We start from the raw sequence: 144,179 nt of genomic DNA, 5'->3' as shown, positions 1-144,179 counted from the left end.
TGTAGCTGTGAGGTGCCTCTGTCTGGGGCTCCTGATAGGGAGTCAATAGGTAAGGCAGGCATGCGTATCCCTTGTCTCCTGAGCAAAACTCCCGAGAATTCACCTGCATAGAAATTTTTTTTTTGTATAAATTAAATTGAAGACTTTTTGCTATTTGTTAAGTGACTAGCATACCTCTTGCCAGTTGCTGATAGACAGATGAGGCTCGAAACATTCTTGAGTCATGCACAGAGCCTGGTCATTTGGCCTCTACATTTGTGATGATGCAATCTGCATCACAGATCATCTAAAATAAGATTAAACATGTAGCTCACTACACTGTAATTATATAATAAATATAAAACGGTGTATTGTAACTACATTTAATTGCAATGAACCGAACACTGGTGCCCAGCTTAGTACAGAACAATCAGTGTTACCGAATAGCCTTCAATATCATCTCAGTGGGACCTTACCAGTGGGAAGATTTATTTTTTTATTAATAGTGGTTAAGTGAAATAAAATGGAATGAAATTACCAGCAGGTGAGTATTAATGGTATTCTGGTTAAGCATGAACTAAGACTTAGCCTGAGAGTTAGCCTGCTCCGGACCAGGTTAGTTTCCTAGCATAAATTGCCAGAGTAACTGAGTTTGAACTGTTTTAAGTTTCATTTGCATTCAAGCGAAAATCCTGTAAGTGTCAAAACTGAAAACGCCCTTGTTACTGAAATAACAACTGTTATTGACACCAGGCTCAGCGAATGCAAGGTCCTGGAATGCACCTATCTATGACAGATCCCCCTATACACTAATATAATGCACTAATTGATCTGACATCCATTTTTAATGGTGTCCGAATTAGTAGTGGACATCATTGGGTTCACTCATTCAATCCCATGATGCATCATAAAAACGAGTGTCTTAACCATTGTAAAACTCATGGCTAACTGCTAGCCATCTATCCTGGGACAGGTTTTTCAAAAGTAATCCACTAGGATTTTGGATAAGGGATTGGATCAAATCTTGAAAATGTGTTTTTCAAAAGAAAAAACGGATTACATAATCGGATCAGATAACGTAATCCAATCTTGGTTTTGATCCGGATCAAACCTTTAGTTTGGGTTTTTCAGAACTTTTTTGTAGGATTTGGATCACTTCGATCCAAAAAATCTGGATTAAACTGATCCCATCAGAAGGGTGGATTCAGCGTGGAATCAATGCCCAAAATGTAATGAAAACTTAAAAAATGTATCAAATAATACTATATTTGGATCATGCAGTATCTTACAAGATATTCTATTTATTCATAAGGTTTTAATTTTATTTGTTCATTTGCGGGCTACAGTGATTAGGTAGGCTTTAACGTATTCAGCCTTTCAGTATAGGCCTACAGCAAAGTAGAAAGAGTTTGGCCTCATAAAATAATCCTCCAAACAGCTGTCAAAATTGAGCAAAAACAATAAATTTTATTCTGTCACTAATTGATATATATATTCATCACCTTCGAAAATATTTTTGTTTTTAGAATATTTATTAGTGATGCATGCAATGATTACAGAATAACCAAAAAATGCAAAGAATGGCAATCACTGATTTTTGAAATCCAAAAAATTCCAGATCAGAAATAGTGTCTAACTATTTCATCCCTTGTTGCACGTCCTGTTTGCTCGTTCTGGCAGAATGCAGGAGGTTGGTTGGGGTCTCCAAGGGGCTCAGGTGCATCATTGTCAGCACAGAGAGGGACATTACGCTCAGTAGCGATGTTGTGCAGGACAATACAGGCAAGGGTTATGTTGCATGCTTTCTGTGGTTCCGCTCTCAGAACTCCATTTAAACGCTCAATTGCTCAATTGTTTGTTTTGTAGGTCTCAGATGAGCGGACTGCTGGAAGAGGATGGGGTGGGGTTTGCGTGTATTTTCTTTTTAAATAAAAATAAACTTATATTGACCCCACACTGGCTATTCTACTTGTTGCTCTTTACATATCTATAGTTCTACATTGTGATTTCCTATCCTGTTTGAGCACTGGTTATCCAGCACTAGTTATCCAGATTTGGTGATCCTGAAAAGTTCCTATACGGATCAGATTGATCCAATCCGATGTTGCTTTAAAATACTGGATCCAAAAGTAAACTGGATAACGTGATCGCGGATGGCAAAAAAAGGATTACTAAATCCGGGTCAATTTTATCCGGATTAAACCTTTTGAAAAACCGGGCCCTGATGCTCGTGCTGAATAATTTCCAGAGTCTCGGCTACGGAAGACCAACAGGGCCAAAACGTGTGAAGGTATGAAAGGCCATTTTTGTAAATATTTCTTTAGACGTAACGTGTACAGCCGATATAACGCGTGGACACGTAAAGCCAAGACTTCCGTTGTCAAAATGATTAGAGAAAGGCTGACACATCCACAAATACACAGAGTAACCGCACAAGCCATTTAATGAAACTACTTTAGAACAGGTGTGACATAATCTGCTTTACAAATTTGAAAGTGCTTCACAAATTTGTGAACACACTTCTTTTTAAATGATCTACATTAGACAAAATTCATATCACCTGGGTTTTTTTGGGAAATACTGCCAAAAACTAGTGATGGACAGAGTGAGGCTTCGTGAAGCAATGAAATAGATACATCTAATGTGTCAAATCGTTTCGAGGCTTTTTAACATTCCGACACCCGTCTCCACAGTGACACCTAGGGGTCATTTGCGCATGTTGCTCTAAGACACTTATATAGCCATGGTTTAGACAATTGCTGACGCATTAGAATCTGTATGTTCGTGAGTGAGCTGGATTAATTGTGTGAGGGAGTGGTAAGTGTTCCTGACTGACGTGCTGTGGCCTGAGTTTCGAATTTTAGTTAAAGCGTCCTCACATCATTCAAAGGAGTATTTCTTTATTATGTTTTTTTTTAGTAATTAAGAACAGCAGATGTTTTGCCCAATCCAATATATGAAGGTGGTAGGAGTGCATGTGTTTTAATAATTGATAAGTGTAATAACTTAACCATCATACACCTCCAAGCCTCCAAACCTCCAAGAGGAGGAGATTATCAAAATCAAGGCGCTCCAGGTCATTGAGCCATCCCGCAGCCCATGGTCTAGCCCCATCGTCATGGTCCCAAAACCCGACGGCACTCTCCATTTCTGTAATGACTTCCGGAAGCTGAATGAAGTGTTAATGTTCGACCGGTACCCCATGCCCAGGGTAGATGAGCTCCTAGACCGCCTTGGAAAGGCTCTGTTTATATCCCCTAAGACCTTACAAAAGGATACTGGCAAGTCCCTCTATCTCGGAAGGATAGGGAGAAAACAGCCTTTAGTACCACCTCGGGGCATTGGCAATACCGCGTCCTTCCATTCGGGCTTCACGGAGCGCCGGCAACGTTCCAAAGGATGATGGACGTCGTCCTCCACCAGGAGTATGCCGCAGCGTACATTGACGACGTGGTAATTCATTCCGGAAGTTGGGAGGACAATCTCGACCGGTTGCGGAGAGTGCTGCTCGAGTTGAGACGAGCGGGGCTGACTGCGAATCCCAGAAAATGCCATCTGGGACTCACGGAGGTACAATACCTGGGGTTCCGGGTCGGGCGGGGACTAATCCAACCCCAAGCAAAGAAGGTTGAGGCCGTCTGGAAGGCCCCGAGACCCACCAACAAGACCAAGGTGCGTGCCTTCTTTGGACTAGCGGGATATTACAGATGTTTCATCCCGAATTTCTCCTCCTCAGCCAGCCCCTTGTCCGAACTGACCGAGAAGGGGCAGCTGGAGAAGCTAAGGTGGAGGCCTGAGGCGGAGAAGGCCTGAGACGGAGAAGGCCTTCAGACGCTGAAGGAGCACCTAACGTCCGCTCCGGTGCTACACGCCCCGGATTTCGGTTGCCCCTTCATCCTCCAGACCGACGCGTCGGACACCGGCCTGGGGGCAGTCCTCTCCCTGACCAAAGATGGAGAAGAGCACCCGGTGGTGTTCATCAGTCGGAAGCTGTCCCCAGCAGATACCCGCTACGCCGCCGTGGAGAAAGAGGCCCTGGCCATTAAATGGGCGGTCCTGGAACTCAGGTACTATCTTCTAGGATGTAGTTTCTCTCTGGTCACCGATCCCGCTCCACTGCAATGGATGTTCAAGGCCAAGGAAACCAACGCCCGGGTGACCAGATGGTTCCTAGCGCTCCAGGACTTCCATTTTAACGTGGAACTAACCCAGCGTGGATGATCTGTCGAGGATGTGGTCAGGTTGGACAACTCAGTCAAGGTCACGACCCCCCCCTCCTCCAACAAGGACACCCCAGGTAGCAAGGAAAAGGTTTCTTCCCACCAGGTCGACGCTTAGGGGGGGGAGTGTAGCGAGTTAGCCCGCACTCAATCTGCGACACCAGGGTTACCAAGGAGATCAGCCGATCGTCAGCACCTGAGACCAATCACCAGCAGGGCTAAAAGCCAAACAGACAGGAGAAACCGTGAGTTACCACTCCAATCTTCTTACCCTGCTGATGCTTTGTCTCTCTCTCTTCTTTTTGAAGATTCAGACGCCTGACGATCGGTGGACACCCCAACCAGAAGGATTTACTTGTATAAAGTTCAGACCACGACAGATACAGACTGCCTGACCGGGACTGAAGTCTCCCGGTGAAGCGTGTGGGGAAAAACTGCCCAGAGTTTGGTTACCTAACCTACTATTCACGTGTGTTTCTAAATAAATCACCCTCCGGGGCTTGTTATCACCGACATCATTGACTGTCTCGTGTCTTGCACCCCACAATGGTCCCATAAGCTACAATTGACCTTTGACTTTTTACTGCACTCATCTTTTTTATTTGATAATGTGGCATTTGACACACATTATATATATATATATATATATATATATACACTCACCTAAAGGATTATTTGGAACACCTGTTCAATTTCTCATTAATGCAATTATGGTGGTGGTGTAATGGTGTGGGGGATGTTTTCTTGGCACACTTTAGGCCCATTAGTGACAATTGGGCATCGTTTAAATGCCACGGCCTACCTGAGCATTGTTTCTTATCATTTCCATCCCTTTATGACCACCATGTACCCATCCTCTGATGGCTACTTCCAGCAGGATAATGCACCATGTCACAAAGCTCGAATCATTTCAAATTGGTTTCTTGAACGTGACAATGAGTTCACTGTACTAAAATGGCCCCCACAATCACCAGATCTCAACCCAATAGAGCATCTTTGGGATGTGGTGGAACGGGAGCTTCGTGCATCCCACAAACCTCCATCAACTGCAAGATGCTATCCTATCAATATGGGCCAACATTTCTAAAGAATGCTTTCAGCACCTTGTTGAATCAATGCCACTTAGAATTAAGGCAGTTCTGAAGGCGAAAGGGGGTCACACACAGTATTAGTATGGTGTTCCTAATAATCCTTTAGGTGAGTGTATATATATAAATCAGTTATTGTTATAGATAGACACTGGTTTATGAGTTTATCTTCAGATCAACCTCCCGAGTGGCGAAATGTCATCGAGTTTTGAAACGTTTCGAAACAGTAATGACTTAAAAAATGCCTCGTTTGCTAAAAATCATGTGACTGAGCCAGTTTGATACGCGCATCAAAGAACTGATTCGATACAAAAAATTGGATAAGGGCTTCGAAGCTTCATGAAGCCTGTGTCAAAAGTGCCCATCATTATCATATACAAGTCTACACTCATTTAGGAGCACTAAGGACCCATGTGTGAAAACACTTTTAACTAATTTGTTTAGTAAGATACCACAGCTTATGCACTATAAATATTCAAGATGAGGTTCTTTGTTTGTACAACAAGCAAATAAGGTAAATTAATTAATAATAATATTCTATCTGTTTACTATTTTTAGACTATATATTATTTCCTTGTTGATCTCGGATGTTCATTCTATGATTTTCTATGATTTGGTTTTGAATAGCCATTGATACAAAATAATTTATAAGGGAAAATAATTGTCTTATTTCAGGTATTGCTTAAACATACCACTCTTGTTGACATTTTCAGTGTTGCCCTTAACAGATTATTCTCCCTGTGTTGATTCACAAGCTTGACAGATGCTGATTTGGATGACAAGTAAGATCAATAACCCAGAAGCTGAGATGGTTGTTGAGGGACTGCTTACATAAACAAAAAAGTTGTTTGGCTAAACATATGTTACTCGGACCAACCTGCTCTGATGAACACCTAGCCATGTACTTTAGACTGCATAGGTGGATAGGGTTGATAGAATGGGAGCTCCTTCAAACTCATATCTTTTATTCTTGTTATATTTTGAGATTTCTTTTTAAATGGTTATTTCTCCTTAATATAGCTTTTACATAACTCACTGATAACACTGCTCACTCACAGTATGCAGTCTTTGCCGCAATAAAGTTTGTTTGTCAGATCCCAACACACACACCCATCATAATGTGTAACTTTCTTACACTCTTATGAGCGGTCTCTACACTTACATTTACATTCAGTCATTTAGCAGACGCTTTCATCCAAAGCGACTTACAAGTTGGGTAAACAATAGAAGTAATTGGGTCAAACTTATACACATGTACATCTATGATGGAGTTTTGGTTCCTTGCCACTGTTACCACTCACTGGGAGTTGCTTAATCACTAGGAGACTTTTGATTTTGTTTAATTCATAAATATACATGACTTGAGTTAAACAACATAGATGCACGTTAACATACTTTAACATACATATTCTTTCCACATGTTATTGTTGTAAATTGTTCTGGTATATTGTAATTATAGGTTCTCAGTCCTTAAAACAATAGTTAAAGTAATGATATATCTAGATTTAATACTTCAATTGGATTATTGACAGTTTCTAACGATCGTAGCATTTATTTCAATTAAGTTCGATCAGTGTACATTGCATAGAGAAAACCTGCAAAAATACCATGCATCTTAATACCATATACTCCTTTAATTTCCCCCCAAGTATTTGCATTATTAAGTTATTATTTATGATGTATGTAAAGCTGCTTTGAAACAATGAAAATTATGAAAAGTGCTATATAAATAAATTGATTATTTTGAAGGTAAACATGTACTTGAATTCCAAGCTCATTGTTTAGGCCCACTTACACTCGTAGTTCAAAAGTATTTGTATAATATATACATATAGACATGTGTACTCTTATTTGCTAAATGTGTAAGTAAGGGATCTTCAACCCTCCTCCTGGAGAGCTACTGTCCTGCAGACTTCAACTTCAATCCACTTTAGCAGACCTGTCTGTACTTATTAAACAACCCTGTACACTCTGTACTTTTCATACTTAAAGAAATAAATGTGGCCTCAAACATCATATTTTCCACCACCAATTTTCACCTGTTAATTTAAATCAAACATACACTGAAATAATACACTTTTATTTATTGTGATTACATTTGAAAAAGTTTTCTCAAATCTTGAATGTGTCTGATTATAAGGCATTAGGCGTATATTGAATTATATTACTGAATGCACTGAACTTTGAAAAAATTGCAGAATAATGCACAAAGGTATCTCAGCATTATGTGTGTTATCAAAGGGACACACTTAAAAATATTGATGCATAAGGTTTGCCATATAAATACTAATATTAATTAACTTTTTTTCTACACAAACTTGGCTATAGGATATGCAAGTAAATATAAAAATGTTTGGACAAAAGATGCAAATAACCTTACACTTCAATAGCCTGATATTCTGAATAAGCCCATGCCTTTCAGCATTTAATAGGTAAATTAAATAAATACTTGATTTTTTATTGTGTTCTCATTGTTATCATTCCATATAGTTGTAGACTACTTATACCCTAAAAATACATTGTTCCGAATATATTTTGGATCAAATCTTGCAATTTATAAGCCTAGTCTTTTGCTCATTTTATTTGAGCAATATCGGCATGCCAGTATGTAGTGGTAAACATCGTTTTAAACTATGCGTTAACAAGCAATTACGCTCAAACACGTCATGACGTATTAACACGTATCCAGGCTTTAACGCCTACACATTTTTTTCCTTTTGGTCTTCCACATTTACAGTGCACCGAGTGTCCGAATTTACTCACTCGTTACTCTTTTTTTTATACAACAAAATGGCATCAATAACTTTACAAAGGAAACTAATCTGGTATGAAAGGCTCAACACAGTAGATCCATATTATTCCCAGACAAAGGAAATATTTTTAAAAAACAAAGCAAAACAGAACAAACAAAGTAAAAAAATAAATTAATAAATTATGTAAAAAGAATACAGTATACAAACAGATTCAATAATTTTAATGCCTTTTGACTTTTCATTTTACTAAGGGCATCTGAAAAGAATTTTAGATCCTTTCTAAATAAAAAAAACAGAGGAGCAGATTTAAAATGTATGCATTTATGTATTAAGTGTTTCACTAATACTATAATAATATTAATCAGATTGACAAACTCGTTTTCACACGCTCCTTAAGGTGGACTATATTAGTAGCTAATGTAGGGAATAGTGAATGAGGCTATAGTGGGCAATTTCGGACACTGCTCAGTGTGTGCAATTTCTTTTGCCATGCACTTTAAGGTACCTGCTATTCCAACACAAAAAACAATATACTATTAGGGAATAATATAATAATGCTAATTGAATTTGGAACACAGTGCAGGCTTCGTTTTTTTTCTCACTACCCATCATGCATTTCGAGAACGATGACGTGTCTGCGAGTCAGACCATTCAGACGCTGCTACGCAGGCAGAAGACAAGAGGTGCTACGCAGGCAGCAGTTCCGCTAACGTGAGGTCTTCTGTTCGTAAATCACCAATGTCTGAATTTTGAGGCATACCGTATATTTCTCGCATGTAAATATCTCAAACCGAATCCTTAAGTAATCAATCAAAGCAAAATGTTCCTTTTCCACCGTGTTTGTGTTGTTTTGTTTTTGTTTTTGCTGTGTGGATCGCTGCGGGATGCATTTTGTTTCTATCTTCCTGGTTTGGCCCCGGTCAGCTTCTGCGAAAAAGACTCGAGCGGCAAAGACAGCGAAGTGCCAGACTGCAAAGTAAATAAACACTACCATCTATAATAGATCATCTGTGATCTAATATCACAGATTAAGTGAAGTGAATTGCATGATGCTAGCTAGATGAGCTATTAGTATGTCAGATAAGAAGGTGGTAACTGTAATAGCATTTATCATTACAGTGAGTTAAATTGTCATATTATCGACGCTACAAAATATAATGATACAGCGCTAAACAAGTGCAGGTGTACAATAGCAGTGACAGACGATACTTCAGTTACATCTTCAATAATAACGAATTTAGTAGCCCTGTGAAACATGGAATGAAGTTTAATGACAATAAAAAAAAAATGAGTACAATATGTAAATAAAAGCGTATTTAAACGTAACTTAATTGTGCTAACTAGTGATGATTATACAGTGTTATAAACGCATTCAGCAAATGACAGTCTTGCTTCCAGTTGTCACCTTTGCATTTTCTTGTCTTAGAGGCAGGGCTTGACATTAAGCATTGTCATGTGGTTGTCTTTCGGACAAGTAAATCTGTCATTCCCTTGTCCGAGCACAAAAATTACTTGTCCAAAAAAAACAATTATATTTCATTTTAATTATAATATAATCAGTATAATTGTTACGGATTTAGATTGGTCAAGATTTCTTCTAAGCATTTTAACTGGTGTCCGCTTTGGCTGCCTGAATTTGGGTATAGGCCAACTCTCAGTGACTGCTATAAATCAGAGGCAAGCAGTAATTATTATTAGTGTTAAGGCTTTAAGTTAACTTTTTTTGCACATAGATAGCACTGGTGCTAGAGAGGAAGTTTGGTAGCACAGGGAGAAATGTGCAAGTGTAGTTCATTATGAATAGACTGATAACTGACAAAGGCATTAATGTTACATACAGATAAATTAGGGCCATATCATTTTTAGGTTACCTAAATTAGTTTTAAGTGTTCTAAGTTCTGTGTTTTTCCTTTTTTTTACTATACGATAGTTGTATATTTGTCCTCATAAATTACTGCAGTATATTATAGTATTTATTTACTATAGTATACAGTGTTTATCAATCAACTACAAGGGCACTTCAATTTTCAAAAGCAAATACACTAGAGTGTTTTTTGTCTGAGTGTTAATTCAACAGGACTTTTATTTTGACAGGACTTCGGGAAGACGCTTGTTTGCAGATAGCTTCATTCAAACAGTAAAAGATTGTAAAATAATGTCTCAGAGAAACTCTGGAGATGAAGTTCATGTGTTCATATCCTCATACAGTGCAGACGAAGATAAATCCTCGATAAATTCAGCGAACGGTTGATTTTTAAACGAGATAACTCGACAATGGCGGGGAAAGAGTTAATGTAAGCAGAACCTAATGATATTTAATCTTAGTTTAAAAAGCATCTGTCGCTATTTTCACTTAGTGTAAATAGCCACTGCCTGTTATATATGTCACATCATTGTTTTTCGTGATTGTGTATTAGCTGCACAGTTCCATGTATTACTACACGCGTGTCACGCTTGTGCATTTGTCTGGGTCTGTGTCACTGTATGAGGACATGAACACTAACTATATCTCCAGAGCTGATCTGAGAGTTTATTTCATAAGAATTTCACTGTTCTAGAAAATATATCTCAGCCACACTCTTTGCGACGACACGTCAAAATAAACGTCTGGTAAACTTGAACATCCAGATTCAAAAAACCCTGTTATGTAATTATATGTAAATATTTACGATAGTAATTTTTTGTATTCAAGCTGTAAATTGATAAACTAAAAACACTAGAGTACACCTATATTTACTAAAATATGTATTTCGAAAGCACAAGTGTATCTGCAAAATGAGGAATTTTACTGTAATTTATCATTGTAAATAATATACATACTATACTTCAGTATCTAGACAAATATATAATTATTGTATAGTAAAAGAATGGAAAACACAGAATATAAAACGGAAAAAAGGAACTCTGGAAAAAATTAATTATATCGCCCTAATTTACCCAACTGTAACATTAATGTCCTTCGTTCGTTACCTGCCTATTTATGTGATAAACTACACATAAATATTTTTTTATGTGTATATTTTTTCTAACATAACATACGTTTTATACTTGTGCTACAACTGTTTGGCCTGTGCAACAAAACTTTAAACCTCTGTAGCACCAGTGCTACGTGCAAACAAAGTTAAAATCTATATACTATAGATTTACTGACAAGACAATGAATCTGTTTAAACCAGGGGCCAGGTGCATAAACCACTTAGACTAGACTTAGATGTTAGTCATCTAATATTTTTCTTCAAGACTGGTCATAACTTTTTAAATCAGTTACATAAAAAGGTAGTTATACTGAAGTAATACTGATATGTCCTAAACTAATTGATTAAACTAACAAATGATTATTACAGATATATGAATTTACTATGGGTATTTTAACATTTTTACAATAACAGTTTTTGGCTTTTCTTTTTGACAGTCATCCATAGAGCTTTTTGTGAACAGACTGGATTCGGTGGAGTCTGTTTTGCCATATGAATACACAGCGTAAGTATTTCTTGACATTAGTTACTTAAGCGGTTGGAACTTTTTTGATATTTTATTGAACAACTCTTGTGTGCAAGAGTCACACCTGTGGGGTTAACTGGTTATTACGGTTTGTGGGCATTAACTTTCTTATGCATTGGACTTCACAAAATCGGGCTGAAACTGCTGTGAAACAGAGTGAGCGAGTGTCAGAATAATGCAGTGAAAAGGAGGGAGAAAAATGCCAGTGGAGAGTAGGAATAAAGTTTCCGGGTGACTGCTGTGTTTGTAAAGGGATCAAAAATGAAAACTCTTTCATAAACGTGTATTACTTTCTTTTGTGGAACACAAAATATATTTTGAAGAATAATGGTAACCACACAACATTGGTTGTTTCACTCATTTCAGAAAGTGAAACACATATATTATATAGATTCATTACACATAGAGTGAAATATTTCAAGCCTTTATTTCTTGAAATTTTGATGAATATGGCTTACCAATAATGAAAACCCCAAATTCAGTGTCTCAGAAAATTAGAATTTTGCATAAGATCAATATAAAAAGGACATTTTAAACCGAAATGTCAGATTTCTGAAAGGTATGTTCATTTCTATGCACTCAATATTTGGTTGGGCCACCGTTTTCATGAATTACTTCATCAATGCGGTGTGGCATGGAGGCAATCAGCCTGTGGCACTGCTCAGGTGTAATGGAAGCCCAGGTTGCTTTGATAGCGCCTTTCCGGTCATCTGCATTGTTGGGTCTGGTGTCTCTCATCTTCCTCTTTACAATACCTCATAGATTCTCTATGGGGTTCAGGTCAGGCGGGTTTGCTGGCCAATCAAGCACAGTACCACCCTGGTCATTGAACCAGCTTTTGGTACCTTTGGCAGTGTGGACAGTTGCCAAGGCCTGCTGGAAAATGAAATCAGCATCTCCATAAAGCTTGTCAGCAGAAGGAAGCATGTAGTGCTCTAAAATTTGCTGGTAGATGGTTACGTTGGTAACGTTGACCATTCTTCCAGGAGCACAACGACGACTCATCCAGGTGGTCAAAAAAGATCCTAGAACAACATCTTAAGAGATGCAGGCCTCTCTTACTTGAGTTAAGGTCAGTGTCCATATTTATACAATAAGAAAGAGACTGTGCAAAAATGGCATGCATTGGAGAGTTCCAAGGCGAAAACCACTGCTGACCAAAAAGAACACAAAGGCTTGCCTCACATGTGCTATAAAATATCTTGATGATCCCCAAAACGTTTGGGCAAATATTCTGTGGACTGATGAGACGTAGGTTGAACTTTTTGGTAGGTGTGCGTCCTGTTACATCTTGCGTAAAACTATCACAGCATTTCATAAAAAGAACCAATCATACCAACAGTCAAACATGGTGGAGGTGGTGTGATGGTCCGGGGCTGCTTTGCAGCTTTAGGACCTGGACGACTGGCCAAAATTGATAGAACCATGAATTCTGTGCTCTACCAGAAAATCCTAAAAGAGAATGTCCGGCCATCAGACTGTGAACTCAAGCTTAAACTCAATTGGGTTATGCAGCAGGACAATGATCCAAAACAGAACCGCAAGTCCACCTCTGAATGTCAAAAAAAAAGGGGTCTGGAGTGGCCTAGTCTAAGTCCGGACTTAAATCAAGTCCGGACTTAGACTAGGCCACTCCAGACCCCTTTTTTTTGACATTCAGAGGTGGACTTGCGGTTCTGTTTTGGATGACCTTAAAAAGGCTGTTCATCCTCGAAGACCCACAGATGTGGCTGAATTAAAACAATACTGCAAATAAGAGTGGGCCAAAATTCCTCCACAGCGATGTGGAGCGATCACAAACGCTTGATTGTAGTTGTTGCCGGGAAGGGTGGCAAAACTAGTTATTAGGATAAGGCGGCAATTACTTTTTCAAATAGGGTCAGTAATGTTTTGATTCTTTTTCCCTTAATAAATAAAACCATCATTTAAAAACAGCATTTTCTGTTTACTCTGGAAATCTTTGTTTAATATAAAAATTTGTTTGAAGATCTGGATCATTTAAGCATGACAAATATGCTAAAAAACAAAAAAATCAGGAAGGGGCAAAACACTTTTTCACAGTAAAGTATATAACATATGGGTTTCACTTTCTGAAATGAGTGACAAAAAATATTGACCTTTTTCATGATATTCAAATTTTTTTGATATGTTCCTTTATATTTATAATATAAACCAGCATTAGAGAACTATCTCTTCATTGTTCGTTTCCTCCCCCCTAAATTTTAGCTATCACACATGTAACGAGCAAGGTGGGAAGAGAGCCGAGAGGGAACGGTCTCGCATCTCTTACGGAGAAGATCTGACGCATAAGAGGACGAGTGACATGAGTGTACGACGAGAGGGACTCATTATCACTCGCGTCACTGGCCTCGCGTCGTTCCCCCACGGCTCTCGTCCCGCCTTGCTCGTTACAACACAATAGGCACATGTAAAGTATTTTTTGACACTACTCATTTACAGGTTTTGAATGGCATGAAGGGTGGAAGTGTTTGCTCACTATATAGAATAAAGTGAATACTGCAATTTTCCTTGACTATTTTTGCAGTCAGTTAAAACCTGTTACAAATCACAAGATGAGACAAAAGACAGTACTTGAACTGGATGCAGCACATCGTGGCATTTAAAACATTGCTCTGCTAAGATAAAATTATCTCTTGAAATGTTTCCTTGTTGTGATACAAAGAGTTACAAACATAAAAGCTGCAGCTGTTCTATCACTTCCAGTGGAGCAGATTCATTACTAAACAATAAATACACACGGATGGACAGATGGATTTTATTTGATTTTTAGGGAGATTTTGTGATTGCTTTTTGTGTTTGTGTGTAGTTCAATTACATGGTTAATTCTGAGCTATAAAATGTATTTTTATGCTTTACCCTTTGTCTTGTTTTCTTTTCTTACTCTTTCTTATATTCATTAAGGTTTGATTTCTGTGCTAATCAGCCTGAGAAGCGTCCATCTGAGAACTTGGGTCAGGTGCTGTTTGGCGAGAGAATCGAACCGTCTCCATATAAGGTGCAACACACTCTCACTGACTCTCTATTCACAATTACTCTATTGTGAGGATTATAAAAGCTTACACTTTGAAATGTGTCATCTGGCTTTCTTGTTATTTGCCTTCTAGTTTTCCTTCAAGAAAAATGAGGAATGCAAGAGTGTCTGCCAAAAACAATACAACACAGACAAAAAAACGGAGGATAAAGCCAAACTGGACTTCCTTAAGAAGGGCATGCTTCTCAATTACCAACACCACTGGTGAGGCAGCATTTCTCCTATTCCTACAGCAGTGACAGCAATAACATGGCTACACACTGTTACAGACGTGCTCAACAGGGCTCCAGACTGGACATAAAAATATTAATTTGCGAGTGATGTTTTTGTGGAGGTCACCATCGGCGACCGTGCAAATTTACTTGTTTTTAACTTTTTAAAAATGATTTTGTGAAGACATTTTTACTTGCTCACAAGGCCACAGCAATTAGTACAATTATTTCAAAATTATATAACGGTCTCAAAAATCAACAGTTAGATTCCACTTTCCATAATAAAATAACCTGGGAAAAAGAAGAACTACACACTCGTACCAGTGGAGGCTTTTTGCCTGGAAAAATATTATTTGTTTTTTTACTACCCCAGTACAAATGAGATATAGGGGAGTTGTTTCTCAGTGTTGGAGAGAATGCAACTCCCCATCAGCAAACCATTACCACCTAGTTTGGACATTTCCAGTCATCCAACCGTTTTGAAAAGATGACCATAAAACATGAGAGACCGTGCTACAAGTTAATATGCCATTCCAATTTAATGTGTTATATTTTGGTAATGTAAAAGTACAAGGTATTCAGAATGTTTATTTATGGAGAGGGTTGTTATTAGCAGCAAAAAAGGCTATTACTCGTAGATGGCTTCAACCGCTCTCACCCACTGTGGAAGACTGGAGAGGAATTATATCTGAGATGAATATTGTAATTGATTTCACCAAAACATTGTTCTATTGTATGCTTGATTTCTGCAAAAAATTATAAAAAGAAATTTTTTAAAAAAAATATATCCACGAGGAAGAGGGAGTGCCTACCATCCGCGACCCAGAAAGTCCCATTCTGAGGTCAACTGCCTTTAAATGCATAGACAGGCATTATTTGAAGACTATTTGAATTTTTTTGCATATATATATTTGTGAACAAATGGAAAAACATTTTTTTAACTATTCTGTATTCTGCAGATTTTCCCCATATTTTTGTGGTCAAATTAGCAAAAAAGTCTGCAGATTCCGTATGACCATCTTGTGATGGTCTTGAAAGAAAAACTTTATGTGAGCAAAACTTATGAGAAGGAACATTTAGACAAAGGATAACAAAGTATTTTTTATTAAAAAGTGTTCATGTTAAAAAGTTCATGTTATATGCCTCTTAAAAATAATATTTGGTGACTGCTTTTTCCCCTATGAGAGCAACTGGCACATTTAGAAAGCATTTTAGAAATCAGACTTTGCTTTTGTTTTTTATTCTAAATAATATTGTAAATAATACAACAAATGAAAATGCAATGGACAAAAAAGATGGGACCCTAAACCTAATATTTTGTTGCACAACCTTTAGAGGCAATCATTGAAAGCAAATGTTTTTTGTAGGGAGGTTGGCTACAATTCCATGGACCTTAAACTTGTTAATAATATGTGCCTCTGTTGTCACAGGAACATTGAGCCGCTTTGAGATGGTCTTGTAGCCTTTACCCTTACCATGTTTGTCTATTATTTTCTTTCTGAGCTCCTCAGACAACTTTATCCTTTGCTTTCTCTGGTCCGTTTTCAGTGTGGTGCACAAAATGATACAAATTTTTTAATTTATCACTCTTCAGGAGTAATGAAGCATTATATCAATGAGCTGTAAGGGTATAAACAAATTTGAGCACGTCTGTAAACACCTTTCATAGTGAATAGCAGCATGGTTGTGAATCACAACAGTGGTTCAGCAGTCAAATTACAAATGCACAATTGCAAGTGTAATACTGTGTTTATGCATACATAAAAGGGATAGTTAATACTAAAACATTGTCACAGTAAAATGTTTCATATCATTGGGTATTGATAATTATGGAGGTTGACACACTGCTGCATTGTTTGCAATGCCTCCAGGCAGCTTTTTCAGTCATAGCAAGACAACATCCCTCTCTACTTGAATGGGGAAAGACAGATATTTCTGAACTTGCTGGCAAAAGGCAAATTTCCAACCAACAATTAAACCTAAATTTAATTGTATCGTAACATTTGTTTCTTAAGCTTAAATTGCGCTTAGAGAACAATTGAATTTCAGAACTCTCTGTGTCCTGTACAAATAGCAGAATCTACCATAAAGCTTGACTTGAATTTTTGAAGTTGAATCAGCTACTGTGCACACACACAGGTTTGTAGATGCCTCACAACAAACCTCTGTGTTTTGCACTGCTCCAGTTCTTTTTACTGGAAGGGGAGGGACAGGCCTCCAAAACGGCCATATTAAAGGCTATATTCCCTCCCCATTCATAATAATGGCGCATCTTGTTTATATCGTATCTTAAAATAATCTCATATCTTTAAATATTCCAATTTTACCCATTTTTACTTTTTTTCAGGAAAAAAAACACTGCGCGTTCTTCACTGTTTGAAATAAATATATACTGACTCGTTAAAGTTAGAAAAGTTCTTCAGTAAAGTTTTTTTTTAAATGTTCTGTTCCCTGTCTAATAAAACCCCTCTGTCTCAGGATTGTTGATAATATGCCGGTGACCTGGTGTTATGATGTAGAGGATAATCAGAAGTTCTGTAATCCTGGCTTCCCAATTGGATGCTATGTCACAGAGACAGGTCGGGCAAAAGATGCTTGCGTGGTCAATGTGAGTAAGACATTTTACAATGCGGCTTCAAGTAATTTCTCGTGTGTTTAACTTATTGTTTAAGCATTATTTTAATGCAGGCTGACTTCAATGACAAAGACACCTTCTACATCTTCAACCATGTGGACATAACCATCTACTACCATGTGGTTGAGAACGAGGCTGCTGGTGCCAGGCTGGTTGCAGCTAAATTAGAGCCTAAGAGGTATTTCAGAAACTACAAATCAACGTAGTTGAAATTTGTTTGTTTCAAAGCAACAACATAAACAACTGTTAATGCGCATGCATGCTTTTTTGGCCCGAACGTAACTTCCGCTACACATCCGCAAACAATAGAGTTCCTGCTGTTTTTTCTGATAACAAGCAAAAGAAACCAAGAAAAAACTTTACTTTGCTAAACTTGCCTCCCCAATATTTTGAATTTAGACTGCGATACCAAGTTAAACCGCTAGATATCAATGGTCCCATACAATTTCTTCAAATGTGACATACTTACAGGACTCGTATAACAAATTGTTTATTTAATAAAATACATTTTTATTTCTCCTACTATAGTAGTAAATGATGCCCCAGAACTGAAAATTGCTAAATCCCTAGAAGAAATACACACACCTAAAGGATTATTAGGAACCCCATACTAATACTGTGTTTGATCCCCTTTCGCCTTCAAAACTGCCTTAATTCTACGTGGCATTGATTCAACAAGGTGCTGAAAGCATTCTTTAGAAATGTTGGCCCATATTGATAGGATAGCATCTTGCAGTTGATGGAGATTTGTGGGATGCACGAAGCTCCCGTTCCACCACATCCCAAATATGCTCTATTGGGTTGAGATCTGGTGACTGTGGGGGCCATTTTAGTACAGTGAACTCATTGTCATGTTCAAGAAACCAATTTGAAATGATTCAAGCTTTGTGACATGGTGCATTATCCTGCTGGAAGTGGCCATCAGAGGATGGGTATATGGTGGTCATAAAGGGATGGAAATGATCAGAAACAATGCTCAGGTAGGCCGTGGCATTTAAACGATGCCCAATTGGCACTAAGGGGCCTAAAGTGTGCCAAGAAAACATCCCCCACACCATTACACCACCACCATAATTGGATTAATGAGAAATTGAACAGGTGTTCCAAATGATCCTTTAGGTGAGTGTATATATCCTTTATATATATATATATATATAATGTGTACCAAATGCCACATTATCAAACGAAAAAGATGAGTGCAGTAAAAAGTCAAAGGACTTGACTAATGAGAAATTGAACAGGTGTTCCAAATAATCCTTTAGGTGAGTGTATATTCCTACGTGACCAAAATAATTTATATATATTTGAAACAACTTGATAGTAAGTAAATTATGACAGAATTTTAATTTTTGGATGAACTATCCCATTAATAAATTAAATTAAATATAAATAGTCATATTATCAGCCACTAGCCAGACCAATAGAGGGATATCCATTGACATCACTTTCCCACGTGAACACGCCCCCCTTGAGCATCAGGACTCGTTCGCCTGAGTTGTGAAACACGCAGCAAAATGGCTGAGGAGAATAGGAGAAACAAAGAAACTGGGACTATAACATGCAATTATTTGCTGAAATTACAAGCAGCTGGACTCGACGTTGATCCTTTCAACGTCTCTATGACTTACATAGGAATAAGGTGTTCCTGGACACTGAAATGTTGCGGGGAATTGTGTTTCCTGATATTGTAAGCAGTCATTTTGGGTGTTTTATCACCCAGGAGGACGTGCCTACCCTCTATAAACAAACACGAATCAGAAGTTAATTTCGGGCCAGTCGTGTGCGTCCAATGAAACAGTCTATTTGTCAAAGACAGATGGGTGTATATTGTATATCTTTGCAATATAATGCGCAGTTAAAATGTATAAATCAATGATAACTAAATATGATTTGATATATATGATGTTTTAACTCTGTTTAAAGCTATAAGCACACAAATGTGGACAAACCAGATTGCACAGGACCTCCCATGAGCCTGAGCAACAAGTTTACTGGAGACATCAAGATTCCCTACACTTACACTGTCAAGTTTGTGGTCAGTCATTCAGATACTTTTCTTTCAACGTTAAATATATATATCAGTGTTGTGTGTGTGTGTTCGGCATGCCATTCAGGAAATTAAAGTATTTATAATATGATTGGTTGAATATAATAAAACTTGAATATATGGAATGATAATATGAATATATATGATTGGTTGAATATATGGAATGAAACTAGAATTTAATGAATGAAAATATGAATATATATGATTGGTTGAATATATACAGACGTGCTCAAAATTTTTGGTACCCCTCCACAAAAAACAAAGAATGCACAATTTTATTTGAAATAGCTTGAAACTGACAAAAGTTATTTATTCTATATTTACTGAAATCGTACTTTGCTTTTGATTTATTCTTTAACATAATAGTGTAAATACTAGAACAATTGAAAATGTCATGGACAAAAAAGATGGGACCCTTTTCCTAATATTTTGTTGCACAACCTTCGCTGCAACCAAATGTTTTCTGTAGCTCTCAATGAGACTTCTGCACCTGTTAACAGGTAGTTTGGCCCACTCTTCCTGAGCAAACTACTCCAGCTGTCTCAGGTTTGATGGGTCCTTCTCCTGACTGCAAGTTTCAGATCTTTCCATAGATGTTCCATAGGATTCAGATCAGGACTCAGGACCCACTTCAGAATAGTCCAATGTTTTGTTCTTGTCCAAGGTTTAGGGTCATTATCCTGTTGGAGGACCCATGATCTGCGACTGAGAGGGAGCTTTCTGACACTGGGCAGTACGTTTCGCTCCAGAATGCTTTGATAGTCTTGAGATTTCATTGTGCCCTGCACAGATTCAATGCAACCTGTGCCAGATGCAGCAAAGCAGCCCCAAACATAACCGAGCCTCCTCAATGTTTGCTCTTTCCACAGGTTCTTTGCTTTATTCTATGACATACCAAATGTATGCCAGTATACATGAAACAATAGCTTTTAATTTCATCACTCTTCATGAGGAATGAAGCGTTATATCAATGAGCTGTAAGGGTACCAACAAATTTGAGCATGTCTGTATATTAAGATTACTGATAATTTAAATATTATTGTGGGTTTTTATAGAGAATAGAACGATCTTGCTAAACAAGTTAGATTTGAATATTTAACTGCTTTTTAAAGTCGCCATTAAATAAAAAAATTCATTTTCATTTTTATTTGTACACATCATTTTTTTGTAATTAATTTCACTTGTAATCTTTCATCGGAAAGTGAAGAACAGTAAGACAAAAATGTACATATAAGAAGGCTTTTACGTTAGGTCTCCATGCCCTTTGCAACCCGTTTCCCCTTTCAGCTTGCGTCACCTAGTGTAAGTCCACAAGATATTGATATGTTTTCGGGCTCGTGTCCGATCACAGTCTCTCTTCTCCTCTGTTTTATTTGCTGGCTCTAACATGGTGATGGTTTGGAGACTTGCTTTGAACTAGACTGTTCGTCTTATTGTTAGATATTGCCAAACTTCACCCAGGCTGTGAGTTAAACGTATTCCGTAAAGCAGGTTATGGGCGGGGCTTGTAAACTTACCCGCACCAAAGTTACAAGTGTGATTTCAGCCGAAAGAGGGCTGCTAAGGTAGCAGCGGCAGTAAATGTCGTCCATTTAAAAGTTGTCCTACCACTAAAGTAATTTTAGAGAAATTATTTTAAGGTCAAAAACGGCTTGTTGTTGCTTTAAGACTATTTAAGACATCATTATCCACCATCATTGTATTCTTTATACATTATGAGAATATGCAGATAAACACAATAATAAGATGCTTACGGTTTGGTTATTTATTCTGTATTAGAGCACACGTGAATATTAGCCCCTGTCAGCTAATGACCGATAGACACTCTGTTATCAAAGAACCCGGGTTTACGTTAAGTAACCCATAGTTCTTTTTCTAACTTCGCTCGGTGTTTCACTAAGGAAGATATAGCCCACTCCCGAATTGCATCCACATACCTGCTATTCTCTATAGCCTTAAATGGGTACCGACGCTCCGGCTCCCAGCACCGCGTGTGCCAAGGACGGCTCGGACACGTCCAGTCTATAGAACCGCACGCAAGTGTGTGGCGTGGCCCAGCTTGCCGCCGAGCAGATGTCTCCAACGGAAACTCCCCTGAGTAAAGCCCATGACGTAGCCATACCTCGTGTGGAGTGGGCTTTTAAGCCCTTAGGCAGCTGCAGGCCCCTGCAAACATAAGACAAGGATATAGCCTCCACAATCCAATGAGACAGCCGTTGACGCGATAACGGCTTCCCTCTCTGCGGAGTGGCCCATGACACGAATAGCTGATCACAAGACCTGAAACCTGCTGTCCTATTTACATGCATATATAGTACCCGAACCGGACACAATAAGTTCAGTTTCTTCTCCTCCGGTGAAGAGAACGGAGGAGGGTGAAAAGCTGCCAGCTCAGTAGATGGGCACCTATACGCTGAGTCTAACACCTTAGGCATGAACGCTGGGTTAGGACAGAACGCGACCTTAGTAAGCCCTGGAGCGAATTGCAGACAAGACGGGCTAACTGATAAAGCCTGTATATCACTCACACGCTTTGCGGTTACCAAAGCTATGAGCAGTGCCATTTTAAAAGAAAGATACTTGAGGCCCACTCCTTCCAACGGCTCAAACGGGTGATGACAAAGGGCTTCTAAGACAATGGTCACATCCCATAACGGAACCATTCGCCTAGATGCCGGTCTTATACGGCGTGCCCCTTTCATAAATCGGCTTATTAACGGGAGCTGTCCTGCCGATTTCTCACCAAAACCCACATGACACGCTGAAATAGCTGCTAAATACACCTTTATGGTAGAGAAAGCTTTCCCTTTATCTAGCAGATCGTGTATGAAGCACAATCTATCTCTTACAGCGCACTGGAAAGGGACAATATGACTCCGCTCACACCACTCCTCAAAGACTCGCCATTTATTGCTATAAAGCAGTGGTTCTTAACCTGGGTTCGATCGAACCCCAGGGGTTCGGTGAGTCAGTCTCAGGGGTTCGGCGGAGGTCAAGACACTAGAGATGCGCGGATGAGCTAAAATGTCAACTGCATCCGCTGCTTCAAATAAATTTTCCACCCGCCACCCGCCCGCACGTAAAATTTTCTCTGATATAGATATCCGCACCCGACCCGGACCCGATCATCACTTTAATTACTCAATACTTTTTCTAGCACTGTCTTTGTCTGTAAATGCTTAAATCTAATCTTTCGATTTAGCACACACATGATGTTCCATAAAAGTTACCAACCAGTCTTATCGCTTTCATATACATTTAGTGCGTCACAGTTGTTGCATATCACAAACCCAGCACTTTATTCTACCTTGTTAAAAACCACTTCGCTAAAACGCTCCCACACGGTACTTTTCTTTCCTATCTTTTGTTTTGTTTTTAATTCTCCCTTTTTAAATTTCTCTCGTGAATGTTGTATTTTAAGAGTTTAAGTTATATTTAAGCACGTCATCTAAACCAATGAATTAGTTCTTAGTTCTACTGAAGCCTTGCAAACGCAGCAGTCATTTTTAAAACCTCTTTAGTTCACATTTGTACATTTTTATAAATCCTTAAGAATTGTGGCTTTTATAAACTTGATGCAACCAGATTTTTGTACATTAGGTAATCAAGCATTGTTTTAATATTTCATTGTTTGTATTCTATTTCAACATTTCAATGTTTGCTTCAGTTTATCATTTGAATCCATATGACACAACGCGTCGGGACCCCCGCTGAAGTACTTTTTCCAAATCCTCCACATCCATTCTTTCTACCAATTCTGTGATTTTTCTCAAAATATTACGAGTTTAATCTCGTATCACTACGAGTTTATTCTCGTAACATTTCGACTTTATTCTCGTAACATATCGAATTCATTCTCGAAATCTTGGATTTTTTTTATTTTTAACGTGGCACAAAGACGCCGTCGTAGCCTCCATTTCTGCTGACACGCGCGCATTTCTTTTAAATTACTGCAAATATGCGCCTGATTAAGAATGCGTTTAAAACATATTCGTATTTTTCGAGAAATTTTTCGCAGCGCCCGTGGATTTAACCGCCATCCGCGCATCACTACAAGACACACACCCGACTCATATGATTCGTGATGACACGCCCCGCTTGGCCATCATTGGCTGCAGGTGATCACGCAACATCGCTTTGCCTATCTGTGCTGCAGGGAATATGGTGCGCCCAGTAATCGACTTGTGACTGTCGTGATGGTACGTCGTGTGATTTCTTTCCTAATATTTTAATCCCTTCATACTAACTATGTCGAGCAAAAAAAGAAAGTGGTCGGACGAATACGTACAATATGGATTCACATGTATAACGGAACGTGATGGGAGTCAGCGTCCTAACTGCATGATTTGCAATGCCAAGTTGAGCAATTCTAGTCTATCACCGGCAAAACTAAGAGAACACTTCCTTAAGCTGCATGGAGATGGAACGCATTTCTGAACTGGTCTCTGAAAGGCAACAGCAGAATTCACACTGATTTGCAGTATATATTCATTATCATGTTTTAATGGTTTTGTTCTTTGAACACAGTGATGTTGATGCACGGTTCATTTTGTGCACCAGTAAAATATATACCTATGTTTTGAATTTTTTAAAAAAGTCATATTTTATTTTTCCAATTAAGAAGGGTTCGGTGAATGCGCATATGAAACTGGTGGGGTTCATTACCTCCAACAAGGTTAAGAACCACTGCTATAAAGGGAGCGAGTAGAGGGGGCTCTTGCACTCTGAATGGTGTGAATGACTGCAGACGGTAGACCAGCCGCATTCAAATTCCACCTCTCACGGGGGCCAAGCCCAAAGGGCTATTCTGTCCGGGTGAGGTCAATTTCTCCCCCTGCCTGCGTCAGAAGGTCCCTCCTGAGCGGGAGGGGCCACGGTTGCCCTGCTTACTGTTGAATTATCTCTGCCACCCACGGTTTGGACGGCCAGCGCGATGCTATTAGTATTAACGAAAGACACTGCTCCCTCACCCTGTCTAGAGTGGGGGAAATTAGACTCAGAGGAGGGAAAGCATACAGAAGTACTTCTGGCCATGGGTGGCCTAAGGCATCCACACCCAGCGGTGCATTTCCGTCAGTTAGCGAGAAATACAGAGGACACTGAGCGTTTTCTTTCGAGGCGAAGAGATCTACGGCAGCCTGACCGCATCTCTGCCATATCTGGGACACCACCTGGGGGTGGAGTTTCCACTCCCCGTACAATAGATTTCCCCTGGACAGCAAGTCCGCACCCCTGTTGAGTCGCTCTGAGGGATAAAAGCCTTGTATCGGCCCATACAATCATCTTTTCTGCCAGCTGATGCAGAGGCAGAGAGTGTGTGCCTCCCTGTCGATTGATATAAGCCACCACCGTGGTATTGTCTGTTTTCACCAGAACATACTGGCTTTTGATGAAGCCCAAAAAATGTTTCAGTGCTAACCATACTGCCATCAACTCCAAATAATTTATATGTTTGTGTGTCATGTTCGTAAGCATAGTCTGTACGGTACCACTTTCCCCATCTGTAAGCGGTCGAGGCATTGTGTGAAAGACGCGATCCTCTCTTCTGTCAGTGTTACTCTGTACGAGAGGGAATCTATGTTGAGCCCCAGATAATTTGTCTGCTGAAAAGGCTCCAGTCGGCTCTTTATCATATTGATCTTGAACCCTAAATTGCCGAGGTGATGTAACACAATCTCCGCGTCTTTCACTGCTTGCTCTCTCGACGAAGAGCATATGAGATAATCGTCTATGTAAGACAATATTCTTATTCCCCTGTCCCTCAAAGGGAACAGAGCTGCTTCCACACACTTCGTAAAAACCCTTGGGGCTAAAGACAGTCCGAATGGAATAGTTTGAAATTCGTAAGCTGTGCCTTGGTGTGCAAATCTGAGGAATTTTCTGTGAGAGGGGTAAATATCTATGTGAAAATAAGCGTCTGCCAGATCGACTGTCACAAACCAATCGTTTGGACGAATCGATCAACAGAGCACTCTGTGTGTTAACATTCTGAATGAATACTTTCTCAGGTGCTTGTTTAACACACGAAGGTCCAGAATAGGACGGAGGGCTGTGCCTCCTTTCTTTGAGATAACAAAATAGCGGGAGTAAAAACCCTGACGGCTCTCCTCCTTGGGCACTACTCTGATTGCCCGTTTGTTTAACAGAGTTTCGATTTCGACCGTCAGCACTCGGGCCGATTCCCCCTGTGCTACTGACATCAAAATCCCATTGAACCGAGGTGGTTTCATTGCGAATTGAAGCCTGTATCCCCGTGAAATCGTTGCCAAGACCCAAGGGTGAACGGCACTTGCACGCCAGTCTGTTATGCGGACCGAGAGAGGACCTCTGTACACTTCCGCCCCGCTGGCGTCGCACAGTGATGACGTCATCACAATCGCCACGCGGGCTTCGGCTGAAGGAGTGAGCACTCCCCCCAGGGTGAGCGCATTTCATGCGATCCGAATTTTGAGTTTGGGACATATCGGCGTCGGCTGTTTGCCTGGTTGCGATAATGGAATGTTTATTGATATGTTTTCTGAATTTGGGGAGCATTTCGCCCTCGGCCCGTGGCCTGGATGCGAAAAAGCATTTTTTATTCTTAAATCCCCTGCACATAAAAATATTCGAGAACATATCGTGAGTGCTTGGTGACACTGAACACAATTTTGAGCTACCTTGTTTTTTTGAACACGAGGAGAACAACTCAAACTGGCCCTTACCGAACTGAACACCATAGGGCCGTTTTCCCCCTTTCTTCTCTTCGCGGGCGGAGAGAGAAGGGCTGGGGAATAACTGCGTGTCAGGCCACACGCTTCTTCTTCCTGTCCTCTGGGTTTGACGGACGGTTTTTAGCTGCCGCCGCCGCGTATGAATGCTTTCCCCACGGTCCAGGGCCAGCCGATCGTGGTCGCTGGCCTGCGTGTTGTCCACTGTGAGCCGGTCTTGGACCTCTATCACCCACAGGTCTCCCTCTTGCCGCTGCGACTGCTGCGAAGCCCTGCCGCACGGGTGCAGAGGCTGGTCGCGGCACTTGCTTGCATGGCAAACAGAGGTTAAACGCCTCGTCCTCCTGTTTCCTGAGGGTGCTGGTTTCCCTCATTTTCTCTAGGGCAGGACCAAACAACCATTACGTAGGGTCGTACGCTGCATCCATCACCTCCGATTTTTGCGCGTCGCCCAAGCCCGACAGGTTTAGCCATAACGCTCTCTCACCTGACACAGCCAATCCCATCACACAGCCGCAGCCCTGGACCGCGCCGCGGGAAGAGCGCAGAATTAAATCGTTCACCATGCAAATCTCGTCCCAGAGTATAGGGTTCGGTGCTCCCGAATCCAACTGGCTTCCCATCTCCTCCAAAATCTCTACTTGATACGTGACAGTAAAGTCAAAGCGTTCAGCAAGCATATGGATATCCCCTGGCATTTATACGTTCTCTGATAAATCGCAGCGGTTAGCCGATCCATTTTTCCCGGCAGCGAAATCTGCGAGGAGGCAGGGATTGAACGCCGACTCGGATGGAGGTGAAAAGCCACTGAAGACTCTACCGCTGGGGGTCCGGCCATGGAATGTCCCTTGGTGGGGAGCTTGCTCTTAAAGGCTATCCCAATAACGGGACATTTCCTTCATGCAAGCCGGCACGGCGGGCAAAAGTTGTCTCGCTGCAGTCTGAGCAGGCGGCAGCCTTTTCCCGTCATAAAGGTCCCTCTCAGTCCCTCCGGCATCTTTTACCGCGGGCCAAGGAAGGCCTAGTTTAGCCGCGGCACGTTTGCTGACCTCATGCAGGTTGCTGTCTATCTGCGAGGCCGACTCGTTCGTGCTCGGCGGCCTGGACTGTTTGGGTGGGGAAGGGGGAATTTTCTTCTTCGCCGTCCATATCCAGATCGAGGAGATCAGAGTTACCATCGTCCTCATCCTCCGGTTCGCCGCCTTCCTGCTCGAGCAGGCCGTCAAACAACGGCGGCATGTCCGGGGATTCGGCTTCCATCATATCCGCCCAGCTCGTAGTAGCTCGCGGGTGATGGCCAGTTGCTGCAGATTGCGTGACAGTTCCAGACAGGCATGGGTCCTGCTTGTTGGCCACTGCCACCCTCAATCTTCTCAAGAATTTTCACCGGCATTGATGCACAGTGAGCGCATGTTCGCGGGTCCGCTAGAGACGCTTGAGCGTGTTTCTGCCCCATACACGTGATGCACATGGGATGAGGGTCCCTACCCGAGATGGTAACTCCACATGAGGATGGACACGGGCGGGATGCAACCTCCCTGGCCTTCAACTCTTTCCCTTTGGCGGGGGAAACAGCCGTCGACATGATGCTATCACCGACTCGTACGGCACAGTAGCCTAATACAAAAAAGGTAATAAAACCCTTAGAAGGTTCGCCTTGACGCGATAACCTAATTAGACTTGACGTCTCCTACCGCTGTAAATTAATACGCAATAGAACTATTGGGATAGCTCACCATGACGCGGCCGCTATTCCAACTCTCAAAAATGTCAGCTCAACACAATCCTGTTTACTAACCTTGCGTTCGGTGACGGGTTCCTATGACGGTCCACCTGTTGAACATGTTGAACACGAAAAGTCAGCTGGTACGGGCGTGCTGAGAGAGCTTGCTGCATTCTCCCACGGGAAGAAAGCGTGAATGACATAGGTGGAGGTCGACCTGACTGATATAGGCAGGGCGGAGCCTGGTCACGGGTCTACCTGTCTGTCAGAGACAGACGTGGTGTCATAAGAGCTTCCGTAGTTGGTCACGCACAAAGCGATTCCCATAGTGAAACACCGAGCGAAGTTAGAAAAAGAACCAGAAATGATGACGTATGTGTGTTCAATACATGAATCATGTAAATGACATATTTTCCATTAAAAACGGCATTTTGTAGTTTGCATCAGTGGATACTACCGCTAAACATTTCTATTGTTAAAAAATGGTAAAATAATGAATGTTAAACCTCAATAGTCTTGCGTTGCACTGGGTACACTGGTTGCACTCAAACCTTATCTGTCTTCTTTGATTTGATTGGTCACCACAACGGCTCTGTAAACAGTAACCGCCTTCTTACAAATTTTTGCAGCACCAAAATCTACAGATAAGCTTTTAGGCATTTTTATCACAAATTGTATTACACACCACAAGAAAACAATTTCCGTCACAGCAAATGCCTGAGGGTTAGCAGCCCTGTATTTACTGAAGAACTGATTGGTGTGTCTGTCATCAGTTTGGCTGCCTGTGCTTGCAAACCATTTACTTCATCGAAAAAGATCATGGCTGCCTCCTTGGGTTAAAATGATTATTACATATAGGTTTTTATTTTGAAGAAATGAAAATATTTGATGTGCCTCTAACGACAAATGCTAGTAGTGTAAGGCTGTTACAACGTATTAAGCCATACGTCTCTCTATACCCTGGGTTCCTTTTAAAACTATGGCTATGTTTATGCAACTGGCTGCAAGTGTTCTATAAATGATCTTATTACATTAGTGTTGCTGCAGAGCACTTGGTTTTTATAATTTAACTGTTTGCTTGTTGTAGGAGGATAAACAGATTCGCTGGGCCTCTCGATGGGATTATATTCTTGAGTCGATGCCACACACCAACATTCAGTGGTTCAGGTGAGATTTTGTCTAACACTGTACACAGGATAGGACCCTGTTCCGAATGGCTCAGTTAATGTAAACACTTGTCACCAAAGTTGGATTTTATTGGCTGAGGCATTTGGGTAAGGGTCTGTATCCTAATATGTAATTCTGTTCTTTAGCAAATGAAACATGCATAATATACACTCAGCTGTTCTGTTTTTCTTCATTAGTATCATGAACTCACTGGTGATTGTACTCTTCCTCTCGGGGATGGTCGCTATGATTATGCTTAGAACGCTACATAAGGACATTGCTCGATACAATCAGATGGACTCTGTGGTAAGTTCAGCCCTGTGACTTTTACATGTCATTGTCTGTCATACAACAGTCTCTCCAAGGTTTTAGATCATAGAATTCAATACAAAAATCAAGAAAGAGCCACAATATTTTTACAAATTGCTGGAGATTTCCTGCTAAGGGGTAGTGAGATGTCATCTTGTCGTGTGACAGGCATTTCGTCAAAGCGTTCTTGAAAATAATGCATTTCACACTAGCTAATACAACATGTAATACAATTCAGAGAGTAATGTCACAATAGGCTTAGCATGCAAAAATTGAACACAACCCCCTTCATATATGAGATTGTGAGATATTGCTATTATCAGTGTTCAGCTCTGCCCTACAGAGTTCCGTTGCAACCATTATCAATCCCTGAGTCATGGTGCTCATTCGTCATATGTCGTCCGGATCCGCGCGGATTACTTTTGTATTGCTTTTTTGTTAAAGCTCTTATAACTTGCGTCAATCAGGTCCCGCCCTTTATATCTTTTAATAACGCTCTTAACATCAGTCCCGCACTTTATTTTCTCAATCCTACATGTTTTATAACAGAAAACAAAACCCACGACACGCAAACACTTTGGTTCCTTTAGACATGCATCCAGTTTGTATAAGGAAACCTCTCGGAAAACTTAAACAAAGTAAGATAATTTTAGATGTTTAATTATGACTTGGAGCATTGGGATCATGAGACGAGGTCAACGTATTTATTTTTTATGAAAATCTCTAAAATCTACAAAATCTATATTTTACCTATTATTTTACCTCAAAATTATTGTCATGTGATTAGCTGCTGATCCATAAGTGTCATGTTTTGCACTTAAAAAAACTTGTGCAGGCCAAAAGCCTGAGAAAATGACAATACAACCCCCTTATATCCACCCACAAAACACATTTGTTTTGTAGCTCAACCGACAAGAAACCGCTACGTGCCGAAATAATTTGGTTCTTGAATGACTTGCAAATAAGGCTCAATGCGAGACGGCTGTCTCGTTATTCACATGAAGCGGCATTTAAAAGAGGATTTCTAACGCAGTTTAAGTTTAGGAGACTATGTATGCTATAATTGATATCAGGTTGAATTAATGATCAGAAATATGAATAGCATGTGTGATAGAGGTGGGCGATATATATCGTCGGCGATAATATCGAGTTTGTTGTGTAGACGATGTGCAAATTCTCATTATCGAGTATTTAAATTACTGCGAAAAAACTTCCCAAAATGCGCATTAAAACTCCACACATTCAGAGGCTGCAGCAGGGCGTCACGTGATTGCTGTTCTGCGTGCGTCACGTATACGTTCGCATGGTTAGCGCATGGTCGCCCGCAAGTTCAACACTTGAAAACGAATGTGATTAGGCTACACATTTGACAGAAGGAGATAACATGCAGACAGCCGCGCAATCTACTTCGGATGACTTAGTTACTAAACGTGGCTCAACCTCACTTGCATGGAAGTGGTTTGGTTTTGAGAAAACTGATGTTGCTCAAAAGACGGCACTCTGCAAAGTGTGTAGGAAACATGTTTCTGTTAAAAGCAGCTCGACGACCAACTTGTTTCACCACCTGCGGACCAACCATAGCAAGGAATACCAAGAGTATGAAAAGTTCCGAGACTCCGCGTCCGCTGCCCGAGAAAAGCCGACATCGGCTAAGGTACCTGCTGCATAACACACTCAACAAACTTTAGCGGAGTCGTTTAGCAGAAAAGTGTCTTACGATAAGAAATGCAACAGGTGGCAAGACATTACAAATTACTTTTTTGTTTTACTTTTTTACTTTTAGTTCGATGTTCTTACACTAGTTCAATTAGTATTTTGTATGTCTATTTGAATTTTTACTTGAATACTTACATGCTAAAGAAAATAAATAAGCATTATTTTCATTCAAAATTGTGGCCATTATTATCATCAGTGATTAAGTAACTCAGACTTTTAAAATCACATTTTTAATGGATATCGTCTAATTATCGTTATCGTTAAAATCGACAAAAATATCTAGATAATATTTTTTGTCCATATCGCCCACCCCTAATGTGTGATTTTGCCAGTGATTTTAGAAATGAATGTTGCCAGCAGGGTTTACTTTCCAGCTATCTGAACCCTGCACTTTTAATGCCTTTTAATGTTCAGCTCTTTGTTACTGCTCAAAAAGTGAATCATTCACACCACTCCTAGATCCCATCCCCCGTCAACTGAGAAGTGGAATCTGTTTTTAAAAGCTTGTGCCCTACTGACATTGAGAGAAGTAAAACATTTATACGCAGGTCAAAACATTATTTCGTCACACTTTTATATAATAACGATGAAACTGACTACAAACCGCATATTTTGGCACATTTATTTTTTTGTTTTGTCTTCACATGGGCCTCTGTTCTAGCTCATTAATAATAATTGATGTTACATTTTGGCCCTGTGTAGTTTTCTTTCTCATTTATAATTATACCGTATTGACTGAAAGAAAGTATGTAGGCCTTCGATTGTCGCATTGTAACGTTAATTTCTGATTTAGCTGCTTGTCACTTGACTCACACCCGCTCCGAGCGTGCCTCGAACCGCAAATCGGTCCACTCCGGCTTAGAAGACGGACACGCTATCGAGGAGGCTATACTCCGCTATGGTCTTCATAGGCAAATTGAAGTAGTTGGTGGAAACTCCCCGCTCCTGCGTGATCAATGTGATGGTTTTCTCTGACACACATTTTAGTGTATAATTATAGCAATTTTTGCAAAAAAATCTCAAAAACTGTCAGCTTGCACGTTTCTTACTATTACCCTTTCTTCCATATGGATCAATTTTCTGTTCTGATCACATCAATCTGTGCAAACTACTTAGTAGGCACCCATCAGAGGCTGCATTTTTATGATGTCATCATGTAGACTTCATGCGAAGTAATTTACAGCATTTCAGAACTGCAAAAATACAAACACAAAAAAATATGAAGCCATTTTCATCAACCCTATCAAATACAAATGACTAAATCCTATTTTATATTTGAAATACATCTATCGTAAATACTGCCTATCCCCTCCTGCTACCCTTTGCGTTGCACACCCTTGTCGCATATTGTGAAAATGTCCCGTATTTTCACCAGTCTATAGGTTTTTAGTTGTCACCATTAAGAGAAACCCATCAGGGCTCCAGACAAAATAATCTCTTATGGAGCCATTGGCTTAAAATCAAATATAGCCTAAGCTTTTTCTACTTTTCATCTAACCTTTCTGCACAAAATAGTCAACTGAATTAACCAGTCTTACTGAATGAATAAAACTCATTCACATCCTGTGTTCTGATGTGGTTCACTGTCTTTTCAATGATTCACTGACTTTTAAATAATTCACTGATCCCTATATTCGGTTTAAATTAATCAGTTCAAATGAGTCATTCATTTGTGAGTCGTTCTGATCATGATGTGTGTCATACGCTGATTCAACAGCACAGCTTAAAACATTATAGTGATGTACTATTATATATACTATATATATGTTAATTTAGGGAAACTTATGAAGAAATTAAGAGTACTTGGATTCAACACAATAGAAACAATATTCACCTGAACAGCATATAAATACAGCTAATACAGCAGCAAAGCTCCAAAATGTAGCTCTTTAGGAGGAAATGATTGCATCTCTTCAGTGCCTCACTGTGCTGATGACAAAACAGCGCCTCCATTGTGTCCTAATGCTGCAACTGCAGCTCCAAATGTCAGTCCATTGAGTGCAAACAGAGTTTTTGTAAAGACACCCGACAACAGAGAGCAGATCGCTGGCGTTGAGCATGCGGAAAAAATCCAGCTGCATCCAGTTTAAAAATGAGTAAATTTGGATGGTCGCCAGTGACGACCTTTGCAAAATATCACTCGCAAATTAATATTTTCAGTCAGCTACAGTTAAAATTTTGCTTTTCTACTTGCTTTTTTTCAGGAGGACGCTCAGGAAGAATTTGGGTGGAAGCTTGTTCATGGAGATGTCTTCAGGCCTCCCAGGAAAGGCATGCTGCTGTCTGTGTTCCTAGGGTCAGGGACCCAGATCTTCATCATGACATTTGTTACTTTATGTGAGTGTAAATTTGACCGATAACATCAAATTTAAGCCCTAATAATTAAAGATTTGAACGAGTTAAAGCATAAAGCAACCATAAAGCATTAGTACCTGATACAGTTTGAAGTCATACAACACAACCATTATGCTTTTAAATCCTGCTTCCCATAACATTTTTAGACATGTGTGTTTGTCCAGACCAGCTGCGTCATCGTGGCTTGTTTAGAAAAATACAAATGTTTTGCAATGTTGCATTACGCCTGGTTAGGGCACAAGATCCAATGAATCCTGTGTCAGCCAGGTTACGTGCTTGAGATTTTGGCTCCACTTTATTACCCGCATGCATGTCAGGTGTTCTGCAAGAAATATCAGTGAAATAATACAAGCTAGGAGCTCGACTTAATATATTATACCGATTAGATGTTATGTGATTTTTTTTAAATAGGTATGTAATAATATAAAATATTAGAAGTCATCTCACGGACCGGATTGGATACCTTTGTGGGATGCGTGTGGCCTGCGGGCTGTATGTATAAAACCCCTGCTTAAAAGGAATAGTTCAGACAAAACTGAAAATTCTGTCATGATTTATCCATGTTCAAGTTGTTCCAAAACTGCATAATGTTATTTCTGTTGAATAAAAAATATATTTTGAAGAATGTGGGAAACCAAACAGATCTGGGGCACCATTGACCACCATAGTTGTCTTGATCCTACTATGGTAGTCAATATCGCGCCAGAACCTGGTTATAGTCATTTAATTTTAAGATACTCTAAAGATCTTTCTTGGTGTACCAGAACAAAATGTATACAGCTTTGCGAAAACTTGAGTAAAGGAAAACTGATCTGTCTCTTAACTCTTTCCCCGCCATTTAAAAAAAAAAGTTTCCCTGCCAAAGACGAGTTATTACGGCAATCAGTGTTTGTACTGTTTTACAGCAGGTGGCGCTATTACACACCTTTGGGAAAATGTACAGAATTCCAGAACCTAGAACGTATATGTTTTAGCGTTTTTTAATGATTGTTTTGAGTGTAATCTGGGCGGAATCTTTGACAAAAAACGTTAATTATCTCAGCTGTTTAATCAAAACGATGCATTTTTGAAGAAACTACCCACATCTAAGTAGTGATTAAAAGAGAACAAATGAAGATAGAAGAATACGGTTTCTTTTGTTTAAAACCAGAGACTGTTCTTTCATTGGACATATTGTTTGTCCATATAATCCTTACAGAAAATGTTCTGTGAGGCATTAAAGTTTGGTGAAAATTTAAAAAATGCTGCCGTAGACTGGCAACTTTTTTTTTAAAAGGCTGGCGGCGATGACTTAAAAGACATGCTTAGGGGAAGTTCAAGTAAAGTTTGGTTCATTTTAACTATGCAGTCGCTGACACAGTGTATGAACCTGGACAGTTGTGAAAAGGAGCTCCTGTTATTGGAACTTTTGAATATGTTTTGATATAATTTTTGTGTACCTTTTTAGGGCTTGGTGGAATGACGTTATATTCAGTTACCGCAGAATAAAATGAAACCGTAAGAGATTTTTCTATTCCGTGTATTCCACGGAATGTAACTAAGTAGGCGTGGTAAACTCGCCGCTCTGCAAATTGGGTGCTATTCTGAAAAATACAAATGAAGTAATCCACCTGTAACAAATGAACGTATTAAACATGCGTTTGACTTTCTTTCAGTCTGTAGTTTAGTGATCCGCTCTAGTCCGGCGCTTCTCACAACCGCAGTGTTCTAGCAGGGATCAACGCCAGCATAGAAAAAAAGCTCATTCTCAACACGTATTTCAGTTTTTGCACGTGGAGCAGAAATGCGCTCTCGCAAGGATTCTTCTCGCGAGGGTATGTTTATGCTCGTGGAACTCTTCTGCGAGCTTAAATAATGCGCACGTGTGGTTTTTATGCGCGCAAGTTTTGGGTCTGAATAAACTCCATAGATAACGGATTACAGTACAGACCCCATTAACAGTCGTACTGTACTCTCATTGTTTGTGCTTATTCATACTTCATTGTTATACATGTTGTCTATCTTCCTACTGTATACATATGATATTGCCAGAAGATAAATATAAATAAATAATACATCTGATTATCAGAATTTAATTTGATATCTTAAGTACGTGCCTACATTTTAACTATGGTGAGCATTTAAATGAACTGTAATAAATAAATTAGTTAAATCAATCTAAGAAAAATGAGGTATAAGATATAGAATTATAATGGGGGATTGTTTCATGAAATTTATTGTTACAGTGAAATAAAATTACTCATTCAGTGAAATTTATTTTTGGCAATTCCTCCCACCTCTTCTTCTTTTTGAAGAATTTTCAAAGATACTACTAGGGATGTAACTTGGGCTGCACGATTAATCACAAATTCCATTCAAATCCTGATTAAATCGATTTGGCTATTGCAATTGTGAAATCGCAAAGGCGGCAATTATGTTTTATGCGCAAGTTGTTTGTGAAGTATGGCTCTGTGATCAGTGGGAAATGCTGCTCCATCTGAAAGCACTGCGTGTTTGAGTCTCTTAAAACCTGCATTTAAAAAAACAAAACCCGTCAAACATCATCATAATAAATATACTATATATTCATGAAAATTCATGATGAGGCTTGAAAAACAGCGATAGAAAGATGCCAGATGCTGGTATACGTATGGTACTTCTTTGAAACATCTATAGTAACCATACTACAATTAAGCTATTTTAAGTAAAACCACAGTAACTAAAAATGTACCATGGTTTCATTATAGTTGCTATAGTTTATGTTTGTAGTTGAACTTTGGCAATACAAATGGTAATAAATCCAACAAAACATGGCTTCTACACTTCTATACTATATACAAGAACCTTACTACATATTGCTAAACTGCTGCTAAAGCTGGTAAAGGGAATATACAAAAAATAAAAAACTGCTCATAAATACATATAGGCCTGGGGGATTATTAGGCTAAATGATCATACATGATTATATCTAAACTAAAGATATACTGTATGTGCTAAACATGTAAAGCTCTTAAATGTATAAATTCCAAGAAAAGAAAAAGTCTTAGTTTATTTATATTAAAAATACTTTTCTTATTTGATTTAAAAAAAAAAATTGCTGTTAAGTTTTGTTGTTTGACATACAAGATTGAATTTAGAGATTTTTGTTTTTAAATAGAAATGTCCAACTTTTGAGAAATAATGACAGGGCAGTTGTTTGTTTCTAATTTGTCTCAACTCAGCTGAGTAAATCGTTACATCCCTAGGTACTACATTTTAACAGAATTGCATAATAAACTAACCTGTCTCTCTTTCTTCCTGTAGTTTTTGCATGTCTGGGTTTCCTATCGCCTGCTAATCGGGGTGCTCTAATGACATGTGCAGTGGTGCTTTGGGTGCTGCTGGGTACTCCAGCTGGTTATGTGGCTGCCCGCTACTACAAATGTAAGTACACCCCAGGGATTTGTCCTTCAAATCCCATTGACCTCTATTACGGCTGTCTTAAGTTTTAACAAAGTTTGTCTTTTACACTAACAGCAAACTTTCTTCCTTTAGTTGTTCTCCATGCCTTTTACAGTACACAATAAGATTTTACTCTGATTTCCATTAAAGTCACAGTTTCAAAAAATTCTAATAGATTCCCGATATAGATTTATTATTACTACAGAAAAAAGGTGATAACACTGATGTCATTTGAAGCATGTGGGTATAGTTCCATTAAGAAATAAAATGAATAATCAATTGACCAATTTAAAAATTAAAACATAAAAATAAAATATATTTTAGATATTAATAAATAAATAACTTTTTATATTGAAAAATTTATTGGCTTTTGTAAATGGTTTATTTAATTTGTGTTTTAAAACGTAGTTTAATTGAATAATAGAACAATAAATTAAAAATATATTTTTAAATGTATAATTAAATAGATACATTTAAAAGGTTGATAAATAAAAAAAGTTTAAAGGCACATTTGAAATCTCTATTTTCCAATTGCTTTTCATTATCGTTTTGACAAATGGTTTTCATTATCCATTTGTCAATCGAGTTAAAAAATGCCATCGGACAGTACACACATGGAGGCAATCAATCAGCTTTCGGTTGAGTTTTAGGATGCATCCCCTCTCCCACACGTCATACAAGGTAAAAGTAAGGTGAAATTTCATTGGACAGAATGTAACGTTACACCTTTTACAGCACATCTACATAACACGGCAAATTAAACAGAAGTTAATTTCAGACACTGCATATGTGAACAAGCATACAGACAAAACCCAAATTACTCTTTATTAATCTAACAAACAAACTCCAGCACAGAGAGATCGAATTTCAGCGCGCGAGAGGCATGGTCGCAATGTTCTTCTACAATGGCAAGAGACAGTACTGGAGATCCACTCAGAATCAGGGGTGTAGTAGAGACGAGGATGAAACTCGGGTTGGGATTTTAATGCTGCCAGGAAAGCTGCAATCCATTTTCATTTAGACCCTGTCTAACGTTACATAGCACACGAGCAGCAGGACAAAAGACTCTAATGCCCATTATAAATATTTATTTATATTCCTGAAGGCTTCGATCAGCTTATTCAGGTGTGTGAGTGTGTGTGTTTTGTCATGGTTAATGCTTTAAAAACAAGGCGTTTGTCGTGTTGCAACGCATCCAGAGACTATAATTCTGTTTATAATGAGTAAGTCGCGTGTAATATAATGTTAGACAGGGTGTAAAGTGGTGTCTAAGTGGTGCCTGCAGAAAGATGTAGCTTTTATAAATAAATCGAAGGTTTTTTTTGGCAGACCTGACCAGTTGAAAACAGACGGTCTCCATCCCTCTTGGGCTGCTCTCCTGTCTGGAAATATGGCACATAGTCTAGTCTTTATGCTAAAACTTGACTGACTGGAGCCCAGGACAGGGAGCAGACAGGATGGCTTAACCAAAACACAAAATCTACAACATATAACATATCTACAACATATCTCTCCTAAAAAACAGCATAATATTGAGACTGTGTCTGTCCCTTGCACTAGTAAATATAAAAAAGTATGTACACCATTGAATTTATGTAAATCAAATAAAAAATGAACATAATCCGGTTAAACATCTGATACGACTCAGTTTGCTTAATATTAGATCTCTCACAAATAAAGCATTTTTTGTTGATCATAATATGATCAACAAAAATAGGTTTGCTCTATCAGACAGAAACATGGCTAAAACCAGATGACTATATTACTTTAAAAGAGTATGTTCCCCAAAATAACTATTATAAACATGAGCCTCGTCTTAAAGGTAGAGGGGGAGAAGTTACTGCACTTTATAATAATACTTTTAGCATCACCCAGAAGTCTAAATTTAAATACAATTCTTTTGAGGTGATGATACTTTGTATAACATCACCAAATGTAAATGATAAATCACCTTTAAATTGTATTCTACTGTATATAGGCCACCAGGGCACCAACTCAACTCAACTTTATTTATATAGCGCTTTTTACAATTTTCATTGTTACAAAGCAGCTGTACATGAGACACATTTAATACAAGTATGAATTCTAAAGCAGCCCCCCCGGCCAGGCAGAACAATATGCAAACGGTGGTGAGGAACCCAAAACTCCCATCGAGAAAAAAAACCTCAGGGGAACCCAGGCCCAACCAGGGGATTCCAGTTCCCCTCTGGCAAAAGCTGCTGCCTCTGCACAAGCTCAACAGTGCTTGCACAACAAGGCTTAATAAAAATATAAAAATTAAGGATTTAAGATTATCATTAACAATCTAATAGCATTTGAAATGTTGTAGGAAAAACAAAGTTGTCGCGTCCTTTATCCAGCTCTATCCTCTTAGCTCTTGTCAGGTCACCGCTTCCCATTCTCAGCTCTGCCATCAGGTCTGGGCATGAACTGCATCCTGCGGTAACCTTGGAACAAAGAGACAAGACTGGCTGAGAGTAGAGTACTGTTCTGCACTCTTTGATGCAACAAGTACATCATTTGTTGTTGGATGTGTTCCTGGTTCCGGTTGATCTAACAGACTTCATCAAAGAATTTGGTGACTTTTATCAGAATTAGTACTAACCGCAGATCAATGGTGGAAAGAGTACTGGAAATTTGTACTTAATTACAAGTACTGTTACATTGCTGTAATTCTACTAAAATTACAAGTAAAAGTACTGGTGTTAAAAAAGGAATTTTAGATTTTTAGAAGTTACTCTTCTCAAAACCTGCTCGGAGAACTAGTTACTCGTTACTTTTTAGGTGGTGTTATTTAATGAATTATGAATAATTATTAATAATCAAATTTGGAGATTTAAAAAGAAAATATCTACTTTTAACAAAACACATCTTCACCTTACTGATAAAGGTATAACTGGATACAACTAAAAACCATTCAAATATGTTTTTCTGTCAGTCTGTCTATTATGAGCTCAGTTTTCCAGTTAAACCATTTATGCACTACCAACACTGTTCAATCATGTGTACTAGGCCCCACAATGCAGAAATTAATTAATAAGAGCCCCAAATACTGCAAACAATGCAAAACAATTGTAACCTAAATTGCATTGAATTGTCATATCTGTAGAGGAGCTTGCTGATCAATTACTCAACCTCATATCATCCAAGATGTATGTGACATTATTTCTTAGGTAGAACAATAAAGATTTTTACCTGGAGTTGTGCTCCATGGTTTTTCATGGTTCATGTCTTCAAAATACAGATAGAGCCAACATAAATGTAATCCCTGCGGCTTCTTTCCACGTGATGACGTCTTATTTAAGTGAATCGATCAATGCACAGTTTGCGAAACTGCTTCGCATGCGTTCCAATCGCATATGATCCCTACTCACTTATAAGGGCAGAGCACTTGATGTAGAGACTAGAGATGGACCATTTTATCTCATAATAAAAACGTTTGGACCTCAATATCGTGTCCTTTTCCCGCAGCGACTTTCAAGTGCGCAAAACCCCCGTTTGACCCTGCCTGCGCCACATGTTTGTCCCCCTCCATGATTAAACTAAATTAAAAAAGTACAATTCCTGAAAAAAAAACTAGCTCAACTACAGTTATTTGAGGATTTGTAATTTGTTTATAGATAACAATAACTTATTATTATTTATTGATTTATACACTTAAAAATTATTTAATTCTTCAATTAAACTACATTTTAAACTACACATTAAACTAGCCCTTTTAAAAAGCCTACATATTTTTTTATTTAAAAAGTGATTTATTTGTTTACATTTTTGTGTTTTAGTAATTATATCTATCAATTGATTCATTTTATTTCTATACAGCAATATTGGTCCTCCATATGTGGGATTGCTGTTTTATTTAGCAAACTATCCAAATACAGACAGTACTCAACCTCTGTACAGCAGTGAATAGTGATGTCTGCAGGTTTTAGTTGCACAATATTTGCACTACACATTCCATCGACATGGGACAAAAATCCAGAAAAAACTGAGCTTGTTTAGGGTTGTGAGTGGTGGAGTCATTGCTAAATATATTAAATAGTGCACTTTCCCATTTCTGGGAAATAACATGATTTGAATGCTTATTTTGTAAGAATTAGTGGGTGTAAAAAATAGGATGCAGCCTTACATTTTGGCATACATTAAGGATGAACCTTTTTATAGTGAAACTATTTTAACAAAATCTGACCACCCCTGCTAACAAATCAAGAAAATTCAATAAACAGTGCTACCTGTTTAATAATTGGGTAGTATTATAATATTACTGTGAACTTAATCTTATTTTGTGCAATTTGGTACTTATTCTTTTTGTGTCTTTAATAAAATGCATTTTTTTTTTTTTTTTTTTTTTTCTTTCTATCCAGCCTTTGGTGGGGAGAAGTGGAAGACCAATGTTCTGTTGACAGCGTTTCTGTGTCCAGGGTGGGTAAACAGATTAGGTGTTATGTAGTATTCATGTATATATGTTTATTCTGTGTGTATATGTACACATCCAACTGTTTACATTCATTTAGGACTCAACAGACTTTGTATTTTTGACATAGGATTGTGTTTATGTGATAGTTTAAGCTCAGTAGACGCAAAAAAGAAATTAAGTCAGTAAAGTTGTCGTGCCTTGTGTGTGCGTGCGTCAGAGTCTTGCACGCGGGCCGGTTCCCGTCAGATGAACCGCTAATATTTGATGTAACAGATGGAGTGATTATTCACATTTGATTTGCTGTTCGGGTGCGGGTCGGTAATAAAAAAGCATGGGCGGAATGTGGGTCCAGCAGCTAACAAGACTATTTCAACTCAACTCAGCTGAGGGAGCTGCTTTTACACGGTCCTGTGCTTATTTGTGTTCAAGCTCTGTCCGAAGTGGTGTTTTATTAATTGCTGCTTAATTTGCAGTGATGAGCATAGTAGGCAATCGTGCGGCAACTGATGAACAACGAGCACTCGACTATTATCACAACTTAAATAAAGATTTTAGCTCATCATTGTGCTACCGATCTCTTTCCTCAATTACACTCCATTCATCTTTGATGGCAGCTTAGCGTGTTACAGAGTTACAGAGAGACAACCAACAGTGATCCAATATTGTTAGCAGGCTATCATATCCATTTAATGTAGGATAAAACATAACTCAGATAATTTGTTCTTGGAAGAATTAGATGAATTCAGTTCATATTAAAATGAAGGGCATTTCAGACTTCAGTGTTGCTAAAATAGTTAAAATCTGAGATTAAAACATTTTTAAAAAGTCACAAGTGACATTGCTGGTGTATTTTTTATAAGCTATATGTGAAAAAACTATTTTCTCAGTGTAATCTTCATTCTATTCTTGCTGTCCCATTCCTTGCATCAAGCGCCGCAAGAGAGAGACTTAAGTGTTTGATTTGTAATTTGCGGCAAAGTCAGCTGAAACATTAACCGTTGATGACATTCTTTTAATTATTTCACATATTTACTTTATATGTGATTTATGAAATGTATTAATGTATTGAAATAGTTGTTCATTTGATATTAATTCTTTCCCCGCCAGCCTTTTAAAAAAAAAGTTGCCAGCCTACGCCAGCATTTTTTTACATTTTCACCTAATTTTAATGGCTCACAGTACATTTTTTGTAAGGAATATATATACAAACAATATGTCAAAGTCTATGTCAAAGAGCAGAGTCTCTGCTTTCAAACAAAAGAAACAATATTTTTCTATCTTCATTTGTTCTTTTTTTATAATGTGGGTAGGTTTCTTAAAAAATGCATCACTTTGATTAAAGGTAATTCCGCCCAGATTACACCCAAAACAATCATTAAAAACCGATAAAATACAGTTGTTGGTCATATAATTAGAATATCATCAAAAAGTTGATTTATTTCATTAATTCTATTCAAAAAGTGAAACTTGTATAATGTAAACATTCATTCCACACAGACTGATATATTTCAAGAGTTTATTTCTTTTAATTTTGATGATTATAACTGACAACTAATGGAAAACCCAAATTCAGTATCTCAGAAAATTTGAAAATTACTTAAGACCAATACAAAGAAAGGATTTTTAGAAATCTTGGCCAACTGAAAAGTATGAGCATGTACAGCACTCAATACTTTGTTGCAGTAATTCAGGCAAAAGGAGCCCCAACTATGCGGCGTGGCATGGAGTCGATCAGTCTGTGGCACTGCTCAGGTGTTACGAGAGACCAGGTTGCTCTGATAGTGGCCTTCAGCTCTTCTGCATTGTTGGGTCTGGCATATCGCATATCGCATCTTCCTCTTCAAAATACCCCATAGATTGTCTATCGGGTTAAGGTCAGGCGAGTTTGCTTGCCTATTAAGAACAGGGATACCATGGTCCTTAAACCAGGTTCTGGTAGCTTTGGCACTGTGTGCAGGTGCTGTTGGAAAATGAAATCATGCTTCCTGCTGCTGACCAACTTTATGGAGATGCAGAAGTGCTCAAAAACTTCCTGGTATACGGCTGTGTTGACCTTGGACCTCAGAAAACACAGTGGACCAACACCAGCAGATGACATGTCAGAGGGGATCTGGCCCTCCCGGTTGAGCTTGGTTTCTCCCGAGGTTTTTTTCTCCATTAATCAATCATTGGAGTTTGGGTTCCTCGCCACAGCAGGGCAGTGTTGGCCTGCTCACCGGGAGACTGCATTCATTAATTTATTTATTTATTTAGAAATTAGATATTATTTTTTAGAATGATCTTACTCGTTGTATAAACACCATGCACTGTGCTGTGTTTTAACTTTTCTGTTTTTCCTGTTTGCCCCTGTAAAGCTGCTTTGAAACAATACACATTGTGAAAAGCGCTATATAAATAAACTTGAATTGAATGACATGGCACCCGAAACCATCACTGACTGTGGACACTTTACACTGGACCTCAAGCAACGCGGATTCTGTGCCTCTCCTCTTTTCCTCCAGACTCTGGGACCCTGATTTTCAAAGGAAATGAAGAATTTACTTTCGTCAGAGAACATAACTTTGGACAAGTCAGCAGTGGTCCAGTCCTTTTTGTCTTTATCCCAGGCGAGACGCTTCTGACGCTGTCTGTTGTTCAAGAGTGGCTTGACACAAGGAATGCGACAGCTGAAACCCATGTCTTGCAAACGTCTCTGCGTAGTGGTTCTTGAAGCACTGACTCCAGCTGCAGTCCACTCATATTTTTTAATGGGTTTTGTTTCCCAATCCTCTCCAGGGTGCGGTTATCCCTATAGCTTTCCTGTAGCTCAGTGGTAAGAGCATTGCGTTAACAATGCAAGGTTGTGGGTTCGATCCCAGGGGATTGCAAATACCTGTAAAACGAATAGGATAAAAGCAATGTAAGTCGCTTTGGATAAAAGCGTCTGCCAAATGCCTAAATGTAAATGTAAATGCTTGTACACTTTTTTTCTACCACATCTTTTCCTTCCCTTCGCCTCTCTATTAATGTGCTTGGACACAGAGCTCTGTGAACAGCCAGCCTCTTTTGCAATGACCTTTTGTGTCTTGCCCTCCTTGTGCAAGGTGTCAATGGTCATCTTTTGGACAACTGTCAAGTCAGCAGTCTTCCCCATGATTGTGTAGCCTACAGAACTAGACTGAGAGACCATTTAAAGGCCTTTGCAGGTGTTCGGAGTTAATTAGCTGATTAAAGTGTGGCACCAGGTGTCTTCAATATTGAACCTTTTCACAATATTCAAATTTTCTGAGATACTAAATTTGGGGTTTTCATTAGTTGTCAGTTATAATCATCAAAATTAAAAGAAATAAGCACTTGAAATATATCAGTCTGTGTAAAATGAATGTATATATTATACAAGTTTCACTTTTTGAATGGAATTAGTGAAATAAATCAACTTTTAGATGATATTCTAATTATATGACCAGAACCTGAATATACGTTCCAGGTTCTGGGATTCTGTCCTTTTTCCCGAAGGTGTGTAATAGCAGCACCTGCTGTACAACAGTACAAACACTGATTGCCGTATTAACTCGTCTTTGGCGGGGAAAGGGTTAACAATAGTTATCTTTTTTCTGTTAAATAATTGCTTGTTGCGTGAAGAAAATAAATGGTTTTGTGTACCCATTTCATCGTGCACATCTACGTCTATTTCATGCGGCTGTGGGTCGGGTATGGAATGATATTAGTGCTGCTGTCGGGTGACGGATCGGGTGTTCTTTCAATTACTGTGGGGGCGGGGCGGGTGCGGGTTTACCAAATAGGACCCGTGCAGTACTCAGGTGTGCGTGCTTTTGTCAGAAAACCAGTGTGGCAGTTTAAACTGGCAAGATTTTACAAGGCATGAAAACAATATGTTTTAGTAATGCGGAATAACTGGTAAATATATGGTAGGGAACACTTGTAGATTCAATTAAATTAAATTGTATCTATATGTCGTGCTTTTCACAATTTTCTTTGTTACATATAATAGTACAGAGATGCTCTGATCGATTGGCCGCAGATCGAAATCGGGCGATAATCAAATTTTATGGCTTGATCGGTAACTTGGCCACTCAAACAAACCGCTCGCAATTAAATGATGCCACCGTGTGAGGACCTACATGATTTGGCGCCGCAGTCATGTAATGTGAAAGAGTGAGCAGAGATTCTGTGCACATTCTCTGTCTACAAATTGGGTGTGACTTAATTCTGTGTTCTGCAGACCGATTGACATATGACGTGCAGACACTTTGGAAGCAGACTGCACCGTATGCTTTCAAAACAAAATGCTCTAGCGTAACAATGGCTGTCATATGCCGGTCCGTGCAGCGCTGAATGCAGTCAAACATGCCAATCTCTCTAACTTGTACAAATTAATCAAAAGTAACTGACACGATGACAAAGTCTGGAGACCGAATCCATGTTACACTTGAAGCATTCAGAGAATATTTTTGCCTGAATTGCCGCTGGGTGTGAGATATGTTAAAAAAACAGGTTGCCTTTTCTTCTCTATCAAGCACAGGTGACATAAACCCCACTTTTAATGAATGAAAATCAATTGTATCCAATGATATGTTTTCTGTGTTAACTTACTTATTTTGCGATGTCTCTGATTAATGTTGACTTCACATGCTTTCGGAAATGTGATGATTCCCGATTCGGAAGTCATGATTCCGAGCTGGTTCTGTTCAGGTGCAAGATTGATCATGATAAAGGTTAAAGATCAGCCCAGAAATACACTACCTCTAAATAAGTGCAATCCCTAGGATTGTTGCTAACGCAATGCTCTAACCACTCTAAGATAAAGGAAAGAATTTGTTCAATTTGCTCTAAATTTGGTATGTAGCATCATGACACAGTCCTCAAAAAAAGTGATGGAATTGGTTGTGATACATCAACAACAGTTCGTATACCACGTAAACTAATTCAAAATGAATTTGATGCTGTTTTCTAACAAAACTTTTGCATATTGGTATGAAACTCAAAATTTATCATAATTGGCAAATCTGGTTCCCCTCAAAATAATTTGGTGACAGCGCCATCTAGTGGTCAGGAGTTATAAGTACTTGCATTGTGTTCTAATTGCATTTACTAATGTTTTTAGATTTGCTTTTCAAAAACAAATTATCGGATATGTCCACATATGTCATTTTGTGTCTTGTTGGGCTTGACCCCCTTAATGCTGCCTACGGCTATATTTTCTGTGTGTTTTTGTTCAACATTGCTGCTGAGTATTTATGTATCGAATAGACAAGTGTTTCTTAACCAGGGAGCCCCCACTTTTCTGATATGGAAAATGTTTACAAATGACCCCACCTACCTGTGAAAATGAAGTGTCTTAATCTTTTGCTTTGACACAACTTGATTAAAGTGGTCTGTAGTTAATTTTTAATTTTTGTGCTCCTCTAGGGTAGTGTTTGCCGATTTCTTTGTAATGAATCTAATTTTGTGGGGTGAGGGTTCGTCAGCTGCCATGCCCTTTGGGACACTTGTGGCCATCCTGGCTTTGTGGTTCTGCATTTCCGTACCCCTCACCTTTATTGGAGCGTACTTTGGCTTTAAGAAGAGTGTAAGTTTTTTATAACTATATGCAGTCTTTTAACTTTATCTTTTCTTGTCTCATTATTTTTACTCTTATATTATAACACATTTTATGCTTATATTACATGTGATGTATTATTGATTTACTTTATTCTGTTTCAGGGAATTGAACATCCTGTACGGACCAATCAGATTCCCAGACAGATTCCAGAGCAGTCCTTTTACACTAAACCTCTTCCTGGCATTGTCATGGGTGGAATCTTGCCATTTGGATGCATCTTTATCCAGTTGTTCTTCATTCTTAACAGCATCTGGTCAGTACTTATGTCTAAATAGGTATTCTTGTTTTAATAAACCAAAACAAGAGCAAGATAACATGCCTTTGACATTCAACCTTTGGTTTCTGACTTTTAGCAAACACACTGGCTAATATAGCTGGAACCAGCCATAATTTTTTAGACCTTTTTGGTCTAGTTAAAATGCTTGATAACACTTCAGTATAGGGACCAGTTCTCACTATTAACAAGTTGTTATTAGTATGCATATTATCGGCATTTTGACTTTTATTAGTACTTATAGAGCACATACTCTACATCCCTAATCCTAGCCAATACCTAAACCTAAAAACTACATTACTAACTATTAATGAGCAACAAATGAAGAGTTTATTGGGGGAAAAGTCATAGCTTATGGTTTGTTAATAGCGAGAATTGTCCCCTATACTGAAGTGTGACCAAATGCTTTAAAATGCTTCAAGTCATTTATCTAGAAAGTACTTGCTTTCTTATTGACACCTCATGAAGCTGCCGAGATATGCCTCAGATGTGAGTTTTTTTTTTAAAGCTTCATTATTTGACACTATTAACAAATGGTATTGTGACAGTGCCACCCAGTTGCTAATTCTTGCTTTTAAATTTAAATGCGATGCAAAAGCAAATAGAAACCGTGCAAGTTGTTTGTCATGTCTCTTCGCACCACGTTCAGTAGGGAAAGAATTACTGTTCAAAATGGGTTCTAGTATTTTATTTGTGCTGCTCGCAGAGCAGGGCGTTTTCAGGCCATTCCCAGGAATGTTGAGCTTGCGTGGCACTCGTGGAGCAGAGCGAGCGTTAGCTCAAGTTCATATGAATGGATTGAAAATACTCACCCTGGTCCACTCCATTACAAATGCACCCTTATATTTAAACACAAAATGTCAGGTGAGACCACTACTAATAGACTGACAGAAAGAAATGTAACAGGCCAGAGGAGATTTAATTTACTCAATCTCGTCATAGTTTTAACAATATTTTCGTATCAGTGTTTGTATCAGCAAAATTCAGTAACTACTGGATAAGCATGGTTGCAACACAGAGAATATTAGACCATTAACGACATGCACCAGTTCATTCAATCTCATGTTGACTCTAGGGCTGAAACGATTAGTCGACATTGTCGACAACGTCGACAATAAAAAATAGTCAACAAATATTCTTGTTGTCGAGTAGTCGTTTGATAAATTTTCGTTTGACTTAATTTAAGGGCCTGCAATATCACAATTTGACCGCTACGGCACTGTAGCGCTAGAGTGTAATGCAGCCTTCCTGAATGCTATCGCAGTAGAAGAACACACAGCGAGAATTATCGCGGAGTACAAACGAATGTGAACAAGTAAAGTGTGGGAAAGATTCACCAAATAGAAAACGACAAAATGCGGTTGTGTAATGCAAGCAAGGCGGAACTTGACTTTCACATCAGCACAACCTGCATGCTGGAGTATTTAAAAAGGAAACATCCCGGAGAATGAGCAGAAGAGAGGCGAGTGTTCTCAATCTAGACCTAACTAACTAATTTAGCGGTAAATCTTTTTATGAGAGAATGCAATAATAACAATAATGATAATTACAACAATAATCATATAATTACAGTTATGTTATTATTTGTTTTGCAAAGTAAAAAGCTTTGATCAAGTTTAAAAGTCAAGCCTGTTTTGATTATTATAACACTATTAGGTATTACATGAGCGGAAAATCCTTATAAGAGAGGGAAGTTAAGTGATAGGAGTCTTATATCTTGACTTTATTTTAAAATATTTTCTTCTGTTTCTTGCTCTTTTTCATTAACTCTTTCACCGACATGATTGATGATTTATTTCGTCATTTAAAAAAAACGGTTTCCCACCAAACGAGTTATAACGCCATCAGTGTTTATACTGCTGTACAGCAGGTGGCGCTGTTACACACCTTTCGGGAAAATACAGAATCCTAGAACCTTAGTTTATTTCTTATCGGTTTTTAATGGTTGTTCTGAGTGTAATCTGGGCGGAATCTTTGACAAAAAAAACCTAATTGACTCAAAATTATCTTTTAATCAAAGTGATGCAATTTTGAAGAAACCTTCCCACATCTAAGAGTGATAAAAAAGATCAAATCAAGATTGAAGAATACGGTTTCCTTTGTTTAAAAGCATAGACTGTGTTCTTTCATTTGACATATTGTTTGTCCATATATTCTTTACAGAAAATGTAGTGTGAGCCATCAAAGTTTGGTTAAAATGTAAAAAACCGCTGGCGTAGGCTGGCAACTTTTTTTTTTAAAGGCTGACGGGGAATGAGTTAAACTGAACTGTTGTCATATAAATGCTGCGTAATGCTTCTGTCAAGAGATTTATTTACATTTAAAAAAAAATTGCCTTTAATGTACCCGATTTATTTATTTTTATTTGTATTTGAAAGTTTCTAGAGAGAGAGTATTTGTGTGATTCGAGTTGTACAGAATCAGCAAACTTAAAGAGAGTAACCACCAGTTGGTTCAAGTTCATTAAAGCAAATTTCAAAAGCTGAATTGATTTTATAAATCACGTAAATTATCTATAACTCAATGTTTTAACTAGTTGCAAAAGCTGAATAATCATTAAAAACGTACTGATTAGTCATTGAAATAATAGCCGATTAGTCGAATAATCGATCTAATAATCGGTAGATTAGTCGACTATCAAAATAATCGTTTGTTGCAGCCCTAGTTGACTCAAATGACTCGTTCAGTGAAGAGTGTATTCATCCCATACAATAGACCATTGAAACACTCATCACTTCTCTAATCGGTACAGCGCTGGTTTATTTTGGATTTGCATTTCATACTATGCAATAGCTCACATAAGCAGAGTAGTTCAAATCCAATTATACAAATGTTTCAGGGTGACTCACCTGTTGTCGCATATACACGTAGTTTGTAAATCAGTCTTTATATCAGGTATCTATATTTGGATAAAAGTTTTTTTGCAAGGGTACATTCAAGGCAGAATTGAGTCCGCAAGGTCACATGTTGTAGAAACCCCCCCTGCAAATCAACAGGTTTGTACTGCGTCCTCACAAAACGTGCTCGCTGATTCTTAAACCGTACCTACGACATCCAAAGCTGTGCTCTCATTTTTGTGAACTGTACCCTCCGTTTTTAAAATCTGTATACCCACTAATTCATAAACCATGCTTACGCATTCACAATCCATTCTCATGCAGTATGTCAAACTGTACTCACAGAATTAAGGCATATATCACAAGAACAGAACAGCTACTGCAGGAACATTAAAGAATATTGTATATTATAATCCTCAAACTATATTATATGCTGTTTTAATGTGTTGGGGTGTTTGCAGTGCAGATAAAAACACAAGTTCATATTTGCAACGGATATAAAAAAAATTATAAAAAAATATTTTATGCTTTTTAGTAACAACATATTTCCTATAGATATGAGTAATTCCACAGTTTTAATAAATGTGTATAAAATAAAGTTGGCCTTCAAAGACTATGCAACATCATGATGACTATGCAACAGGAGTTGTCTTTTGGATGTTTATATAAAATATGGCATTTAATTACTTTACACAATTTATACATCATTTTCAAACATGCCTAATGTAAAAATTTTAATTCAACAATAATCTTAATTTCAAAATCAAGGGAAATAAATTCAAAAAATCATAATAACCTATTAAAGAGGAACAGATGTGTATTTCTTCTGTATTTCTATTTTAAAAAGGCTCCTGATATTTAAAGGTTTGGCACAGACCGAACTGTCCATTTGTAATAAACTACAGTATCCTTTAAGTTTCAAGGACTTTGTTGTGTGTAGAAAAACATAGCATATAAAAGCTAATCAATGTTATAAAAAAATTAAAAAAGCTCAGAAGACCGAAATCACGCATCTGTTTAATGAGTGGTTGTACTTCAACTTTCTTCAGTGTGCAGTTTACGCACATTAGCAATTTTTATTTAATGGACAAAAGGTAAATTTAGAGACATAGAATTAGTAAAAATGTATTTGTTTTATCACGTAATGTATACTGACATTATTCTTATTTAAGATTTATACATATCATCTGCCCTTATACATGACATTTTAAACGTTTTAGGTTAAATTAGGGTCTTATTAGTCGTGAGTATAAAGATTTGAATAATTGAGTGTGTTTTTAAATACCAAGAGCACAGATTTAAAATAAATGTTATGCTGCGTATTTACATATAAATCAACATTAATCTGTGCTCCACTGCCTTGTTAATGCATCCTCTGCACGCTCTCCAGTCTCTCACGCAGCTCCACCAAGCAGATATAATTCTGAACAGCTAGAAAGATGCCATTTATGTTCATATTTGCGATATACATATTTATATTAAATGCTTTAGGTTGCACAGAAGAAATTCTAATCTATGGCCCACCATGTGCGGAAGTGTACTGTTGTTTAATTAGAGAGATGAAATGTACTTCAAGATTTCGTACTGTAATACCAAAGGAGGTCAATCAAAGATGTCACATGGTGATCTTTGGTTGGACAATCAGCAAAAGGGGGCGTTTCATACTGCCCAAATGTGGAAAACGAGTATTCAAGCTGTTTATTAGTTTGTTACCCATGAACAGAAAACAAAAAATCAAGCAGATTTCTAGGCAAATCAGTCAAGAGCAAGTGCCATTGCAAGTAAAGGTGATGAATGAAGCAAAAATGGCATCTCAACCACTTCAGATTAATCACAAATGTGCAGAAATGCTTCCTTATTGCAAGTATGTTATTCTTAGAAAGACTTATTCTGAAAAATGTGATTGCATTGTTTTATTACACTTTTTTACCAATTTATATGTTAACCCTAATCAAATCCTGTATCCCGTCACACTGAGGATACTCAAATATGTTTTCCAAGGTTATCAGGTCTGCTTGTATATTTTCACATCACGTATCAGATCGTACAGGCATTTATTTTCAACAAACTATTATTAAACAACTATTAGCCATTTTTCAAATAAAATGTATGGTAAGGTTAAGGTTGGATCTTTATTGTCCCAGTTAGTTCGCATCTATTTCATAATTTGATGTGTGTTGTCTACCATGTTTGGCGCTGATAAAAGTGCTGCGGAGTCACAATAATTATCTTTTAAAGTTATTGTATTACTTTGTTTAACTTTATTAAAAGTTCAAAGGCCACCCTTCATTGATTTTAAATGCTCACAAATGTTTTATTCAGATCACTTGCATTACAGACGCATCATGTGCATGTCGAATTGACATTAGTTTCACTTTAAAACTTGCCTTATGTGGCGGTTGAAGTTAAAGACTGCGTCAGGTTATCAAGGCTGAACTCGCAGATATGGAGGGAGGGAGGGAGACCGTGCACTAATACTGTCTTACTATGATCAAATGTTCTATATCTGCCGTAGCTGTGACGAAGCTCTGCATGTGTTTTAAGCTTTTGATGACTTTTTCTGAAAACAAAATCTCTGGTTAATGTTTTGCAGGTCTCATCAGATGTATTATATGTTCGGCTTCCTTTTCCTGGTTTTTATCATCCTTCTCATTACCTGTTCTGAGGCAACCATCCTCCTCTGCTACTTTCATTTGTGTGCTGAGGTGAGATTACAAACTGTACATGTTTTGACAATGACATACATATTTTATGGGATTCACGCTTTGTTTTTTTGTCGTCTTGTAGGATTATCACTGGCAGTGGCGTTCCTTCCTGACCAGTGGATTTACAGCAGTCTATTTCTTGGTTTACGCTATCCATTACTTCTTCTCTAAACTGCAGATAAGTGGACTAGCCAGCACCATTCTTTACTTTGGTTATACCATGATTATGGCTCTCATCTTCTTCCTCTTCACAGGTTTGTGTTTGTTTAAAAGGCATAGTTCACCCAAAATAATTGACTCATGTCATCTTGTCCTAAAATGCATAGAAACAAAAATGCTGATTACTAAACCACTATGTTTTGTTTCCAGGAACAATTGGATTCTTTGCCTGTTTTTGGTTTGTCACCAAGATCTACAGTGTGGTCAAAGTGGATTGAATTAAAGATTGGATTACTGAACTCTTTCCAAGAGGGAGATCCCAAAGGGAGACTAAATCTGTTGTCACAGTGACTTCTTTCAGTTAAAACTTTAAATCAACACTACAAATTCCATTTACCTTGTTGTGTATTTGTGCATTAGTAGTGCATTTTCAACTATTCGAAGAAATTAACACATCATAGTTTAACTGAATACAGCAAAACGCATGTTGGCCATTGCAACTTCTAAATAACTGTGTTTTGAAATCGTGGCGTGTAAATATTTATTTTGCATAAATCACAAAGAAACTAGCTCAAGTTTCTCATTAAATTAAAAGTTCCCAGCTATGATTTTGTAAATAGCTTTCCCTTCATATACGTTAAAAATACGATAAAAAACAGACTTCACCCTTTTACTTAAAGCGAGGCTGTGTGAATTTTATTTTAATCCTGTTAATACTATACAAGTTTTTCTTGGGTAACAATTGTGCATAACCAGCTGGGGTGATGATTGTCTGTTTAACATTTATTTGGTCATATTATTGCCTTTTTTCCTACATGTATTTTGTTTATGCCTCAAGACATTGTCCGCCTCATGAGACAATTTTTATCATGTTTGACAGGTTTGTGAACATAAGTGTCCTGTACACAGGGGTAATGGGGTAAAATAATTTAATTTGTTTAACTGCAAACATATAAGCCACCATGTTTTTTGAGCTTAGATATCTCAGATTTTTAACTGGGACAAAAATACAAACATAAGAAATAAACCTAATTCTCCAAAGTGTTGGTTTACTACCTTTAATGTGCGAAGTATATGTCTGGATTGAGAATTGAGTTTTTCCAGTATGTTGTCTTGTTCTGTAATATGTAATATTTCTTTATGACTGTGCAAAATCATACGGCTTTACAAACACTTCAGTGCTTAATTAGAAGATGACTATTTCCGAAATTGCCATGTTACTGCAGACCATTGCAGAATGCAAGGTTATCCTCGGTAATGTCCCACTTTAATGTTAGTCTTAACAGCTGCCAACAGCATTATGTGGATTCAAGAGTGCCCAAATGTAAATCCCTTGCAAATCTTTATTACCCACAGGTGTCACCGGTTTGAATTAGAATGAGTTAAATATGGAAACCAAAAATCGCAAATTTAGTGTTATATTTATACACTGTTCAAAAAAATTAAGGGAAAACTTAATCGTAGCAGTTAAACACCAAATCACTTAATCTTCAGGAATTTCAATCAACCTGGTAAGGAAGCATAAGTCATTGTGAACCATTTTTACTTGTTTTGGTGCTAATAAAAGTGACAACAAGTACACAGAGAGGCAACAGCAAGGGTGTTCTGGGAAGGACCATTCTCGCAGGGTCTTGCATACCCCCACGTGCTTTGAAGTATTGGGCTGAAATCCTTTGATCTATTGTCAGATCTTATCCTGGTGCAGTGCAGAGCTCTCCTGGTGCATGATAATGCCCAGCCTCTAGGCAGTCTCTGGAAGATGAAGATATTGATGCCATTGACTGGCTCTGGGATCTCATCTATCCAAACCCATCAAGCTGCACAACAGACTGTCCAGGAGCTCACTTATGCTCTGATACAGGTCTGGTAGGACAGTGGTTCTCAACCTTTTCATGGTCGTGCCCCCCGCAACCCCATTTAAAGAACTGGCGCCCCCCCATACTGTACAATAAGATAATTTGTTAAAAATTTTAGATATAGTTTATATATACTGTAACATACCCTGCTGATGAAAACAAAAGAAACCATCACAGAAATGAATGGTTTCCATTAAAATGCCATTGTGAACGATTAGCTTTTTGCATTAAAACCATTACAAAATTTTTTGGACATTCTTCGGTTTCATTGATTTTAACATCGCAATTTATACTACAGACGCGGTGTGGTGTCATTTGCCTGTCAAAAATAGCGCTTTACATTTTTAAAACCTGTCAAGAGCTTTAAACAGCCGTCCAAGTTCATAAATATATGAAAAGGCACTTTATTAACACGCCACTCCCTTCACGCGCACTCTGAACACATCGGGGAGAGAGACTTGCGCTTATTCTTAAATTACAGTCTGAAAGACAAAAATACTTATATGAATTACCTTCTAAAGATGGTGTAGAGGTAATTGCTGATGCTTCCTGAGTGGACGTTTGCGTACTTTGTAGATATTATGCTTTTGTGTGCAACCTAAAATGGCACTGCGCAGGATCTACAAATGTGGCAATTCCTGCCCTGGCTGAATGTGTTTATGATTTTGGTTTTCATTTTTGTCCATTGTCACATTATTTTGTTCTCTCAACATTATGCAAAGTATATAAGTGAAGAGTTTTGACATGCATATGTCATTCGTTGAGATCTAATATAGTGTGATTTAGTTATTCCCTTAATTTTTTAAGCTGTGTATGTCAAGGTAAAGTAAACGTTTCACTCTAATCAGAATCTGTATTTTATCATAACATTACATTTGTACTACAGCACTATGGTCAACATTGTTGCTTTATTGAGTGCTTTAGATGAAGAAATGCAAGAATGTTGTTACATTGCAAGCTCAGCAATCACACCAAAAAGAGCCCTGACGATTTTGTCCATCTATAGCTGTAAAAACACTATTCTGCTGGCCAAATATAACAAACACTTTGACATGACGTTTGTGTTTTAGTGGAGAGATGGACACAGTTTGGATTACATTTTTAAATTTCAAAAGCTATCATCGCTGTGTTTCTGTCGCACCTCGTCAAGATAAAGTTAATGGACATGTGCGGTGGACCATCCGAGTCAGATAAGACTTCTGCCTGTTTGAACCCATGGCCTATTCTTTTGAGGGATAGGAACTTGTGGATCAACAAAATTGAGAAGGTGATTTGTGATGTGTGGATTCCAGTGGGTGCTTATGTCATATTGAGTGTGAAATGCGTGGCGAGATGAGGGATGTGCTGTGCTGGTTAAAACATGTTCAAAAGTTGATATAAACTTGAGATGGTTAATCTTTGGGGTGGTGCTATATCTGAATATGTTAATGTGTGTTTGCCAACAAATGCTTGTGGTGACAAACGCATAACCAACCTAAAAATACATTGATTTTTGTGAGAGATCTGTCAGACAAATGATCATTTATGACGCTCATTCCATTTAGCACAGGTACATCTGCAAGATGTCTGGTAAAGATCGGGGACCTAATTTATCTAAAGTGCGTGCACACAAATGTGTGCGTAGTGAGGGCGTAAGAACAGTTTCACACAAAGTGTGTGATCTACCAACTTGTACTTACACGTTGAATTGTGTGTAAATATAAGCACACCTCTGAGCATGCTTACGCAGAAAATGTAGTGGTAGAACAGTGATACCACAAAAAGAAAGTGCCACTGTGTGTTTCCTGTGCCTTTTCATTCATAGTTCAAATTATAGTGTCATAACTGATTTCACTTTGCTGGGGGATTTGGCAAACCTTTTAATTAAAAGCATGTAAAAGACACACTTAACAGAACAATATATGAAAAATCAACAACATTCGAACAAAAAGAGCTTTGCATATTAATCATTTTTACATATAATATATAAAAACATTTTTTTTTACATCTTATTGCTTTTCTATTACTACTTCGCTTTCCCTAATCATAATAACATTGCAATTTCACCAAAAAAGAACTGCAAATTCGGTTTCTTTTCTGAACATTTTAATTGATGCAAAATACATATATAAATAATTATGAAAATTCCATGCTAGGTTTTGTATGCGCACATTTAAAAAACCATGCGTACCCAAGAACCTGCACAAAAATCCCTTTGTACCGATTAAACTGAATGTTTGAGCTGTCTTAAATAAAAATAACATGCCCTGAAATATCTTAAGATAGTTCAAATTCAATGTCAGTCCCATTGTTTTGTCTCATGATGAAAACTAGAAATGTTTTTTCATAAATATAATCCTTTATCTAAGGCCTAGTCCTGGCTAAAGCTAAGCCTAAGCCTTGTCTTTGAAACCGGGCCCTATTTTACTGCAAATTACCAGCAAACTCTTAACAAAGCACAACAACAGATACACAGAACATAGCACTTACATTCACAACACATTGTGCATACTTCGCTACAAATGATGTACAGTGTACAATGACTTTGTCATAATTATTGTTTATTGTAAAGTAAAGATTATGGTGTCAACGTTTCTCATTAATTTATTTCTAGTTTGACAGATGCTGTGATGACAGATGCTGTGACCAAATAAAAACATGAAAGAGACCAAATAAATGTTATAAACACAATACAGTTAAATAAGTATAAAGAATGACTAAATCAATTCTTAAATAACTTATAACTTGATAAATCTAATACAAATCAATAGGAAATAAAAAGGTTAACGCTTTTGTTGGTTACTACAAACAACCAAAAGAGAAATTTAAAGAAAATATGAATAGTTGTTTTTATTTCTACATCCCTTCCCATATTCTCCCTGCTGCTTGCTGGGAGGCCTTCATCAGGGGGGTTTCTTCAATCGCTTGCCGAGTGCTGACACGGCATGCTGTGGTATGAAGCTTCTTACAATGGGAAATTTATATGACCGTTTCTTTAGTTCATAAGTAGCCTATTTGTTCCATGCAAATTAACGGGGAGCAATAACGCAAAAGTTTCGTTGTGCCTATGGTCCAGCAACCCCTCAAGTGATTTTCTGGGATTTTTGATCTCAATTTGTTTGGGAAAATGATACAAGGCTGGGCTACTAATGTTCCTAATGTTGTTCATTTTCTTTTTATGTAAGTTCATTTTGCATTTTAAAAGGGCGATATGCAGGCACATTGTCTATCTGCAACTTCTGTGTGAATCCTAGTTTACCTTCAAAGGACAGCGGTATTACTTTTACCAGCTGGAACCTGCGTGCATGGTTCGGGTCATGTAGTTAAACGTGCCAAGGTATTCTCTTTCTAAAAATCTTTACCAGCCGATATTATTTACCTACAAGAGACCCATATTAGGCCCAGGAGAGAGAGTGTAGTTGAGTTGGGCAACTATTTCCTTTGAGACATGTCTCCTCTATAAGTGATCCAAATGGTCGGTATATTTTGGTAACTGGTTACATTTATTCCTTTCATGTAATACTTCTTAATGCATATTGGCCGAACTTTGATGATCCCACTTTCTTTACTAAAATACTTAATTTGGTGTCTGACTTCACAAACTCACATGTGATTGTAGGTGGGGATTGTAATTAAGTGCTCAATATTTTTTTTGGATAAGTCAGCCCAGATAAATCTGTTGCCTTCTGCGTCTACAGTTTTGAATAACCTACTGTTCTTTTTTTATCCTGGTTGATATGGAGACTTATCCCGCTGGTAGAGACTGTTCTTTTTTCTCGCAAAGGCATTTTGTCTTTTTTTAGAAAATATGATTTTTTACTCGATTCTAAAGTCATGTCTAGCATGATTTCCTCAGACTACCACAACATTTTTATTTCTGATCACTCTCTGACCTCTATGGTTCTCGACCTTGGATAGAAGACAAACCGCGTTGCTCATTTACATGTACGGCCACCCCTCAGATTTTTGATTGCTTCAAATAAAAAAGAAGGAATTGTTGATTTGTTACTCTGGTTGATCGACCAATCAGTGCCCCAATCAGTTTAATTATGTCACGTGTTTTGCGTAGCATCTTGGCTTTTGTGCCAAGAGATTAATTTGTACGCTGCGATGGCGTACAAATGGCGTTCTTTTTTTATAAATTACGAAAAGATAAGCAAGGAGAAAATGAGTTGACTGCTAAAGATAACGATTACACTGCATTTAACTTCTTGTAGTGTTCTCGTAGACTTTCATCAACAGAAACCTTTTCTCACCCTCTAACACTCCGCCTTGTCACGTAAAAGGTACTGCGGTTCTTAATCCTGGTCCTCACGACTCCCCTCTGTATATTTTATATGCGTCTCTTGCCGCTTCATAGATCGTAAAATCCCTGCGGAGTGGACATAAAGGGCATTGAAGTGCATTAAACATAACTACTAACGTTATGCAAATCTGATGATTGCGGTTAAATAACCATTCAAACTTCCGTAGTTAAATTTCTCTTTGTCTGAAGACGCTGCAAATTCGTGTTCTGGAGTTAACTTCAGAATCAAACTTCAGCATATTTCCTATGTTTAGGGATCATGTCAATTGGAACACAGTTAATTCATGGAGCGCTGGAGATTTAAATCAGGTGTGTTAAACGAGAGAGACGCAAAATATGGGGACGCGAAAACCAGATTAAGAGCCGCTAGGATATATGTTTGTTTGCTAAAACGTGTACGTATACATAATGTCCCTCTTATTTAGACAGGCCCCCTCAAAAATTAAATTGTGGCTACCCCACCCCAGATAGCACAATCCATCTGGCTTACGTCTATTTGACGTCTGCATTTACATCTGCAAGACATCTGCAATACATAGTTTGCTCATCTGTAATACGTCTCGGAGACGTCTGAACCTCTGTAATAAGTCTGCTAAAGATCTGGATATCTGCTGTGTAAAAACATCTGCTAAACATCTTAGAAAGAGCAGCTTTACATCAATTCTAAATCATAAACATCTTACAGACATCTTCTAGATGTCTTTGTGACATCTGACAGCAGACATCTCCGAGACGTAATGCAGATGAGCAACTTTGTATTGTAGATGTCTTGCAGATGTAAATGCAGACGTCATAAAGACGTATGCCAGTTGTATGTGTGCTATCAGGGACTGTTACAGTATACAGTTGAAAGAAAAAGTATGTGAACCCTTTGGGCTTACTTGGATTTCTTCATAAATTGGTCATAAAATGTGTTCTGATCTTCATCTAAGTCACAACAATAGAGAAACACAGTCTGCTTAAACTAATACCGCACAAACATTATACGTTTTCATGTTTTTATTGAACACAACATGTGAACATTCATAGTGCAGGGTGGAAAAAGTATGTGAACCTTTGGGTTTAATAACTGGTTGACCCTCCTTCGGCAGCAATAACCTCAACTAAACGTTTCCTATAGTTGCAGATCAGACCTGCACAACGGTCAGGAGAAATTTTGGACCAGTCTTCTCTACAAAAGTGTTTCAGTTCAGCAATATTCTTGGGATGTCTGGTGTGAATCGCTCTCTTGAGGTCATGCCACAGCATCTCAATCGGGTTGAGGTCAGGACTCCAGAAGGCGTATTTTCTTCTGTTGAAGCCATTCTGTTGTTGATTTACTTCTAGGCTTTGGATTGTTGTCCTGTTGCATCGTCCATCCTCTGTTAAGCTTCAGTTGGCGGACAGATGGTCTTAAGTTTTCCTGCAAAATGTCTTGATAAACTTTGGAATTCATTTTTCCATCGATGACAGTAATCCGTCCAGGGCCTGAGGCAGCAAAGCTGCCCCAAACCATGATGCCCCCTCCACCATATTTCACAGTTGGGATGAGGTTTTGATGTTGGTGTGCTGTGCCTTTTGTTCTCCACACATAGCGTTGTGTGTTCTTTCCAAACAACTCAATTTTGGTTTCATCTGTCTACAGAATGTTTTGCCAGTAGTACTGTGGAACATCCAGGTTGCTGCAATGTTTTTTTTTGGACAGCAGTGGCTTCCTCCGTGGTGTCCTCCCATGAAGTCCATTCTTGTTTAATGTTCTCCTTATTGTAGATTTGTCAACAAAAATGTCAGCATGTGCCAGAGATTTCTGTAAGTGTTTAGCTGACACTCTAGGATTCTTCTTCACCTCATTGAGCATTCTGCGCTGTGCTCTTGCAGTCATGTTTACAGGACGAACACGCCTAGGGAGTGGAGCAACAGTGCTGAACTTTCTCCATTTGTGTACAATCTGTCTTACCGTGGACACATGGACATCAAGGCATTTAGATATACTTTTGTAGCCCTTTCCAGCTTTATGTAAGTCAACAATTCTTGATCATAGGTCTTCTGAATACTGACCAAACTGGTTTTATTCCTAATAGGTTTTCTTTCTTCAATGTTAGGAGATTATTGAATATAATGTACCATTCATTAGAGGAGGGCCTTAAGTAGCGCTCTGTGATTAGAGGCAGAGAAGGCTTTTGATCAGCTGAAATGGCCTCATATGGTAAGAGTTCTGGGAGTTCTTATACAATCAGACAGATTTAAGTACGATGGTGTTGTTTTGCAACAAAACCCAACATTAAACTTTAAATTGAATTTACTCAAGAAATTGGAGGATATAAAAGCAGAAATCAGCAAGCAGAGGACTCTTCCTCTTTCTATGATAGGCCGTATAAACGTGGTTATAATAGTCTCTATGTCTAGATTTTTATATATTTTTCAGAACCTTCCTATTTTCTTGACAAAGGCTTTTTTCAAAATTTTAGATTAAGTAATTCTTCCTTATATCTGGGGGTTCAAAGCTCATAGAATTTTTAAAATACATTTGCAGAAACCAAGGGAGAGCGATGTGTTAGGGCTTCCTTGCCTCTTGCACTATAACTGGGCGGGCACTGCTAGGGCCCTTGTCCACAGGCAGGATGATTATGAAAAGGGAATTTCAAATTATATGCCTCCCTGGGTTGGGTTTGAAAAAAATTGTATTATAAACAGTTCTCTCCCAGCTCTTCTTTTTTCAGCAGCTGAATTGCCCCATCTGTCAGATAAATATATTGTTTCAAATTGTCTGAAAAAATTGTAAAAAAATTGAGAAGGGCTGTAGACTGACTGATACATCTATTTCTGCCCCAGTATATCATAATCATGCTTTCCCCCCCTCTCTCATAGATTCAACATTTAATATATGGAGACTGAGTGGTATCCTTACTCTTGGGTATTTATACATTGACAAACAGTTTTCTCTTCCCACAACATACATTTTTCGTTATTTACAAATAAGGAATTATGTGCCTAATGCAATGCCTAATTTAGTCTCTGCCTGAGAAAAAAAGGATTTATTTGTTTTTGCGGGACTCCAAACATTTGACTTCAGATTTTGTAAATATATTTTCTGAAGAAATGACATATTCTATGCAATCCTTAAAAAGCGTGTGGGAGGAGGAATTGGGTCTACAAAAAGAAGCTGACATATTGGATGAGAGCCTTTGCAGGATTCATTCTATCAACTCCAGGCATCAGTTTATTAAAATTAAGGTGATGCATATGTTGCATTATTCAAAGACTACACAGAATTTTCTCTACTATTTCTCCTACATGTGACAGTTTAAGTCTGCATAGGACTAAAAACGCCAAACAGGAGGAACAACTCAGGCAAGAGACAGCCTGTGGACTCAAGAAAATCAATAATACAGCTCTTCATGGGAAGCGGAAACTCTACTCTGGTGCTTCCAATTTGGCTTGTTGCCATCCCTGATGTGGCCAATTTCAATGTATGAGCTCACAGTGTCTCGCGCCAAGAACCTTGAGAGATTGGTGAGTACACAAGTGCGAAAATGGCTTGGACTACCAAAATACCTTAGTAACATAGGGCTGTACAGGAGTAGAGCTCTCTCTCTTTCCATTTCAAGCCTTGTTGAGGAACATAAATGCACCAAAACAAGGTTAGAGATGACATCAAAGAATCCTGTGATCCCTGTGTAAGAAATGCTGCTCCAACAGTAGTGAGGGAGGAAATGAAACCCAACAACAGCGGTAGGAGATGCAAAGGCAGCCCTCGGACATAATGACATCGTGGGACAAGTTCAACCGACAAACCCATTGAAACCTCGGACCTACTTTCCTCTATTCATATTCTTGACTGCTCCCCCTGTAATGCATAAGGTGTGCGAAATGTCCTATTGCATAATGAAATAGTGGGATTATAAAACCTAGTCCTATTAAGAGAATCTGCAGAGGGCTCTCTTTCCCATCTTTTCTGGACTTGCCCCAAACTTTATGATTTTTGCTGTGACATATTTAAATGGTTTTCTGATATATACATATGGTTTTGTAGGAAAGATTGCATTATTTGGATGCTCTGACTTTCTGTTAAAAAATGATGACTATGGAATGATTGTTGCTTAAAACCTAATTTTAAGACACTGGATATCAAATGCTGTTTCTCAGTTTAATACCTCGTTGATTTACCTCATGACATATGGAGAAAAAAAGGAGATGTTTCCTGCTCTTTGGACTGCAAAAAAATAAGAATAGATTAATCTTTGTCTGTCATTCTGAAATCAGATTAAATTAATAAAACTCAATAATATTAATTGTTATCATTAGTAATAATTTTTTTGCGTTATAAATCAAAATAACATAATTGAGTAGTATTTATTAGTACGGTACTGGTTCTTTGGCCAGTATACCCAATATTTTTGTATATTATTTTGTATATGTAACTATTAAGGAGATTATTGAATTACCAAATTTTTATTTGCTGAATTTCTTTAATGATATTGCTTGTTATCTGTTGCCACAAAAGAGTAGCTATAGCAGATTATTTTTAAGGTAATTCTATTATGCTGGAACCATTAAGTTTCTGTTGGTTCAGGCAGAAACCCGCGACTGTAATCAAACCTAGACTATATTGCACAGAAAGTGGGACAGGTAAAATTTCTTTGTAGGGATGAGTATATGAGGCTGAAATAACATGATATTTCTTGTTGTAATTAAGATTGTTGACATAGTTGACTTTTTGATCTTTAGGGCTTAATATTGTAAAAGGTAAGGCTTTAATCACATTATGAGGGCATATGTAAACACAGGATCTAGGAAGCTAGCTTTTCAGCCTAGTGCTGTGTCTATAGCTAAATATAAAATAAACAACAAAACCTAAAACAAAACAGCAAAAATAATGTAGTTTGAGCTGCTCTTATGGAGGAATTTCACGATATGTCTTTTTTTAAACCATTATTCACTATGTATTTCTCTTTGTTTTAAACATATTTGTATGAGATTCATATAAGCACCCTGTACAGCTGTTTTTTATGTTCGGTAGTGTTTATGAAATCTAGGCACTTTCCCGCCCCATTACTACGACCCAATCTTGACATTTTCCGGTCCCAACCCTACAGTATGACCGAATATAGGCAGTTTCAGTCCCTGTTACGACGACCACAATCTTGTATGCTGATACAGCACAATGAGCAAGGCCACAAGTATGGCCACAGTTAGAGAAAAGAGGAGGTAGTGTAGAAGGGGGGAAACATGACTTCAAACAGGTCATGACACCCGTGACAAAACGGTGAAGTACAAGAGAAGGAATGGTTAATAAAATAAGGTGACATCATGACTAAAACCCGATTGGTAAAAGCTTATGTAAACCCCTTGGAAGTTTTGTATAAATGTTGTTGTCAGATGTGCATTTGTCATATGATCCTCTGAGCGTCTCACTTTGTTAACTCGAGCAACAAAATTTTGACCTTTTGGCACCTGGAACCCTTGTCTGCAAGATTATTTTTGCTCCTTGACTAGTATCAATAAAACAGTCAATCTTGAGGTTTCTTTTAAACATTGTTTTGCGTTGCACGTTTTCCTAAAATATTTCCCAGTCACTGAGGAGCCCGAACACATGACAAAGAAAGCAGATCCTGATTTCTCCTCTTTTGTGCATTCAAAGTGCTGATTGGTTTGCAGATAGAACGTTATAGATCAAAATTATAATTCGATTTTATAGACAGAGCTTTTTGTTTTCTTAAAAAGTCCCAAAAAACATAAACCTGTGTCAACTTGTTTACATTATGCTATGTGAATAACTCAATTTTGAAGAAAATGTCAGATAGAACCTTGTGATATGTTATTACTTATTATATGTATCATCGCCTTAGAATTATGTAATAAAAAGCTACATTATCACAGATTATTGCTATTACATTTTAAATGTTTTCATCTTTGATGCTTTTCAAATTAAACGGATTCCACTTTAGTGACAACATTATCAATAAAAGAGAAACACATTTTGACTTTGAAACCTGTTGTTTTAATTCAACAAAAAAACAACCAGGAACAAGAGTGCTGAACCAGCTATCACAAATGTTTTAAAACAAATCAGACAAACAGGGAGATACATTAGATACACAAAAAGTCACTTTGCATGTGTGCATTTTCGGTGCCCATAGTACACCTTGCATACATTCAGCAATTGTTGTTCACATATCAGACAAAACAAAATTATCTAAACCAAATGTAAATGACAAAACCTTATGAAATACATCTTTCCCACAGTTTAGACTGTATTTTCCACCGGCTTACATTTCCAGTTAAAATGGTTCTGTGAGTTAAGGGATGTGGCAGCAATTTTTCAGGGCTGACTCCAAAGTAGTTTCATGTTTTAAATCATCAGTGAATGCACAGGTTAACAGCATTCTGAAATCCTCTGGACTGTGATGAAAAAAACAAAGCTTGCTCAGGAAACTCACACCTCTGCTTGTGTGCTGAGCTGTTGGGATGCAGAACCTGAATCAGACTTCTGACCACTGGACAGGGTGGAAGAAATTTTCTTTTTAAAAAGCCGCAAACAGAGTGTCATTAGTTCATTGTCAACAACTGGAGCACTGGTGTAGATCTGTTTGGTTGTGCCCTATATGAGAAGAGAAACACAGATGCATTAAACTTCACATAAGCCTTTAACACTGATAAATGTTTATTGCAAATTGTCAATTTTTTTTAAAACCGCGAGTAACCTTTTTGCTAAAGACAAATCAGTTATTGATCAACTATATTAAAAATGATTTAATAATCAGTGGTTGGGGTGCATTTTGTGGGTTATGTCAGGTTGATTTGAAGAAAATATTGAAGAAAAAAAAGAGGAGACCATTGACCAAAAAAGAGGAGAGGCCACTTGGCCGGGTTATTACAGAGAACTGGTAGCCCTGCAGATTTTGGAGAGTAGTGGTGGGCGATATGTAAAAAAAATATTAATATGTAATATATATGTATTCCATTGGGGTTTTAAGGACCGTTTTGTCACACTACGTAATAAAGAAACAATTAGCCTGTTGAAATAATTATTTAAATAATAATTGACTGACCATTTCTGTCAGAGCAGGGGTGGACGCTATGACCATAATCTTTCACTTTTTCATAATCATATTTTCTGACTGATCTGCTTTAATGCGTTGCCATAGACAACCCAACAACCCATATGGTGAACAATTTTATGTTTCACACAGATAGTGACAGAGGCAAAGTTATTGCAGCTTTTTCTTACTGTTTAATTTACTATAAAATAAGCTTTGCTTCCAAATCAAGTGAGCTGCCTCAGTGCATTCCCTACAAAGCACACAAGCAGCTACCTTTTAAAATAGGATCTTAACTGAAACGGAACCATTATGTAGTAGTGCTAATCATTTTTTATAAAATAATTGATGCTTATATATACTTATAATTTTCCTTTTAGTCAACGGATACATGCAACTCCATTAGATAAGGACGGTTTAGAATGCTCTTCCTTAATTATGATGCCTTAAATACAGTCTAGGTAGGCAGCTTACTAGGTTTTGAAACATCACAATTTCTAGTTTCAGCAAAAATCAACCCCCAATGAAAGATGATATAAGCACCCTGTCATTTTTCAGCAACTGTTTGCGTATGGCAACATCCCGGCGAGCACACAGGGCCTTGCAGCAATGGCTTAAACTCCTTAGCAGGTTGGCCCTTTCCATTCTTCTGCTGTATGCAGCCATGTTTAGAGCTCCCATATCATGCTCTAACATTTTATCAGTATCTTGGAAATACAAACAGATTGTAAGTTAAAACTAATTATGTCCAATTCAATATAAAACTCTATACTATAAAAAAGATATTTAAAGAAACTAAAATCCAAGTTATGTAATCTTTCACCTTTAGGATCTTTCAGCTCTCTGGAGCAGACTTCTTTAACCTTGCCCAGAAGTTGAGGCCCAGCCAAACTTCTGGACACTCCTGCTTTTAGCAGCACAGCCCCTGGTGTGAATCTGAACAGTGCTGCCCCAGGAGCTCTGGACTCCTGTTGTTGCCTGGGTATCAAACTGGACCAATCTACATCAATCACATCCACAGGCCCTGAAACAAAATATATTCATATGGTGGATTATTAAAGGAGTAGTTCACCTTCAAATTAAAATTCTGTCATAATTGACATGCCCTCTTGTCAGTTCAAACATGTATGACTGACTTTCTTTCTTCTGCAGAACACAAAAGAAGATATTTTGAAAAAGTTGGTAATAGAAAAGCACAGCCCCCCCATTCACTTCTGTTGTAACCAATGCAAGTAAACGGGAGGCTTCAACTTTCTTCAAAATATCTTCTTTTGTGTTCTGCAGAAGAAAGAAAGTCATACAGGTTTGAAATGACAAGAGGGTAAGTAAATAATGATAGAAATGAAGGCGTGGATTTGTATGAGAGTTTCAATTTATGTGATTCAGATGTCACAAGTATGAAATGTTTTTTAATACAAGTTAAAGCAAGCATCACTTCAGTTTGTTTATTGAATTTATTGATAGACCTGCCTTATATTAGATCCTTCTTGGTATGTGCAGATAAACAGAAGAAAAGATCCCCCCTTTATTTCTTGTAACATGAATGGTGCAAAGTAACTGTTAATGTTATAATGTGATTAGTTATGTACCAGAAATCTTTTCATCATCTAGCTGTTCGTCCCTCTTTTGACTGTCTGCCAGAATTTCGTCCAGTTCATCATCACTTATTGGCTCATATTCCTCACCACCTGACACAGAGTGTCCATCATCCCCCTTTGCATCCTCCTCTTCTGAAACAATACACAAACACAGTGAAATATACTATAGGAATATATATGAATATTTGTACAACACAACCTAAAAAATTACTTGCCATCAAGGTCATCCATTTTCTCAGGCTGAGATGCTTCCCCTTGCAGGTTTGAGATATTAACAGGCTTTTCTACATCTATAAGGGCTTCTCTTGGCAATAGTGGCTCATATTCTACTCGCTCTATCTTAACCTCAGCTCTGCTCTTTGGTTCCCTGTGAGTTTGAAGGTTAAATTGGAGAATCCTTTCCCGTTCTCTCTCTCTTTCACCACGGTTTCGATCGATCTTGTCATGTGCCAGAGGTCCTTCCGGTAAAAGCCGCTCCCTTTCCCTCATGTCTCGCTCTCTAACTGCCTCCCGGTTGCCACGGAGTGCCCGGCCACCCCAATCGCGAGGTTCTGATTCCCACTCCCGTTGTTGGGGTTGTTGAGTCTGCATTTGCCGATTTCTCTCACGCTCCCGGTCCAACTGTTCACGATCTCTGTCACGCTCCCGACTTTCATAGGATCCAGCTCTTGAACGAGCTTGACGTTCAGACTCTGGTGAACTGCGACGAGAACTTTGACTTCGGGAGTCCTGTCGGTCTGGAAAGCAAAACATTTGATTCTCCATAAAATATACATTTATATTACAATTACCACCACCTTATAAAAATATGCAAGTTAAAGTGTAGTAACCATGTTTTTGGTGTATTGATTATCATTGCATAACCATGGTTGCACTACAAAAGCCATGGTTAAACCCCAATTATTGTAGCAAAACCATCTGTCACCCATCATTAATCCACCCCACCTGTACTACAGAAATTTCTAGAATTTTCTGACAGTGACAATTGGAAAAAATTAAAATGTGGAAATTTGTACTGTTTTTGTTTATTTGCAATATACCAATATATTGTGATTAATGATATAAGCTTAACATTTGCTTGAGCCAAATACACAACTCAAAGAAAAATGTAAAAAGTGAATATGTAAATAAATTTTGCTTCCAAGCGGTATATTGGGAGTGAACGAGTGTTGATTTTTGGAAGCTCCAAAAAGTGCATCCTGTACTCAAGGTACTGCTCGGCTCCGTGGTCTTAACGGTCTTCTGAAGCAAATCCATGCGTTTTGTTTAAGAGAATTATCCATAGTGACAACCCTATTAACTTTGATGTCTAGCTTCCGTCATCTCTCGAATGCACATGAACCAGGGGCTTGTTCTTCCAGCAGATGACGCAGGTGTGTCCTAAATTCCAGTGACGAACGCTGCATTTTTCATTTGTTGCCAATAGGATAGCATCTACTCTGGCGGGAGATTTCGTCGCCGTAATTTGCAGGAAGAACAGGGTTCTGGTTCACACGCATTCGAGAGATGACGGAAGCATTTAATATACATCAACGTTAATAGAGTGTCAATAGGGATATTTATCTTTAAAAAAAAACCACATGGATTAGCTTCAGAAGACCTTTGTTAAGACAAAGGAGCTGTGCAGGCAGTTCTTTGCTCAATAGATGTTATCAATGGATGGAAATCAACACCCATTCTACTGTTTGGAAGCAAAATGATATGCGGTATTATAACTCTGACTGTATTATTCTTCCAGAAGTAAACAATATTTAGTAAGGATAGCTTGAGGGCGAGTAAAACGTGGGGACATTTTGATTTGAAAGTCACAGGTGTATGTTTATCTCAATTTTACAATGGCCTCATCAGATAAGGATTTAGAGTCTACACCACTTTTTACTCTTTTTATGAGCCTTACCTGACGATGTACTCCGGCTGGGTTCTCCTCTTCGCAGCTTATCAATTCTCGATTTTCTTTCTCCTCCTGCGTATTCACTGGCGACTGCTCTATCTCTGTCCTTTTCTCGTTCCCTCTCTCGGTCTCTGTCCCGATCACGTGAGTTGGCACCCTGCATGCGTCCTCTTCGAGACCTCGGTCCCTGCTGGGCCTCATCACGTTGAGCCGACTCATTAGAGGATGAGCGCAGTCTTCTCGATGAGCCCCGGCTTTGGTTGCTGCCCATAGTACTGTGCTGCGGTTTGTCTGCCTGCTGTGGTTTGCGTAGCATGTGTTGCGGCAATAACGGCTGTAAAGGAAGTGACTGTATCAACATTGGAGGATCAGGGAGAAGAGGGGCAATGGGGGGGTCAGTATGGTCCCTGCCTCCTCCACGTGTACACCGCCCGCGGGGCCGCTCAGACAAAAGCATTCGGGCTTGAATCCTCTCAGAGAGCTGAGGAGCAGAGGACTCGCCTCGCTCTGGTACATCCTCGTCAGACCAATCACTGAAGCTAGCATCGATTTTAGCTGCGAGAGAACCCTGTCCAGCAGCTAAGGCCCTTTGGGATCCAAGGTCGTCCTTCTTGATTGATGGGGGTGTATGTGGGCCATGTCGTCTCTTAATGACAGGGTGCTGGGTTACTAGCTCATCATCAGAAATATCCGACTCGACACCACCTGAGCGTTTACGCTTCCTATCTAAACCTTTCTTCTTGGGTGTCTTGCGTGGGGAAAGATGCTGATGAGCCTTGGCCAGAGTAGAGCAGGGTGGGGCGTCAAGGTTACAACGTTCCTCTTCACAAGTTGGCCCATCCTCCTCTTTATGGTTCTTTCTCAGATTTTTCCTCAGACATTTAGGCTTTTTCTTGCCCTCCTCATGAATAGCAGAAAAAGGGGTTCGGTCCTCCACTAAGGCAGAAGGAATCAGAGCAGCAGTTGGTAGTTCTCTCTGCTCTTTTGCCCTCCTAGAGTCACAGACGCTTGTGTTAGCAGAACCATCTGGAGCTTGTTCTCCACGACGCTCTGGTAATCTCCTTGCTCTCTCACTGTGGTAATCCACCTCCTCGTGTCGGCCGCGGCTATCGTGTTTATCACCACAGTGGTCTTCATCCTTCCAGCGAGTGCGTTTATCATCAGTAAACAAGAGTACAGGGGAATTGGGGGTATCCTGAGGACGAACAACCTGACTTAGCAGTCGGTGCTTATCTCCTGTGGACAGAAATCAAACTTGACATTCAAGTAGGGCATCCAAGAAACACTTAAAATGTGTGCGTTTCTGCCTCTGCGATTATATAATCGCGCTAGACGGATTGATTTAAGCACGATATTAATGGGCAGATAATAATCGATCAATCGTTTAGCCCTGATTTTTAATTAATGTTTTTTGTTGTAGGCAAACATAGGCCTAATAGAGGCTATTCAAGAAGGGGGTCTCAAAGATGCTTATCCAAATGTTTATTTTTTATTTTTTAATTCAAGTATTAAAAGTTACATATTGCTTTGATGGTATATCTGCTTTGTTACTTGTACTTTGTTTTTTTTAGGGATAAACTATAAATTAGCAGCCATATCGATAATAAAACTTAAATAATAAATCATAAATAATTTCCTCTGTGAGCATCATGCAGCTGAAGATTTAACCAGTTAATACACAGTACAGTACAGTACTATCTTTCTGTCGTGATCAGCTATTAGCAAAACGTTGGTGATGTGGATACACTTTGTAGATACCATATTTATGAATGTATAAATTAAAGGAACAAAAGCATATTGTTTAATTCAGACTGCTGTCTGAATGCTTTCCGTCTTGAGACCAGTTAGACATGTTCTTCCAGATCCAGAACAACCCAGAAACGTGTTCTTAATAGACAGATCTATAATGTTTATTAAATAAAAAATATACCAGTTTGAAGGTTAAAGAATCGTTAACTAGAAAAGTAGGCTTGGTAGATGATTTTCATTGGGAAAAAAAGAGAATTAATGGTAACCTTGTTTTCTGCAGTGAATGTTTTCAAATAAAAGCAGTTGTCGACTTTTTGCATTTCGTTTCAGTCTTTCGGAATTTTACATTAATATTATCGGCCAATATATATCTTATATCAGCTTCCAATGTTGAAGAATTATCGCTATTGGCCAAAATTCACATATCGGCGCAGACCTAGTATTTTACATTATTAATTGTTTAGATTTATACGCAGAAGCTTGCCGTTTTCTACATTTTATTTTTGGTAGTTAGATAGAGGTTGGGGTTATTAGTTATGTAGGTTATTTGGTTTAAAATTTTTCTTTAGTTGGCATCACTCAATTTTTCCTTCCCATATTTTTTCTAATGTAAATATCACAACACATCCCCAATTATAATTTATAACAACTGTAATAACAGATTTAGGTTTAATTAGCAAATCTGTAGAATCACATCGTTCGAGTGCTGCTGACTGACGTCACTGGTGTTTGTTCACTCAAAGAAAACGAAACCTCTAACCTTTTTCTTCAGTGCTGTTGTAACCTTCACTGTCTGCAGGGCTGACGTCGCGCGCTCTTTTAGGAGATGGCCGTGGACTGGGAGTGGTCTCTGTACGATGTCTCTTACGGCTGCAACAAAGAGGGCAAACATAATTGAACATGTCTGAAACTCATTTAAATACACTATGTTTAAATATCAAATATCATATATAGAGGCAAAATTGAAGCCTTGTGTGTCACTGTGCGTTATTTTGAGTGAGTGCACTTTTTTACACTGCTAGATAGATGTCATACTGTTTAAAATTAAAATGATTGCCTCAGGCTATAAAAAAGTCAAAACATGGAACATTAAAATACGTAAAATCAAAACACTGGAACAATATCATCTAGGGTTCGTACACATTTTTACGATTTCACCTTTGGGGCAAATGTAATGACACAGAAACATCTATCATGTACAAACAAAACAAAATAACAATTCGAAGCATTTTACATGATATGTTTTGTATGAACTGAATTTTAAAAAATGCTTAACCAAACTGGTTGCATAACAAATAACAGATATGTACAGTACTGTGCAAAAGTCTTAGGCACGTTGGTATTTTCATCCCAATAAATGATTCAAAGACAGTAACATATCTTTTGCTGTAGTCTGTCAGTAGGAAATTTCACTTTACATATGAAAATATTCCTCCTGGGATCGAACCCACAACCTTGCCGTTGTTAGTGCCATGCTCTTACCACTGAGATACAGTTAAGCCACAGCCTTAACCTTGCAGCTATGTTTATGCAACTGGCCCCTGATTATCATTCAAAGTTACTTTTTCAATCAACTAGACAGCTTCAGTAGGTGGTTGCCCAGACTGCCTACTAAAGCCATGTTAAGAGCCGTTGATGTGGAAGGGCGGCAAGTAAAAAAAATATACATGTGAAAATAGTTCACGGAATTCCCACAAGGAGTCTTAAAAGGATAGTTTGCACCCTCAGTACTTAATCAAATGCACTGTGAAACAAATTGCATGTGATAAATCCCTTATTACATGACACAGTCAAAACTATTTTAGGCAACACATTTAAATCAAAACAAGAGTTATTCACGTTATAGGCAGAGAATGAACCAAATGCACAACACATTAAACTAATCATTTAATGATTAGAGCAAACATGTTGTTTATGGTCACAGGGGTTAATAGAAGATTTTTTTCCGCCACCCAATAGCGTAAGCCTAATAGTTATGACAAGACACTCTAATTAGCGATGGGCAATATTATGTCTTTTCCGATATACCGGTAGAAATTCTCCCCACAATAGGAATTAAGTATTCCTGCGATATAAACAATAAATTCTAGTTGTTGACGTATTTCTTTGCGAGACCCATTCACAGCTCATATGAGGAGTGAAAACAGGAAGGCTATGGCGTATGGAATTCAAACCCGACTTAATAATAAATGAAAAAAGAAATCCATAAAGAAATAGAAGTATAAATACTAATTTATTATTGTTTTTTGCGTGCAATTAAATATTTTTTCCTGTTTATTTATTTTTTAATTTAATTATTTATACATTTATTATTTCCACATTTATTCATGGATACATGTATTTATTCCTACATTTATTTATTTTCACATATTTATTTCTATATTTATTTAGGTGAGGGCACGTTTCACCTCAGACATAAGCAATCGATCTCAGAGCGGCGGTCCTGAAGCTTCGAGGCCACAGGGACACCGTGTATTGTGACCAAACGAAACGAGGTTGACGAAGTTGCATAGAGGAGGCAATCTAGTCATTAAATATCACCCTAACTGTATGTAGATAAGGTTACCACACAAAGCCTACATACTCTTTATTAGGGACATGGTCGTAATGCAGGCACAAATGTACTAATGCAGGTCACAAATGTTTACATGCTGATCAATAATGCTAATGCTAAATGTAGATAAAAACTTTAAGGTTAATAAAAATAAAAAATCTGGTTGGAAGGCTAGAGACACATAGCAAACAGTAAAAAGACTGACGGATACAAATGCTTTAATATTTGCTGCATTTGTTTACTGTTGTGTGTCCATTTACCTGCTCTGCTTGTCTACAATAGTGTTGTTAAAATAAGCATGGGTCTGCTGCTCTTGCTTAAAAATCATGGTGATATGGGGAGAAATGTGGGTAGTTGAACAGACTTGTATAAAACATCATCAGCCTTTTTTTGTTGCGATATCAAGTTGTGTTGGCTTAACAAGGTACTCAGAAATGTACATTCTGTGTCATAACAAGGATATATCAGTTTCTTCTTTTTATCTAAAAAGTGCCCATATTTGTTACCCAAATATCCTTTTTTTCCCACAGTGTTTTACAACCGGAAATAAGCCTGCCCGCACTCGCGGATCGAGAATCTAGTATGGTGGCTTCATCCAACTAGCCCATTATTGTTACTTGCACTTCATGTTTATCTTAGCCTTCTCTGTCAGCAAGTTATACAGGGTGTCCTCGACTAAGGATTTACAAAGTCGAACCAGAATTGTCACGTCTTGCCTATAGTTGACTGATAGTCTAATCGTGCGCGTGCATGTGGGGACGACACCATGTGGTTAACATGGGTGCACCGCTCTAATCGTTTTTTATTAACACTATTTGGATTCTATTCACCTGTGGACACATCACATTTGGACTTTTAGATTGTTTTAGGGTGTGGTATTAACATTCCATGATTTTAATAGTCTTGGGTTTTAGTGTTGTTTTAAGTCTTTTGTGAACATTGTAAATACACTGTTTTAATCTCACACAGTCTAATCTGACGCCATTTTAACTTTTGTAATTTAGTTGATAAAGCTGATTGTTACAACGTTCATTACCAATGAACTACTAATAAAGTTACAGCATGTAAAGGAGGAAAGCAATAAAGCATCTTACCATTTAAAAAGTCCCTTTCACCTTTTTTCCTGCGCACTCTTTCTCTGTTCTCCTGACTCGCATGCTTGCTTTCAGTGCAGAGAATGACAAGTTCCAAAAGTCTGGGCTGTTCTTCCTAAATTTGGTGATTTTGGTTATATTTATTATTTTAATTACTTTCGTTTCATGCAGCGCAAAGTTCAGTCCAAGTAAAGAACTAAGTACATTTACGGAAAGTGTTAATTCATATTTATATGCCCAAACATTCAGTAAGTAACAAATGTTTGGAAATGGTGTACACATTAATTTGCAAATGGTGCATCACATTCATCTACGGGTGCATGCGGAACGTGCTGCTTCTCTTTACAGGTCTCACTGCACAGAAGACACGTAGAGACTCGATCCAGCACTGGGTCATAGCCATACCTTGCGCTCATATGCGCAGGGGGTTTCAGTACCCAACCCTAAAAATGTACCCTTTAATCACTAATAATATTTTTGTGGCGGAGTGTCTGCATGTCTGCTATGCCACTGCCCATAACCAAAATGGCATGATCCCCAATGCATAACATCTCTGCAAAGATTCAACTGCGAGATTGGTAGTCAAATCAGGCTCCTCCTATCAAAGCATCGAATCTTCAAATATTCGGGGTCACCCCAACAGATTATCACTAAATGGCTGGTTGTCTAGGTAGTGCCTGCGGAATGGGCTGGGGCTGCCTTCCTGTCTAGAAATATGGCACATAGTTTAAATGCTAAAACTTGACTCACTGGGGCCCAGGTCAGGGACCAGACAGATTGTCAGTCTCACGTCGCAGAATACACAAAATGTACAATTTATGATAATCTCCTCCCCAAAACATCACAATTTAGGGACCGTGTCTGTCGCCCGGACTAGAAAACATAAAATAATGTGGTAACCTCTCAAAAGTAATTTATTAAATGTTAAATGAACTAAAATGAACAAAATACAGATAATCAACTGATACGACTCGGATTGCAAAATATTAGATATCTCACCGTATCTACACCATACGCGACAGGTGACGCATCCGGTGTGGCCAAAATGTAAAATTATAATGGGTTCTAATGTGTTTCTAATGTCTTTTGTAGTGTCGCGTCTGTTTAGTCCATTGTAGACACATCGTTACCAAAAAAGCTTTTTTTAGAGAGACACAAATCAAAAAGATGACAAACGATCATAAAATAGACGTGCCCTGTTTGACAGAAATGTAGTGAAAACGAGATGATTATATTACTTTTAATGAGTCTGTCCCCCAAGGTTATTATTATAAACATGAACCACATCTAATAGGCAGAAGGGCAGGCGTCACAGCACTCAACAATAACGCTTACAAAAATACACATTTCCCAGATGTCTAATTTTAAATAAAATTATTTTAAAATCATGGTACTTCATGTAACAACATCTAATACTAACATTTTTCAAGTTTGATCTAGCCATTGTGTATAGGTCACCATGCAGACTTTATCAAAGAATTTGGTGAGTTTCTATCATAACTAGTACTGGGTCCAAGGACAGAATCCTTGTCGTTGGTGACTTAACATCCATGTAGAAAACAATACAGATGTTTTAGGAATGGCTTTTAAAGACACTCTTAACCCTAAAGGCGTTAGACAACATGTGTCAGGACTCAGGACCCATTCATCTTCGTAATGGTTACTTCACTTGCCTATGGCTGCAAGTCAAACTCCTTGTTACAAATAGGATGGAACAATAACTTAAACAGCATGTTCCCCGCAATCCCATTTTTTAACCTTTTGTTAGTGTGTAATGTTGCTGTTAGAGCATAAATAATATGGACAGCTTTACCAATCAGAGCATTTGGGAAGGCAGGATTTTGAAGAAACCGGAAGAAATCAGACATGGTGGACGATAGACTTGAAATATGTTAAATTTAAAGTTTTTTTTTTTAAACTAGAAACATGAACATCCATTGTTAAACACCCAAACAACACAATCAAAGCTTCGAAAACAGGGAAAAAAGAGGGCCTTTAAAAGATTTGTTTCTCTATAATCTGCCTGAATTATCTCAATTCCCTAGCATGAGTAATAATTTAGAACATCTTGACATTACCACGGAAAATCGTAACTCCACGCTCTCCGAAACGTTAAATACTGTTGTTCCTCTGCACTTAGAAGATTAAAGATAGCAGCCCAACACCGTGGTACAATGAACACACTCAGGCTCTAAAGAAAGTGGCCCGAAAAATGGAGCGCAACTTTAAGAAAACTAAATTAGAGGTATTTCATAACAACATATAGGAAATCTCTAAAAACGTCTATATCCCCCAACTTTTCATCACTAATAGAAGAAAACCAGCACAACCCTTGGTTTTTATTTAACACAGTGGCTAAATTAACGAAAAATAAATCATCAGCCACCTCAGATTTTGGATATCAGCATGGCAGTGATGAATTTATGATCTACTTCACAAATAAAATAGTTGATATCAGATAATGTTTTTAACTATGCAACCAGAGGCTACACTAGCTGATCAAACAACTAACTTATAGCTCCTCTGAGGAGAAATTGCAATTATTTTCTACCGTAGATCACGATGAACTCTCTAAACTCATTAGATCATCTAAATTAATAACATGCATGCTAGACCGTATACCTACAAAACTACTGAAAGACATGCTCCCAGAAATTAAAGATACTCCGCTTGATATTATTAACTCATCTCTGATATTAGGACATGTGCATAAAGCAAGTAAGGTGGCTGTTATAAGCCCCCCTGTCAAAAAACCCAACTCGACCCTAGAGAACTAGGGAATTACAGGCCTATATCGAATCTACCTTTCAACTCAATGCTCTGTCCTCGATAGGAATGAAATGAATGAAGAATTCAAGTCTGGATTTAGAGCACATTTTTTTACAGACGCATCTTTATAACCCTGCATATACTACACTTCCATAATACAAATCCTCTAAGGGTTTAGGCTCCATTAGTTAGATTAGCCAGAACCAGGAACACTTCCCATAACAATTGATGTACTTGTTGAATCAAAGAGTGAAGAACAGTAATCTACTCTACGCTGTCTTTTCTCATTGTTCCAATGTATTCACAGCGAATAGGATGCGGTCCATGCCCAGACCTGATAGTAGAGCTGAGAAAAAGGGGACCGGCGACACGACAAGTCCTCACTATAAAATTTTAACTTCTATTAGAATATTAATGACAATATTAAAACTAGTATCTACCCTTTTACTATACTAATACTATATATACACTATACACACAGTTTAGGGTGTCTGTATACCTGCGAAATCTGAGGAGCTGCCAAATTGTCTTTCATTGTTCCCAACAATGACAAAAACATTACTGTTGTGATCCATTTTAATATTTTCTGTCAAGCTGCTTTGATGGCAAACTATGAGAAGCACTACAGAAATAAATGGAAAATTTAAAACTGTCAAATCCTAATTTTCATTCTTAAAAAATACTTTTACAGTAACTGACAAATATGAATCAAGTACACCATTTAGCTTTGTAACTTACGTGTTCTTTCTCTCTTCTTGAGTGTCCCGGCCAGAGCGATCATCTCGAGACTCATCCCTTCTCTCCCTTCTCTCTTCTCTTCCTCTTTCTCTTTCTTCCCACTCCCTCTGCCTTTCCCTCTCTCTCTGCTCCCTCTCACGCTCCCTTTCCTTTCTCTCTCGTTCCCTCTCTCGCTCTCGCTCCTCCCTCTCACGTCCCCTTTCTTTTTCCTCCCTCTCCCTTTCCCGTTCCCTGGCTCGCTCACGTTCTTTTTCAGCCTCTCTTTCTCTGTCTTTCTCTCTCTCCCTTTCCCTATCTTTCTCTCTATCCTTATCCTTCTCCCTATCACGAATGCGCTCATCACGCCGCTCCTCCCCTCGATCATTCCTTCGATCGTCTCTCCTTTCTTCACGTTCAAGGTCCTCAACACGGCCAGAAGAAGGTGCTCTTTGCTCTGTTAAAAAACAGGTACAGATCCATTACACTTTCAAGGTTTTCATGTCCCAGATCACTTTTACATTCAAATATTTATGTACTTATATTTCAAACCGAACCGCAAAATCACAAGGTATGTTTTATTTTCAATTGAAAAAGTGATCACCTCTTTCTCTGTTATCACGGTGATCTCTCTCTGTAAGTCCAACCTTCCTGTCTTCTCTGGCTTGTTCTCCTCTCGGTCTATCGTGGTCATAACGATCACGATTACTGCTCCTTTCAGAACTCCTCTCTCTGAAACTGCCCCGGGGCTCCCAGCTGTCACGCCCACAAGTACTACTAGTGTCAGCCTGTGATGCTTTGTTACCACGAGCATACCCTAAAACAAAAATGCACAACAATCACTTAATATTACCGTTATATGTTATAAAAACAAGTAACAATGTAGCTGCAACCTCCAATTCAAAACATTTGGAAAATCGGGGGAAGAGGGCTTCAACTACATAATTTTAAAGAAACAATGCTATTAAATAGGAACAAATATTTGTGCTGAAACTTTTGTATGTTTGCCTGAATGTAGAACTACAGCCAATACCCTTTGAACTGAATAGGAAAATGTATCATGGTTTTACTAAAGTATTACTATTTCTGTAACCACAATTATATGACAAATACCAATGTTATACTTTTTTGTGGTAAGAGTTTAGTATTATTGTAAAACTATGGTTACTAGAGATAAATATACTTCATTTTTGTTTGGGTTACATTCATTTAAATCCCCCTTTGCTGAAAATAAAGCTTTTAATGTTATTTTTATGTCAATGTGCTGTTTTTCATATGCTTTGCGATGGTTAGTACAGGGTTTATCTTAAGAGTATTTTCTAAATAAAACTGCAGTTTACCAAAGACAGTTTAAAACCGCAGTTCTCAATCCTGGTCCAAACCCCCTCGAGCGTAAAAACTTTTTTGCGAATTATAAATTTAGCGTTTCCATCACTCGTTTCTGATAAAAAACTTGAATAAAACCAGAGTGAAATTTAGCAATCTGCCACTCAATTTGCAAAAAAAAAAGATGGATCTAGAGGCAAAATATACTACCATTTTTAGGCATGGTTAAAGGAGGCAACAATAAGACAAGTATCTTATTATCTTATCTTACCTTTCGGATCCTGAGCATCTGCTCCACGTCCCCTCCCTCTACCTGTTCTTTCCGCTCGAGATTCATTTTTGTTATCCGCTCTGTTCACATTTTTAACTTCCTCCTTTCCATGGCCCCTTCCATAATTCCTTTCATCTTGGGTTGTTGTATCCTCTTTTCTAGGAGCTTCATTTCTTTCTCGGTCCCTCTCCCTTTCACGTTCTTTGTCTCTGTGCTGCTGGGATTCTCTTCCAGAGCGGTTTCGCGTTTCGGTTGCATGGGCATCCCTACTGTCTTTAAACTCTCCACGGGGCTGTCGCTCGTCCCGGGCCTCCCGTCGATCTCGTTCTCCACGGTGGTCTCGACTGTCTTTGGTATCACGTGAAGAAATCAGTTCAATGTCGTAGTCTCGCTCATCACGACTGCTGTCCTTCTCACGCTTCCCAGGACACTCTAATGATACAGATGAGATGATGTGAGCAAACTAACTGTCACTAAAGTACTTTTTATGTGGGGATTTAAACTGTCTCTAAACAGTTACAGTGTTTGTAAGCTTTTTTTGAAACGTGAAGCTAGGGATGCAACAACGTGTTGGCGCCATCGATTAAGTCGACTACTACCATACACAGATTTTAACAAAAATATTGGTTGATACCAATTTGGGATGGGCATTTAAAGCAAAAATAATATTTTAAGATCGATGAGAACAATTCGAAAATTACTATTCGCAGCCCTCCCCCATATGGACACATTTACAGTATTACAAACACATAAACAGAGAGAGAGAGACCATTTATGCTTTAAATCTGTGACGAGACACTGCTTTATTTACTATGGAATAGGCAATCTTACATCAAGCTATACATTGAGATAACGCGCTGAAACATTAATATATTAACAACCGAATGCACTTATTAACTGTACGTCAATCAGCATCAACCGCTCATAATGGAAGGACATTTCCTTGTAAAATATGAGCATGCACATTTATACCAACTAAAAAACAGCAGTGTGATTGATGAAGGAAAATATAAAAAATCCATAAAGATTTTAAACCAGACTTAAAACATTAACCGAATGACAGATTTATTAACAGTCTGGAACGATTTCATGAATTAATAGCTCATGAAAAAGTTTCTCCAGTCTGGCAGTGATCGTTTTTTCTAGATTAACAGTTAACTCGGGCTGTACAAACGCCATAAGATTTTTAAAGCCCTCTCCTTCGACAAAGCTGATCGGAAGCATATCATCTTTGTAATTAAAGTCGTTATTTGCTCCGCCCATAAAACTTGCAACTGATTGCTGACCTGTGGATGGACCTGCTGGGAGCTTCGCCCTCAAATGATTGTGCATCGAAGTTGCTGATCCATGATAAGGCAGCTTTGCATTGCAGAGTTTGCACAGCACTTTATTCTCATTCATTTTATTAACTCATTCCCCGCCAGCCTACGCCCACCTAATAAAATGTTGCCAGCCTACGCCAGCGTTCTTTAACATTTTCACCTAACTTTACAGAAAATTTACTGTAAGCCATTAAAGAATATATGGACAAACAATAATTCAAAGGAAAGAACAGAGTCTCAGCTTTTAAACAAAAGAAAATGTATTCTAACTTCATTTGTTGTTTTTTTATCACTCCGTAGATGTGGGTAGGTTTCATCAAAAACGCATCACTTTGATTAAACTGAGATAATTAACGTTTTTTTGTCAAAGATTCCGCCCAGATTCCACGCAAAACAATAATTAAAAACCGTTAAAACATGTACGTTCTAGGTTCTGGGATTCTGTACTTTTTCCCAAAGGTGTGTAATAGCGCCACCTGCTGTAAAAAAGTACAAACACTGATTACCGCAATAACTTGTCTTTGGCAGAACCGTTTTTTTTAAATGACGAGATAACTCGTCAATGGCGGTGAAAGAGTTAAAGGACCCACACACAGAAGTCATTTTTGACACAGTCTCAATTTATCGTATCTGTTATGCCGTGCGGGTCTACAGTGTGCATAACTTTGTTAACAATTGTTGTGAAAAAAATGTTCTCCTCTACCGTCTCTTGATTGACAGCCTTTAGGTGTAAGGTGCGTCGTTATTGGCAGCACCACCCTTTGGTTACATGAACACATTGCGCACACTATTCAAAATTCTATAATTAAAAAACTAATCGAATATTCGAAAATTGTGACCTCATACCAATATTGTTACGTCACTTTCTATTTGAATTTAAAACATAAAATCACTGCTTTGTTGAGAAAAGGGGAATTTCCGCCATTGTTAAAAGACAAAAAAATATATAAAATCAAATGCTACAATATCAAATTAACAAATACACAAGCCTATAAGAAAACGCTGCTATTTTATTTTAAAGTAATTAAAGTCTCTCACCATCTCTGCGCTCATGGCGCCTCTCCAGCTGTACAGGACTCTTGTCTCGGTCTCCCCTACCCCTCTCTCTGGGCTGTGTTCGTTGATGGGAGCTGGACCTGCAAGGGGCGGGGCTTGCAGAGGGATCTCTGTGAGTGATGCGTGGAGAATGGGAGTGCTGCAAGGACTGGATAGGAGGGGGTGAGAATGACGAGGAATTAGGAATGTCTCGTTGATACGAGGGAGAGACAGAATCACGTCTGTGGCGAGGGGAGGGGGAGTGTCTCTGGGCAGAGGAGCCAGAGTGTGAAGAGGGAGAGTGTTGTTGTCTGGAATGAGGGGAGGGGCTGCGGCGGTGACACGGTGGAGTTCTACTCCTGCAAAAAGAAAAACAAGAGCTGTACTCACAATGATTCCAAATCAGATTTTGAATAGAGTGAAGGATTATGTTTCACCAGTTTGATATCTTAACTGAAAGGAATAAGCAGAATAAGAACGACAGCTCGATTTCTATTTAGTTTTGTAAATGTCATCTTTAATTTTTTATTTGTTAGAGTATAAAAGTACTTGATTAAATAAAATACAACATATATAATATTAATTGTATGATTACAATGAACAGATTCATTTTTTAAATATGCATAAAACATATTGAAGAATGGAAAACAAACAATCTCTCCCTTATCAGGCCCATTCTACATTTTAATTACACTGGTGTAATAATTAAGGTAACTGATGAAAGAACGCATGTGATGATTAACGCAAGTTTAATCATCATTGAGTAAAACTCGCTCTCTCTCCAGTTTTAGCGCCAACGTGTTCTCGCTCTCCAGTAGCTGGACGAGTAGAGTATTAAAGCGATTCCAGACAAAACAATGACATTCCAAACTGCTCCGTCACACACCTAATATAACAACAACAAATCTTGATTCTAACAAACAGAAACACCAATATTACTCGTATGGTGATCCGAATCAAAACAACCCCCTCAGGGGCGATTTTTAGACCATATTTCTCTCCAACGACTCTCTGCTGCAAAGTATCTCCATTGATATCTCCGAGTATCTCTACTAAAAGCCTTCGTACCGCAGGTCCTAACGCGTCTCTGCTGGAAGTCTTTATAATATAGGTGCAGGTCCTAGCTCCTGCCTAACCTTTATCCTTTTTATACTTATAATCCACAGACCTTTTATTTTATGTAATAAACAAGACGTTGCTCTTTCTACAGTCTTTCTAATGCCCGCATGATCTCTTCACTGCGTCAACATAAGACACACCGTCGCAGCATGGTGAATCTTTTTGTACTGTGGTGGCCACCGAAAATCTATACAACGCTGGTGGCCGCTATAAATCAAAATCTGCGCCTTTATGAATATATCTAAATTATGTCTACATGTGGTCACTTTCAAAAGCAGAGAAGCTAATTCATGCATTCATGACGTCAAGCCTAAATTATTGTAACACACCATTAGGTGATTGTCCTGCAGGCTTATTACAAAAACTCCAGCTAGTTCAAAACGCAGTAGCTCGTGTTCTTACATGAACAAAACCGTATGAGTATATAAGCCTATCAACATTGCACTAGTTAACTACACTAAAAAATATAGTTCTTAAAAGGTTCTTTAATGATGGTAAAGGGTCTATTTAGAACCATGGGCATTTTTCAAACGGAAGTGAGGATCCCTATGGCCTACATGCAGTCGTGTATCACATACAGCTTACATGTCATTTTCGGTCCGCTGGCTTTCAAGATTTTCTTGTTGTATTCATTAGTTTTTATTCATGATTATGACAGTTTGGCAATCTTCACAAACGGCTAATCAATTTCACTCATTCACTTGAGCAAGTATAAATAAAATATGTGTGACTTATCCAACGTCGATGCTAGACGGAGACCGCTGCTGATTGTGAGAATAAAGACTATATAATAAATTAAGCAAATAAAAGTTGTGTGGCAATCTATCGCATTATTTAAACTAGACTTAAATTATGGGCAATCACGCGACGAAATTCAAGCCCTGATTGGAAAAGTGGGGAACGTCGGCAGATGTTAAAGAGAAACCCGATGTAAACTCGATGCTAGTTCACCAGATACTGCTAGCAACCCTGTCATCACTAGGAATCACAGGCTCTACCCTCCGCTGGTTCAAATCCTACCTCTCCGACAGATCCTTCAGGGTGTCATGGAGGGGCTCGCTGTCCACGCCTCACCACATGATCACTGGGGTCCCTCAGGGGTCGGTGCTTGTACCGCTGCTTTTTTCCATCTACACGATATCACTGGGACCCATCATACAGGCACATGGCTTCTCATATCACTGTTATGCCGACGACACCCAGATCTACTTCTCGTGTCACCCAGACGATACCACTGTAGCAGCTCGCATTGCAGCCTGCCTCGAGGACATCTCAGCTTGGATGAAAGACCATCACCTCCAGCTGAACCCTGCCAAGACCGAACTACTCGTGTTTCCGGCACACCCTACGGTTTCAACATCCAGAACAGCTGTCCTTCAATGATCACATTGCAAAGACAACACGGTCATGCCGATATGCCTTATTCAACATTAGAAAGATCAGACCATATCCCACGGAGCATGCGGCACAACTCCTTGTCCAGGCCCTGGTAATCTCAAGGTTGGACTACTGCAATGCTCTCCTTGCTGGTCTTCCTGCAAAGGCTATCAAACCACTTCAGCTGGTTCAGAACGCAGCAGCACGCCTCGTCTTCCAACAGCCCAAAAGGGCTCACGTGACTCCCCTTTTCATCTCTCTTCACTGGCTACCGGTTGCAGCCCGTATCAGATTCAAGTCACTAATGCTTGCCTACAGGACTATCACTGGATCTGCACCGGCTTACTTCCACACTCTCCTGCACTCCCACACCCCATCAAGATCCCTGCGTTCAGCAAACCAGCGGCGGCTTGTATTGCCTTCCCATAAGGGCAGTAAATCGCTCTCCCGCTCTTTCTCTTTCTCATTCACAACTCCTTCCTGGTGGAACATTCTTCCTATCTCGGTCCGTTCAACCACATCTCTCACAACATTTAAAAAACTACTTAAAACCCATCTCTTCTGTGAATACTTGACAAACAAATGAAAAAAATAAACAAAAAAATACACTAACCCTTTCTCTCAACAGGTAGTGGTCTAGCTTTTGTTGAAACCAGTAACTTTGTTTTGGTACCTAATGTATTATGGCTCCTGTATGAACTATCGCTTATTGCTCCTAAACTCTTTGTATGTCGCTTTGGATAAAAGTGTCTGCTAAATGTCTAAATGTAAATGTAAATGTAAACTACACATTCAAGTAAATCGATTTATCGTCCAGCCCTAGTCTGTTATATAAAGTCTTTATTGTTGTACATTATGACAACTAAGATTCCACAGTGACATGACTTTTAACTGGGATCATGTTCGTACAGTGTGACGACCAGAAACATTTGCAAAGAACAAAACGCATAATGCTCTGCCGGTTAAACTATGGTTTGATTGTCGGACAAAATGGGGAATAGCAACACCTAGGCTAATGGCAACAGGAAGGTGCTTTGTATCGCTGTTATGATTGGTCCAGTTGCCTATCAATCAAAAGCTAATCAACATTCAGAGTGGACATTGAATTTGCCATATTTTGTACAGTAGCCCTAAACAGCTCTACAAAGTGCATTTCCAATTAATAGAGTATTCGGATAATAAGTACTTTTTATTTATTAAAGAGCAATGCTTAATATACAAGAGAAAATAACAAAATAAAGGGTCTTTTATAACGAACAATTAGTTTCCTTTTTAGAAAAAAAAAGATTGCCAAAATAGCATACGTTAATATCTGTGAAAACTAAACCCATTTAGTACATTCCATTGCCATTTTACATTTAAATATATGAAATATAATACAAATAAATAAATAAGAAACAAATAAAAATTGAAATAATTGATAATAAATAGTTACCTAAATTTGTTTACATTTTTCAAAAGGTCTGTTCTTTAACTCTTAAATAGTAATATTTGTCCACATAAACTACTGTAGTTAATCAAACTTATTTTGGCAGGTTGTAGGAAGACGCTTATTTTTTTAATGCGCGTTTGACAGCGTCACTTCACACACACACGCAGACAAATCCATGAGAATCATGTGTGTAGCCCCTTTAACGGTGCAGTTCATTTACTCAGACATGCAGAACAAACAGATGACATGTTTAAATAACAGAATTAAACGTCATTTAATTATATGGACTCAATGCAGCCAGAAAACAACTTTTACTCACAAAATAGACTAAAACCAAGTAAAATAGCAGTGCCCCATTGATTAACGCCAAACAGAAACAAGCACAATGGCAAACAACGTCACGCACACATGCACAGCTGTGAGAGAAGAATACTTAAAATCCCCAGACCCTTAACTTTATAAAGAGCAATGTCTTATTTATTACATACAGTCTTTCTAATGCAATCTCTTTCCTTTGTGAAAATGAGAATACACACGGTCTCCGCAGACAACACCTTTTGGTAATCTGCTGACCACCGTCGTGTTTCGAAAGGCAGGGGGGAGTGGATGACAGAGATTGGTTGCAATTCTCATACTCACCGCTAGTTGCAGCTTTAAATCCCACTAGACCTTTACAAGAGAAAAACTATCAAATACACACTGAAACATCTAACAACTACACTTCACTTCAACTTAAAAAAAATGTTATGTTTAACTCTGAACCATGAATTTTGTGAACCAATCCACCCCAACACAGGTGTAAACAGGGTGTGAAACCTTTCGAGCTGGTCCACTTCTGATCACTTCAAGAGAAGGTCAAAAACACATGTGTCAGGATTGTGTTCGTGGTGTAAATGCTTTTGTGGTCGATGCATTCAAACCGCCACAAAAGGCTGCCTACTCTCCACCTATGGACATAATGCATAAACAAGGGGGAACAACAAGCAAGCTAGCCAGAAATTAATTAAACTTTGCCGGCTGAAGACCTACGATTGGTTTGAACACTAAAAACTTACCAAGCACAATACTTTCTTACAATTCCATATTTCTAACACAGACGTTAACCCTGTCTACATCACACACAAGCAATGTGATGCGATGTAACAAACCCATTAAGAACAAGGCATTTGTTTTAGACTTTTATTCAGCATTTCAAGCTGCCAAAAAAACAATGTTTGTCAACATCAGATAAATTTATCAAATGGAATCGGTGGCATACCAATGTTTCGTGCCCACAAAGTATATGCCCTTCAAAAGATGATTTCTGTGTTCTGATCTCAGCTTGTTTCTAGATTAGATTGATAAATAAGCCTCAGTCTTTCTTAAAGCAAAACTGTATTGCAATGTTACCCACTTGACAAACATCCACCAGACTTCATTCACTCATGACACCAGCAAATGACTGACAATTGGAGAATGCCCAAGTTGTCTGATTAGCTAAAGATAAAAAACTGCATTCTGCATATATCGAACAAAACAAGTAACTGTATATATAAAAACAATAAAAGCAGAGGAGTATGAGCCTCCCAAGACGGAGGTGCCACTGTAACATGGCCTGACTTCAGCTTCACATTCTCTGTTATAACTCTGACTGCATTATTCTTCAAGAATAATGTCATATTCAATCAGGATGCCTTGAGGGTAAGTAAAACATGGGGCAATTGTGTTTTGCCTCGGAAATATCGCTTTAATAACCCTTATAGCTAATTGGATCTTGAATATGTCTTATGACTTGGTGGAAAAGACTAGGGATGCAACAGTTAGAGTAATGATTAAGAGAGAAAATACTACGATAAGTCTTGTCCCTCAATTTTATTAACAATATTAATATAATACTACTAACAACAACAAAAACACTTTCAGTTTTTTTTACCAGCTATTTCACAGCAAATCAAAACGTCAAATTACATAACCTGACAATGTTTTCAGGTTACTTGATAGTAACAGTTTCTCTCACCTCTGTTGTAACGCTTGTTTTTGAGAAGTGTGTTTGGGGGATGTTGACCTCCTTTTGGCTGTGGGTGATACTTCCCTGGAAGGTGGAGGAATGCTTTCAGAAAGGTCCTCTGATGTTACTGCACATTTGGTTTTACGGAAACTATCTGACCGATCCCTGCAATTAAAAAGCGCTACAATTATTGCCTCGCCATGTGAACACTGTTCGAGATATCACAAATCTGCTCGAAATGTAGCATCTTCAAGCACCCTTTAGCATCTTGGCATTATCTTCACTAAGTTTGGTAACAACCTTATGAATCCCTTAAAAGCATTTTAAAATTTTCACCGGGGATTATGCTAATCATGAATGAGCATGCATGCGCGCCTCGTTTACGAATTATTGGAATTCATAACACATTTTACTAGGAAATCTGACATTTATGAAGTATTTGTGAATCGAGATGAAGATTTTCAGTAAGGTCGGTTTTACGTGCAAATAACTCGGAATTTACACATATATTTACTTGTTTCATGAATGAGGCCCAATGTGTAGGAGGCACTGCATGGCAGTTAACATACTCTAACAGTCAAGACGGCATCATGTTCAAGACTGCATCATTTTGCTTATGGAGCAAGGTTTATAAAACCCCAATGAAATCAAAATTAAAGTTTTGTTCCTTTTTTAAAAGGAATCACATACTGCGAGAACGACACAGAGCAGTGTGCTGTGGAATCGCACTCGCGGTTTTCCGATGTCATGCACCGATCAGTAAACAGCGATGCATAAAGTTCAACGCTAATCGTCCTTGTCCTGTGGTGCATTCATTTTTTGCAATATCTGATTTTGTTTCTATGGCACTCAAATTGGATCTGAAAAGATGCTATACACAGTGTGGACAATCAATAATTTAAATTAGATTTCATTCGGATATGCATAAAATTGGATGAGGTGACCGTCTTAAAGCCTATTACCAAATATATTGGGACGATATATATTTTTTTTGAGTCAGTTATTGTGGAAGACTTGTATACTTTGGTACAATCATTATGGAACAGAAAAAAGGCTCTTCCAAAACTGTTGCAACCGAGATGGCAACAAAATTCTTTACAATGGGATTTGAACTGTTTTGAAATTGCCTTGTACACGGGGGTAGTCATGTTGGGACAGAAAAAGTCATTGGTGTTGAGTTTTTTGCTTAAAGTTTGCATTGAAATTCACACCAAAGGTGTTCAGCTAGGTTCAGGTCAGGTTCTACCACTGAATCAATCATTTCTTTCTGAACCTTGCCTCATACACAGTGTGGAAGAACTTGAATGGTCTGCATAAAGCCAAGTCCTGAACCCATTTGAAGACCTCTGGTGTGACTGTAATGGCAAACTTTAAGCAAAAAACTCTTCACCCAACACCAATGACTTCTCCCGTGTACAAGGCACTTTCAAAACAGTTCAAAAGTGTTTTTCTACAAATGGCATTGTAAAGAATGTAAATGAGCTTTCAAATGACACTTGTATCACGGATATTCCTTATCTTTTCAACAGACTTTTAGACCAGTGTGGCTATCACGCTGTTACAACAGTACAAACACTGATTGCCATAATAACTTGTCTTTGGCGGGGAACGTTTTTTTTTTTAATGAAGAGGTTACTCGTCGCTGGCGGTGAAAGAGATAACCACTTCATATTCAGACCTTAATGAAAAAGCTACATACAGACGTGCTCAATTTTGTTGGTATACCTCCACACAAACGATGAACGCACAATTTTCTCTGAAATTTTGACACTTGAAACTGACAAAAGTTATTGGCATCTACCATAATTTATTCCATTTTTAATAGAAATCAGAATTTTCTTTTGATTATTTATTCAAAATAATATCACTAAAGATAAAAAATGAAAATGTCTTGAACAAAAAAGATGGGACCTTTAACCTAATATTTGGTTGCACAACTTTTAGAGTCAATCACTGCAAGCAAAGTTTTCTGTAGCTCTCAATGAGACTTCCTGACCTGTTAACAGGTAGTTTGTTCCACTTTTTTGCACCAGCTGTCTCAGGTTTGATGGGTGCCTTCTCCAGACTGCGAGTTTGAACTCATCTATACAGTGGGTACGGAAAGTATTCAGACCCCCTTACATTTTTCACTCTTTGTTTTATTGCAGCCATTTGCTAAAATCATTTAAGTTCATTCTTTTTCCTTAATGTAAACTCAGCAACCTATATTGACAGAAAAACACAGAATTGTTGACATTTTTGCAGATTTATTAAAAACTGAAATATCACATGGTCCCAAGTATTCAGACCCTTTGCTCAGTATTTAGTAGAAGCAGCCTTTTGATTTAATACAGCCATGAGTCTTTTTGGGAAAGATGCAACAAGTTTTTCACACCTGGATTTGGGGATCCTCTGCCATTCCTACTTGCAGATCCTCTCCAGTTCTGTCAGGTTGGATGGTAAACATTGGTGGACAGCCATTTTTAGGTCTCTCCAGAGATGCTCAATTGGGTTTAAGTCAGGGCTCTGGCTGGGCCATTCAAGAACAGTCACGGAGTTGTTGTGAAGCCACTCCGTTATTTTAGCTGTGTGCTCAGGGTCATTGTCTTGTTGGAAGGTAAACCTTCGGCCCAGTCTGAGGTCCTGAGCAACCTGGAGAAGGTTTTCGTCCAGGATATACCTGTACTTGGCCGCATTCATCTTTCCCTCGATTGCAACCAGCCGTCCTGTCCCTGCAGCTGAAAAACACCCCCACAGCATGATGCTGCCACCACCATGCTTCACTGTTGGGACTGTATTGGACAGGTGATGAGCAGTGCCTTGTTTTCTCCACACATACCGATTAGAATTAAGGCCAAAAAGTTCTAGTTTCGTCTCATCAAACCAGAGAATCTTATTTGTCCTTCAGGTGTTTTTAAGCAAACCCCATGCAGGATTTCATGTGTCTTGCACTGAGGAGAGGCTTCCATCGGGCCACTCTACCATAAAGCCCCGACTGGTGGAGGGCTGCAGTGATGGTTGACTTTCTACAACTTTCTCCCAAATGCATCTCTGAAGCTCAGCCACAGTGATCTTTGGGTTCTTCTTTACCTCTCTCACCAAGGCTCTTCTCCCCCAATAGCTCAGTTTGGCCGGACGGCCAGCTCTAGGAAGGGTTCTGGTCATCCCAAACGTCTTCCATTTAAGGCCAGATTCTGTGCCTTGCCAATCTCATTGTTTTCACAATTCTGTCTCTGAGCTCTTCAGGCAGTTCCTTTGACCTCATGATTCTTGTTTGCTTTGACATGCACTGTGACCTTTAAGGTCTTGTATAGACAGGTGTGTGGATTTCCTAATCAAGTCCAATCAGTATAATCAAACACAGCTGGACTCAAATGAAGGTGAGAACCATCTCATCTTTGTAGAATAAGCAATAATTCACATCTTTCCACAGCTTCTTTGCATTATTCTATGACATTCCAAAGGCATGCAAGTATACATGATACAATAGCTTTTAATTTCATCACTCTACAGGAGGAATGAAGCATTGTTTCAATGAGCTGTAAGGATACCAACAAATTTGAGCACATCTGTATTTACTGAGGTTTATGTTGTTCCAAACCTTTGTGACTTGGTTGAAACGCAAACGGAGATGTGAAGGAGAATGCTATAGATTTAAAGAATCTAATTAATGTATAGAAATAGTGCATCAACATTATTTGAAACTTGTGTTCCACAGTAGAAGTTACAGAACACTGAAGCAACATGACTGTAAACAAATGGCATCTTTACTGAACTGTCCTACAAAGCTTTTTTTATAAAGACTAACCATACCTGCGCTTTTCTTTTTTCTCCTTGTGTTTTTCTATTTCACATCCTCTTTCTTTCACGTCTTTAAACTTGTCCTCCGATTTCTCCTTGTTTTTGTGTTTATTTTTGTGCTTCTTCACAATCACCAGGTTCTCCGCAGGGACAGGGGGAGGAGGACTTGGAGTCTGCGGCCCCTTACGTTTGTTATGACTACTCTTAGATGATCTGGTCAAACATAAGATGACACACACAATGTAATGTCACATGTCATAGCAGAGGTCAGTTTGAGGGGAATAGTTCACAACAGAATGAATTTTGAACTATAATTTACCAAGTCATGCCATCCGACCTGGCTTTCTTCAGCCGGACACGAGTAATTTTTCACTTTAGAACATGTATATATAAGAAAAATACATGCTTTTTGCCTAAATACGCTTCAAATATGAATGGATTTTACTCCGATAAATATAATTTCAATTCAGATTTTTATTAACCCAATGGAGTGGTGTTGATTTGTTTAATGATACATTTGTGCTTTTTGAAGCTTCAAAAATTGGGACACTATATAATACCTTTACCAAGCTTGCAAGAGCAAGGACATCTTTAAAAATAACTCAAGATTTTGCACGGCTGAAGAGAGAAAGTCATATTTACTTTGGATGGTATGAGGATGTGTACATTACGGAAAAAAAAAATATTTTTCGGTAAGCTATTCTTATCAGAGTCCTGCACGTGCGGGCACCCTAGAGTACCCATCGGGTGAACCGCTAATATTTCATGTAAAGGTGGAATAATTACTTGTGTCATTTGCAGTTCGGGTGAGGGTCGGGAAATAATACACGTGGGTGAACCCAGATCCACTAGCCAAGACTATTTTGACTCACCTCAGTCCTTATTTTTGTTCAAGCTTGTGCTTTGCAGCGTTGAGCATTGTAGCCAATCGCATGCAACGAACGAACAGCTAAAGTTAGGCCCATCAATATTTGGACATTTTTGTTGTTTTAGCTGTGTTTCAAAGTGTATTCGAGTTACAGTTTTATAATGGATATTGTGAAGATGTTTTTCTTTATAATGGAGAGGATAATGTCATCATTAATCATCATTTGCCCACTCTTAATGTTCCTCGGATCTTTCTGATGGATTTGTTGTGTTTTTGAAATCTAACTATGGTCTGTTTCACTTGCTTGGAGATCACCCTGAACCCCATGATGTGGGTTCACAGCAACAGCTTCCAAATGCAAACACCACACGTAAAATCAACTCCAGACCTTTAACACGGTTAACTTATCAAGAAATTATTTAAGGAAAAGCCAATACCTGTGAATAAAACAGCTTTTGATTCAACTGTGCCATTACTTTTGCTCCATTGAAAAAGGGGCAGCTTCAAATTAAAGAGCAGTAATTCATAACTCTTTCAGCAAATCTGGATGTGAATAAACTAAATAAAGCTGAGAGTGTCTACTTGAAGTCAAATTCTTTATAAAACTAACTCGAATAGCACTTGTTATTTTAGATGTGTTTCAGTCCAAATGTCTATAGGCCTAACTGTATAGGGAAACTGTTGTTAATATCACAAACAATATAGGCTATTTTTAACAAATTTTGCATAAATCGAAACAAATTTCATAAATCACTAATCAAATAGTAGAATAGCTACTATTAGCTAACAATATTTTAGTGGATTCACTCCTGGTTGTCTCTCCCGAAACTTTGCAATATTGAGTTACTACATGTTTAAAAGTTCATTAACCAGGTATTCCTAATGTTTTGTTGCGGGAGAAAATAAATGTTTATCAAACAGGACCCGTGCAGGACTCTGATTCCTATAAAATGTAAGCAGTCAGGATAAATCTTAAAACCTAACCTGCTGTCTGCCTCTGCTGTCCTTGTCTGGTCAGACATTGGTGAAGAAATGACCAAAGTGGAGGACTTCTCTTTCTTGGTTGAGTTCCCATCCTTCCCAGCAGCTCTATGTTTGGGTGAGCCGCTAGACTTGCGGGATGAGGGTGACCCCTTGGAACTGGTGTGCTCAGGAGAGGTCTAAAAGCAGTTTTTAAGATCCAATAAATATTTAGTTCTAATGACAGCTGTGGTAGAATAATGTTAATTACTACAGGAAAATAAGCTTTAAAAGTACTTATTACAGTTTATTACATTTTTTGGAGAAAATGTAGAAATTATTCTCTAGCTTGATAAAATCATCCAAGAAGAAAGGAAACAAAATTATTCCAACAAACTAAAACAACACTGAAGCTATCATGCATTGTTTCAAAATTAACTAATATGAGAAACAAATGATCATATAATATCTTCTGTTTCACTCTAAATATTGAATGCAAAGTATTAAGGCTGAAACGATTCCTCAAGTAACGAGTAATTTGATTACATAAAAAAATCATTGAGGTATTTTTTTGCCTGGAAGCTTTGTTTATTCCATTTAACTTAAGCCCTTATCATACAGAGATACTAGAAAATACAAGGAAAATCAGTCCAGGAATTTGTCCTGGGATCGTTAGATTTTGCACATTCAAACTGCCAGTGATGTTCTGGAATCTGTGAGTGTGTTCACACATCCCATGAAGATCTTGTAAAGACACATGACGTAATAAAGGCTACTGCGATGTAATGTTATGTGCATTTTTTACAGTTATACAGTGAGGGAAATAATTATTTGATTTAGTAAGTTTGCCTGCTTCTAAAGAAATGAAGGGTCTATATCAGTGAAAATAAACCCATCATAAAAATTTAAGACCAAATATAGAAAAATATCAAGGGGAAAAATGTTATATAAAGGTTATAAATTGATTTGCATTTCATTCAGTTATATAAGTATTTGATCCCAGAGAAAAAAACACTTTGTAATTTGTGCTTGCCAACAAGGGTTTCTCCACCGAGGTAAAACATTTCTGATAGTTGGTCACCAGGTTTGCACATGTGTCAGGATACATTTTAGTCCACTTTCCTGTAAATCTTTAAGGTTTCTTGCCTGTCACTCAGTAAATTGGAGTTTTAGCTTCTCCTTAAGCCACTCTTTGGTTGTCTTGGCGACATGTTTTGGGTCTTTGTCATGTTAAAGGCACATCAACAACCCATCTTCAGTGATCTGGTTAAGGGGAGGAGGTCCTCATCCAAGATTTCACGGTACAATGGCCCATCCCTCAGCCCCTCAATGCGGTAAAGTCATCCTGTAGCAGAGAAAAAGCCTTAAAGCATATTGTTTCCAACACTGTGCTTCTCTGTAGGGATGGTGTTCTTGGGGTCATAGTCAACATTTCTCTCCCTCCAAAAGCAGGAGTCAATTTTCGTCTCAAAACTGTGCCAGCACGTTCGTCAAAGCCTTTTCTGAATCCTTTTGAAGTTCATTGTCAAGCTTCAGTTGAGCCAGGCAGGCCTTCTTGGGCAGGAGGACCTTGCGGGTGTTTCAGGATTTCAATCTGTTGTGGCATAGCGTGTTACCAATGGTTTGCTTGCTAACTGTGGTCCCAACTGTCTTGAAGTCATTACAAGCTTATTCCGTGTAGTTAAGGGCTGATCTTTAACCTTTCTCATGATCATCTTTACTTCATCGTGGAAATCTTGCAGGGAGCTCCAGTCCAAGGGCATTTGATAGTTATTTAGTATTTCTTCAATTTCCAAATAATCACACCAACAGTTGTCTCATTCTCACCAAGCTTCTGTCTGTAGCCTATTCAAGGTTTGTGCAAGTCTACAATCTTGTCCCTGACATCCTTTGAAATCTATTTGGTCTGGACCATGGTGGTTGAGAGGTTGAATGAAAGATAAAGATTCTGTTGGCATGCATCTTTTACATACAGTGGGTACGGAAAGTATCCAGTCCCCCTTAAATTTTTCACTTTTTGTTATATTGCAGCTATTTGCTCAAATCATTCAAGTTCATTTTTTTTCCTCATTAATGTACACACAGCAACCCATATTGACCGAAAAACACAGAATTGTTCACATTTTTGCAGATTTATTAAAAAAGAAAAACTGAAATATCACATGGTCCCAAGTATTCAGACCCTTTGCTCAGTATTTAGTGGAAGCACCCTTTTGATTTAATACAGACATGAGTCTTTTTGGGAAAGATGCAACAAGTTTTTCACACCTGGATTTGGGGGTCCTCTGCCATTCCTCCTTGCAGATCCTATACAGTTCTGTCAGGTTGGAGTTGTTGTGAAGCCACTCCTTCGTTATTTTAGCTGTGTGCTTAGGGTCATTGTCTTGTTGGATGATAAACCTTCGGCCCAGTCTGAGGTCCTGAGCACTCTGGAGAAGGTTTTCATCCAGGATATCCCTGTACTTGGCCGCATTCATCTTTCTATTGATTGCAACCAGTCGTCCTGTCCCTGCAGATGAAAAACACCCCCACAGCACGATGCTGCCACCACCATGCTTCACTGTTGGGACTGTATTGGACAGGCGATGAGCCGTGCCTGGTTTTCTCCACACATACCGCTTAGAATTAAGTCCAAAAAGTTCTATCTTTGTCTCATCAGACCAGGGAATCTTATTTGTCACCATCTTTGAGTCCTTCAGGTGTTTTTTAGCAAACTCCATGCGGGATTTCATGTGTCTTGAACTGAGGAGAGGCTTCAGTCGGGCCGCTCTGCCATAAAGCCCCGACTGGTGGAGGGCTGCAGTGATGGTGGATTTTCTACAACTCTCTCCCATCTCCCAAATGCATCTCTGGAGCTCAGCCTGGCTGAGGGTTCTTCTTTGGGTTCTTCTTTACCTCTCTCACCAAGGCTCTTCTCCCCCGATAGCTCAGTTTGGCCAAACGGCCAGCTCGAGGAATGGTTCTGGTCGTCCCAAACGTCTTCCATTTAAGGATTATGGAGGCCACTGTGCTCTTAGGAACCTTAAGTGCAGCAGATTTTTTTTGTAACCTTGGCCAGATCTGTGCCTTGCCACAATTCTGTCTCTGAGCTCTTCAGGCAGTTCCCTTGAACTCATTCTCATTTGCACTATGAGCTGTAAGGTCTTATATAGACAGGTGTGTAGCTTTCCTAATCAAGTCCAATCAGTATAATCATACACAGCCGGATCTCAAGGATGATCAGAAGAAATGGACGGTTAAATATGAGTGTCACAGCAAAGGGTCTGAATACTTAGGACCATGTGATATTTCTGGGTTTCTTTTTTAATAAATCTGCAAAAATGTCAACAATTCTGTGTTTTTCTGTCAATATGGGGTGCTGTGTGTACATAAATGAGGAAAAAAAGGAACTTAAATGATTTTAGCAAATGGCTGCAATATAACAAAGAGTGAAAAATTTAAGGGGGTCCGAATCCTTTCCGTACCCACTGTACATAAGCTTATGTAGGAGTATTGTCTTAAACCATAACATAACCAATCTGAGGAGCCAGAATTCTTGCTGGTTGGTAGGGGATCAAATACTTATTTCACTGACTGAAATACAAATCAAATTATAACGTTTATACAACATTTTTTAATATTCTGTCACTAATTTTATGGTGGCTTAATTTAAACTGATTTGGCCCCATCATTTCTTTGTAAGCAGGCAAACTTACAAAATCAGCAGGGGATCAAATCATTTCCCTCACTATATATCCTTGTGATTTTCTTTGGTGGCTAAATAACATGATTTGCTATTATTACTGCATTCCTTTATTTAGTGCCTACTAGGCCTATATAATGTTTTTCGTTTTGCCTATTGCGAATAACAGAGACAACTGTTTTATTGATCATCATATTTATATTGTTTACAATGTTTTTGTTAAGGGAGCCAGTATTTGCTGTTTTTGAGGCTGTGATTAAGTTTTTTGGGTGTTTAACAATGAATGTTCATGTTTCTAATTAAAAAAAAAACGCTTTATATTTCACATAGTTCGAGTCTATTGTTCAATGCTGTCTCTCTTCTCACAAAACGACTGGATTCAGGGGTTAAAGCAAAAAAATCCTGAGGCTGAACTGAAGCTCTTTTCGGGGTTTCGAGAGTAGACACAAACGCAGGGTTATTTGTCAAACAAAAAAAAAAAACATTATTTATACATTATTTCCCTTGAAACTAACCAGTAACATGCCGTTTTTGAGCATCTCAGACAGACGTTTCTTAAACTTTGGCGGTATGTGTATGGATCACAGAATGACTAAAGAAGTGGGGGCAAAATTATAACCCACAAAACCATAGTTTTATGCAATTATGGTATATAAAACATAGCTTAACATACCAAATTCATCAAAATCCTATTTTTAAAAAAAGAAAACATAAGACTCTTCAGAAACTACCTTTTTACCATTAGTAATTTAAAACTGATCATTCAATTTTGCTGAAAAAGTAGGAGTCCTATTAAGCAAATATTAAATCACGTCAGTTCGGTGCAAGGGAAGAAACTTGCGACTTTAGCCGGTTTCTTTGTGAATATTTGTTGCATTCCTGGCATCAGCCAGGATACCAGAAACAGTTTATTGGTTTTTCAGCTCAAATTCTGACAAGTTAAACATATTATTTGGAATATATTTTAAAACTGCTACGTGCTGAAATAATTAGGTTCTTGAATTACTTGCAAGGCTCAATGTGAGATGGCGCACTTGCAATTCGCATGAAGCAGCATTTAAAAGGGGATTTCTAGCACAGTTTACGTTTAGGAGACTATATGTTTGCTTTAATTTATATCATGTTGAATTAATGATCGGAAATATGTTGTGCAAGACAAATTAATGTTGCCAGCAGGGTATACTTTCCAGTTCTCTGAACCCTGCACTTTAAATGCATTTTAATATTCAGCTCTTTGTTACTGCTCACACAACCTCAAATCAACCCCAACCTCCTACTATAGGAAGAAATCATACTAAAACACTTCAGCCAAAATTCAAAGAGGAGTCTATTGAGAAGTTACATATTTAAAAATAGATTGAAATGTAAACAGGGAGACTTATCTTCTTGATCAATACAGCACTTTATAAAGTAATTATGAAAACATTTAATTGTTTGTCATTTAAACAGAGGTCATTAGTGTTTTAAGATGTAGAATATAAATTTAAAATAATTTTATATGTCATGTAAATTAGGAGCATTACGATTATAAAAAGCATATTTTGGCAAAGATGTTTCGTTTCTGTTTAGATTTAAGCTTCTTTTTAGTGTTACGGCATCTGACATTCATTTTTCACCCTTGCTGGTAGGACATTAATTCTAAACTCTGTTCTTTTAAAAAGCGAGACACATTATCAGTCCCCTTCCGCCATCATCTGAGAAGTGGAATCCGTTTTAAAAGAATGTAGCCTACAGACAAGAATGGAAACAGTTCAATGCTTGTCGTTTAAACACCGGTCAATACACTATTTCATCACACTTTTATTTAATAACGATGAAATGGTCTATAAACTGCTTATTTGGGCAAATACGTTTTTTCGTTCACACGGCCTCTGTTCCCGCTCATTAACAATAATTAATGTTACATTTTTGCCTTGTGCAGTTTACTTTCTACAGTCCGCGTTCATTTATAATGATAAAAATAGTGATATGTCGTCACATTTGCCCTCAAGTATTGGCTGAAAGAAAATGTGAAGGCCTTCTGTTGTCGCTTTGTAACATGTATTTCTGATATGTCACAGGACTTACACCTGCTCCGAGTGAGCCTCGAACTGCGAATCGGTCGACCCTGGTTTAGAAGATGGACACGCTATCGAGGAGGCTATACTCCGCTACGGTCATTATAGGCATATTGAAGTAGTTGGTGCAAACTGCCCACTCCTGCGTGATCAATGTGATGGTTTTCACTGACGCACATTTTAGTGTAAAATGATTGCTCATGGTAATCTTTGTAAATTAGCTTAAAATAAAAAAAGAACTTTGAAAACGAATATTACATTAAAGGTTCTGCCCGCATTGGTGCTGTTGCGCATTCAAAATGTTTACGGTTTTGTTTTACTTTGTAATATGTTAAATGAAGACTGTTTAAAATGTTATATTGAACTTGAATGCGTGTGTGGTGTGGTGTGGTGGAAATGAGATTATCCTTAAATAAAGACACATTTATTATAAAAGCTTACCCGCAAGTAGGGACGTATTAAACTGTGGTTATGGAACTTTTAAAAAACATTCAAACTGTTCAACAGTTTGCTTTTGTATACGGACAGAAAATACTTATTTTTTTATTATAATAGTGTATTCTTATAACTATCAGGCATATGTAGTCGCTTTAGACTAGCAGAAAAAAATTATCCTTGGGCTGTATGAATGAACCTCTTTGATCATAACACGTTTGTTCTAATGATTTTTGTTCTAATGATTTAATGATATTTTACTATGTCCTGCATTTGGTTCAATTCTCCGCCTATATCGCTTTTTCTTTTTATTATAAACGTGAATAACTAATTTGAATTTTTAATGTGTTGCCTCCTGTCATGTACTAATGAATTTATTACATTGAATTTCACTGTTTCACTGTACATTTGGTGAATTACTGAAGGCGCAAACTCTCCCTTTTCGCCTACTGGCGGAAATTTCGCAAACTAGTTTCACATATAAATGTTTTCTAATTGCCGCCCTTCGCTAACGGCGGCATTCGACGCGGCGGTAGAGAGCATTCTGGTTGACTACCTACTGTAGATCAATATATGCTGTGATCTTCTGTGTCTCCATCTTCACTAAGCTTGTCTATATTGGTTGGTTGGTTCTTGTTAAATGACTTGCGGTGCTCGTGCAGCATTCTGAAAAGTTGAAATATTTTCATCTAGATGCGGTGCCGACTGCATCACTCCCTATTTGCGCATGCCTGCAGTGTGTTTACATTTAAAATAACAAACTTGATTTCGCAAAAGAAATAAAATGTGAATGGCCCTTAAAAGGCAACTCACGAGGATGTGTTATACCCATTGCACTGTGGGACTTTTCCATTGCCTTTTAATGTAAACATGCACTTGTTTGGAGTACAGCACGTCTCAAGACCCTTGCGCGCCATGTTTATTGTTAAAGTATAAACAATTAAGTATGAAAATGGGCTCTGATCCTTTTCTGAAAGCATAAAATATAGTTAAAAATGTAATTTGTGTTGTTGCTCACCTCATACCTGATGGATCAATCTTAAAATTAATAATTTAGCACATAAACAAAAGAAAAAAGTCCTAAATGGACGGCTAAAAGGTTTCTGTCTCTTGTTAAAAAGCTTTCATGGTAAGATTAAAAGTTGCATGAAATTGCTAATGTACCTCTTTCTTGACGATGACCTCCTCTCGTTTGTCCATGTTCTCCTGCTCCAGCTTCATTAGCTCACGCTGAATTTTCTGTCTCTTCATCTCCAGGGATAACTCGTAATCGTAATCACCGTTATCAGAATCTATTAAAATCATTGACATTTTTAACTACAGAAGTAAAATTTAAATATTCATTTAGAGAACCCTTTACCTTCACGACTGGCTTCCCAGCTTGGGGTCTCCTCTTCACTAGCTGGTGTGTGCTCCTTTGTGATTTTGATATCCTCTTTCTCTCTGTGTCTTCGTCGGGATGAATCTCCCTGCTAATGAGGCACAAAAACACTTTTTTAAATAAACATCAAATAATTGAGCACACTCAGCGTGAATAATCTCTGGATCTGAGTTTACTGACCCTTATGCAGTCCCGCAAATGACTTTGCTAAAATGTAAAAAAATATTCCAAACGGCATAAGACTTTTTACGGTGTTCAACACTTTCTGGATCTACAAATAAAAAAATTGGCATATCTTTTATAAAATTTTATGTTAGTGTTAAAGTCACACTCATGGTCTTCGGGGTCTCTGGAGACCCTGCTTAGAAAATTTACAAAATTCATCCTCAAAATCAGAAGCAACACAGAATACACAAACAGAAATGACACACAGAGTGATAGAGGGAGAGACAAAACAATTTAGCACAGACAGTTCAAATACTGAGATCAAAGAGTTTTACCTTTCGACTATTAGAGTACTTTGTTTCCAAAACAAATGTGCAGAACCAGACAAAGTCATGTGAATGCAGCTCAGGCATAAGGTTCGTGACTCACATGCAGCACACAGTTCATTAGAGTACAACTTCATGTGTACTCAATATTAGGGCTGGGCAAAAAAAAAAAAATCGATTAATTGATTTTTTAAATTCAATATCGATTCTCAAAAGCTGTGAATAATTTTTTTTCTTTCATCTCTGCAAACACTGAACCTTCATTAACGTGAATGTTATTGTTACTACAATCCACTGGATGTCACTTTTCTTTAAAAGCGGGTGGATGTTACAAAAGGGATGATTTAGTTTGTTCATTGCTTAATTAACATGACGGATGCGGTGTGTCGTCGATGTTTTTACATCACCTTCACATAAAAGGCAGCGGTTCACATGATTGCAGCCCCTCTTTACAGATAATTTTTGTGAATTTTCGTTTCAATACACTTAAGTGCGTTTAATATACAGGTTTGTGGTTCTTCATTTCTTAATTCACCATTGTAATCCAGATATTTCTAAAAAAGATCAGTAAATATCATAGGATTTGTATTAAATCTATAATCATTGACTTGAATCGAGAAGTGAATAGAGAGCTTGTGAATCGGAATCTAATCATCAGAATTGATACCCAGCCCTGCTCAATAAGTGATATATCTGTTAATTTCTGTATTTTTATTTTGCTTACAGTTAGTAACTAATGTTTAGATTAAATCTATAAATGTACGAAAAACAGATGATTGAAATACATGATAAACTCTAAACTTGACTAACTTGTCTTAACAAAATCTTGTTCAGGTTTGATTCTAACTGTAATGTTAAATTATTGAAAAACAGATCTTTTCAGTATAAAATTTAAAACTGTCCAAAAGTATTTTTATTGTTATAATTGTGATTTCATAACAAAGATATGAATAAAAAAGAATCTGGGAATCTAAAAACTTACACTAAACCATGTCATAGATTTAAAAAATATTATAAATCCTCCAAAAACTGCACAAATATGGAGTAAAAACATTAGTGAACTGGGTAAAATTTTGTAAATTGTAAATTTTGTTACAAACTTATCTGTAGAGACACCAAAGACCATGAGTGCAGACCCTAAAACGAAGGGTTAAAAGCTAAATGGATGTGTGTGCATTATCTGAGACATTCTTAACGAGACTCAAATTCTAGCGAAAGAGAAGAGACAGATCTGATTAAAGGGATACTCCACCCAAAAATGAAAATTCTGTCATCGTTTACTCGCCCTCAGATTGTTTATCGGAATAAAGATATTTATACAGGTTTGAAACACAGAGAAGGATATTTGGAAGATTGTCAGTAATTTTCAATTCTGGGACATCATCCACTACCATAGTAGGGATAAATGTGGTTTATTTTTTTGTTTTATTGAACACAAAATGAGATATATAAATAATTTAGGAAAACCATTTAGTAGTCAACTATGGTGGTCAATGGTGTTCCGGAACTGAAAATTACTAACATTCTTCCAAATATCTTTTTGTGTGTACAAAATGTACAGATTAAAACCAACCGCATAAAAGGCTTACTTTGGCCTGTAGGCCAGTAACAGGGCAATACTTAATGATATGGAAATAAAACAAACAAACTATTGGTGTCTAAATCCACTTCATGGATTTTTAATTCTGGGTAAAATCTATCTGCAACTTTAATGTAATATGAAAAATGATCATATGATCATTTAAAGATATCACATATAATGATTGAGAAATCTAGCAAATGTTGTAACAAAATGCAGGTTATTTGGGGAAGGGGGCATACTCTGGTTGCGGGCGAAGTGGGCTCGTCTGTGTCTCTTTTTTGCGCACCACCATCTACATCTTGTCTTTTATTCTTCATCCTCTCTCGGAGATCCCCAGTGGGTCTCTCGGCTGACCTTTAAACACACATCAAAAGTCAATTGTTTGACCAGATCAGGTACAATCCAAGCAACATGTCTATAATAGAATTTCAAGCACCTGTGGAAAGCTCCAGAGAAGCCTTTTCCTTGTGACGGAGTTCCATGTGTGTACCGACATGCGTTGCCGTAACTGCAGTTTCCAGTCTTTAACCAGTTTCTACAATGAGTCTGTGGTCAAGCCAAATGGATGTTAATCTATTGTATTTCTACAAGGTCTGTACTATACAATCACTCTTAAAGGGGTCATGCACTGCCTTTGTTTTATAATGATCTCACATTAACTTGCTTGCTTGCTTTTAATTGTTATTTTACTTTAGGACTTGACAATCAGTGCCGGATGGCCCGGGGCCAGTGTGAACAATGCTTGGGACAGTAAACGGAACTCTTGCTTTTGCCCATTCGGGCCAGTGCCACATCATGAAAGTTCATCTTTTGCATGTGCCTTCCAGCATTGCCATTGTAAATATTTAAGCACTAAACACAAGAGCACTCACATCAGTACACTATTTAAGACAATACACCCAATTTAACAACCAAAGGCCCGGACCAGTGACCAGCGGCCTCATGTTATTCAATGTTCGAGCCATTTCTTTAAAAATCGGAATGGGTTTCATTAAGATTTTAACTGTATTATTACTATTAACAATACTGTTTATTGATCTGTTGGGGTGTAAATCTAACAGTTCATCACGATACAATGCAGTATCAATATTCTCCGCCAGCGATTTCATATTTGTCGATACCCCGGAAATGTTTGCAATTCGATCAGATTAATTTAATCCATATTTTGATATAATTTGCCTTGTTTACACAAAGTTAGATTTTTATTAACTCACAAATTAAATCTAAATATATAAAATGAACGTTTTATTAAACTCTTTGAAAACTGCATGCATTCCTAGCGTTTCTGGTAGGATTTTGTAGAACACTGGGGATGGATGGTGTCATAGGCTGATTAACATATTCATGATGTCATCGTGTAGTTTTGTGTGCCAAAACTTCAAACCAGTTTCAAAACATTTTGATACAGCAAATGGCCAAAATTTCAACAGCTCTCATGTATTTATCACTTTAAGTGGAGAAGCCCCACATATATTCAGCATAAAGTGTTTTCACATAAAAATATACTTTTACTAATAATTATTGGAATATGTATTTTTGTAACTTCTGGTAAGTGTGGTTCTTTTTCTTAATTTATCCATCAGATTACTATCATGTGCAATGAACGCCTCTATCTGATGGTTCAAATAGAAACACACCAGGTGCTGTCATGAATAATTAGGAGAAATGTCTTCTCATTGGTCAAAAAAAACACAGTCTTGTGAATAATTATGAGAGACAGATGCGTCAATGTACTATAGTACATCACCACGTCACTACCTTTGACGTTGGCCAGATGAGAATTTTAAACCCTGAAGGCAAAAATAGCACAAAAAAGCTTGAAATGAACAAGTTTTCTCTCTCAGTTGCTAAGATTGTTTTCTATGAGGTGTAACAACCAACTCTATTAACATCTAAATAAATGTTGTTTAGCTATTCGTAACGCTTCAAAGAGAAGCCAGGGCATTAGAATAGAAGTTATGTTTTTTTGGCTAAAGGTTATAGGCTGCTGTCTGCCGCTTACTCACAGATGCGTTTCCTGCAAAAGGAAAGCGAGACCTCAGACAAGTGGGGCAATACTGACGACATTTTACCACTGAATAAACAGTTTATCCAAAAAGATGCTAGGTTTGTCATTAAACACATCTTCTGAACAAAAGCAGCTAAAAGGGTCAAAAAAAAAAAATCATTAATGGGAAACAGTGCGACACTGTAGTCATTGCGGATTTTGGGGTAGTGGCCGTCACAGCAAAATGAATGTAGCTGAAACACAGAGACTTACGAATGATTATTATTCCAGTACTAGTAAACAGATTAATATAAATGCAATTTCCAGATTTATACCCGTTTCCCGGTATCTGCCAGAATTTTCACATTTTCAATTGATTGATAAAGTAAATATCTGCAGTTGATTGACTTAAAACGCTCTTTTATTCTGTCGTTTTGAGCGAATATTGTAAAAAAAACTCCACACTGGTATTTAACAGGTTTGTAAGGCCCACAAAATGATGTGGTTTATAAAGAGATGGCACTCATGATGAAGTGAAGGAAACTGGATGCATGACAGTTGCAGTCAAAATACTGAACCTTACACAACAACTGAATAAAATGGAAAGGTAATTTGAATATATAATATTTAAAGTTTGGGCAAAGCGAATTCAGAAAATTGTTTCTAAAAGCATTATAGATGTTAGAAATGTATTGCTGAAACATTATAAAGACTCAAAAGTATGTTGTACTGAATTGTGGAGTTAAAAACGTTAAACAGTTTTTCACCAATTCTCTGTTCAGAATATTTTTACATCAGGTGTCTGATCAATCACAAGCTCAGGGTTGTAAGATCTCACGCACACGCTTTCAGGTTCTCTCAAGCTCTCACACTGCCCAACTAAACAAATATTACGCAAAACAACAAGCAAATGGTAACGCAGACACGAATGGATAGAGGAGAATAACCGGAACGGAAGGAGGATAACATTGCTTGATCACAACATGCTTCAGTGAATGATGTTTAATAAACAAATAAACAAGACGAGCACGAGCAGATAATCTACCTGGCTGGTTATCCATTTTTTCCATAGCTAACCAATGACAGAGAACTGTCATTTCCATAACATGTGGGAGGAACGTGATTAGTCGAGAAGGCTCAAGCTAGAACTTTCTTTATGGCAGCCGACACGCCCGTTGGAGCATTGTTTCGTAAGTTTAATTTCACTTAAAGTAGCTTTTGATTGTATTTCTAACGAGAAATAAGTATTGTAGTTTCTAAATATGTGATTGGTTATAGCAAACACGCTCTCCGTTTATAATACAAAATATAATTCTAAGTATTTATTAAATAAGTACCATTGTCAACTTTTTCTTGTCAAAAAATAAGTCAAATGTGAACCTATGCATTCTCTCTACAGTCTTCAGGGATCCCTCCACCATCACAGCTCATCACCACGAGACAGTTTTCTCCCACAGGACAACGGGGGAGCGCTATGGGTTCAGGCCAAAACCGACAGGTGAAGAGTACTCGGAGTTCACAAGAAACCGACAGGCTCGGAGCCCTATCCCTGGACAGCACGTCAAATACGCATACCTTTTAACCTGCATTATTATCTGCATATGCAAACCCGTGAATTATCTATTGATGAATTTCACGCGTGTTTGAATTCAAATATAGCCTACTTGGCGGGGGACTCCGGTTGAGCGATGCGAGGGTGTGGCTTCAGCGCCAACAGCAGACACACCCCCAGCATTTGAGAACAGAGAGTCCTGCTGATTTTCCAAGACTTTGACAACTTATTTTATTTACTTGGATGTTTTTTCTCCATTTAAATCTTGCTGGGTGGTTAATAACACACTTTTCTGTTGTTCGACAAACTCAATTAACATATGTTAATGTCACTTTTACTCTGACTTTAAGCAAATAAATAGAGAACAGTGCTCGAAATTGGGGGTTGGCCGATATGCGTTTTGCATGTCTGCTGTAAAAATGAAAAAGAATAAGAGCTCTGACAAAAACGCTGCCCAAAAGCCATGGTTACAACACGTTTACTATAGTAACACCATGGTAAATATTAAGGGTGTATTCGCAGCAGTCTTGTTTGCGAATACCTGATCTTCATCACAACAATAGAGAAACACGGTCTGCTTAAACTAATACCGCACAAACATTATACGTTTTCATGTTTTTATTGAACACAACATGTAAACATTCATAGTGCAGGGTGGAAAGAGTATGTGAAACCCTAGGCTAATGACTTCTCCAAGAGCTAATTGGAGCCAGGAGTCAGCCAACCTGGGGTCCAATCAATGTGATGAGATTGGATGTGTTGATTAAAGCTGGCCTGTCCAATAAAAAACACACACCAGTTTTGAGTTTGCTGTTCTGAAGAAGCGTTGTCTGATGTGAACCATGCCTCGCACAAATTAGCTCTCAGAAGACCTACGATCAAGAATTGTTGACTTGCATAAAGCTGGAAAGTGCTACAAAAGTATATCTAAAAGCCTTGATGTCCATGTGTCCACGGTAAAACAGATTGTCTACAAATGGAGAAAGTTCAGCACTGTTGCTACACTCCCTAGGCGTGGTCGTCCTGTAAAGATGACTGCAAGAGCACAGCGCAGAATGCTCAATGAGGTGAAGAAGAATCCTAGAGTGTCAGCTAAACACTTACAGAAATCTCTGGCACATGCTAACATTTTTGTTGACAAATCTACAATAAGGAAAACATTAAACAAGAATGGTCTTCATGGGAGGACACCACGGAGGAAGCCACTGCTGTCCAAAAAAAACATTGCAGCACGTTTGAAGTTTGCAAAAGAGCACCTGGATGTTCCACAGTACTACTGGCAAAACATTCTGTGGACAGATGAAACCAAAATTGAGTTGTTTGGAAAGAACACACAACGCTATGTGTGGAGAACAAAAGGCACAGCACACCAACATCAAAACCTCATCCCAACTGTGAAATATGGTGGAGGGGGCATCATGGTTTGGGGCTGCTTTGCTGCCTCAAGCCCTGGACGGATTACTGTCATCGATGGAAAAATGAATTCCAAAGTTTATCAAGACATTTTGCAGGAAAACTTAAGACCATCTGTCCGCCAACTGAAGCTTAACAGAGGATGGACGATGCAACAGGACAACGCCCAAAGCATAGAAGTAAATCAACAACAGAATGGCTTCAACAGAAGAAAATACGCCTTCTGGAGTGACCCAGTCAGAGTCCTGACCTCAACCCGATTGAGATGCTGTGGCATGACCTCAAGAGAGCGATTCACACCAGACATCCCAAGAATATTGCTGAACTGAAACACTTTTGTAAAGAGGAATAGTCCAAAATTTCTCCTGACCGTTGTGCAGGTCTGATCTACAACTATAGGAAACGTTTGGTTGAGGTTATTGCTGCCAAAGGAGGGTCAACCAGTTATTAAACCCAAAGGTTCACATACTTTTTCCACCCTGCACTATGAATGTTTACATGTTTTGTTCAATAGAAACATGAAAACGTATAATGTTTGTATAATGTTTTGTCGGTATTAGTTTAAGCAGACTGTGTTTCTCTATTGTTGTGACTTAGATGAAGATCATAACACATTTTATGACCAATTTATGAAGAAATCCAAGTAAGCCCAAAGGGTTCACATACTTTTTCATTCAACTGTACATTGTACGTATTGTTACATATATGCTGTTTTTTAAACGTGTATGACTTGATAACAGCGTGAACGGACTGGAGTGGAAAATCCCGGTGACAAGGGAGTCGGGACTGATTTGGTCTGCTGCCAGCCGTTTTATTGTGTTTATGTTCCAAAGAGCTAAATTCCGATTTTATGCAACTGTCTGTGTACTACCAGTATAACGATTGCAGAATTAATGTGGGGGAAATCATCAGCATTGTGAATTTCTATGTCATTCATAATTCAAAATAAAACAAAATTTCTACAGTCATTTCGGTTTATCCCATTCCTGAATGATCTCTGCTGCTATCGCTACACTGTTCTGTTTACTGTCTAACTCTTTCCCATGCCAAAACTATATGATACCTGTTATATACATTAACAATAGCAAGCGTAGTCTTTAGTGGCAGCAGCGTAAGTAGGCTATATTGCAAGATTATCATGTGGGACAAGTCTGTCCACAAAACCCCACATAGAAATACTGTAGTTGTATAATACATTTACTAAACAGCTCACATAAAGTGACAAGACACAGGTAACAAAATAAAAATGAATATGTAATCGACAATACACATATAAAAAAACCAATACATGTCAAAAGAGAACCGGATGCTATATTTTATGCATGTGCCATATATACAAGTTATAGGTGCTATAAAAATTGTGTAAGGTAAAGGGATAGCTATATTATATATTAAATCAGTAACATATGTATAATAAATAAATATAAGTGTGAGTGAGTAGTTTAGTATTGCACATATTTATTGCACAGTGGGGAGAACATTTAACTGTACAACTGTTCATGGCGTAGATGGCCCGAGGAAAGAAACTTGTCCTATGTTTGGCTGTTTTGGTGCTCAGGGCTCTGTAGCGATGACCAGACGGCAGCAGTTCAAAGAGATGGTGTGCTGGGTGTGAGGGGTCCAGCGAGATCTTGCGAGCCATTTTACTCGCTCACTCTGGATGAGTAAAGTTCTTGCAGTGATAACGGTAGTAGTCTACCAGTGATTCGCTCAGCAATTCGAAATATCCGCTGTAGTATTCGGAGTTTGTATGTGTCCCGAGCATGTTCACTAGGGATGCACCGAATATTCGGCCACCGAAAATGTTGTGATGACACAAACAGATACTGCTCCTTTGATGCATCTGTAGCGGACGTTATTCCTTTAATCGCAGCCCTAAAGCGTCTCCTAAATTGCATGCTCCCTCAGGGCTCTAGAGTGCGACCAATATTCCTTTACGTGTGTGAACCAGAGGTCGCGTAATCCGAAAGATTCTTTGTCATTGACAGATTTTTTTACCAGTGATGGAAAAATCTGATGGTCGCCCGTCATTCTGGCAGATTACAATGAGGGCAATTTGTAAACACCCGTTTCCCTTCAGCGGGATATGCTCGTGAAGCTACCTACGTGTCGTTGTCATTTGTACTGACTAGACATGTGATGCGATTTGGGAAAACCCGTCGGGTGTCGCGCTGGAACGCGGGAAAGACAGTTCACCTATCAAAGTAAACCACATAACATGAAGAATGAATAAGTATTAATGCACATTTTCCGCCAGTCCTGTGTCAACTATGGCATGCAAAGTTGTTTTATACAATGTTTTCGCGAGGTGACAGAGCCCCCATATACAGCACCAGGAGTTATGCCCGCTCCACTGCTCACGCGAGCCGGACCACAAAACATACAAGAGATGATCAAAAGTCCAGACACTATGCACATGATAAACAGCGTAAAACTTGCTTCACTGCTTATTAGTTGTTGTACGTAATGTTTCCTCGTGTTGTGATAATGGCATAGCTCTCGTTCTTTAAATGTGCGCTGCAACATTTTCCCTTCTTTCGTTTTATTCCAATGGTTGTGTACAGTAATTTTATAGACTTCAACACTAGGAAATGTTTTTTTACTAAATTTTTATTAGAGTAAGTCTCTTACCACTGTAAAGTGTTTTTTACTTGTGGTACTGGACTGTTGGGCTTTTATTTTCATAACTTAACTTTAAACATGTTTTTCTCCAAATTCCCTTCCTGAACATCATAGCGCTTCATACGACAGAATAAGTTGGTTATTCTATTCTTAGGCTACTTATTATCAACTTTAGACATCTTGATTTATTCTTTGAAACTTTACTAAAATCAAGGCATTGCAATTGCATAAATAGTAAAGTTAGTACATAGTCATAGCCATAAATGCAAGGGTACTAATAATTGGCATAATTTCTTTCGGTGTTTCGGCCTTGGTTTCCTCTTTTTCGGTTTTTGGTTTCGGCCAAGAATTTTCCTTTCGGTGCATCCCTAATGTTCACTGAAATTGAGAGAGAATCGTCTATGTCGCCTCTATATGCAGCAAGTTTTAAATGACTTCATCGATCAACACAAAATTACAATGCTAGAGCACTTTAATTAACTTGAACGTTTAGCAACCTTTAAAAGTACGTCTCTTGATGTACACGACGCGGAAGAGCCATTTTTTGTTAACAGACTGTTTCGAGCCCACCTGAGCATGCTTGTTTTTTCTAAACAAAATCAAGTAAAACAAAATAATTGCCTTTTAATTGCAGGTCACCGGCATTGTAAACTAAAATCAACCGATCCCGTCATCCCGGGACACCTTCCGCATATTTTCGGGAATCTCTGTATGAAAATGGCTTTACTGAAATGCCCAGTAATGTCCGGTGCCTTTTGTGCATTTGTATGGAGAACTCATTTATTTGTACAACTTTGTACAGCAGAGATCATTCATGGGATAAACCGAAATGACTGTATAAATTACGTTTTATTTTGAATGACATAGAAATTCAAAATGCTGATGATTTCCCCCACATTAATTCTGCAATCGTTATACTGGTAGTACACCGACAGTTGCAAAAAAAAAATCGGAATTTAGCCCTTTGGAACATAAACACAATAAAACGGCTGGCAGCAGACCAAATCAGTCCCGACTCCCTTGTCACCGGGATTTTCCACTCCAGTCCGTTCACGCTGTTATCAAGTCATACACGTTTAAATACAGCATATATTTAACAATACGGACAATGTATATGAACACAAGCGATCATTACATAGCATAAAGAAGAGGCCATTATCATTTCTTAGTATAACACAGATTTTAGACCGCCACTAGTCGCCATGTTAGCTCCCTGAATCTTAGTGCAGAGCAAAACATGATTGGCTGAAGTTAGAACGTGGCCTATTGGACAACAAAAGCGGAAGTTAACCGATTGGCTTGTGTAGATAGTGGGCGGAGTCCACCTATTTGTGGATTGTGCGCACGATTTGACGTTAGAAATGTTTCAAAATCCACAAATGTACAGAGAGCAATCCACAAATGCACGCACTGACCCACAAATGCGCGCACTGACCCACAAATGCGCGCACTGACCCACAAATGCGCGCACTGACCCACAAATGCGCGCACTGACCCACAAATGCGCGCACTGACCCACAAATGCGCGCACTGACCCACAAATGCACAGAAAGCGATTCACAAATGCGCAGAAAGCGTTCCACAAATGTGAATAAGGCGATCTACAAATAAATATAATTAAAATACATTTGTAAATATTTTTTATTTGCAAATCTCATTGTATTTATTTGTGAATTCCATTTATTTTTGTGGAACGTCTAACATGTATTAATGGTTCGCTTTTTGTGCATATGTGGATTTAAAAAAAAAATGTGAAATTGTCTATATTTATTTGCGAATCGTAGTTTATTTATACAGAATAATGAAACAATTCTGATCCCATATAGGTGCACATAAGAGCATGTTCTCTTCGCAGTAACTGTCAGGGATGGTTACCGAAACCCAGTATTAAACGGGTACCAGGGCTAAACACGCAGCACAGGCAGCCTGTGTCTGAATGGTTTTAACTTGTGACTGGCTCTGCACTTCACGTCTCCTAAATATGTAGTAGGGGTGTTTACGACTAGTCATATATTAGACATGCATCATTCTCATTTAACGCTTCTTCGCTTCAACTGCAATGACTTTATAAGACACATAAAATATTTAAATAAGTCTGCGGTCTGAGTCCACAAAGATTTAGGAAGACATACAAATTCATTTTTAACAAAATTTAATACATTAGGTATAAAAATACCAACATAATATTACATTATTAACATTAGTTTATTTATAACCATAACTTCAGAGGAGCTTTTATTTCTAAATTCATGTTCATTTGTTAAAAATATAAATGTAGATTTAACTGCAGTTAATGTTAATGAATTTGGCTTTAAAATAAGATCGAAGTTATAGCCTGCAAATTCATTTCTATCTGAAGACTCCGCAAAATAAATGGGATGACATGATGAGGTTTACGGTACCCATTTTAAATCGGCCTATATACGAAATCTATGTGCTAGTATACAATATACAGTGAGGGAAATAATTATTTGATCCCCTACCGATTTTGTAAATTTGCCGGCTTACAAAGAAATTAAGGGTCTATTATTCTTATGGTAGGTTTATTTTAAGTGATAGAAGCCAAATATCAACGAAAAATCAGGGGAAAAAATATATAAAAGGTTATAAATTGATTTGCATTTCAGTCAGTAAAATAAGTTTTTAATCCCCTACCAACTAGCAAAAATTCTGGCTCAAAATAATTGGTTATATGCCTTTACGGACCACAGATTACTCGTCACTTTAAGAAAGTTTAGGCTTATGGACAGGCCCATGGGCCGTAAAATCTTGGACGAGAACCTCCTCCCCTTAACTAGATCACTGAAGATGGGTAGTGGATGTGCCTTTAACATGGCAAAGACCCAAAACATATTGCAAAGACAACCAAAGAGTGGTTTAAGGAGAAGCACATTAAATGTCCTAGCCAGTCTTAAGACCCTTGTCCTATAGAACATTTTTGAAGGAGAAAAACTCCAATTTGCTGAGCGACAGCCAAGAAACCTTAAAGATTTACAGAGGAGTGGACTAAATGCAACCTGACACATGTGCAAACCTCGTGACCAACTATCAGAAATGTTTTAACTCTGTACTTTTTTTAGAAACCCTTGTTGGCAAGCACAGAGTTGTCTTTTCTCCGGGATCAAATGCTTATTTCACTGACTGAAATGCAAATCAATTTATAACCTTAATATAAAGAAATGTCCTCATGATTTTTGTTTTGATATTTTGTCAGTAGGGATCAAATAATTATTTCCCTCACTGTATGTTTGACTAGAAATGTGTACGTCTTAGATAGATAACTCCATAAGGTTTAAAAGGACACATTTAAACGAAAGAAATTAGTGTTACCTTAATTTAAGTAAATCTTGTATAAAGGAGGTAAAAAAAAACGGAGGTTTGTTTTAATATTGCATATACATGTTTGTTCAGTCAGTTGACTTACTGAATTTTATTCTATTTCTCTTATACAGAACTGACTGAGGTGGATGTTCATCAGCATCAGCAGTGAGCGCACAACATTTTCAGCAGCAATTATCTTTGCATTGCTTTTTAAACATTTATATTAACAATTAATAATCATTTATTAATAAAATTGTGTTTCAATTAGCATGTAGTGGTGTTTTGCTTTGGTACCGAAATTGGTACCAAGAACTGTGGAATTTTCCTCGTATTCGTACCGAATACTGATATTTTGGTACCGTGACAACACTAAGTATAACAAACAAAATTTCAAATAATTACCTGTAAAGAGGAACTGCAATCATATGAACCGCTGCTATGGGTGTCACGATGATTAAATAATGGTCTCATCGTGATAGTTTGACCTCATTTATTGCACATTTCTCCAGAAAACAAAAGGGGGAGCTGTACCGCCCTACATCCATTGTCTGTCGTCTGCGTGCAAAACAGTGCTCTGTTGATTTTGGTTACAGGTATCCTCTGAGTCGGAGTGGTACAGTATCTGCATTTAAAATAGATCTAGTTTCAAAGCCGAATACGACAGCACCGATCTGGATATATTTTGGTTTCAGACGATAAAGGACAACTGAAAGACACAGATACGTCAATATGCCGTAGGAGAGAAATAGCCGCGAAACACTTACACCACAAACTTACAGACTCACCTGAAGTCACATCACCACACTGAATTTGCCGAACTGGTGAAAACATCCTCGACCACGCATACTTCTCGTCAATTGCCAATAACGCAGGCTTTAAACAAACGACTAAGTTTAAATGAGACTGTATCAGATGGCGCTCCTTAACTGACAGTTAAGGCGATATGCAGGAACTGAAGTCATTCAATAGGGTGGAAAAACAGCATTTAAAGAAATAGTGCAAAACTTTGATAAGTGGTATGAACTGCCAGGAAAAACATACATTTCCAAAACAGCAATTGCAAATATTATACTGGGAAGTGAAGGATGCTATTCTCCAGGACGACACACCAATGAACGCAAATATGGTCCCTGTTGTAACATCCACCAGTTGTAAAAAGAAAAGTGTTATTGCTTCTACTATCCACTAGATGTCATTCACATTAATGAAGGTTCAGTGCTTGTTGAAATAAGAAAAAAATGATTCAAAGCTTTTGAGAGTAGACCGCATTTTAAAAAGCGATTCATCGATTTCAAAATTATTTTGCCCAGCACTTCTAGCACTGGTGCTCCTAACTTAAAGAGTTAAGAGCACCCGACCAAAAATTATTACAATGTTCTGTCTGAATAGTTGAAAACAAAATGGTAATAAATTTACCAATAAAACATACAGAAAAGCGATCACATCACGCTTTAAATCCTCCCTCTACTGACCCTTATTTCTCATCATAGCATACAGAGATCAGTTAATACTAAAAACGCATCATTTGATATGCTTATATTCAGCATGTATGATGGTAACAAGATTGCTTTTTGAAGATGTTTGCTTGTGAGTAATATAGCGCAATGCGAACTTGCAAAACTGCTGTTCAGCCGCCCTGTGCGGGCTCCCATTGAGACACGAACAGAATATGTAATGTTACCGTTCATATGTGAGACCCAAGCGAACTTCCAAACTCTTCCGTTCAGCGCATCTTTATATAGAAAAATTATGATTATGTAGTGCCGTGGCATAGAAAGACGCATTTTGTGTGAATGGCCGGGGCAATCGTGGCCTAATGGTTAGAGAGTCGGACTCGTGACCAGAAGGTTGCAGGTTCGATCCCCAGCGGGTAAGGATTGAGGTGCCCTCGAGCAAGGCACCTTACCTCTACTTGCTCCCCGGGCGCTGCAGTGATAGCTGCCCACTGCTCCGGATGTATGCGTGTTCACCACTCGCTGTGCGTGAACTCACTGGATGGGTTAAAAGCAGAGGTCACATATACCTGACAAATATGTCACTTTCACAGTGCAACAGTTCCTTACGTTGTTTAAACGACAAACACCGGTAATGCGGTATATTAAAAATTAATATCACAAAAATACACACTGGTATTCGGTATGAACAGTTACATCGTCCACCACTACCCAGTACTGAAAGCAAAACAGATAAGGGGCTTTTATCCTGGGTCTCAGTACTCATCTCTCTTTGAGATATAGACAAGGTAGACTGTTGGGGAACCACCACTAGAAAAACATTAGCAACAAATCTAATTAAGCAGTTAAAATGTATCATGCAGCAAAAATGCAAGTTTGAAGAAGCTCAAAAAGGGAAAGCAGTTGAAGCTAGCCAAAGCAAAAAAACATCCACAAGCAGGATTTGGACTAATTTTTCCCACTGGTGAAACACGTTTTTTTTATAGCAATCAATGATCTTGCATGTACATACAGGGCTTGACTTAGCATTGTCATGTGGTTGTCCTTCAGACAATTAAATTTGTCATTCACTTGTCAGAGTACAAAAACTTAATTCCAAAGATAAAAAAATGATATTTCATTAGAAAATTTTATATAATATAATCAATATAATTGTTTCGCATTTAGATTGGCCAAGTTTGCTTCTAAACATTTAAACTAGAGGTTGACAGATACATTGTTTTTGCACTGAAAATGATCATTTGAACTATCAGCTATCGGCAATAAACTCCATAGTTTATTTCTGGTTGCGTTTGATTCAGCTACAGCAGGGAAAGCTCTACTGTGATATGCAGGGGGAGAGTTCCGAGTAGTGTAAAATAGCGACCTCTAGAGGTGGAAATAAAACTGACAGCCTATGTGGTTTGGAGATATACAGTTTAAGCTTAAAGAGTAAGTAGCGTTGGATCATAAAAATTACATTTCATCCAGTGTGTTGCCGTGTTTGAAAGTAAGCAGTCTGCTAAGTTGTAAATCCGAAGGTGAATAAACAAAGTTATCGGCATGTAAAAAAGAGAGTCGACTCTGAATCACAAAACGAGACGTGAACAACTACCGCCGCGTATCTACGTCACTAGACATAGTCCCCGCCTACGTTTTTCTGGGACTGCCGCGAAAAACTTCACTCTCCTCCCCAAAACACTGTCGCTCATTCGTGATGCTTGTGCATCATGTCCGAAACCTGTGCTCTACGTTGTGAAACTAAGTGCGTCTTATTTAACCTGTTAGCATTTGGCTGTACGGTTTGCGGTACACTGCGTGTTTTGGTTGATAACATCGGGAAATACAACAACTTCGAAAAAAAAAAACTAAACATATCACATATCTTTAAAAAGCTGAGATTCTTGTAATTCGAACAATGTAAACCATTTTAAAACAACTTCACGGGAAACATTCAACCTGTAAGTAGAGAGGTCCGTGCGCAAACACGTGTGCGGCTGTGCGTAAATTCTAACTGGCAATCGTGACCGTGCGCAAAAACTGCTAGGAAAGAGTTTGAGCGTGTAAAGAGTTTTACATTTTGAAAAACTGGCAAAAAGAGGGAGTTAAACATACTTCTCACTTGAAGTTGTTGAACAATTTACCAGGCGTGAGAGTGATTTTTCGGAGGAAGACATTTCAGAAGAAGAGAGCGATGTTTCCTGCATTGACTCAGTAGCGGAGGAGATATTTTTGAATGGGGAATACGTCACTCTCGACAAGTAAGTGTTTTCTTATATTATAAAACATATTTTACTGTTGGTACTGAGGTTTGTGTTTTGTTGTGAACATTATATGCATGTAAAATAGTAGAATATAGAACTTTATAATTTATTTATATTTTATATCACAGACAATCATCTGACAGTGAATCATTACGACTGGATGCCAGTCAGCAAAAAGCAAATAATGATAGCACCTCATCAGGAGAGGAGTCTCATCCCACAACTTCTCAGAGAGGTTCTGCCAGCAGAAGACCAAGAGGCAGAGGCAGAGGGAGAGGAAGAGGTACTGTACGAGGGAGAAGTGGCGGATGAAGCAGTGACGCTGATATGGCAACCGGCACATCTGAAGAGAGATGGAATGATGTTCACATTCCAGACGTGACACCACAACACAGCCCACCGTCAGATCCACCAATTAACCCGGACCTAAGGTTATATGTACAGCTACCTACACAGTTTTACAGCTTTTTCAAAAAAAATTTACAAACTCCATGTTACTGACAATAATTCAAAACACCAATGACTACGGCCAAACTCACTACTCAAAGCCCTCAAACACGTGGATTGACGTGACATTACAGGATATGTTTGCTTTCATTGCCATGATAATTTATATGGGTCTTGTAAAACTCCCTGCGATAAGTGATTTCTGGCGAGGAGGTAATCTATACAGCTTACAATCTTCTCTCAGGAAAGAAGTTTCTTAGGATCTGCCACTCCCTTCACCTCAGTAGCTTGGTGGATGATGCTGCCAACGAGCGAAGAAGAGGTACGGCAGAATTTGATCGACTGTGCAAAATAAAGCCACTGTATGTTCAAATAAGGGACGCCTGCAAAGCAAACTATCACCCTGGCCAGGAAATATCAATAGATGAGCGTATGGTTGCCTCTAAAGCACGTATTTGGCTAAAACAATACATGAAAAATAAGCCTGTTCGCTGGGGGTATAAACTTTTTGTTTTGGCAGACTCCAGCAATGGCTACACATGGGACTTTTTTTGTGTATGAGAGAAAGCTGCAGGGAAACAGTGGCAAGGGGCTCAGTTATGAGTCTGTCATGGAGCTTGTTGACACACAGATGCTTGGCACTGGATACAAGCTGTATGTAGACAACTTCTACACAAGTCCCTCCCTTTTCGGTGACCTCCTTCAGAAGAGGATCTGGGCATGTGGAAACATACGGACAAATCGAATTGGCTTTCCAAAATCCAAAACAAATAGTCTGGACACCATCCGATGGATAAGAAAGGACCATGACATAAAATCTGTCCTGGTCCTCTCTCGTCGTACACTCCGGTCACTCGTCCTTTTACACACCTACAGTTGTGTTCAAAATTATTCAACCCCCACTGAAATTGATTGTTTTGGTCGGTTTGACATTGATTATGATCATTCAGTCATCCTGCTTACAATTAAATCAAAGAGGCACGTGTAGGTCAGACAAATATAACATAACATTTATAATGAAATAACCACAAATGTCTTTTCTGAGCTCACATCATTATCAGTTTTATTCAACCCCCAAGTGACATTCAATCTTAGTACTTAGTACAACATCCTTTTACAGTTATAACAGCTTTTAAACGTGAAGCATAGCTTGACACAAGTGTCTTGCAGCGATCTACGGGTATCTTCGCCCATTCATCATGGGCAAAAGCCTCCAGTTCAGTCACATTCTTAGGCTTGAGAACTGCAACTGCTTTCTTTAAGTCCCACCAGAGGTTCTCAATCGGATTTAAGTCTGGTGACTGCGATGGCCACTTCAAAATGTTCCAGTCTTTAATCTGCAACCATGCTCTAGTGGACTTGGAGGTATGCTTGGGATCGTTGTCCTGTTGAAAGGTCCAACGTCTTCCAAACCTCAGGTTTGTGACGGACTGCATCACATTGTCATCCAATATCTCCTGGTACTGAAGAGAATTCATGGTACCTTGCACACGCTGAAGCTTCCCAGTACCTGCAGAAGCAAAACAGCTGCAAAGCATGATTGACCCCCGCCATGCTTCACAGTAGGCAAACTGTTCTTTTCTTCATAGGCCTTGTTCTTCCTCCTCCAAACATAGCGTTGATCCATGGGCCCAAACAGTTCTAATTTTGTTTCATCAGTCCACAGAACACTATCCCAAAACTTCTGTGGTTTGTCCACATGACTTTTGGCATACTGCAGTCGACTCTTCTTATTCTTTGGGGACAGCAAGGGGGTGCGCCTGGGAGTTCTGACATGGAGGCCTTCATTACGCAGGGTGCGCCGTATTGTCCGAGCAGAAACTTCAGTACCCACATCTGACAAATCTTTTCTCAGTTCCTCAGCAGTCACACAGGGACTTTTCTCCACTCTACGCTTCAGGTAGCGCACAGCAGTCGAAGTCAGCATCTTCTTTCTGCCACAATCAGGTAGTGTGTTAACAGTGCCCTTTGCCTTGAATTTGCGAATGATGCTTCCTATGGTGTCTCTTGGTATGTTTAACATCTTTGCAATCTTCTTATAGCCATTGCCCTTCCTGTGAAGAGTAATCACCTTAATCAATACCTGATTGAAAACACTTCATTGAACCTCTGTTCTTCAGAGTGGTAGTCTTTAAGGGGTTGAATAATTATGTCAATGAAGAATTCACAAAAGAAACATTTACTACTGTATTACAAAACTAATTGATGTCATTTTAGTTGCATATGGTTCTTTAAGAAGTCCTTGTAGGATTTCATTCTGAATACAATTACGAATGTACACTAAATTCCCTAAAACCATTTACAGCATTGGGGGTTGAATAATTTTGAACACAACTGTATGTACATAAACTTGTTGTATTAAATAAGAGAATGTATAAGCTTTCCTGTAGCTCAATGGTAAGAGCATTGCGTTAACAACACAAGGTTTTGGGTTCGATCCCAGGGGATTGCACATACTTAGAAACAAAAAAGTGTAGGAGAATGCAATGCAAGTCGCTTTGGATAAAAGCGTCTGCCAAATGCATTAATGTAAAAGTAAGATTAAACCAAAAATATGCTTGGTCTGTCCTTGCGAATTGGTTGAGAGCTGGAACAGACTTCCGACACTTTATATTATTAAGCAAGTAAAGAACATAAAACATACTAACTCACAGTAAAAGTTTTCCTTAAACTCACAGTAAAAGTTTTCCTTAAACTCACAGTAAAAGTTTTCCTTAAACTAGTGTATCGATATGTATCGTCATTGTGATAGAAGATTTTGGCTATTTCGCCCACCCCTATAATGGAGTTTAATATTAATTAATGTAGATAATATTTATGTGTTTTATTTAAAAGTAAAATACAGTTTAGTGGTTCAAGCAATGTGTTTATTGATGTAATACACTTCATTGCTAATGTGTTTTTTTTTTATTATAAATAAACCATTAAAGAAACTATTGGTAATTAATCACTATTGGTAATTAATCACTATCGGTAGGTACTGATCACCTTAGTTATCGTTATCGGCAAAATCCAATATTGGTCGACCTCTAATTTTAACTAGTGTCAGGTTTGGCCGCCTGAATTTGTTCAGGCCTACTCTCCGTGACTGCTATGAGCTATAGTAACCTGCAGTAAAAATTCTTACTATATTGTTTTTGAACTTTACTATAGTATAGTATAGTCTTGTCTGAGTTCAATTTAAGGGGACTTATTTTGACCGATCTTCGGCAAGATGCTTGTTTGCAGATAGCTTCCCTCAAACAGTAAAACTATCTTAAAATAAACTCTCAGAGTAACTCTGGAGATGAAGTTCATGTGTTCATGTACTCATATAGAGCAGACGCAGATAAATCCTCGACCATCACATGTGTCGCATGTTAAGCTGGGCACATAATTCACTCAGACACGCAGAAGACCCAGATTAGGGCTGCTCGATTATGACAAAACTCATAATCATGATTATTTTGGACAATATTGAGATCCCGATTATTTAACACGACTAATCATTACCTTTAAGAACAACATAGTTAAATGTCAAGTTTTCTTCAGTTTTCTGTGAATTAAACTGACAACATTTATGTTAATGTAAAAATAGCAAAGCTGAACCACGTGGAAAGTGGTGCGCTTTATATGCGATTACATAAAATTTATAAATTTATATAATCCGGTGGATTTATACCACAAGAAAAGAGAGGATCCATGTAAAATAGAATGCGGAACAATATTTGTTTTACCTCCATTATTTTGTTTTTGTAATTGTTGATGGCCAAAGTGGACGATTACGATAAATTTTTGATAATTACACAGCCCTAAACCAGATGATATTTAAATAACAGGATTCCACATCCGCATGGACTCCGCTCAGAGCGCCATTGCTTATTGTCACACGCAAACAGGCACAACCACGACAAACGCACTACACACAGCCCTGTCTACTGCACATATTCTTATTATTCTACACATGTCGTACTCCGGTCGGGCAAGAAAAATTCTCTCTCATTTGGCCAAACAAAACATTTACTTGTACCGGACAAGCGTTAATGTCGAGCCCTGATATAAATCGTTCTGTTAATTTGTCACGTCTTTAAAAACAATTGACTATAGACCGCTTCATATTTCATAATGCTTGTGTTTTATGATCTATGTACTGCATGTGTGTACTTTTTCAAGGCGACCATTAGAATGTATCCAGGGTTTTTCCTGGCTCTAAATGAGGCGGAGGTGGTGCCAGTGTAGGCCTGCCTTACCTTAAAGTGGCTTAACCAAACACTTTATATAATAAAACAAAAAAAATTGATGAAAATTACAGTTTATATAAAACATTTTTAGTCCACCCTAACAGAATTTATTAATCAAATATAGCTTTTTATCCTTTTCAACTAACTTTTCAGTCCACAATAGCCAACTAAATTAACCAGTCCTACTAAATTTACAAATTTTGAAATAAAATTTTCACATCCAGCGTTCCCTTGTGGTATACTGAGCTTTGAATTATTTTTTATATTCGCTAGTGATTGAAAAGATTCAACAGTTATTATAGTATTATAGTAATGGTGAATTAAAAAATGAAAAGCACAAGGGGGAGCAGTAGTGCCTGCATTTAGTGTATATATTGTAACAAAGAATGGTAAACTGAACACCATAACTAAGGCATATCCCTAAAAAATAACCTGCAGTACAATTTAATGTTATTTAAGCCAATCTCGGTGTGAAAACCACCAAAATAATAACATGGATGTAAAATTTTATTGTAACCTTGCAAGTGAGAAAAAAAACTGACTAGAAGGCTTTCTATGGCTGATAGCATATTAACGTTGGCTTCAATTCACCTCTGATCAATTTCCTAAATTTACAAGTACTTGACAGTTGTATTCTTGACAAGTAAAAGCCTACACCTTGATGATAAACCCATTATTTCCAATGTATTTCCAAAAAAAGTCTTCTAATTCTCACATATTTGGCTTTGAAATGTCCATATTGTTCCGAATATATGTCAATGCCCTAAAACAGAAAATTAATCTGCAAAGCCCAAAACAGGCAATTAATTGCTGTGATTTATTACACAATTATTCGTCAGGCAAAATGTCATAATCGTGATAGCCCTAGATTAAACTTTAAACACACTTCGATATATTGAAACAGAACAGTCACATGCCTTGATAAAACAGAATCAGGTTATTTTACATTTAAGATACAGAATAACAATAAAAGGTCACAAAATTAGCTGTAAAGACAGGCCGCAATCATATGAACCGCTGCCTCTTATGTTAAGGTAATGTGAAATTCGATGACACATCTGCAATTTTAATTAAGCAATAAATGATTAAATGCTCCCTGTTGTAACATGCTTTTGGAAAAATTTAAGAAAAAATATATATTTGCGACTTGAGAATGGATATCAAATCGACTGCATTTAATAAAACAATACACTATACAAATGTTCCCCAACAACACTTAGCTGCTCCCAGATGCACCTGACAATTATTCAGCCTAATTTCCAGCCCAATCAGATGATAACAATTCATTTAAAACCTGGCCAAAATCGGCCAATCAATTGGCGGGGCCGATCATTCAGTTGACAATGTACCCGAGAAAAAGTATATCTCTGAATATTGCACAAAATTATCACCGTATAAAAGTCTCAAATGCAGAGCGGCATAAAAGTCTGGACACAATGATGGGCTTAATTCATTCGCTTCTACATTATTTACAGTTATGAACATCCTGGACGGATAATGATGCGCTTAAAGTACCTCCGCCTTCTGAAGTTAATAACATTAGAACACAACAAGAAGAGATATGTTACACGTTTAACACAGTGCATTGCATCTATCCAACAGTTAAAAAAAAAGGTTTAAAAAGAGTTAATGTGTCTAAAAGACGCACAACATTCAGACCGCTTCCAGTGCTTTTAACTCTTTCACCGCCATTGACGAGTTATCTCGTCATTTAAAAAAACGGTTCCCTGCCAAATACGAGTTATTACGGCAATCAGTGTTTGTACTGGTGCACAACAGGCTATTACACACCTTAGTACAGGATCCCAGAACATAGAACATATATGTTTTAGCGGTTTTTAATGATTGTTCTGAGTGGAATCTGGGTGGAATCTTTGACAAAAAACGTTAACCATCTCAGCTGTTTGATCAAAGTGATGCATTTTTGAAGAAACCTACCCGCATCTACGGAGTGATAAAAAATGAACAAATGAAGATAGAAGAATAAGCTTTCTTTTGTTTAAAAGCTGAGACTATGTTCTTTCATTTGACTTATTGTCCATATATTCTTTACAGAAAATTTACTGTGAGCCATTAAATTTGGGTGAAAATGTTAAAAAACGCTGGCGTAGGCTGGCAACTTTTTTTTAAAAAGGCTGGCGGGGAATGAGTTAAGTTCTAAGAAGTTACACTCAACTAGTACTGCTCTAGCAAAATGCATGTTAAACAAAACCATTGGAACATCTTGGAAAGAACCGTCCAGACCATTACCGTACATGCATGCTGAATGGAGATTGACAGATGACAGCACCAGCTCAGGGTTATTTAATTTTGCTATATTGGTTTATTCCATGCATAGAGCTATCGAATGACGTAAGACAGACATGGAATATAATGCATGGAACCTTTTACGGTGGTTTCACGATAGTTGGTCCTTTTTGAAGCTCAACCTCAACATCCGTAGATTGTTTTTACAGAATGTTCTTTACACTATGTAGAATGTAGTCTAATGTAGAATTTAAAGTAGATTACTTTACAAAAAGTTACTATAGCTGGGTTTTCACAGGAAGGGTCACAATCTCCCAAGGTGCAAATACATATAGTAACTTACACTAGAACAATAGTGTTAATGTAAATCATTAATGTTAAGTGTAGTGTTAAAGTAATTTATTATTAAAGTCTACATCTACATGTCCATCTCCATCTCAATCTGTTCGTGATGGCATGTCCATGCTGTGAACGCATTCCGGAGGAAGGGGAATCCTCCATCCATTCACCACTGCGTCCGAGGCTCGCATAGCCATTTGCCGGTGTATTATATTTTCTTCTGCTCTGCTGATTACAGACGCCCGGAAACAGAAACTTCCAAAACCGCAGATAAACTTAAGTTTTCGATAATGTCGACGCATCATTGCAGCCCTTCTTTTGTATGCGAAATATTAAAAACATTTTGATTCTCAATTTCATGACCCCTTTAAGCAGTACTTGGGCTGTCTAAAAAGCTACCGCGCAAGTTACCTGGACAACATTTTAGGATATTATCACATGGGCAAAAAAGTTATTTGGGATAGTTCAACCAAAAATTTAAATATGCTGTTTATTTACCTACCCTCAGGCCATCCCATACGTAGAAGACATTTTTCTTCTGTAGACCAACAAAGATTATTAGCAGTAGCTGATGTCCAGTGCAATTCATATAATAAAAGTTCTAAGGTGATGCTTGGAGAGTTCAAAAAGCAGATATTCAGAGATATTCCTACACATCCACTTGCCACATGACAAAAAACTGGACATAAAATGTGAATTTGCATTTGGTAAAAATTAGATAATAAAATTTCAGAGCTTCCGTGAGGAAAAGCCGTTTAGTTTCGTTTTAGTTCCCTCCAACAGCACTTTCCGCCCCCCTTGAAGGTCAAGTTATTAAAAAAATGTATGTAGTGTCAGATCACAAGAGGAATTCATTTGTTACCTTTCCTTGTTCTCGCATTAAACCAACTTTATGTTATCTATCTTATTTACATAGCGGCATGTCATTTCTGTTTCTATGTGGTCGCGCCGTTACAATTCTCCTCTGCTTTCTGTATCGAGTTCCGACCCAATATGCGCAAACACACACGTGCACGCACATACATGGGTAAGCACTTTTTCACCAACGGACAGAGAGCGGGTGTGGGAAAATATGTTGAGTCAACCACCTGAAAAGCAGATAAAAAATAATAATTTTTAAACTCTCCCAGGGTGGTGAAAATGGCAACATTCCTTGACAAAGCAACAGTCCAGTTACCACTGGATGACAGGTTTTCACCCAGCTTATCCTTCGTTCCATCCGGACCGCAAGACATAATTAACCATTTAAAAAAAATGTTTTGCTGGCAATCGGCATGCACGTGCATAATGTTAACAACAAAAACTTAAAGTGAATTAATGCAATGATGTATTGTGTACTTTTGCTGTAGTTCCGGACCCCTGCACACCTCCAGGCACAATAGTCTTTTTCCAGACATAATATTACAGCTGTATCTGTCTTTTATAATTTTGGTCAAACTAAATACTACTGTGTAGTAGTTTTGCACGATACACCAGTAAAGTAAAAAAGTACCGCGATATCCTTCTGTTAAAACGATACCAATTTCTCATTTATTTAGTACTGGTACTTTAATGACTTTCATGTTTCAGAGAAAGCGCATCCTGAAATGCGTCCATTTTAGCAGCCGTAGGTGTGCTCTCTTCCGTCAGTGGACGCGCAAAACTTTTCCTTGTATTTGCGCTGCAGGTTTTGGGGTAACGACGAAATGAAAGTCATGGCAGCAAAAATAAGTTATTTTTCCAACTGTTCACGGCTTGTCAGTGAAGCAGATGCGCAAAGGGCTATTATAGCAGAGTTAAAGAGTGCGGCAAAGTGCAGAGGAAGTGCGTCAATGCTAAATCTGCGGACTAAAAGTGCCAAAATGATCAGCTTGTCAAAGCATTTCATTAACAGACATCCCGACTCGTTTAAAGAACTTTAAAAGTGCCAGGTAGCATGTGAATGATAACAATGACAATGATATTTTGTTATTATAAGTGCGTTACTTTCTTCCCAAAATGAATGTGCATATCACAGAAATTCTGGAAGATTCGAAAATGCATGCTTTTACTCTTGAATGTCCATGACGTGTCACAAGTTTAACCGGCTATGGTCCTGCAGTTGGGACTTGCGTATCCCAAAAGATAACATTTCTAAATTAGATGCGAAGAAGTTAAATGTAACCTTAAGGTAAAAGATTAGCCGATTAATTTCTAATAAAGCAGGCCTACCTGGTTAAGCTAGCCACCGAATGCGTGGCCGTGTAATGCGGCGACAAAACCTGACACTGTTGTTATATCGTTCTTCATTGATAATGTTCTTGAGCTGAAGTATTTATTTTGGCATCAAAATTTTAGGGGTGACCCTGACTCGTAAAAAATGCGATGCTTTGATTGGAAGAGCCTGATTCGACTACCAATCTCACTGTCGAATCTACGCAGAGGAGTTATGCAGTAGGGATCATGCCATTTTGGTTATACGGGCAGTGGTGCAGCAGACGGGTACGCATTATTTATGATGTAAAGAATTGGGACATGTTTAGGGTTGTGTACCGAAACCGCCTCCGCATACGAGTGCGAGGTCTGACTATGACTCGGCGCATACGAGCGCACGAGGTCTGGCTATGACCCAGTGCATGATCGCCTCTCTCTCTTCTGTGTTGTGTGATCGGTAAAGAGAAGCAGGACGTTCCACACGCACCTGCAGATGACTCGCAAATGAAAGTGTACATAGTTTCCAAACATTTGTCACTTAATTATTGTTTGGGCATTCCAAAAATTTGTCACTTAATTATTGTTTGGGCATTTAAATATGAATTAACACCTCTTCAAATGCACTTTTTCCGTTACTTAGTTTTTCGCTGCATCATACAAAATAACCAAATAAAGTAAAATAACCAAAATCACCGCATATAGCAAGCACAGACTTTTGGAAGTTGTCATTCTCTGCACTGAAAGCAACCATGCGTGTCAGATGGACGGAGAAAAAGTGCTCAAGAAAAAAAGGTGAAAGGGACTTTTTGACTGTTTAAATGGTAAGATGCTTTATTGCATTCCTGTGGTGAATAAAGTCAATTTATTGGTAGTTCATTGGTAGCGAAAGTGTTTCCTGTTTGTAAGAAATGATTTATTATTATAGAGTAGTTTTAAAAATAGTTTTGAAGCGAGATCTGGTCTGGTATTGTATGGCACAGCATTGTTACGTGATTTTTAAGGAAAATGTCCATTAATTATACTATTTGTGGCTTGTGAAATTTATGTTCCTCTGCATTTCAGACATTTTGCCTAGACACATTAATATTGCACATTGTAAACTGATTCTAGCTTTTTAAATACTGGCAAAAACGGAGGTTATGGTATGTTGTGCAGATACAGATCGCTGGAGGCAAAAAAAGTAGTTTTCTCATCATCATAGCCAACTTTAAGAGCGCCTATTTACGGAATAAAAAAATCTCTTATGGATGCCATTTTTTTTCTAGGCGGGGGTTGGGTATATATCAGTTTGCTAGATGGCCATCTGCCAAAACATAAAAACAATTATATCAGTGCGACGAAAACACATTTTGTGACCAGTTTTAAAGACCGCATGATTTTTTTCACAAGTACTCGCACTAGGGCTAAAAAGATTAGTCGACATTGTCGACAAATATTCTTATATAGTATAATTATAATATAAACTGTAGCGCTAGAGTGTAATGAAGCCTTCCCGAATGCTATTGCAGTAGAAGAACACACAGCGAGAATTATGGCGGAGGACAAAGGAATGCAAACAAGTGAAGTGTGGGAAAGCTTTACCAAATTGAAAACAAAATATGCGGTTGTGTGCAATGCACGTAAGGTAGAACTGCTTTCACGGTAGCACAACCTGCATGCTGGAGCATTTAAAAAGGAAACATCCCGGAGCAGGAGAGAGGTGACTGTTCTCCATCTAGAGCTAACTAACTTAGCGGTAAATCTTTTTATGAGAGAATGCAATAATAATAGTAATGATAATAACAAAAATAATCAGATAATAACAGTAATGTTACTATTTGTTTTGCAAAGTATAAAGCTTTGATCGAGCTTAGGAGTCAAGCCTGTTTTGATTATTATAACAGGAGGTAAAGGTATTACAGGAGAGAAAAATGATTATAAGAGAGCGAAGTTTAGTGATAGGAGTCTTATATCTTGCCTTTATTTTTTTAATATTTTCTTCTGTTACTTGCTCTTTTTCATTAACTCTTTCACCGTCATTGACGAGTGTTTGTGCTGTTATACAGCAGGTGGCGCTGTTACACACCTTTGGGAAAAAGTACGGAATCCCAGAACGTATAGATTTCTAGCGGTTTTTAATGAGTGTTCCGAGTGTAATCTGGGCGGAATCTTAGACAAAAAAACGTAAATTTTCTGAGCTTTTTAATCAAAGTGATGCATTTTTGAAGAGACCTACCCACACAATGAGTGATAAAAAAAAGAACAAATGAAGAATACGGTTTCCTTGAAGAATATTGAAGAATATGAATATGAAGAATATAGTTTGTCCATATAGTCTTTACAGAAATGTACTGTGAGCCATATAAGTTTGGTGAAAATGTTAAAAAACGCTGGCGTAGGCTGGCAACTTTATTTTAAAAAGGCTGGCGGGAAACGAGTTAAACTGAACTGTTGTCATAGAAATGCTGCTTAATGCTTCTGTCAAGAGATTAGTTTACATTTAAAAAATAAATTTGGTCTGTAATGTACCGGAATTAAAAAAATTTATTTGTATTTAAAAGTTTGTAGAGAGTATTTGTGTGATTCGACCTGCAAATTTGCACATGCACAGACGTTCTGTGGACTCGACTGTCAACATTTGTCTCAGAAACGTGCTGTACGCATACGGGATGTGCAGACGACTGCAGACCCTCCTGATGAGGAAAATTGCGTAATGCAGGGGAATCACGATGCTGGTCCAACATCGTGATGGCTGTCAGCCACGTTCGATCGAATTACACTATCAGTATACTGTCTGAAACCCACTGTCATCATAACCTTCTGAAAAAACTGATAAAACTACATAGACATCATGTTATATATTTATACTTGTGATGCCATGGCTTTTCTCTCACATACAATAAGTCACTCACTCTCTCCTGTTTACATCAAGTAAAAAATGAGTTTGTATTTTAAATACATTTATGAGCATATGACAGCATAGATTATTTTACTTCATTTACCCACATTTTTCTGTTCTCCTTCTGTGGCGTGAATCCTAGACAGATACAGTATATGTTTCTGTGAGAAAAGAAGGTTCACATTGTTCAGAAGAGAGATTTACAGCATGGTGCGATCGTTTCCATCCAACAACAGGCTATAGACAGTTTAGGTTGACATGATGTGTATATGAAACTCATTTTATTCTTTCCTTCCTACAACCTTTTGAAGTCGAATGTCACGATTATATTTTATATTTACAAACATGCTGTTGGTATATTTCAGGAGCCTGTTTGATTTGGGGAAGGTTTTATTTTTTGATTAATGTTTGTGTTTCTGAGGCTCTCCAGACTACATCCAGCTATTATCACTTATAGCAAAAAACAGCGGTGGATGGTGTTTATAGTTATATCGTCATTTGTATCTTAAATTGTATCATTTGTATCATTTTAGCCACTGTAAGTGGCTAAAATGTGTGGAGGGGGAGGGGCCTAGAGATAATCAAGCGCGCGTAAACATCTGAGGGAAGGAAACAGAGACAAATATCATCACAACCTGATATGTGCGTGCGTCTGAGCTATGAGCAAGCGAACTATTGATTCGTTCTTCCGACCTGCGGCTAGTGTACCAGTGCCAGAGTCTACAGTGTCACCATCGGATGATGATGCAGAGTCAGAGGTTGGTGTGGCGAAAAAAGCCTGCACTCACCATTTTCGAGAAGACCGGCTGAAAGAATTCAGCTGGCTGAGGTACTATAAGCAGTCCAACTATATGAACTGCGAATACTGCAGCAGCTACCCCAGAACTGCGGGAACACAAAGTTTGCCGATAGTACAGGCACTTCGCATTTTAAACACAATACACTGATTAAACAATCTCAGCCTGAAACATAGAGTATGTCGTGACATGTTTATAAATCAGAAAGCAACGCCACTGCCGGTTGCTTTTAAAAGACAAATGACTTTAAATCAGAGCGCAGATGAGGCAGAGGTGATGTTGAAATTAAACACGGCCTACTTCGTTGCTAAAGAGGAACTACCCTTCACAAAATACAAAAGCCAGCTCAACCTTCAAAGGAAGAATGGCTTAAAACTTAACGAAACATACAACAACGATACAGCATGCGCACAATTCGTTGGAGTAATTGCGGATACTTTAAAGGTGAAGACTTACACGAAAATCAAGGATGCTCCGTATTTATCAATTATGATCGATGGGGACACCGACAAAGGAATGCGAAATCATATACGCAAGGATCCTAAACGAAGGGAAACCAATGAATATTTTGATTGGCCACATCGAAGTGAAACATGCACATGCTCAAGGCAAGTTTAATTCAAATTATGTTTAGACCTATATCACTAACTTATTTAGCCAGTGCCCCTAATGTTTACATACATTTAAGTATTGTTTGTAACTGTGAAATGACCGAAAGGTTACTAAGCACATTTTTTTATTCTGAATGTATGGTATTTTGTTTACTAATTGTACTGTCATGACAGCGATGGTGCTGTCAGTTTACCTTGTTGTTGCATCTTCAAAAGTGCAGAATAAAATGTGACACTGAATTTGAAACAGCACATTGTAATTTCTGCATCTATTATTAAAGTATTTATTAGTAATACAGTGGAAATTAGTAGATTTGGTTAGCATTTTGATTTACGGTATGCGCCCCTAAATTTTCTGGTTGTGCCCCTAAAATTTTCAGTTGGGGGCCACTGTGCTCCTAGTAGGGCTGCACAATTAATCGAATTTTAATCACGATCACGATTTTGGCTTCCCACGATCAAATTCGTGTGATCGAGCGATATTTAAAATGCGTCATTCATTTACGCTTGGTATTAAAGTTTTTTTTTTTTTTTAAGCCAGTCTAGTGCGCTGTAAAGCCGCTGTCTGATCACGTGCGTCCATGCACCAATCAGAGTTGTTCCCTGCAGCGCGCGGCAGCTCAGTCAGTTTCCAGATGTAGACAGTCACAGACAGAAGACAGAGTAGCGTGAGGAAAATACCACAACAGATAGCAGGCTATAATCTATCTTAACAAAGAAAAAATGTCTAACGTAGCAGAGGGAGCGGCCGAGGGGCTTGTCCCGAGAATCGGATCGTCATCCATTGTGTGGAAACATTTTGGGTTTCAGGCAAGTGACACAAAACAAGCACAGGTCATATGCAAAGAGTGCAATAAAGTTGTTTTGGCACCACAAAGCAACACAACGAACCTCTTTAACCACTTAAAAAAACACCATAAAGTTCAATACGATGAATGTATGAGAGCCAAGAAATGCGTTGCAAAGACTAATCATCCCACAAGATCAACTCAGACATCCATCGAAGCGAGCCTCTTTAGCGCATCACCATACCCATCCACCTCCCAAAGACACAGTGAAATAACGAATGCAGTCGCATTTCATTTGGCTAAAGACATGTGCTCAATAAACACGGTGACAAACGAAGGCTTCAAATTCTTGGTCAACACTCTGGATAAACGATACGTGATCCCCTCGCGTAATTATTTTTCAAAGGTGGCACTACCTGCGATGTAGAGAAAACGCAGAGGGGAAATAGAGCGTGATCTTGCCAATATAAAGTACTTTGCAACTACAACGGATCTGTGGTCAAGCAGGACAATGGATCCGTACATGAGTTTGACAATTCATTACATCGATGAGGATTTTGCAATGCAGAGTCGATGCTTGCAAACATCTTTTTTCCCGCAAGATCACACGGGAGAGTCAATTGCCCAGGGCCTGAGGGAGGCGATGGCCTCTTGGAGCTTGCAGGAGGATCGGCTTGTCTGCATTACAACAGACAACGGAGCTAATGTGGTGAAGGCAACTTCTCTAAATAATTGGACTAGGCTTCAGTGCTTTGGCCACAGACTCCATCTAGCAATAGGTGAGTAAAAGTTATATTAAAAAAATATTAAAAAGAATTGTATATTAAGTAAAAAAAATATATATTAAAGAAAAATATTACAATAATTGTATATTAATTAAATATATATATAATTATTTGAAATAATATGCTATTTGTGATTATTAATTGGAGTTGATCAGTTCTTATTTTGCTAATGTGTGTGAATATGTTACTGATAATAACAATAGTAGCTTAATATAACAACAACTGTTATTTCTGCTAGTGTTAAGAAACCAAACCAAACAGTTTTACTCATGTTGTAAATAAGTTGACATAAGATTTAACTAACTTTAATCTTGAACAATATGATTCGGGTTGTTTATCAAATCTGTGGTTTAATTTTACATATGATTTGACTTGTTCATGTTCTTTTTTAGAGAATGCAATGAGAGATCCTCGGATTGATCGAGCAGTGGGTCTCTGCAAAAAGCTGGTAAGCAGTTTCTCTTACAGCTGGCGACGTAAAAAGCAGCTGACGGAGGCACAAAGAGAACTGAATCTTCCAGAGCATACACTGAAGACTGAGTGTCCCACAAGGTGGGGATCAAGGCAAGCAATGATTGCACGAGTCCTGGAGCAGCAGAGGGCGATTTCTCAGGTCTTGTCCTATGACAGAAAAGCCAGACACCTCATCCCTACCTGGCAGGACACAGATGTCCTTGAGGCCATAAACAAATCCCTCAGCCCTCTATTGGAATTTACTGATGCGCTTTCCAGTGAGACGTGTGTCAGCGTTTCCTTTGTGAAGCCAGTCCTCCACCTTTTCAGATCCTCCATCTTGAAAGTGAACGATGATGAGACAGACCTAACCTGCACCATCAAGACAAAAATCCTGAGCTATCTGGATGAAAAATACAATGACCCTCTGACACAAGAACTGCTTGATATGGCTTCTGCGCTAGATCCACGGTTCAAGCTCAGCTACGTCAGTGAGGACAATGTTGCACCAATTCATGCCAGACTGACTTCTGAAATGGCGAGGACTGCACCTGCAGCCATGGCTGTAAGTAAATGTATATAATTGCAGAATATATGATACATTAATGCTTTTAAGTGGATTAAAATGATATGATATCCAGTGGATTAATGTAATGTCTGGAAATGAGTGTTGAATATGTTTAGATTATTAGGGCTATTTATTAATCATATCTTATTTACTCTTCAAGGAGATGGGCCCAACAACTGATCCCCATGGTGAGACTGCTGAGGATGCACCCACTACAAAAAAGAAAAAGACCTTGGGGAGTTTCTTCAAGACTGCTGAGGGAGCAGCGGCAGCCACACAAAGACTCAGTCCTCTCCAAGAACAACAAGCTATATCTTCTGAGCTACAGTCGTACCTAAAATCAGGTAACCTAGACAGTGAGGAGGACCCGCTAGACTAGTGGAGGGAACATCAGAGACTCTTCCCACGTCTCTCAAAACTGGCAAAGAAATACTTGTGCATCCCGGCTACAAGTTCTCCCTCTGAGAGGGTGTTCAGCACAGGGGGGGAATGTGGTGACCTGCCTTCGCTCATCCCTCAAGCCAGAAAATGTTGACAGGCTAGTGTTTCTTTCCAAAAGCCTGTAAACTACAGTACTCTTTTCGGCATTGTTCTTCTGCCTTGAAATGTTCTTATTTGGTTACATTCTGTTATGGAATATTTGTTTCTTATTGATTGTATATTTTATTTTTAGTTTTATTCACATCCATTATGCAGGTACAACTTAAGTTTATATTTTGCTTCCTAAAATATATTTACACATTGTAAAATGTAAAATAGTGCCCTGTTGAAGTTGTGCTACATTTTCTTCATTGTTTTAATTTATTTTTATTTATTCTTTAAAGAGATTCACTGAATTTTGGTGAATAAGAGGACCTATTTTATTTTGATGCACATATCTGTACATTAGCAGGAATGTTGCACAATATGGATGTGAAGGCAGTAAATGTAATTAGCTTGTGTGATAATAAAAAATAGTTTTGGTTAAAATCAACAAATAATCGTGCTAATTAATCGTGATCTCAATATTGATCAAAATAATCGTGATTGTCATTTTGGCCCTTATCGTGCAGCCCTAGCTTCTAGTGAAAAAAGTTAGTCTGGAGCCCTGAGAATCTTTGATTTTCATTAATGAGATTGTGTGGGTGTTTGAATCAAGATCGCGATCTTTTAACGATTAACCGCAACTCTGCTTAAAGGCATAGTTCATCCAGGAAAAACAAATCAACCCCTCATCGCATTCTGAGTGTTTCTTTCTTTATATCCATAGACAAACAAGTTATAATAAGTAATATCCTGGCTCTTACTAGCTTTTTAAAGCATTGAATGGGAGCATGGGTTTTACAGCTTTAAAAAGCACATCATCCACAATAAAAGCAATCTATACGACTTAAGAAAATGAATAAACGTCCGCTGCATCCATACAATAAAACAGACACATATCTTGAGCATATTTAGTGATCGATACATCACATTTGAATGTCAGCATTATAGATGAGTGAGGAACACTTAATATAGTGGCACACCACTTATATGTCAATAACTATGGTTCTGACATCATATACCCCATAGCTAATTTTGATTTGTTTCTTTAAGGTTATGCTGGTTGTATTCCATATAAAATGTTGTGCAGAGTTACAAAAAGTAAAACAGGAAGTTTTTCTGGACCTGCTATGTTTACGTCTTCTGAAGGAGTCTATATCTGCTTTCTGAACTCTTTAAGAACCAGCACTCGAGGATGAACATCATATGAATTACAGTGGACTGCGGTTTCTGCCAATTATTTTAAATGGAAAAAGAGAAGAGAAAAATATAATCTACACATAGGATGACCCAAGTGTAAATAAAATTTTCATTGTTGGGTCAATTATGCCTTAATATACAACACACTAGCTTTTAAAATGCTGACACGGGTGACCAATATCCATAACAGTTACCTCTGCAGCATTACTGGCTGTGCTGGGGCCGAGTCTCTCAAACACACTGGGCCTACGGGAAGGGGTGGTCGTGCTGTTGCTACTGTCTGATATGGTCTTTGAATTTTCCACTGTAACTTTCCGCCTGATCTTGGACATTCTGCAGGGCTGCATTGGAAAAAGAGCAAATTAAATAACAGTATCAGTACGGAGCTGAACTGCCACATATTAATTCAACATACATATAACTAACTTAATTTCAAAACCAAGAGCTGTTTTTTCAAAGAAATACCGATTTTTTTAAACAATTAGTAATTATTACAGCCAAATCTGCATGCTACGCGGCCTAACGTTATGCTAATAACACAAACCTCGCTGTTGATCATATAGCCACAAACAAAGACAATCGTTCACTATACCCCAATTTAAATGATGCGCTGCGTCCAGTTTTACATACTATTAGAATTTACTCTTAGTATGAACAAAAATATTGCAAAGCTGGGCTCCACGTAGCTGCCATCATGAAACAGGCGCAAATTCTACACTCAGATACCCGGAATACTTGAGGCCTCTGGTGAAGGAAGTCCCGCCTCTGATATAAATCTTCTTCATTTGGGTTTACAGGCAGCTTGCATCCTTGATGTCGCACTACTGCCATCTTCAGGGGGTAGTTACTTCCAATCCCTAGCTGTTTACTTCTCGTATTCTTGTCATCCTTTACTGCACGTCGTGTTTGATTTATTCTATCAATGTCTTTTTAATTATATCTATAAGTTTATATTTTTAACTATTAACAAGCACATGTTCGACAGGAATCTGCCATTGATCACAAAGTCCAATTGTATGGTTGTGTCTCAATCAGCTCCTAGCTCCCGAGGTCGTGAATCACTTTATCATGTACACTGGTAAGGAACCTTGGTTCACTTCACATTGGGACACCGTTCGTTCACTTTTTTTCCTGTGACGTGACAGCTTGAGCGCGTTGTTATAATTCACAGCTGGTAATTATCAACAGGCAGAACCGACCTATCTCTGGCTTTTTTAAAATAATGGATGAAATACATATAAGAAACACTTTAATTACTTTGTTAAATATCCGAAAAAAAAATTGGTCAAATATTGAATTCAACTGCTAAAGACCAAGTAAAATCAATCAATTTCCTTTTATTAAAAATTAGTTAGAATACCCATACAGAAGGTACATATCTTGAATTATATTACAAATAAATATATTATATATATTTAAATCTTAAAAAAAAATGTAATAGGAATAAATAGATGTTTTGTGTATACGTAAATCTATTTTGCAATATATGTTGAAATATATTTAAATACTCGATTTTGGGCACTTTTTAGTATTTTTTAAGTATATTAGACAGGTGTAAATATATTTGTAATGGATATATTAACATCTATTTATTTCCTTTACATACATTTACATTTAGTCATTTAGCAGACGCTTTTATCCAAAGCGACTTACAAGTGGGGTAGGTAATGGAAGCAATTGGGACAGCACAAGTACAACAAAAGCATATGTGCAATCAAAAAGAAGACTGGTCTCATATAGCCTGACACAGTATACAGAATCATTCATACTTTTTTTTTTATGGGTAGAGAAGAAAAGAGTAGAGAAGAAAATAGAGTCAGAACAGATCAGTAAGATGTTGGCGGAAGAGATGTGTTTTCAGGTGTTTCTTAAAGATGGCTACAGAATCTGCAGATCTTGTAGCAGCAGGCAGATCATTCCACATAGGTGGATCAGATCCGGAGAAGGTGCGCGAGAGAGATTTTTTACCTTTATGGGATGGCACCACAAGATGCCGTTCGTTTGCAGAGCGTAGGGATCTGGCGGGTACATATGTCTGTATTAGGGAGTGAAGATAAGGTGGTGCCAAACCAGTGGTGGTCTTGTAGGCCAGGAGCAGAGTCTTAAATTTGATGCAAGCGACTATAGGGAGTGACGTGTGCTCTCTTCGGTTCATTAAAGATAACTCTTGCTGCAGCATTCTGGATCATCTGTAGAGGTTTGGTTGTGCAAGCTGGAAGTCCACCCAGTAGCGCATTGCAGTAGTCCAGTCTGGACAGGACTAGAGCCTGCACTAGGACTTGCGTAGCATGCTCTGATAGGAAGGGTCTAATTTTCCTGATATTGTAGAGGATGAATCTACAGGACCGGGCGGTTGTTGGCAACTTGATCCGTGAAGTTGAGCTGATCGTCAATCACCACTCCCAGGTTTCGTGCCTTTCTGGAAGGTGTGATGGTTGATGAGCCCAGTTGAATGGAAAGGTTGTGATAAGTCTTTGTATCAGCCGGGATTACAAGCAGTTCTGTTTTTGAAAGGTTCAGCTGCAGGTGATGGCCGTTCATCCAGAGCGAGATGTCGGCTAGGCAGTCTGAGATGCGTGCAGAAACAGTCGGATCATCTGGGCGAAAAGACAGGTAGAGTTGTGTATCATCCGCATAGCAGTGATAGGAAAAGCCATGTTTCCTAATGACAGAGCCAAGGGATGTCATGTATACAGAGAATAGCAACGGACCACGCACTGAGCCCTGAGGGACACCTGTGTCGAGATGTTGGGACTCAGACACCTCTCCCCTCCAAGATACTCTAAATGACCTACCCGAGAGGTAAGACCTGAACCATTGTAGCACCATTCCAGAGACCCCCATAGCCTTGAGAGTGGACAGGAGGATGTGATGGTTAACAGTGTCAAAGGCGGCAGATAGATCCAGTAGGATGAGAACAGATGAGTTAGAGGAAGCTCTTTCCAGTCTCAGGGCTTCAATAACAGAGAGCAGCATAGTCTCAGTGGAATGACCACTCTTGAACCCAGACTGGTAGCTGTCCAGGAGGTTGTTCTGGGTGAGGAAGGATGAGAGCTGGTTACATACAATACGTTCTAGAGTTTTAGCAGCGAAGGGAAGTAGGGATACCGGTCTGTAGTTTTCTAACAGTGCAGGATTAAGAGTAGGCTTCTTTAGTAGTGGGGTAATACGGGCCTCTTTGAAGAGTGTAGGAAATGTGCCAGTGGTGAGAGACGAGTTGATAATGTGAGTCAGAGAGGGGACAACCGATGGAGAGATGGCCTGGAGAAGATGGGTGGGGATGGGATCTAGAGGGCAGGTAGTCGGGTGGTTAGAAGAAATTACCTTGGAAACTTCCTCTTCAGATAGGAGAGAGAACGAGGGGAGCAAGCATGTGTCTGGGGATTGACTGTGGTCCATAGGCGGTGGTGCAGAGAATTGATTGCTGATGGTGCTCATTTTCTTTACAAAGAACGATGCAAAGTCGTCAGCTGTTAAGTCTGATGGAGGTGGGGGGATAGTCTAATTTTATGTAAATTAGTTTACATGCAAATCTATGTTAGTATATTTTGCAATATATGTACATAAATTAATCTTCAATATTACTTAACATTTTAGATTCCTGGTATATTTAAATCTATTCGTGCAATGTATTGTATAAACAAAAATTTTAATGAATGCTCCTTTAGTGTATTTAACATATAAAGAAACATTATATACATATTTATTTCTACTTTATTTAAAAAACATTCCTAACATATCATTTTACATACATTTATAATATGGCAGTACTCATTACATCAAGCACTCAGAATAAACATACATAAAAAATGACATTTTCCAGATAATGTAATGCAAAAACAATAAAGTAGAGAGTGTATAACATTTAATTCACATTGACTTTACATAAACAACATGAATCAAGCCAACAACAAATAATACTTTGGGCCATATTCACAAAACATTTTAAATTAGAACAAGGAGTTCTTACTAAATATCTGTAAAAGTTTTTAGTGATATTTTGCTTTTAAAACCTTTTCACAAAGCTGCCGAGAGAAAGGGCCGGGTTAAACTCGTTGGATGTCAACAGACTTCCTAATACCCACAGCAATTGGCTCATAATGGTTCTTCTCAGTGATTAAATCATAGAAATATGTAAACCAAGGTATCATGCTGCCACATTCAATCAAAAAACTGTAAAATAAAAAGTTGTTATATGCAGATTTCATGCAGAAGTTCAGTAAATTGTCAGCCTCAAAAAACGATTTTAGCACTAAAGTAATTGTGTTCACATAAAAATTAAAAATGCTGTCATCATTTATTCACCCTCTTGTCATTTCAAACCTGTATGACTTTGTCTTTCTTCTGCAGAACAGATTTTAGCACTAAAGCAATTGTGTTCACATAAAAATAAAAAATGCTGTCATCATTTATTCACCCTCTTGTAATTTCAAACCTGTATGACTTTGTCTTTCTTCTGCAGAACACAAAAGAAGATATTGTGAAACATGTCGTTAGCTGGACCCCATTCACTTGCATTAGTTTTGTGTCCATACAATAGAAGTGAATGGGGTTGTAACAAAGTTCAAGCTCTGAGGAAGAAAGGAGGCGGGGTCGGCGTGACTGAGAAACGTAAGAATCTTTTATTTGGTTATTTCCGGGTTTACTTCCGGCATCAAACTTTCACACTGTCTATTTATAGCTCTTCGTTGAGTAAGATTCTTCCCTTTTAGTCCTGGACACAACGTCTCGAGGCTTCTCCTGGGACACGTTTCTCAGCCGTCTCTCTCTCCCTGTTTGCTTCCTCCGTCGTGCCTTAAAAGCGTCTCCTCGCCAATTACTAGAACAAGAAGCAGGTGTTTTCACTATAGCGTTGATCTGCTTACTTACCGTCGTTCTCCCGACACGCCTCTCTGCCGCAGACCGTGTCAGACCACGCCCCCCTTGCCACAGGGGTCCAGTGCTGTTCAGTTACCAACATTCTTAAAAATATCTTGGCCTACTCCCCTGGAGTCATCAGGTGATCCGCTTCCTGCGGGCCACACATATCCCAGGCAATCTGTATCAGACAGCCGACGGCTCTCTCATCAGTTGACGCATTGCGGAGAGTGGCGACTCCACCTCCGCCCACCCCAGCTCTCTGGGTGCTGTTCGGGCAGGCTCCAAACAGAGACTTGCACACCGTGGACGGCGTCACAAAGGCGTCCCGATCCCAGTTGCCCGTGCCCATGGGGGACTCGGCCAGGGACGCCTCTCTGGCAGACATCTGCAGAGCTGCGGGTCGGGCTGCGTCCAGACATGACTCCGCGTAAACCAGTATCAGCCCGCGTCCTGTATGGCCACGTGTAGGACCGGCAGCCAGCTGGGCGCATGTCTGCGAAAGCACCTTCCCACCCTCCCAGTAGGTTGGATCAGTGTGCCACATAGCCTCCCCTCTTTCCCACTCCCCTTGGGCTGTTCCGTCCGATGTAGCCTCATGAACAGTTCCCATCACTGGTATCCCATGACCTCCCAAGGTGAACCTCCACCTCGCGGATAAGTCCGGACTTATTTCATGAGAGCTCCCCTAAATGGCGAGACCATGTTGGTATCCCACTAAACTCCTCCCGACCGTAGGAAGTGGTCTCTGCAGCGCATCCCTAATTAAAGAAGCAGCCCTTACCCAGTGAACCCTGACCGGACGGCCTCTCGCCGATTCAATTCAATTCAATTTTATTTATATGGCGCTTTTCACAATGTGTATTGTTTCAAAGCAGCTTTACAGGGGAAAACAGGAAAAACAGAAAAGTTAAAACACAGCACAGTGCATGGTATTTATACAACGAGTAAGATCATTCTAATAAATAATATCTAATTTCTAATTAAATAAATAAATGAATGAATGCAATCTCACGGTGAGCAGGCCAACACTGCCCTGCTGTGGCAAGGAACCCAAACTCCAATGATTGATTAATGGAGAAAAAAACCTCAGGAGAAACCAGGCTCAACCGGGAGGGCCAGATCCCCTCTGACGTGTCATAGCTGCACTCAAACTGGGACATGTGATTTTAGTTTAGCATTTAATACCAAATATTGTAACTTCAGCAATAATTAGACAAATAGTCCATCTTTTGCTCTTGGTTGGGGATGAAGTGGTCTGAGCTTGGATGGTCCGATGGTCATATTTCTCTTGGCTGGTGGTGGAATTGCCTTAGATGGAGCTGGGATGGTCAGTCAGTCTGCAGATGTAGCTGGCGTAATCTCAAATTGGGGATGGGCATCTGTCGGTCGTCTGGACATGGTGGAACTTCTTCCTACCTCGGGATGGGCATACCGAGGCAGAGGCGGAAAGAGAATAAAGAGAATAATTAGCGTAGCTGCTGTTCATTAACTATGCATTAAGTGAAAGCTTGGCTGAAAAGATGTGTCTTTAATCTAGATTTAAATTGGGAGAGTGTGTCTGACCCTCGAATAGTATCAGGAAGGCTATTCCAGAGTTTAGGTGCTACGTATGAGAAAGCTTGTCCCCCTTTGGTGGATTTTGTTATTCTAGGTGTTGTCAAAAGTCCTAAGTTTTGAGATCTTAGAGATCGTGATGGGTTGTAACGTGATAAAAGCTCGGTTAAGCAAGTAGGTGCTAAACCGTTCAGGGCTTTGTAAGTAATTAAAAGAATTTAAAAATCAATACAATACTTAATGGGTAGCCAGTGAAGCGATGATAAAACTGGGGTTATGTGATCGTATTTTCTTGACCTAGTAAGATCTCTGGCAGCTGCATTCTGAACTAACTGTAGTTTGTTTATCGATGATACAGGACAACCACTAAGTAGAGCATTGCAATAGTCAAGCCGTGAGGTCACAAATGCATGAATAAGTCTGCAACACACAAACTATTTCGTAATTTGGCAACATTTCTAAGGTGGAAGAAGGCTGTTTTTGTGATATTTGAGATGTGATTTTTAAATGACAGGTTGCCGTCTAATATAACGCCTAGGTCTTTAACTGTATTTGTCGGAGTAACAGTGCAGCTTTCAATTTGCAGGCAGTAATCGGAGATATTCTGTTTACTTGATTTAGGTGCTATAAGTAATATTTCTGTTTTCCTAGAGTTTAAAAGGAGGAAATTACTAGTCATCCATTGTTTTATGTCCTCGATGCACTCTGCCAGTTTGGATAGCTTTAAGGAATCATCTGGTCTTGATGAGATATATAGCTGAGTATCATCTGCATAACAGTGGAAGCTAATTCCATGTTTTCTAATAATGTTGCCGAGGGGCAGCATGTTTATGGAGAAAATCAAGGGTCCTAAAACCGATCCCTGAGGTAATCCATAATTTACTTGCGTAAGATTTGACGATTTCCCATTTAAATGGACGTATTGATATCTGTCTGTTAAGTAAGATCTGAACCATTGCAGTGCCTGTCCCTGAATACCGATATAAAAGTGTAAACGATCTAGTAGTATTTTATGGTCTACAGTATCGAAAGCAGCACTAAGGTCAAGCAGGACTAAGAGTGAGATGTTACCTTTATCTGATAAGGATAAAGGAGGTCATTTGTAATTCTAACGAGCGCAGTTTAAGTGCTGTGATGCAGTCTAAAGCCAGACTGAAACTTTTCGTTCATGTCATTATTTTGTAAGAAGGTACACAGTTGAGTTGACGCTACTTTTTCTAGTATTTTAGACAAGTACGGGAGATTTGAAATCGGTCTATAGCTTCCAAGTTCATTGGGGTCTAAGTTTGTTTTTTTGATAAGAGGCTTAATTACAGCCATCTTAAAGGGCCCTGGGACATGTCCTACATTTACATTACATTTACATTTACATTTAGTCATTTGGCAGACGCTTTTATCCAAAGCAACTTACAGTGCACTTATTACAGGGACAATCCCCCTGGAGCAACGTGGAGTAAAGTGTCTTGCTCAAGGACACACTGGTGGTGGATGCTGGGATCGAACCAGCAACCTTTGATTTATCAGTTCAGTGGTTTAACCCACTAGACCACCATCTCACCATCTGACCTAGATTAATTGACGAGTTGATTATGTTACAAATGGGCTCAATTACAGCAGGTTGTAACTCTTTTAAT

At 38.4% G+C, this 144,179-nt stretch overlaps 2 protein-coding genes across 6 annotated transcripts; one reads left to right on the top strand and one right to left on the bottom strand.

Moving 5' to 3' along the window:
- Nucleotides 1–8,710: 8,710 nt before the first annotated feature.
- tm9sf2 (transmembrane 9 superfamily member 2) lies at nucleotides 8,711–53,919 on the top strand. The gene is made up of 17 exons (XM_056764064.1): nucleotides 8,711–9,016; nucleotides 11,453–11,520; nucleotides 14,464–14,557; nucleotides 14,667–14,797; nucleotides 17,284–17,413; nucleotides 17,494–17,618; nucleotides 19,364–19,475; nucleotides 29,005–29,084; nucleotides 29,282–29,390; nucleotides 33,314–33,446; nucleotides 36,747–36,866; nucleotides 41,249–41,306; nucleotides 46,711–46,870; nucleotides 47,005–47,156; nucleotides 52,608–52,719; nucleotides 52,802–52,973; nucleotides 53,089–53,919. The coding sequence occupies exons 1-17, from the start codon at nucleotides 8,861–8,863 to the stop codon at nucleotides 53,154–53,156; spliced, it is 1,980 nt and encodes a 659-aa protein (XP_056620042.1). The 5' UTR covers nucleotides 8,711–8,860; the 3' UTR covers nucleotides 53,157–53,919.
- An 11,063-nt stretch (nucleotides 53,920–64,982) lies between these two features.
- zc3h13 (zinc finger CCCH-type containing 13) lies at nucleotides 64,983–136,981 on the bottom strand. 5 transcript variants are annotated; one of them, XM_056763761.1, is made up of 20 exons: nucleotides 136,858–136,981; nucleotides 136,326–136,472; nucleotides 103,949–104,058; nucleotides 103,752–103,866; nucleotides 101,419–101,530; nucleotides 101,223–101,350; nucleotides 93,909–94,084; nucleotides 92,069–92,269; nucleotides 88,286–88,441; nucleotides 82,365–82,720; nucleotides 80,005–80,436; nucleotides 79,012–79,224; nucleotides 78,432–78,864; nucleotides 72,037–72,146; nucleotides 69,534–70,763; nucleotides 67,852–68,373; nucleotides 67,628–67,768; nucleotides 66,862–67,062; nucleotides 66,582–66,745; nucleotides 64,983–65,599 (listed from the first exon to the last, which is right to left on the bottom strand). In XM_056763761.1, the coding sequence occupies exons 1-20, from the start codon at nucleotides 136,960–136,962 to the stop codon at nucleotides 65,435–65,437; spliced, it is 5,217 nt and encodes a 1,738-aa protein (XP_056619739.1). In that variant the 5' UTR covers nucleotides 136,963–136,981; the 3' UTR covers nucleotides 64,983–65,434. The 5 variants fall into 5 exon arrangements, with proteins under 5 accessions (XP_056619739.1, XP_056619754.1, XP_056619746.1 ...); XM_056763776.1 differs by having other exon boundaries at nucleotides 136,724–136,860; XM_056763768.1 differs by lacking the exon at nucleotides 136,858–136,981 and adding an exon at nucleotides 136,676–136,848.
- Nucleotides 136,982–144,179: the final 7,198 nt, after the last annotated feature.

The sequence above is a fragment of the Triplophysa dalaica genome, chromosome 2 (assembly GCF_015846415.1).
Source record: "Triplophysa dalaica isolate WHDGS20190420 chromosome 2, ASM1584641v1, whole genome shotgun sequence".
Taxonomy (NCBI): domain Eukaryota; kingdom Metazoa; phylum Chordata; class Actinopteri; order Cypriniformes; family Nemacheilidae; genus Triplophysa; species Triplophysa dalaica.
The sequence above is the reverse complement of the archived record's forward strand: the minus strand, read 5'-3'. Positions and strand labels throughout refer to the sequence as shown.

Coding starts and splice junctions, on each gene's coding strand:
- tm9sf2 (XM_056764064.1), top strand. CDS start 8,861: ATGTTCCTTTTCCACCGTGTTTGTGTTGTTTTGTTTTTGTTTTTGCTG. Junction 19,476..29,004: donor CTTACACTGTCAAGTTTGTG/GTCAGTCATTCA, acceptor TGCTTGTTGTAG/GAGGATAAACAGATTCGCTG. Junction 47,157..52,607: donor TTCATTCTTAACAGCATCTG/GTCAGTACTTAT, acceptor AATGTTTTGCAG/GTCTCATCAGATGTATTATA.
- zc3h13 (XM_056763761.1), bottom strand. CDS start 136,962: ATGGCAGTAGTGCGACATCAAGGATGCAAGCTGCCTGTAAACCCAAAT. Junction 92,270..93,908: donor ACAGCAGAGGCAGACAGCAG/GTTAGGTTTTAA, acceptor ATGTTTGACCAG/ATCATCTAAGAGTAGTCATA. Junction 70,764..72,036: donor CAACAGCACTGAAGAAAAAG/GTTAGAGGTTTC, acceptor TTCTGTCCACAG/GAGATAAGCACCGACTGCTA.